The sequence below is a fragment of the Grammomys surdaster genome, unplaced genomic scaffold, assembly GCF_004785775.1.
Source record: "Grammomys surdaster isolate TR1022 unplaced genomic scaffold, NIH_TR_1.0 216, whole genome shotgun sequence".
In the NCBI taxonomy this organism is placed as follows: Eukaryota; Metazoa; Chordata; class Mammalia; order Rodentia; family Muridae; genus Grammomys; species Grammomys surdaster.
In genome coordinates this window covers 1,117,419-1,261,597 of record NW_021604661.1, presented here as the reverse complement: position 1 = coordinate 1,261,597, position 144,179 = coordinate 1,117,419, and the positions used below count along the sequence as shown (strand labels likewise).

General features: G+C 37.9%; 1 protein-coding gene across 3 annotated transcripts; it reads left to right on the top strand.

The window, feature by feature from the left end:
- Positions 1 to 23,748: 23,748 nt before the first annotated feature.
- On the top strand, positions 23,749 to 120,139 carry Wnk3 (WNK lysine deficient protein kinase 3). Of its 3 annotated transcripts, none has more exons than XM_028772655.1 (22): positions 23,749 to 24,338; positions 32,706 to 32,878; positions 34,096 to 34,316; positions 35,696 to 35,853; positions 45,018 to 45,106; positions 51,086 to 51,305; positions 53,368 to 53,659; positions 56,329 to 56,429; positions 56,667 to 56,810; positions 74,381 to 74,445; positions 78,411 to 78,558; positions 80,146 to 80,262; positions 83,146 to 83,301; positions 83,383 to 83,434; positions 86,517 to 86,654; positions 86,984 to 87,930; positions 94,190 to 94,280; positions 94,808 to 94,938; positions 95,803 to 96,419; positions 101,748 to 101,956; positions 109,654 to 109,859; positions 114,795 to 120,139. In XM_028772655.1, the coding sequence occupies exons 1-22, from the start codon at positions 23,805 to 23,807 to the stop codon at positions 115,122 to 115,124; spliced, it is 5,139 nt and encodes a 1,712-aa protein (XP_028628488.1). In that variant the 5' UTR covers positions 23,749 to 23,804; the 3' UTR covers positions 115,125 to 120,139. The 3 variants fall into 3 exon arrangements, with proteins under 3 accessions (XP_028628488.1, XP_028628487.1, XP_028628489.1); XM_028772654.1 differs by having other exon boundaries at positions 94,190 to 94,421; XM_028772656.1 differs by lacking the exon at positions 83,146 to 83,301 and having other exon boundaries at positions 23,805 to 24,338; positions 94,190 to 94,421; positions 114,795 to 115,124.
- The last annotated feature ends 24,040 nt before the right edge of the window (positions 120,140 to 144,179 follow it).

Sequence of the window (144,179 nt, the reverse complement as noted above, 5' to 3'; positions counted from 1 at the left end):
TACCTGTTTCTGACTCCTATTGCTGGGAATACAGAAAAGCACCATGCCCAGCTTTTGCATGGATGCTGGGTAATCTGAATTCAGGTCCTGATACTTGTAAAATAAGTATTTTACTATTGAGCCATTTCTCTAGTGTTATTTTGAACTAATATTATGTGTCATACACAGTGGTACATGCTTGTAATCCTAGCACTCAGGAAAGTGAGGCAGGAGTACTTTCATGACAAGACCAGCCTGGTCTACATTGTGTAAGGTGAAATATTCCTTTAAAACTAGAGAAAAGCAGTTGGGCATGGTGGAACATACCTATAATTCTAGCACTGTGGAAGCAGAGATAGGGAGATCTACTTTGTGTCCCAGGGCAGCCTGAGTCACATGGGTCATTCTAGGCTAGTCTGGGCTTAAATAGCAAGATGTTGTCTAAAACCAATCAACCAACCAACCAACCAGCCAACCACACAAACACCTAAAACCAACGCCACCGCCACCACCACCACCATCAACAATAACAAAAAGAATCAAAGAAGTTGGCTCAAATTATTTGGATAGATAGATTCCTAATCTTAACAATTATAAACTATATAACAGATATAATTGCTTTTTTAGACATATGCAATTCCAATTTTTGGTTAAATGATAGATGATTATGGATTAAGTCTATTTTCACTGAGTTTGTTTTTTCCTTTTTTAAAAATTTTAACATAGCCCCTGTAGCCTAAAAGTTGTAATCCTCAGCTTCCTGTTATGCTGGGATTGTAGGAGTGATGTCAATATGCCTGGCTTTCAGTTGACTTCTTCACTATTATATATGCAAACAATCCCTGGCATGACTTTATTTCCAAAGAATGTGATATAGGTTTGTAGTGTATATTTATGCAACATAGAGTTATATGAGTGTGTATTACAAGGGGCCCCTTATTAGGAGTGACTGTGGCATTTTTTGTGGGGCTAGAGATAGAGAATTCAGGATCTGGCACATTCTAAGTAAGTTCTCTGGCACTGAGCTGTTCTTTTCTCCTGCCTCCTGGCTTTTCCCCCAGCTGTGCAATTTTAGTTTAATTTACTTGATACCTGTTTACTTTTAAATCTTTTGGCCTTTTGAAATTGTCTCATGTAGCCCAGGCAGATGTCATATTTGCTATGTAGCCAACTATAATTTTGAATGTCTGATCCTCTGGTCTTCTACCTCCTGAGTTCTGAGATTATGGGTGTGCATCACCACATTGGGCTTTATGAGGTGCTGATGATCCAACCCAGGGCTCAACAAGCATTCTGAATGACATTCCTCATGATTTTTTTTTTTTGAGACAGGGTTTCTCTGTGTAGCCCTGGCTGTCCTTGAAGTCACTCTGTAGACCAGGCTGGCCTCGAACTCAGAAATCCGCCTGCCTCTGCCTCCCAAGGGCTGGGATTAAAGGCATGCACTACCACTGCCCAACCCTCATGATTTTTTTAAAGATTTTTTTAAGCTCTGTGTGTGTGTGTTTGTTAGTATGTGAGCACAGGTACAACAAGAGGTCAGTGGCATCAGATTCTCCATACCTGGACATATAGGTAGTTGTGAACTGCTGAGTGTGGGTCTTGGGAACCAAAGTTAGATCCTTTATAAGAGCAGTATTCGTACACTCTCATTTTAGCCACTGGGCCATCTCACCAGCCCAACCTTCCCCTTCAGCCATCTTTTTAATAAAAGAGACTAGGAGCCCAGGCGAGCCCCGAGTCTGGTACTCAAAGGATCCTCTTGTATCAGCTGTCAGAGTAGCTGGAGCACCCACATTTTTTTCTGACAGGATCTCATTATAGTCAGCCCAGGCAGGCAAGTGCTGAGATTGCAAGCATGGGCCATGTTCACCACATGTCACTTAATTTTTTTGAGCCTCTTTTTTTTTTTTAATTTGTAAGAGAATAGTAACAGTTTTACTTATCTCAGGATTCTTGTGATGATTGAATGGAAACATGTGTAAGAGGATTTAGAAACACATGGTGAGTTTCTAAAACACTCTCAATAAGTTGTAACTGATACAATTTATTTGAATATGTACCTTATTGTCATGTATTTCTTCAGCCGTTTTTCTTTTCTTTCCCTTTCTCTCTCTCTCTCTCTTTCTCTCTCCCCCTTCCTTCCTTCCTTCCTTCCTTCCTTCCTTCCTTCCTTCCTTCCTTCCTTCCTTCCTTTCTTTCTTTTGAGACAGGGTTTCAATGTGTAACCCTGGCTGGCCTAGAACTTTGTAGACCGACCTGACCTTAAATTTAGAGCTTCATCTTCCTCTGCCTCATACCTTTAATCCCAGCACTCTGGATGAGGAGAAGCCAGAACTATGTTATAGAGAGACCCTGTCACAAACAAACAAACAAACAAACAAACAAAAACAACAAAAAGGAAGCCTTTCTTTAGATTTCTTTTTGTTGTTTTTGTTTTGAGACAGGGTTTTTCTGTTTAGCTGGAACACACTCTGTAGACCAGGCTGGCCTCAAACTCAGAAATCCGCCTGCCTCTGCCTCCCAAGGGCTGGGATTAAAGGTGTGCACCACCACTGCCCAGCACCTTTCTTTAGTTTTCTAAGAAATCCTTTCTTCCTGTTGTGCCAGAGTAATTGGTGTAGCTCTGCTTTTGTATTTAGCTCTATAATCTACATTAAATTTACTTTTGCGCCTGATCTTGGATAAATCTTTTAACTCTCCTCCCCCAGTAGATAGCCATTTATCCTGACACACTTTATTATACTATCTGTTCTCCACAAATTTGAAATTCTTACAGTGGAGTATATTCCCAAGAGTCCTGGTTTCTTAGTTTTTAAAAAAATATATGTCTATTTCTGTGCTGAAACCATATTGTTTAGGTAATTATATCTATATCGTATGCTGATATTTGATAAAGAAAAATTTTCATTGTCTTATTTCAAGATTTTAGGGGTGAGGGGATTTTGGTGCTGCCTTACAGTAGCCCAGGGTGTCCAGGAACACATGGCAGTTTGCTTGCCTTAGCCTCCCAGAAATGAGCTAACATGCCCTCTGCTTCAAGATATTTTTAGTTTTCCTTGTGTGCCCTGTGAGAATCAACCAGTTTGTTTGGGATTTTGATTGGTTTCACACTGACTTTTTGATAAACTGGTGGTAGGGAAGGTGGTTGTGCAAATGTGGTGGTGCATTCCTATAATCCTGGCACTTGGGGAGACTGAGACAAGAAGGTTGCTGTGAGTTCAAGGACAGACTGGATTGAATAACAAGACCCTGTGTTACAAAATAGAAAAAACAATAATGAAGACATTGAGTTGGGTGTGGTGGTACATACCTATAATCTTAGCACTTGGAGAAGGAACTGGGAGGTTCAGGAATTCAAGGTTATCCCTGGTTCTATAATGAACCTGGGTTGCATGAGATTCTGTCTCAAAAACCCAAAACAAAACAAGATATCAGTAGTGGGTCTTTCCTCTGAGCAATGTTGATATGCTATTTATGTGTTTCAGTAGAATTTCAGTTTTCTTTATATAGATGCTACATATTTCTTCTTAAACTTGTTCTTCATAAAGCATTGTTTTGAAGATTTATTTTTATTTGTGTCTATGTGTATTTCTATGTGGGTGTACCATACAACCAACCTCAGAGGTCAGAAAAAGCTGTTATATCCCCTGTAGCTGGTGTTACCAGCAGTTGAGAGCCACCTGACATGGCTGCTGGGAAGTGAAGTTTGGTTCTCTAGAAGAGCAGCAAGGGCTTTTCGAGTATATTCTTTTTTGTTGTTGTTTTTTTCAAGACAGGGCTTCTCTGTGTAGCCCTGGCTGTCCTGGAACTCACTCTGTAGACCAGGCTAGCCTCGAATTCTCGAACTCAGAGATCCGCCTGCCTCTGCCTCCGAAGTGCTGGGATTAAAGGCGTACGCCACCACTGCCCGGCGAGTATATTCTTAAATGAGTATTTTATAGCTTTGTTGCTCTTATGAGCATGACGGGTGTTTTTTGTTTTTCTGTGGGGAGGCAGAATTGAGATTCTGTCTCACGATGTAGCTTAAGTTGGGCTTGAACTCATTGTCATCTTGTCTCACTCAGCCTTCTGAATGTTGAGATTACAGGTATGTACCACCATACCCAGCTCCAGCTAGTTGTTTTTAAATTATGTTTTCTTTTTAAAGTTATTTCTATGTGTGTAAGTATTTCATCTGCATGTACATCTGTGCACCATGTGTATGCTTGGTAGCAGCAGAGGACAGAAGAGGTCATTAGATTTCCTGGAACTGGGTTTACAGATAGTTGTAAACTACTACTTGGCTGAGCCATCTCTCCAGCCTCCCCCCCTTAAATTATAATTTTTAATGATTATTACTGATGTATATGTCAGAGTATTAATTTTGACCTTGGCATTTCTATTGAGTTCCTTGTTTCCTCTTATTTTTTAGTAGATCTGCTGGCTCTTCTAAATAATCATGTCGTCTAGTCTGTAATTTTTGTTTTATCTCCTTGAGGTTTTTTTCTGCCTGTACCTTCTGAGATTGAGATTACTGCTGTAGGTCCTGTGCCTGGTTTATGAGATGCTATGGATCAAACCTAGGGCTTTCTGTCTGCTAGGCAAGCACTCCATCAGTTGAGCTACAGCCCTAGACCTGGCTTATTCTTTGCTTGTTAATCATTATTTATATGGAAGATGGCTTAACCTCACTTGTAAGTTAAATGTTAACTGAAAACATACTGAGGGCTGAAGTTGTAGCTTTGTGAGTATTTGCTAATGTGCAAGGCTCTGAGTTTGATCCTCTGTACTTTATAAAAAGAAAACAAACTAAGACCCTTTAAAATCCCATTGGTGTGTTAAAAATCAAAATATTTGATAAGACTTTTTGTTGTCAGGAGTGTAAGTCAAAAGATACATATTGTATGGGGAAGTTTAAATTGGTATAATGGTCATGAGAAGCAATTTTGCAACATTGTATAAAGATTATATACATTCATTTTTATATATTAGAATATTTTAATGAAAGTTAAAAATGTATATACATATATGTAACCCTGCTATAAAGTATGTGTATACACACACACACACACACACACACACACACACACACACATGTAATGAAATATTTATACAGCAAAAAAATTTGAATGCTACAGAGTAAGAGCTATATCTATGTGCTGACAAGAAAAAGAAATACCCCAAGTCATGACTATATAAAAAAAAAGAATAATCCCAGCATTAAGAGTTCAAAGATACGCCGGGGGGTGGTGGCGCACGCCTTTAATCCCAGCACTTGGGAGGCAGAGGCAGGCGGATTTCTGAGTTCGAGGACAGCCTGGTCTACAGAGTGACTTCCAGGACAGCCAGAACTACACAGAGAAACCCTGTCTCAAAAAGCCAAACCAAAAAAAAAAAAAAAAGAGTTCAAAGATAGCCTGGTGTACATAGGCATATTTGTCTCAAAACTCCAAAACAAGAAAAGAAGAAAAAAGCTTAGTGGTTTGGGCATGGTATTCACCTGTAGTCCCAGCTCTTGGGAGACTAGGGCAAAAGGATGGCTTGAATCCAGAATTTTGTGCCAGCTTGGGTAATGTAGTGAGGCTTTGCCTCAAAACAAAAACAAAACACCCCAAATTTAGTGTAAGCTGGGCCAGATAGTACAGGCCCATAATCCCAGCTAGTCAGGAGGCTGAGACAGGAAGATTGCAAATTCAAGGTAGACAATGGACTATGGACTGAATTCAAGCTATCCTAGGCAACTTAATGAGAGCCAGAACTCAATGGTCGAACACTTGTCTAACATGTGGAAGGTTCAGTTTCTAATAATGTAAACAAAACAAATGAACCTTATTGTATACTATGTTTTTGGATGGTGCAAAGATAAGCATATTTTCTTTTTAAAAGATTTATTTATTTTATATATGTGAGTACACTGACACTGTCTTCAGACACCCCAGAAGAGGGCATCAGATCACATTACAGATGGTTGTGAGCCACCATGTGGTTGCTGGAAATTGAACTCAGGACCTCTGGAAGAACAGTGTGTGTTCCTAACCACTGAGCCATCTCTTCAGCCCCAATAAGCATATTTTCTAAAGACACTTTGAAGGTGCTCAGTGGTAGGGCACATGCCTAACTTGTGTCCTCGATCTGAGGCCCTAGAATACATCCCCAGCATTGAAAAACAAATGAAGAAATATGGTATCAAGCATTGTGGCATGCCTGTAAAGGCAACATTTCTTAAGAGGCTGAGATAGGAGGATTGCTGAGTTTAAAGTCAGACTGTATTACATAGTAATTGCCAGACTAGCCAGGGCTACATAGCAATACATTTTCAGAAATTAAAACAAATAAACAAAACCCCCAAACCTAACAGATAGTTCACACATGATAAAAGCAAAAGCTAATAAAATAAAAAATGTGGTAAATAATAATACTAATTATAATGTAAGTTTGAGAACAAGGACTGAGTTTTGTTCTTTTATTCTTAGATGTTGACTTAGTAACTGTCCATTGGTACTTGATGGTTATTGTTATGAAAATATATTAGAAAGACATAAAATTGTAGGTCAATTAGCAGTTTCATTAATCAGGATTTTTTAAAAAGAAAAAAATGTGTTAGCTGAGTGAAGCAAATAGATATTATCTTTGTCATTCAAGGGCTCTAGCTCCCATGTAAAGGTTTAGACCAGTGAGTCTCAACCAGTGCTTTGCAACCTTTCTGGGTCTTCTAAGATCACCAGAAAACACAGACATAATATTGTTAATGGACAATTTTTACTGTTTAAATATGCCTTCTTTCAGTTACTATAAATGTTAGAGAAGTCCTTTGATCCATTGGTTGATAAAGTACTACCTTTTATCTTGTTTTGAGGTGAGAGTCATATTAAATTTATTTCTTAACTCCAGGGCTTAAGTTATCTTTCTATCTTAAGTCTCTCAAGTATTTGGGATTACTGATGTGTAACAATGTACCAGATTCAGGTTGGATTTTTTTCCCATGGATAGAACTAAGTAAGGTAAACTACCCAGGGAAGTTATTTTGAACTTTTAAATCAAGCACTTCAAGCTTATATAATAAATGTGTTGAGGGAATAGAGGTGGGATACAAATTCATGAGTCCCTGTCTATAATTAGGGTCTTCATAGAAGTGTTTTGTAATTGCCTTTATATATATTCCTAGGCTTAGATTACTATGTTAACATTTTACAAAAGAAAAATGGTTACATTTAGGCTATACTATATAGCTGTGAATTTAATAGGTGATTCTAGGGCTGAGGAAACTCCAGATTTGAAGTCTGATTTGTGTGTGTGAGTGTGTGTGTGTGTGTAAACCTTTTTGCTTTTTGCTGCGCCACATTTCTTTTTTTTTTTTTTTTTTTTTGGTTTTTTGAGACAGGGTTTCTCTGTATAGTCTTGGCTGTCCTGGAACTCACTCTGTAGACCAGGCTAGCCTCGAACTCAGAAATCCGCCTGCCTCTGCCTCCCAAGTGCTGGGATTAAAGGCGTGCGCCACCACCGCCTGGCTGCCACATTTCTATATTGCTGAATATAGAAGAGATAGCTTGTTCACTGCATCATATCTTTTCAGCAATGCCAATATGGCATTTATTTATTGTTGGAAAGTCTTTTAAAAATACATTATATTTCTGCCTTCCTGAATTGAGTCTCCTTGAGAAACCATTTAATGTTTCGTCAGTATTGTTGAATAGTGCTTTTAAAAATTGTTATTTTTATTAATGATTTTTACATTTATTTGCTTATCTATTTGTATATGGAAATAGGTATGTATTTATCATGAGGTCAGAGGACAGTTTACATCAGTCAGTTCTTTCCTTACCTAGGTTCTGGGGATTGAACTCAGATTGTCAGACTTGGCAGCAGGCACTTTTACTGAAAAGCCACCTCAATGGCTTTGAATAATACTTTAATCAAATGCTGCCCTAGGGGATATTAAGAAGTGGAAAATAAAAGCTTTTTATCTATTGATTGTTGTATTGTGCCAAGCACTTCGGGAAGTACTTTATATGTATTTTCATATTAGTCCTGTGAGATTCACAAATGAAATTATAAAAATGAGTGTGGTTAAGTTATTGGCTGGAAGGCACTCGATTCCACATTTCTCTGACTCCAAACTCTGCCTCTGTTTTGTTTTATGGTCAAGAAGGTATTAGAAAGCTAGGCCTAGCTGGGCAGTGATGGCACATGCCTTTAATCCCAGCACTTGGGAGGCAGAGGCAGGTGGATTTCTGAGTTCGAGGCCGTCCTGGTCTACAGAGTGAGTTCCAGGACAGCCAAGGCTAAACAGAGAAACCCTGTTTTGAAAAACAAAACAAAACCAAAACAAAACAAAAAAAAGAAAGAAGGAGGGAGGGAGGGAGGGGGAGAGGGAGAGGGAGAGAGGGAGAGAGGGAGAGAGAGGGAGAGAGAGAGAGAGAGAAAGCAAGCAAGCTAGGCCTAGTTGTACAGGTGTTATGGTTTGTATATGCTCGGCCCAGGGAGTGGCACTATTATAAGGTGTGGCCCTGTAGGGATAGGTGTGGCCTTGTTGGAAGTAAGTATGTCACTGGGTGTGGGCTTTAAGACCCTCATCCTAGCTGCCTGGAAGTGAGTATTCTGCTGGAAGCCTTCAGATGAAGATGTAGAAACTTCAGCTCTTCCTGTACTATGCCTGCTTGGATGTTGCCATGTTCCAGACTTGATGATAATGGACTAAGCTCTGAACCTGTAAGCTAGCCCAAATTAAGTATTGTCCTTATAAGAGTTGCCTTGGTCATGGTGCCTGTGCACAGCAGTAAAACCCTAACTAAGACAACAGGCCTATAACTTCAGCTCCTTGGGAAGCCTCTCTGTGTACTATACAGTGGATTGGAGGCAAGCCTGGGCAACTGACTTGAGATCCTGTCTTGAAAATAAAAAGAAAGCACAGCCATTTAGGTCCTCACTAAAGTTCTTATGTAGCACACATAGGGTCAGTCCCCAGTAATGAACGTGAGGAGGAAGTGAGGAACAGAAGCAGCAGCAGCTATTGGATCCATGAGGAAAACTAGTGAAAAGCAGGAAAAGGAGCTGCTATTGGATTCATGAGGAAGAGATCAGAAAATGAATGCTTGGTGATATTCTTTGCCTGCTTTAAAAAGATTTATTATTATCAGGAGGAGGAGGAGTATTTTGTGCCATTGGGGACCAAATCTAGAGTCTTCTGTATGTTAGACAAATGTACTATCACAGAGCTATACCCTTGTCCTAGAACTCATTTTTCTTATTCATTATTTGTCCTTAAGTTATAGTTACTACTCTTGTTATTTTTGGGCCTTTTTCCTCTCAGTGGTTCTCAACCTTCCTAATGCTGGGACCCTTTTTTACAGTTCCTCATGTTGTGGTGATCCTCAACCATAGAACTATTTTGTTGCTACTTTGTAACTGTAATTTTGCTACTCTTTTCTTAATGTATATGATATGTTATCTGATACGTGACCCCTGTGAAAGGGTTGTTCAACCCCCCTCAAATGGGTCTTGACCTATAGGCTGGGAACCACTGTTATAAAACAAGAACTTTTTAAAGTAAAGGAATATTTTATTATAGACAGACATAGAAGGGAAACCTCACAAAGATTGAGTGAGAGGGCAGTATAGTTTTTAAAAAATTATTTGATATTATAATGGCTTTAAGTTTAGTAAAAAAAATGTAAAGATTTCTTGTTTGTTTGCTTTGAGACATGAAGCCTAGGCTGTCCTTGAAAGTCTGATCTCTCTGCTTCTACCTACCAAGTGTTGGGATTACAGGTGTGTATCACTACACTAAGCTCTAAGTGTGTGAGCCAACCTTCCCTTCTCTCCCTCTCTCCCTCTCCCCTTCCCTCCTTCTTTTTCCCTCTTTTCTCTTCCTTTCCTCTCTTTCTTTTGAGAAAGGGTCTTACTATGAGGCCCTGGCTATCCTGGAACTTACTATGTATATTAGACTGCTGTCAAACTCAAGAATCTCCTGCCTCTGTGTCCCAAGTGCTGGGATCACAGGTATGCCCCCAGTACACTCAGTTTAAGATAAAATTTGCACAAAAGATTTACCATTGGAAACTCAGGCTTGGAGGAACCAGAGCATACTCTTTCAGGTATTTGAGCCCAGGCCCAGCAAGATAGTGAGATTCCATCTCAAAGAGGGGAAAGGTTCCCATTGTAAATGTTCATAGTTCATTATTTTAGTGAACTTATAAGATTCTATAGGCTTAATTACAATCATTTTTACTATAATTGCTTTTTTTTGTCATACTGGAGGCTGAATAAATCACATCCTATTACTGAGCCATTTCTCTATCTCTCTTATTTTGTTTTGAGATAGGATTTTGTTACGTTTCCTGGGTGGACTTGAACCCACTCTGGTAGACTTTGGATTTGTGCTCTTCATTCTTGAGCCTACCAAGTGACTGCTATTATAGGCCTGTATCTTGGGGCAGACCTGCATTTGTTTTTTGAGAGTAGGTGTTTTATGTATCCCAGGTTGGCCTTCAATTTGAGATCTTCCTGCCTTAGTCTCTCAGTGCTAGGAGTACAAGCATTTCTACAACACTGGACTAATTTTTATTTAAACATTAAAAACTGATTTTTCATGATACTGAACACCAGGCTTTGGCTAGTGATAAACATATATTCTACCTCTGAGCTATTCCTTTAGCTCTGCAATCTAGTTTTAAATAGTTACCAGGTGAGAGTTAATCTGATCGTCAACCTGGTTGGATTGAAAAGCACCTCCAAGATCAGTGAAGCACATTGAGGGCATTCATTTCCAGAGAGGATTAACTAAGTGGACAATCTCATCACGTATGCTGGGAGCCTACATGGAATAAAAGGGGGAATCTTAGAGCACAACCATTCTCTCTAGAGTTTTTTCTTTTTGATACAGATTATCACTATATATCCTTCCATGTTCTGAAACTAACTTTGTAGACCAGGCTGGTGTCAGACTCACAGAGATCCTCTTGCCTCAGCCACCTGAGTGCTGGAATTAAAACATGTGTCACCATACCCAGCTCTTAGAAGTTTTTAGCTGCTGTGCTGTGAACTGTACCATGGCAGTTCAGTCTGCCATGACAGACTGAGCCACAATAAATGTTTTCCCTTTAAGTTGTAGAGTATTTTATCACAGCAAGTTGAAGCCTGACTAAAGTATACCATTGCCTCCAAAGATCATTATCTTATTGCTCTAGCCCTAGTTAACCGCTAATTATTTTCTGTTCTTGAAGATTTTCAGTTCTGGACAATTCACATAAACAAAATTTTGTAGTATGTGGCATTTTTCTCTGGCTGATTTCACTTTGTAATATTGTCAAGTCTTTTGTAAGCATGCATGACATTCCTTTGTATTGTGAGGAGGTCAGAGAACAACTTTGTAGAATCTGGAGTCTGTTCTATCTTTATGTGCTTTCCAGGAACTGAACTCAGGTTTCTAAGCATGAGTATTAAGTGCCTTTACCCATTGAATCATTCCCTTCTTTCTTTTGAGACAGAGTCTTATGTAACCTATATTGTTTTCAACTTGATATATGGTGGAGTATGACCTTAGACTCTGATCTTGCTTCCCAAATACTGAGATTACAAATTTATGCTGCTGTATCTTTTAACATATGTGCATATACACATACATATATTTTAATTAAAAACTTAAAACTATTTTATGTATATGAGTGTTTTTACCAGCATGTATATCTGTGCAACACTTGTGTGTCTGGTGCCAATGGAGGCCAGAAGGGAGCATTGGTCCTCTGGAAAAGCAGCCAGTTCTCTTAACCACTGAGCCATCTCTTCAGCTCTGTCTTTTTAAATTACTAAACATTTATCTGTTTGTTTATTTGCTTATTTATTTATTTATTGTGTACATGTGTGTACTTGGGTCCTAGCACTCATGCAGAGGTCAGAAGATAACTTGCAGGAGTTGATTCTCCACTTCTTCTATGTAAGTCCCAGAGATTTAATTGAGGTTTGTCAAACGAGCCATTTTGTTGGTCTACCATACCTGGTTTTATATGTACTTGTATCAAACCCAGAGCTTCTCCAGTTTTACAGACAAGTTTTGGTGTTGTGGGATAACTGTTAAACTTTTTGGAGAACAACCACACAATGTTCCATATTTAATTGAACCATTTTACATTTCTACCAGCAATGAATGAGGGAATCTGTTTTCTCTACATCTTTGTTAATGCTAGTTTTTTTTATTGTAGGTATCCTCTTGGATGTGGAGTAGTATTTCATTTTAGCTTCATTTGCATTTCCCAGATGAGTAATTTTGTGTTTTATCAGACAGTAATCTCTTATCTGTACAGGACCTAAGTTCCTAGTACATGGCTAAAACCATAGTACTGAATCCTATAAACGTGTAAGTTTTCCTATGTACATGTACATAGGATAAAGTTGTAAGGTAGACCAATAATAAGATTATAATTACAAGTATAACAAAATGGTTTAATTCAACTGTACCACTACATTTAAAGCTGCCTGCCGCTGGCAAGATAGATCAATGGAGAAAGGTGCTTGCTATCCAAGTCTGGTGGCCTGAGTTTGATCCCCAGAATCTATATAAAATTAGAAGTAAAGAACACTACAAAACCCACTAAACTCTTTTTAAAAATAATTTATTTATTTTTTCTCAAATCGTAGTTCATTCACACAGGGGTTATAAACACAGAAAGCCAGGATGTGAGGAAGGGGATGACACTGGAGCAAAACCCACTAAACTTTTAATTGTGAGGGAAAATACCTTAATTATTGAAGATCTAAGTTGTGATTTGAATTCTGTGACAGTTTTATGAGGGTGAAATATTATCACTACTTTTTTTCCTTTGTTCTTATGTTTGTTTTGAGATGGGGTCTATGTAGCCCAGAGTACCCAAAACTTCACAGTCCTTCTATCTCAGCTTCTCAGACACTGAGATTATAGTTGAATACCTTCATATCTGAGTTATTACTATTACTATAAAAATATGCTTATAGTGTTTCAAATGAGACATCCCTTATAAGTCTTAGACATTTGAATACTTGGACCAGTTGGTGACTATTTGGGGACAATTAGGAGGCCTTGCTGGAGGAAGTATGCCATTGGGGGTGGGCTTGGAGGGTTCAGGAGCTTTGCACTATTTCGAGTTTGTTCTCTATGCTTCCTGTTTGAGATGTAAGCCCTCAGCTGCTGCTCCAGCCAACATGCCTGCTACTTGCTGCCATGCTGCCTCGCCTTGATGGAATCTTATGCCTCTGGAACAGTAAGCCCAAAATAAATGATTTCTTTTTTAAAGTTGTCTTGGTCATGATCTTTTATCATAGTAATAGAAAATAAACTAAGACAGAAGTTGGTGCACTATTGCTGTGATAGACTTGACCATGTAATTTTTTTTGTTTGTTTGTTTTTGAGGAATGTGGAAGACTTTGGACCTTTGGGCTAGAAAATTGGTTGAATGCTATAAGCAGAGCTTAATGCTCAATCCTAGTAGGACCTTGGAAGCCAGTAGTGTTGAGAGCTGACCTGAGAGGCCCAGCTCAAAAAGTTTCAAAGGGGAACAATAATAGGAACTGGGATAGAGATCATTCTTGTGGTGTCTCTTGCAGAGAGAGAGCTGGGTTCAGTTCCCAGCATCCACATGACAGCTTATAGCTTTCTATAACTCCCGTTGAAGGTGATCCAGAACCCTCTTCTGGTCCCTGTAGTCTCTAGGCACACATGTAGTATGCATACATATATGCAGACAAAACATTCATACACATAAAAAATCAACAAATATTCAAAAACATAATGGACTGATTTCTTTGATGGAAGAGATTTCAAAATAACCTGTTGTGGTTCTTAGTAATCACTCTTATGGAGGGCTATAGTGAAAGAGAGCAAGTGGGGTAGAAATAAACACAAAATGTACACTTTGAAGAGAACACCACAGCTAAGGCTTGTGCTAGAAGAGCTAAGGTGATTAAGGCGACGCCTGATGTACATTGGGGAAAAGGCAGTGTAGTGTCCTCAGAGTAAGACCCCATGCAGTTAAGCTTCCACCTTGTAAGAAGAAAAGACCTAAGGAATTTTCTACTCCTGAAAAAGAACAATTCAAAGCAGCTAGGAATGTGATTGAAGGGCACCAGAGTTCACCCCTAGTGACTATGTGGTTCTGGCTTCAGGTTCATGAAGGATGTGAGAGTAGAGGGGTTATGGAATCTTCTGTAGTCTTTCTGTGTCCTAAGGGTGTGCATGAGGCTAAAATAAAAAAAAGATGGAGAGATGGCTCAGCAATTAAGAGTACTTGCTGCTCTTGCAGAGAACAGGGTTTGGAAAGCCACTGAGACCAGGCATGTGGCAGGGGTGTCCCTGAACAGAGAGGGTATTATGTGACGGTGAAGTCTGGATTATCTTGGAGACCCTAAGATGTTGGAGATGCCAGAGTCCCAAGATATCCTCTAAGAAGAGCTACATGCTGCATGCAGGGAATCTAAAGTCGGAGAGAGATGGGGAGAGGTGTGCTGCAGTTAGTAAAGCTAGAAGGTAGGGTCATCTAAGCCCTTTGACAACATACATAGAGCTATAGGATTTGGAATTTGCCCTGCTGGGTTTGAGTTTGCTTTGGTCCGATATTTTCTCAATATACTTTCTTTGCTCCGTTTTGGAATGGTAATATATATTCTGTACCATTGTATGTTGGAAGTATGTAATTTGCTTTTTGATTTTACAGGGATTACAATTAAGAGATTGCCTTGAGTGGCAGAAGAAACTTGGACTTTTAAACTGTGTTGAGACTGTGAAAGACTATGGAGGCTTTTAAAATAGGAATAAATACATTTTGCTCCACAAAATTGTAGAGTCCAGGGAGTAGGATATGGTAGTTTGAATGAGCTGTCTCCCTAAGTCTTGAGCATTTGAATACTTGATCTCCAGTTGGTGGCTATTTGGTGGAGGATTAAGAGCCATGGCTTTGGTGGAGGAAGTATGCCACTGGAGTGGACTTTGAAGGTTCAAAAGATTCCTCCATATCTAGATTGTTTTCTCTGCTTCCTGTTTGAGGTGTGATCTCAAAGTCTGCTGCCTCCTACTGCACTGCCTCACCATAATAGATTCTTGTCTTTGGAAAGATAAGCCCAAAGAAACCCTTTTTCACATAAGTTGTCTTGTTTGTGGCACTTTATCACAGCGGTAGAAAAGTAAGACAATGCTATAATAAATTATACAAATGTAGTATTTTTGCTTTTTCCTCGAATTTTTTTTCTTTTTTCTGTTTTTTTTTTTTTTTTTTTTTTTAGGTTTTTTGAGACAGGGTTTCTCTGTATAGCCCTGGCTGTCCTGGAAGTCACTCTGTAGACCAGGCTGTCCTCGAACTCAGAAATCTGCTTGCCTCTGCCTCCCAAGTGCTGGGATTAAAGGCGTGCACCAACACTGCCCGGCTCAAATTTTTTCTTTTAACTTTTATTACATTATTTACATGTGTGTGCACTAGCACATACTATGGAGGCCAGAGAACAACTTTGGAAGTCAGTTCTCTCCTTCTACCATGTGGGTCCTGGAGATTGAATTCAGATTGTAAGGCTTGGTGGCAAGTATCTTTGCCACTCACCCATCTCACCCATGCCCCACCCCCCTTTGTATGCAGATTTTTTTCCTGAGTTATCCTGTAGCCCACATTAGACTCATAGTCCTCCTGCCTTAGCCGTCCAATTACTGGTATTTAAATGTGTGCTACCATGTCTGGCTTTACTCCCAGCTGTTTCTATTACTTTTGGACTATAGGTTCCTGAATGTGACTGAACCTGTGAAAGTAAAACTACAGATAAGAGAGAATTTGCTGCATGTTCTTTAGAACCTTTTAACCATTTTGAGGGTGTAGAGTGCTGACCATGTTCAGGGTCTTGAACGTGCTAAGCTGTGTATTTTAAGAATCAGTTTGCCTTTTCATGTATTATTTATCTGCTTGTTTTATGTTAAAACAGGGTCTCACTAAGTAGCTCTGGCTGGCCTAGAGCTCACTATGTAAACCAGGCTGGTCTTAAACTCACAGAGATCTGTTGCATCTTATTTGCATATATTTTCTTCTACTTTATGGGATGTCCTTCTTACTCCTTTAATGATATTCTTTGAAGTACAAAGGTTTAACTCTGTAGACCAGGCTGGCCTTGAACTCAGAAATCCGCCCGCCTCTGCCTCCCAAGTGCTGGGACTAAAGGCATGTGCCACCACTGCTTGGCAGGTTTAACATTTATATGAGATAGTTCCTGCCCCACTTACTGACTTGTAGGCATGCTCTGTTGCTTTTAAAAATCATGTGTATGGGTATTTTATCTGCATATCTGTCTGTACCATATACATGCCTAGTGTCTGAGGAGGCTAAAGAGGGAACTGGATTCCCAGGACCTGGGCTTTCAGACTCCATTGAGCCTGCCATGTGGATGCTGGAAGTTTAGCTTGTGTCCTCTGGAATAGTAGCCAGTGCTTTTAACCAGTGAGCCATCTCTCCAGATCCTTGGTTTCTTTTTCAAGATACATTCCCACTGTGTAACTCAGACTGGTCTTTATTTAATTTTGGCTAATTGTCAACTCGTGGTTGGGCTGCTGGAGCCTCTTGTCAGTTTTTCCTTCAGTTGACACTATGTTTGGTTGTTACAGCTGGGAAAGTTTGCCTGGCCCAGAATAACCAAGATTTATTCTGGTGATTTTTCTAAGAGCTTTATAGTTTTAGTTCTTACCTTAGGTTTGTGGTCTAACTTTGAAGTAATTTCTGTGCATGATATGGGATAGGAATCCAATTTTACTCTTACACATATTGTTTGAGTTGCCAAGTACCTTTAGCTGAAAATACTGCTGTTTATTCATTGAATAATCTGTTTTTTTGTTGAAAATCACCTGACAAGAAATACCAAGGCTTACTTTTATCCTTTCATTAATTTTTCATTGATCTGTTTCCATTGTTATTCTGTTGCCAATTTCTAATTTAATTATTTTCCTTAGCAGGCCTGCCTTCCTTCTTTTCTTCTTCCCTCTGCTCATGTAGCCCAGGCTAGAAGTCTTCAACTCTCTATGTAGAGGGCTAACCTTGAACACCTGATCTTGTCTCCATGTCTCAAGACCTGAGATTACAGGCATGTATCACCCTGCCTGGTTAATGTGGTGTTGGGGCTCAAACTCAGGGCTACCTTTGTGCTAGCTAAGCACTCTACCAACTGAGCTACATCCCCTAATTGAATTGTTTTGTTGTAGAAGAGAACATTTTATTGATACTTGTTTTATTGCACAGCATATGATGTGTTCTAGATATGCCTCATCTGTGCTTGAAACAAATTCATATTTGTTCTTCTTAAAGAGAATGTTTTACAGATGTCAGCTAGGTTAGGTTATTTGATACTGTTGTCCAAATATTATGTTATCGAAGTGTCTGGTACTCTCTTTAGTTTGTTAAGTTTTATTTCATGTATTTTTGGGGGGGGGGATATGATTGTTAAATATATGCGTGTGTTGGCTTATAATTGTTTTTTCATAAAATACCTCTTTGATACCAGCAAATTGGGGTTTTAAAAATCTAGTAGAGCCTGAATAAGATTTTAGGGTTTGAGGGGTTGGCGAGATGCCTAAATGGTTGAGAACTGGTTGCTTTTGCAGAGGACCTGGTTCAGCCACATAGCACTTGTAATCATCTGTAACCACAGTTTCAGAGAGAGGATCTGATACTTTTTCTGGCCTCTGGGCACAAAGCATGCCCATTGTATACATATATATATATATATAGAGAGAGAGACAAAACAATTATACACATAAAATAAATATTTTTTTTAAATCATGATTTCAGAGTTTTGGGCTAGAGAGCTGGCTCAGTGTTAAGAGCACTTGTTGCTCTTGCAGAGGACCTGGATTCGGTGCCTAGTACCCACATGGTACTCACAACCATTCACAACTTCGCTTACAGGGTATTTGATGCTATCTTTTGACCTCTACTGGCACCAGGCAAAAATACTCACATAAGTTGAATTTCTTAGAATATTGAAAAGATTTCTACCGGAAGGTGGTGGCACACACCTTTAATCCCAGCAATTGGGAGGCAGAGGCAGGCGGATTTCTGAGTTCGAGGCTAGCCTGGTCTACAGAGTGAGTTCCAGGACAGCTAGGGCTACACAGAGAAACCCTGTCTCGAAAAACCAAAGCAAAAAAACAAAAAACAAAAAACATAAACGAAACAAAACAAAGAAAAGAAAAGATTTCCGAGGGCTGTGCTGAGAACTGAGGGTTGAATTCAGGGCCTTTCACATGCTAGGCCATTGCCCTATTTCAGAATTACAACCCTGGTCCTTTTCAACTTTATTTTAGGACAGAGTCTTGCTATATTGTCCTTGCTGGTCAGCCTCTGGGTAGCTAGGATTACAAGAAATATACAAAGGATTTCATTTAGAATGGTTGAAAAAACAGGGTCCTGTCTGTATCCCAGGCTGACCTTGCACTCAGGGTTGTTTAGCAACATCTTTCTGTACGTGAGCATGATGGCATGTACCACCATGTCCAGCAGAATTTGAGGGTTCTCTCTTTTTATTTGTTTGGTTTTATAGAGTCTCATGTAGCTGAAAGTGGCTTGAACTTTTTGATTCCTGCTGTCTTCACCTCAGAGTGCTGTCTCTACCACATTTTCTTTCCTTCTGAGACAGAGTTTCTATAGCCCTGGCTGTCCTGGAATTAGCTCTGTAGACCAGACTGGTCTCTGTCTCCGACTGCTGAGATTAACAGTGTGTACCACCACTGTCTGGATAGAATTTCAGTTTTTAAAAGAAATGCTACACTCCAAAAAAATGTGAAGGCTTTTGTTAAGAATCATATAACTTTACCTATCTCTGGCTGCTTAGGAATTTGTCTTCTAGATTTCTGGCCTTGAGGTTTCTGCATAAATGACCTTTTATTAAGTGAAGTGAATAAGTATCATTATTCTTACTAAAAATACTGCACTCAAAATGTTAGCATTTGGGGAATGTGGGTGAAGGATGTACTATATTCTTGGTATATTCTTGCAAGTTATTTCCCCAGGTTAAAATTATTTCAAAATAAGTAATTAAGGGAAAAAGGTTTCAGGCCACTGAAATAGTTCCCTGGGTAAAGGTGCTTGCTACCAAATCTGATAACCCACAGATCTAGAACCCACATGGTAAAAAGGAGAGAACTCTTGAAAATTGTCTCTGAGCACCACAGAAGCCCCATAGTGGGCCACTGCAAGTGTGCACATGCACAGAATAAGTAAATAAATATAAAAAAATCTACCTTTTTTCACTTGTAGGAAATAGCAGTCTTATTAAGTGACATTGGAACTGTATTGTTCTGGCAATGTAACCTGATAGACCACTTTATAAACTCTTAGTTTCATTCTTAGTTATAATATTAAACATAGATATGTCTTTAATAGCTCACTCTTGTTGGTCAATTCTGAATGTTTTCATTGAACTCTTAATTATCCATCAAATGGAAGTAGTAAATGTTGGATTTATACTTCCATAATGTATGGAGATGGCAATAATCTCCTGCCCCATAGAAAAATCATGAATGTAGTCCTCTTGTAACTTTGTTTTTGAGATGTCCCAACTTCATATTTTGCCTATGAATATTCAATTGTCTTAGCATCATTTGTTGTAAAGACTATTCTCTCCTTGTTAAGTTTCTTTAAAATCTGACCATCAATATATGGGTTTATTTTTAGACTATTTTCATTTCATTTTTTTGTATATCTTCCCTTATGGCAGTACCATACTGTTTTGTTTAAGCTTGTTTTATTATACTGGAAATACTGCCTTAATAATATAGTTTTTATTTTTTAATTTTTAGTTTTTTTTTTTAACAGATCTTGAGTTTATTTGTAAAATCAGCATAGGACACTGGTCATCTGCAAATAGTGTGTGGGTAGGTGTGTCACAGCAGTCCATCTGTCTTCACATTGGGAAGAACATTTTCTATGGGGCCTTCACAGGGGCCTGGGCACCTTTGGGAGCCTGGGCTGGAGCTGCAGCCTGGGCCTTAGCTGGAGCTTTGGCCTCTGCCTTGGTTTGAACCTTGGGCTTTGGTTGGCAGAGCCTATGACCCTTGGCCATGTAGCTTTGAATCCGCTTCCCAAGCTTGGGGTGAGCCCTTTGGCATCTTGGGCTTGATGGCCTGAGGCTTCACAAGGGCCTTGATGGCCTCTGCACGTGCACTCACTGCCTTTGCATTGTTGGCCTGCATCTTCTTCAAGCCTTTCTTGTTGTGCTTCTTGGCAAAGCGCATGTTCCTCAGGAACTTGGGGTCAACCCCCTTGAGAAATTCGTATCTTTGTGACCAGTTTCTTGATGCCATTTCTGTGCCATTTGCGGGACTGGTTGTGTGTGGTGTGGTTCTTGGACTTGGCCTTGTCTGCACGGTAACCCGCAGCTTCCGCAGCGCCTGGGACTGGAAGAGAAAGAGAAAGGCCCGCAGTGCAGCACGGGAAATAGGGTCGACGCCCCTGGAAGGTCCAACAGAAAAGCCTAGTTTTTATTTTTTGAGACAAGGTCTCATGTAGCTTAGGCTGGCCTCAAACTCACTCTGTAGCCTAAGATGACCTTTAACCTCATTCCTCCTGTCTCCACCTTCAGAGTGCAGAGATTACAGATGTGTGCTTCCAAGCCTGGTTTATGTAATGCCATGGATTTTACACAGGGCTTTGTCATGCTACAACAGCATTGAACCTTCTGAACTACATTCTTAACTCAATAAATTAACAGTGGCCTTGACCTCTGGTCTTTACATGTTAACTCAAGGTTCACATGAACACATGCATGCACACACACATGCACATACACACACATACCCTATATTATCAAAATAAAAAAAATTAAATATTTACCAAAGCTAGTGAAGGATTCTGACAACATAATATGTAGAATGTGCCAAGTTTATATTCCTACCCACATTGTATAAGGGTTCCCCTTTACCTACATTCTTGGCAGCATTTTCTTTTCTTTTTTGTTTTACTATATTACTTTTTGTTTGTTTTGTTTCTCAAGACAGTTTTTTTTTGTATAGCCTTGGCTGTCCTCAGACTCTTTCTGTAGACCAGGCTGGCCTCAAACTCACAAAGATCTGCTTGCCTCTGCCTCCTGAGTGCTGGGATTAAATGTCTGTGTCCCCACTGACCAGCAATTTTTATTTTATTTTATTTTTTTGACTAGTCTCAGTATGTAATCCTGCCTGGTGTGAAACATGCTGTAGACAAGGATAGTCTTGAACTCCTAGATATCCATCTGTCTCTGCCTCCCAAGTCGTGAGATTAAAGACATGGGACACCATGCCCAACCCAGCATGTAGTTCTTGATAACATTTTTTTTTTTTTTTTTTTGGTTTTTCGAGGCAGAGTTTCTCTGTGTAGCCCTGGCTGTCCTGGAACTCACTCTGTAGACCAGACTAGCCTCGAACTCTGGAACTCAGAAATCCGCCTGCCTCTGCCTCCCAAGTGCTGGGATTAAAGGCGTGTGCCACCACCACCCGGCATGATGTATTATTCTCAGATTTAATTTTCTATTTTTGTAGGTTGTCTCTTCCACCTGGTGATTGTTTTCTTTTCTGGGCAGAGCTTTTTAAATTTTATGCAATGACATTTATAAATTCTTGGATTATTTCTTGTGTTATTTGAGCTCCTTTTCAGAAAGTACATGCCTATGCCTGTGCCTATATCTTACCCTGTCTTCTTCAATTGTTCACTACCTTTTTTGAGACAGGGTCTTACTATGTAGTCCTGGTTGCCTAGAACTATGTAGACAAGGCAGAGATCTGCCTGCCTCTACCTTCAAAGCTCTGGAATTAAAGCCATGGGCCACCACATCCAGCCTTCCACCTTATATTTTGAGACATTGAACCTGAAGTTTACAGATTTGGCTAGGCTTGCTAGCCAGCTCATCCAAAGGATTCTCCCTTCTCTGGCTCCTCAGCACTGGAATTACAAGAATACATTATTGCACCTGGCTTCTGCAAGGGTGCTGAGGATCTAAATGTAGGTGTCCGTGCTTTCCAAGTAAGCATTTTACTAGCAGGCCCATTCCCCCAGCCTTCTGAAATATTTTTATTTTGAAAAAATCTCAAACATGTAAAGAAAAAGTAGCAAAGTAGTACACTGAAGCTTTGTGTGCTGTTCACCTGTATTCCTAATTAGTAGTGTTGCATCTGCTTTCTTTCTATCTCAGAAGATGGCAATATAGCATGTTGGAAGCCAGCCTGATCTACATGGTTCTAGGCAGCCAGGACTAAATAGTAAGACCTTGTCTCAAAAAAATATGACGCACAATTAAAGAAGACAATGCACACCAACTTCTATTTTCCATATGTACATTAATAAAAACAGGTGTATTTCGTTTGTGATTCTTAGGTGATTCTCTACCCTCAGCTTCCTGAGTAACTAGGACTATAGGTGCATTTCATAGCACTCAGATGGATAGGACATTTTTCTATAATCAATATAGACTTTCAGCTTAAGATGATGGAATTCTTTTGGGAATGGATTGAAGTGATGATAGGGCCAGCAAGATGGCTCAGTGTATAAAGTGACTGCCAGGCAGACAGCTTGAGATTAGTCCCCAGGAACTCATATGAAGGTAGAGGGAGAGCGCTAACTCACACAAATAAAACATTGTAAGAAGCCTGGCAGTGGTGGAGCACGCCTTTAATCCCAGCACTTGGGAGGCAGAGGCAGGCAGATTTCTGAGTTCGAGGCCAGCCTGGTCTACAGAGTGAGTTCCAGGACAGCCAGGGTTATACAGAGAAACCCTGCCTTGAAAAAACAAAACAAAACAAAAACATTGTAAGAGGTAAAGATAGCACAACATTGTGAATAATGCATTAATGATATGGGGTGCTACGTGTAAAATAGTTAAAACAGTACACTTGATTCTACATATATTTTAATACAAATTAAAGAAACTAGTATTAGGTGAATTCAGACTCTTAGGCAAAATTCTTCTGGAAAACATATGGTACTTTTATTCAACTTATGTATGGCTAAGTGAATTCAGGATTGGGGCACCTGTATTGAATTTGGGGGATTGAGATGAGCTGAAAACTAGGTTTCTGCATATGAAGACATATGCATGGCTCCAGCTGCATATGTAGCAGAGGATAGCCTTATCTGGCATCAATGGGAGGAGAGTCTCTTGGTCCTGTGAAGGCTCGATGCCTTAGTGTAGGGGAATGCCAGGGCAGTGAGGTGGGAGAGGGTGGGTTGGTGGGAGAGGGTGGGTGGGTGGGTGGGGGAACACCCTCATAGAAGCAGGGGGAGGAGGAGGGGGAGGGGATGGCGGGTTCCAGAGGGGAAACCAGGAAAGGGGATAACATTAGAAATGTAAATAAATGAGCCGCCCTCATTTGTAAATAAAAGGCGCATGCCTTTAATCCCAGCCCTTGGGAGGCAGAGGCAGGCGGATTTCTGAGTTCGAGGCCAGCCTGGTCTACAGAGTGAGTTCCAGGACAGCCAGGGCTGTACAGAGAAACCCTGTCTTGAAAAAACAAAAACAAAAACAAATAAAGGAAATGTAAGTAAATAAAACAACCAATTAAAAAAGAACTATATGCAAAGTGCTTTACTAGTCACTGTAGCTATATTAAAAATGATAATGCATAGTCCCTGAAGTCTTAGTTGCTAAGTTGTACAGCAACAAGAATAAACTTCTTATTAAGAATGTTTAAGTCAGTTGACTTGTTTTTTCCTGAATGATTTCTTTTGTAAGATGATTTTAAAACTATCTCTTTTCCATTCTTCAGATTTCTATGGGAATTTATGATCATATAAAAGGAAGTGCATTCTGATAATTCTGATACCTGAGATGTAAGTAGACTGAAGAGTGAAACAGGAAAAAGTTTAGTGCCAACTTTAGTTACAATGGCCACTGATTCTGGGGAGCCGGCTAGCACAGAAGAATCTGAGAAGCCTGATGGAGTTTCCTTTGAAAACAGGGTTTCCCAGGCTGTTGCACCTCTGACTGTCGAAGCTAGAATAAAGGAAAAATACAGTACCTTTTCTGCTTCCGGGGAAAACATTGAAAGAAAGAGATTTTTCCGAAAGAGTGTTGAGATGACGGAAGATGACAAAGTTGCCGAATCTTCTCGCAGAGATGAAAGAAAAGCTGCAACAAATATTTCAAGAGTAGATAAAGTTCCTACAAATGTGCTAAGAGGTGGGCAAGAAGTTAAACATGAGCAATGTTCAAAGGCAACCTCAGAATCCTCAAAAGATTGCTTCAAGGAGAAAACAGAAAAGGAAATGGAAGAAGAAGCAGAGATGAAGGCTGTTGCAACTTCCCCTAGTGGCAGGTTCCTGAAATTTGATATAGAGCTGGGAAGAGGAGCATTTAAAACGGTGTATAAAGGATTGGACACTGAAACATGGGTTGAAGTTGCTTGGTGTGAGCTACAGGTGCGTATATAACTTTCTTGGCTTTATGAGTCCCAAATGAGGGGTAGAACGGCATATGAAGTATTATAGTGACAATAGTTTCAGGTAGATATAGGTCAAATATAAGGAGACCAAGCCTTAATAACTGCAGTCAACTCGTGAAAAAAGTATCAGCATTCATATGGGATGCTTAAAATTAAGATTGGGAATATGGTTTAGTTTGGTACAATACTTGCCCTAGCATGCATGAGCAAAGTTTTGGTTTCAATCGTAGCACTACATATACTGGGCATGGTGGTACATGTCTGTAATTCTAGTACTTGGGAGGTGACAACAGGAAGATCTGAAGTTGAAAGTCCTCCTTGACTATATGTAGCCTGGGCTACATGAGACACTTTCTCAAAACAACAAAACAAATCACAAAATTAAGATTGACTAAAGATAGCCATTACAGATAGGTTGTTGTTGTTTAAATTCTAATAGCGTCTATAAAATACCCAGGTTCCACCTATTATAAAGTTATATTGTTTGCCATTTGGGGAAATTAAAAGTTAATCTTAAGAGTTTGGTGTAGGAAGCTTTTTTAAATTTTAAATTTTAATATTTTTAAATATTTTATTTGAGACAGGGTCTGATATATTTCAGGTTAGCTCCAAATTCACTATGTAGCTGAGAATGATCTTCAATTTCTGAGCTTCCTGCCTTCACTTTCCAAGTGTTGAGATTGCAGGCATGCAATCACAACCATGCCCAGTTTATTTGATTTTCAGGGGCTGAACTTCTCTGCCAGCAGAGCTACACCTCTAGACCTGGACCTCCTAGAAGGAGGTACCTAGACATCTAACAACTGCAACTAGAGTCTGTGAACTACTGAAAATCAAAACAAAGCAAAACCATCAGCAAGAAAAAATAGGTACAATAGACTATATAGCAGGTTAACATGTTGAGTGAACATTCTATGTACATTTTCATTATAGTAGTGATAATTATATTTACGATAATGTAGAAGTGGAAGAAGTAGCTGAAAATTCATGGTTAAGCATGATGCTAACACCTGTAATCTCAGCATTTAGGAGATTGAGGCAGAAAAATATTGAGTTAGATGCCAGATCTTATTTCTTAAAAAATGCAGTTTTTTTCAAGTATTCACTGTAGGACAATTAATTTTGATTCTAAAATAGTTTTATTACCCTTTCAAAAATGTTTCTAGATTCTATTTGAGCCACCAATAAAACGAATATGGTTAATTCCATTAAAGCTCCTCAAAATGCTATTTAGTTCTATTTCCTTTTGTCTTCATCAGATCCAGCCATAGTTATTAAGTGTAGACCCATGACTAAAGAGATTCTCTTGAATCAAGGAATGATGAACCTTGCTCTAATATGTGTGTTCTAGTTTCTTTGCTTAACAAATTATATAACTTGATTAAATCTAAACTAAAGACAAATGCTTTTGCAAAATGGCAAAGGATGATGGTGGAAGGGGATAAGTCTGGTCTGGGAAATATCATTAATTCCTAAATAGTTTTCTGAGTTATTTTTAGTTATTTGTGGAACTGACTTCAAAAAGAAAGAGAAAGAAATTGATGTGTGTAGTAGACTGAATAATGACATCTGAAAGATGCCATGGCTTTGGCCTTACATGGTTAAAACTAGCTTTGCTGATGAGGTTAAGTTAGAGATGGAAAGAGTGAATTTAACTTGGTTTATCTAATTACCAGTCTTTTTAAGGAGGAAAATCAGGTTGGCAATCATTTGAGAAAGATCTATGAATAAAAGCAGAGTTTGGAATGATGCTGTTGCAGGATTTGGTCACCAAGCCAAAGGATCCAGATATTCTCCAGAAAGTATGGGAATAATAGTTGCCTAGGGTCCCCAGAAGACACTGCTGTCTGAATTTCAGTCTAATGTGACTCACTGTAGAGTTCTGATTCCCATTTCTGGAACATAATACATCTGTGTTTTAATCCACTAAGTTTATGCTAATTCGTTACTGTAGCAATAGGAAATGAATGTGATCTATTACAGTTGTCATTTTTTTTGTTTAGTCAACAAACACTCCTTGCAATGTGCCAGACCTATACTAAATGCTAGGGACACAAAAAGGGAGAAAAAGCAGACACAGCTAGATTTCATAAAGCCTAGAGTAGAATGAGTATAGTTAGTTTTTGAGCAAACCTTGGAGATTGGAGTTAGCGAAAAGATGAAAGGGCAGTTAACTATGGGTTTGTTTAAAGGAAATGAGAGGGTTAGAAGCAGAAGGAAACAGAGGTGCTACTCCTTTACTACCTCGTTTTCTTCTTGAGCTTATTTTCAGGTGATTTTCTACTTACAAAAGGGTTACAAAGATACACTATAAACTAAAATCAGAATATATTAGTTTGCCTGCAAATACTCCTCTTTTCAGTTCTTTGATCACATCCAGGTTTCTATACTGTCTGTACTCCCCCTTCTTTTTTTTTTTTTTTTTTGCCAAGAAAACCAAATTTTATTGGATGTACTCCCCCTTCTTTAAGTTTTTTTCCAGTGTTTTCCTGAGCTTTTAAAGGGTATTAGCAGTTTTTCCCTCTCCTCTCTCCCTTTCTGAGATGAGGTCTTACTATATAGCCTACAAACACCAAGAACTCATTTTAAAATCCTTCTGCTATGATTCTTAAATACTATTATTACAGCATGCACTGCCATGTTTGGCTAGCTAAGCTCTGCAGATTTTGTCAAGAATACCACAATAGTGATGCCCCTCTACTTAGTCTGTGATAGCAAGGATACATGATGTTGATATATGTTAATGGTAAGGTAATCTTGACCACTTGACTGTTGTCAGATTGTTCCTATTATCTACTTGTTAGATTAGTAAATATCTTAGGAGTGTATACTTTGACACTATGAATACATCTCAAGTAGGTTTTGGTAACATTTGGTGTCTTTACACAGGTAATTTACACTGTGATTATGATGTTCTGTTTGTTTGTAAGACTTATCTAGAACTTGGTGGTCCAAGCTGGTCTTGAACTTGTGATCCTCAGCCTGAAATGGCAACTTTCTATTTTCTACTTTCTGCATTTATCAGTTGGCGCCACCTCTTAGCTTTGTGTAGTCTTTCACCAATATATCCATTAAATTTCTAAAAATGTATGTATGTATGTATTTATGTATGTATGTGTATATGTATAAATGCTCTGTCTGCATGTATACCTCCATGCCAGAATAAGGCAAGAGATGGTTGTGAGTCACCATGTGGTTGCTGGAAATTGAACTCAGTACTTTTAGCAGAGCAGCCAGTCTTCTTAACTGTTGAGTAAGCACACCAGCCTGGCAATTTATTTATTTATTTTTATTTTATGTGCTTCTGTGTTTTGCCTGACTGTCTGTGTGAGGGCATTGGGTCCCCTGGAACTGGTGTTACATACAGTTGTGAGCTGCAGTGTGCATGCCTGGTGTACACAGAGTCCAGAAGAAGGCACCAATTGAATTTTCTGCATCTGGAGTTACTTATGGTTGTAAACTGTCATGTGGGTGCTGGAAATTGAACTCCAGTCCTCTGGAAGCAATGTGTGTAATGTCTGAACCATCTTTCTAGCCTTCATATATGTGTATGTTTGTTGCTTGTTTTTTTTTTTTTTCCAGACAGGGTTTCTTTGTGTAGCCCTGGCTGTCCTGGAACTAGCTCTGTAGACTAGGCTGGCCTTGGACTCACAGAAGTCGGCCCACCTCATCAGCCTCCCAAACACTAAGATTAAAGGTGTTCGCCACTACCACCCAGCTTATATATGTATATTTTTTTTAGAGATGACCACATGGTATTGGATAACTGTAGTAATAAATCTGGAATTTTGGTTTCTTTAAAAACACAGAAATATTATAAGAATGTGTTTTTGTTTTAGTCTCAGAAGCTGTTGTCCAGGGACTCAGTAGTTTGCACAAGGCCCTGGGTTCTATCCCCAGCACTACAAAAAGTACTAAGTGAAGACTATGTAGCTAAAATGGAACACATTCCAAGGGAAACATAGCAATTTATTACTTTTAGTTCTAGAGCAGTTTAATAAAACTGAAGTGTTGGAGAAACGGTAGTAGTGTGATAGTGGATAGTGTGGGTTGATGTGTCTCATTGATATTTTTAATTAGAGACTGGTGGGTTTAGATACAGTAGGGGAAACAAATGGTTACCTTATTTTTCTTTTTGTTTGTTTTAAAAAGATGTATTTATTTTCATTTTGTGTGTATGGGTGTATTGCCTGTATGAATGTCTGTGTACCATGTATGCTTGGTGCCCATGGAGGCCAGAGGTGGGTATTGGATCCTTTGGAAATGAAGTTATAGATGATTGTGTGCTTCCTTGTGGTGCTGGGAATTGAACTCGGGTCCTCTGGAAAAGCATTCAGTGCTCTTTATATTAGACATGAAATCATAGTGAAATTTAAATGACATGAAATTTCAGTGTTAAATTGTTAAACCTACTTCATGAAGCCTGAGCTGGATGTGGTGATAGGTGGAACATACCTATAATCCCAACACTTAAGAAGCAGAGGCAGGGGGATTTTGAGTTTCAGGCCAACTTTGACTGTATAAAGAGACTCTGTCTAAAAAAAAAAAACCAACAATAATCACAATAATCTATATAATATAACCTATATAATCTTAAGTCCTTATATTGCATAAGAAACAGAAAGAGGGTATCATATATGAATACAGCAGTTTTAGTAGTTCAATTCTTTAGTAAAATTTTAGCAAATACAATTCACCAGTACATCAAACATAGTTTTTTGCTGTTTTAGGAATTAAAAAAAATGAGGAGTATAGCTTAGTGATAGTATACTAGTTAAGCATGTATGAGGCCATAGGTTTAATATCTCCAGCAACATAAGAGTAGGAGAAAAAAGGAAGCTAAGAATAATTATGTACCAGGAAACTGCTAAGAATAATTCCATACCAGGAAACTTAACAATAAGCCATGATTGTATAAGTTGATGCTGAGAAGATATTAGATAGAATTCTGTAGATACTCTTAATTAAAAAGCAAAATTAATGTATGTGTGTGGAAATCACTTAATTTAAAGCAGTTTCTTTAAAACAGAGTAATCTTTTAAGCTCTAGGATGATAAATCTTTTTTAATGAAAATCTCATATGAGATAGTTATGAGTGTTAGCACCTTTTACAATATTGTTTCTATTTTAGCAAAATCAATAAAGGTAGAAAATAGAACAGTCCAAATATAAGAAAGAGATCTACTTATCATTTCCTGTTTGTAATAAGTATCTTCCTGGAGAATTTGAGTCTCTGATTCTTCTGTGATATAGGATGACTAGAGGCGTAAACCTATACTGAGTTTTCCAGAGAACTGATTGTCTCAAGCCAGCAAAGCAAAAAGCAAATCAGAGTCCAACTTGTGATGCCAAAAGCAGATAAAGACTTTTTAAGAAAACTATTAATATTTGAGATATGCCTCATAGGGGAAAGGTGTTTGTTGCTAAGCCTGATGATCTGATTTTGATGCCCAGGACCCAGGTGATAGAAGGAAAGACCAGACTGTAAAGGGTTGTCCTCTAATCTCTACATAAATGTTGTGGCATCCCTCCGCCACACATTCAAACACAAATAGATACATGAAAAAAATTGAAAAAAAAATATAGACCAACACTTCAAACAAATATACATGAAAAATGTCGTTTAACATTATAATATTAAACCCTGTGACTTCTGCATGCACTGTGACACATATAAGTATTAAGACACAAATAAATGTAACTAAAATGAAGATTCTGTTATTGTGATTAAAACAAAACAAAACAAAAACACTTCTAAGCAAATTCAAAGTACAATACTTTAACTTACTGAAGTATGTATCTGCTAGCTGCAATGGTGCATGCATTTAATCCTAGTACTCCTGAAGAAGAGGGCAAGGTGGATCTCTGAATTTGAGGTCAGTCTAGTCTACAGAGTGAGTTCCAGGGCAACAAGAGCTACACAGAGAAACCCTCTCAAGAAAAACAAAGGAGCCGGGCAGTGGTGGCACACACCTGTAATCCCAGCATTTGGGAGGCAGAGGCATGCGGATTTCTGAGTTCGAGGCCAGCCTGGTCTACAGAGTGAGTTCCAGGACAGCCAGGACTACACAGAGATACCCTGTCTCGAAAAACCAAAAAAAAAAAAAAAAAAAAAAGGAAAGGAAAAAAGGCAAAAGCACACACACACACACACACGTATCTATTTAAAAATAAACCTGTGAAGTATCTATGCACAACCTGTAATCTTAGCTACTTGGAAGGCTGAGGTAAATAGGACTATGAATTTGAGGCCAACCTGGGCAAGAGAGAGAATCTCATCTAAAAGGGCAAAAAACAAAGTATGGTAGTGTTTGCTTATAATCTTAGCATGTTAGGACATGGAGACAGGAGCTCAGTTTGTTCAATGCCATCCTGCTTACATGAGACCTCATTTCAGGGGAAAACAAAATGAACAACACACCTTTTTCTAACAGTGGTAAAATTTAAGGGTGATGTCATATGATGTTGCCAGACATAGTAATAAAATACCTTTAGTTTCAGTACTCAGATGCTGAGACAGGCAGATCTCTGTGGATTCCAGGCCAGCTTGCCTTATGTAATGGGACCATGTCTCAAAAGACAAACAAACAAAACTAATCAACAGTGTTGATCCATACACACAAATTATTTAGGGAAACGTGTTCATTTGTTTTTGTTAATTCTAGTGATCAAACCCGTGACCTCATTTCATCATTTCTTGCTTGGGAAATGCTTAATACCTGAGCTATATCATCTAAATTTTTCTTCAAATCTTTATTTTAATTGGGTGATTGATTGTTAATTAAAATTAAAACCATAATCTGATATCTTCAATATATCTACTGAGATAGGATTTTTTTTTTTTTGTGGTTTTTTGAGACAGGGTTTCTCTGTGTAGCCCTGGCTGTTCTGGAACTCACTCTGTAGACCAGGCTGGCCTCGAACTCAGAAATCCGACTGCCTCCGCTTCCCAAATGCTGGGATTAAAGGCGTGCACCACCATCGCCCGGCCTCTACTGAGATAGCTTAAGATACCCACTGTACTAACTGCTGCTGACAATGGCTCATATGGAGAAATTGATTCATATTGACATTTTTATTATTTTCTATTTTTGTTGAGCTACTAGTAGTTCAATTTTATATTTATTTTTGTTCTTTCATAGACTATTCATGGGAATACAAATAATAGAATCATTTTATTTGTCAATGTACAGCAGCTGTTAGTTCTCAGAAGTTCCTTGGCTATGGGTGGAATTTTGTCTGGCTTAAGCTCTACAGGTGTTGTGAATACATATATGCAGCTTCCCGGTTGTATTCTAGAAACACTGTTGTACTCACCCACCACCTCTTATAATATTTCTGGCCGTCTTCTGCAATGATCCCTGAGCCTTACGAGGAACAGGGTGTGATGTAGATGTTCCATTTAGGGCTTAACATTATGTAGTCTCTTATTGTTTGCATGTTGATCATTGTGGGTCTCTGTGTTAATCACCATCTACTGCTAAAAGATGTTCCTCTGATGAGGGTTGAGAGATGCACTAATCTATGGGTATAACAGCAAGTCTTTAGGAGTTGGTTCCTACTATGTTCATTTAGGAGGTTATCTTCTAGGGCCAGTGACCTGTCTAGTCATAGGTTCTTGGCTATGATAACAGTTTGGACCATTTTTTTAGAAAGTCTTTGAGTAATATTTTCAGAAAAATTGTGTGGGATGGATGTTTTTTCTGTTTTCATTTCTAGAAATATAGGCAGTTTTCTTAATTGACAGTTTGTCTGACTTCAGAATTTTAGGATCACAGTCCTTTAGAATATTATAAACGTTGTGCCTATGACTTTTAGCATTATAATGTAGCAGATTAGAGGTTCCGTGCCTATTTGAAGGTTTTTCATTAGTAGCCCAATATTTCTACCTGGAAGCTTAGACCAGTTTTGACAATTCAGAAATTAAACTAGAAAAATGTTCTAAGTCTTACTACCTTTTGATTATTCTTGTTCTGAATTTTAGAGATTTCCAAACATGAAAACTTCATGATTTCTTAGGGAAATAATTATCTATTTTATTCCTTTTTGTAAATTCATTTTGAGATAATGTAGGCACTCTACCACCAAACTATACCCCAAAGCCCTTTAGACATTGATGTTATATAGGTATGTTCATAGCATAGTTGTGAAGTGTAACAATAATTGCATTACCTCATGGAAGAGCCAAATTAATTAAGAAAGAATATCAGTAATTCTATAGATATTGAGAAAAATTGATAGGTATAAGACATATATGCATACAGTAAAAACACTCAGTTGAACTATTAGAAATATGCATGGAAATTACTGTGGTCTTAACTTGGAACTTGTTCTTCTACTTTAGGACCGCAAATTAACTAAAGCTGAGCAGCAACGGTTCAAAGAAGAAGCAGAGATGTTGAAAGGCCTCCAGCATCCCAATATAGTTCGATTTTATGATTCATGGGAGTCCATATTGAAAGGAAAGAAATGTATTGTGTTAGTGACTGAACTAATGACATCAGGAACCTTAAAGACGTAAGTTGACTCTGATAGTACCATTTGATATGAAAATCATTTTAATGAGTCTTAAAAGTTATTTATAAACTTTGTCTTAAGTGTATGTAGAAGGGTTGAGACTATATAGCTCAGTGAAATAGCACTTACTTAGTATGTACAAGGATTTGGCTTCCATCCCTAGTATTACAACAACAAAAGAACTGGTAGAATCTATTTCAGATTGATTGAAATATATTTGTTAGAGTATGTAGTGCTGAAAAGTTAGTGTTTGGGGACTTGGGGATCAAGCTCAGTTGGTTAAATGTTTGCCTAGCGTGCATGAAGCTATGGGTTCAATCTCCAGCACCACATAATGTGAGTCGGTGGGCTGTGAGAGGCATCTGGGTACCTGGTCGAGTAGGCTTTGAACTCAGGGATGGTAGGAATTTGGCCTTGCTTCTGGACTCCTGGCTCCTTTCACTTAGCTACAGTCCTTCACAGCCCCTCCCACAGAGAGGTCTGTGGCCACCAGTCACATAGGAACAGTGCCTCCTGATGTCATTAGTTCAGTCACTAACACTAACTTGACTGTATAATCAGTTGTAAATAATTAAATGTGAAGTGTACATTTTTCCTGGCATATTACACTAAAATTTTATATAGCCAAGTTCTTTAGTTGCTGAGTAATTATTTAGAAGCAGAGAAGGACTTTCTTTTGAAAATGGTAGTTTTATTCCAAAAAAGTCATTCTAGTATGATTCTTATTTTGAATTAAAAGTGCTAGACTTTGTAGAACATCTTTTAGAGTAGGTCAAACCATTTCTTTGAGGGACTATGGAGTGGAATGGTAAACTTAAGTCACCTGTAAGTCACTGAAAGATAGATTTTTGATAGATTTTTATTTTGCTACAGCAGACAATAGAAAATAAATCCAGGGCTAAAGAGATGGATCAGTACTTAAGAGCATCTGCTGCTCTTGCAGAGGATCAGAGTTCAAGTCGCTGTGTCCACAATGGGCAGCTTACAACTGTCTGTAACTCTAGCTCCAGGGATCTAGTGCTCCCTTCTAGCCCTCACAGGCATTTGTACATGTGTGCACATTAACATACATAAATGAAAATAAAAAATAAACCTTAAAAATTATTCAAGGGTAGCAATCATAGTAAATAAGTAATCAGAACATCTCACTCATATTGATATTTGTAAAATAATCTGGCAATGTTTGTTTACATATGAACTTTTGTTTCTTTGTATAGGTACTTAAAACGATTTAAAGTCATGAAACCAAAGGTCTTAAGAAGCTGGTGCAGGCAAATTTTAAAAGGATTACAGTTCTTACACACAAGAACACCTCCTATTATTCACCGGGATCTGAAATGTGACAACATATTCATCACAGGACCTACTGGATCTGTGAAGATTGGTGATCTGGGACTTGCAACTTTAATGCGCACATCATTTGCTAAGAGTGTCATTGGTGACTAGTATTTTACAATTTACTTGCTGTGTATTTGGTTTGTCAGTTGTATAGGACTGGAACAGAAATAATATGTCATCTGCTGTCTTGAGCAAAATTTTGGCCACTGCCTGTTTTTTAAGGTTTTATTTATGTCATACATATGCATGTACTCACTAGCATGCTAATTTTATTGAGACGGAGTCTTGTGTAACTTGGACCGTCCTCAAACTCACTATATGGTAAAAGATGACCTTGAGTTCCTAATCCTCCCTTCTCTGGCTCCTCAGTCTTTGGATTTTAAGACCCAGCCAGCACACTCAACTGTTAATTTGCTTTGAAAGAGCAATTTTATGAAAACTGACCTATTCCTAATACATCCTAGTATGTATATTTTATTGAATAGGCTATGAACTATTATTTTTTACATTTAAATTTATTTTATATGTATGGGTTTTGTTTTGCCTGAGTGCATGTTTTTGTGGTACCTGCATGCCGCTCACAGTGGTCAGAAGATGGTGTTGGAGACCTTAGAGCTGGAGTTACAGTTAGTTGTAAGCTATTGTGTAGGTACTAGGAACTGAACTCAGGTCTTCTACAAGAGCAGCAAGTGCTCTGAACCACTGAACTATCTCTTCAGCCCCATCCATCTATTAAGGATTATTGAAAGATTCTGAGGACTTAAGAAGCAACTAAATTAATTTATCCAAATTTGAACTAAATGTTATAAATAAAATCAGATTTTTATCTATGTCTAGCTATCTTTGTTTTTTGAGACAGCACCTATCTATTATGTAATTCTGGCTGACCTGGAACTGGCTATGCACAGTAGGCTGGCCTCAAACTCAGAAATCCTCCTGCCTCTGCCTCATAAGTGCTGGCATCAAAGGCTTACATCATAGTGCCTGGCTTTTTCTTTTCTTGAGACAGGATTTCAATATAGACCAGGCTGACCTTGAGCATTCTATTTAGGTGAGAATGACCTTAAAATTCTGACCTTCCTCCTGGTTACCCTTAAGTACTAGGATTGCAATTGTGAGCTACCATGCTTGTCTCAAGTTGGATTTTAGACATCTTAACCTAACAATTAATGTCTTAAATTGTACTTCACTAGTACAGATTGTTAAATTTGCTGATTTTTTTTTTGAGACAGGGTCTCTCTACATGGCTCAGGCTGTCCTGTAACTCAGTCTGTAAACCAGGCTGGCCTCCAACTCAAAAGAGATTTACCTACCTCTGCTTCCCAAGTGCTGGAAGTAAAGGTGTACAGCACTACACCTGGCCTAATTTCCAGATTTGCTTTGAGGGGGCAGAAATTGACAGATAGTTTTTATGGGAAAGAAAGATTTGATGAATGTATTTCCTCTTAATAAAAATATTATTGTGGTATTATTTTACAGGCACTCCTGAATTTATGGCTCCAGAGATGTATGAAGAACACTATGATGAATCTGTAGATGTTTATGCTTTTGGGATGTGTATGCTGGAAATGGCTACTTCGGAGTATCCGTATTCTGAGTGCCAGAATGCAGCACAAATATACCGTAAAGTAACCAGTGTAGGTATAATTTTATTGTAGGTATTATTATTATGTAATAATAATAATATTAATATATTATTATATTATTATATTACTTGACAGATTGCCACATTTTATATTGAGATTGATAAAATTAACTTAGGGGACAAAGGGTGTGGCTTAGTGGTAGAATGCTTGACCAATATAAACAAGACTCTAGTGGAAAAAAAAACTACACCCATTATGGCTTAGTTTTATATAACAATGTTAGTCTAACAGTTACATTAGAAAAGCTTTAGATTTATAAAGGTTTCTATTTATGAACTTGAATTCTATTGGAGTCATATAAAATGTTCTACATTATTTTGTAGAAAATATACAAGTATATCATCTTTATAGTAAAATTTTAGATAGTAGATTGGTCTTAATTTTTTTTTTTCTGAGACAGGGTCTAACTATGTCACTATGAACCTCTCTCTGGATGTCTGGGAACTTACTATGTAGACTCAGCTGGACTCTAACTCAGAGATCTGCCTGCCTGTGCCTCTCAAGTTACAGGTGTGCACCAGTATGTCTGGCTTGATTGGTCTTTGTTTTTAAAGGTGGATAATAAAGACTTGATTAGAAGAATTTGAAGGCCTATGATACTTCTAAGTGTCCAATTATGAAAAAGCTTTCAATATGTAGTTTTAGAAGTAAAACATTTGAATCCACTGCTGTGAATAATTTTTTATGTTAGAAATTTCAAGGACTACAATGACAAGAAGTGTTTGCTACTCTTTGAGAGCTTACATTTCTAGGAGGAGAATAATATAAATTAAGATATAACTAGCAAGATATGGTGGTGCACACACTTGTAATCCTAGCACTTGGGAGGCTCAGGAAAACAGGTTTGAGGCCAGCCTGGGCTGCATTATGAAACCTAATTCTGAAACTAAGAAAAGAGAAGTATAAGTATAGAAGTCCTGATTCTTTTTCCCAGCTCCATGCTCCCAGAAATAAGACTCAAACTCAAAATAATATTTACAAATACCTTATAGCTAGGCTCTTCTCTGACTAGAACTATAACTGAAATAACTAAATTATTTTAACCTACATTCTATAACATGCATCCATTTCTTTACATCTTCTCAGACAGATCTCCCTCACCTGGCTCTATCCCAGAATCTTTTCTCCTCCTGATGTCCAACCTCCTATTTCCTGTCTAAGCCATAGGCCATAGGCTTTTTAATTTACAAGAGATGCATCTATACAATATATAAGATAGTCTCTTTACAATTCCCCCTTTTAGTCCAGTAAAAGGTTCTTTTCCTTTCAAATATAAGATGAATACAATTATAAAAATTATGAAACAATTATGAAAACTGTTAGGTAAGATTTACATTCATAATTTCCAGTCCATTTATATTTGGCAACTTAGATAAAGAATTCTACCAAAAAAAAAAAAAAGAATTCTACCATCTATCCCATCTTAGTGAGTTAAGAGTTCTGTTTCTAAATCATTTTCTATCCTAACTTGTATACCATCAGAAAAACATCTCCGTAGATCTAGAATATCATCTTAAATCCTAAACAACTTAAGCTTATACTAAGACTATCACTATTGGGCTGGAGAGATGGCTCAGTGGTTAAGAGCACTGACTGCACTTCCAGAGGTCCTGAGTTCAAATCCCAGCAACCACATGGTGGCTCACAACCGTCTGTAATGAGATCTGATGCCCTCTTCTGGTGTGTCTGAAGACAGCTACAGTGTATTCATATATAATAAATAAATAAATCTTAAAAAAAAAAGACTATCACTATCTAGTCTTCAATACTATCAGAGACCTGAGAAAGAATAAATATTACCTGAGTATACAGGAAGTGAAGGGATACAGCTAATAATAATAAGCATTTTAAATAGTTTAAAATTATTTAAATTAGACAATGACAATTGTATACATTTATAGGATATAATATGATACAATGTAAAATTGAGGTAGTTTACCTGTCACTTCACTTGCTTATCATTTTTTTGTGCTGAGACACTTAAAACTTACTTTTTAAGTTACTTTATATTGTAATGTGTATCATTGACTATAGTCACCATGCTGTAGAATATATTTCAAAGCTTATTCCTACTGTTTAATTACAACTTATACCCATTAAGTAACAATTCTTAATTCCTTCCCAGCCTCTGATAAGAGCTCAGAAAAAGAACTACAATGTTCTTTTAGTTTGTGTCCTTAACATAAAGAGCCCTAAATAGAAAAGCATTTTGTGCTTGATTTGTTTGTTTGTTTTTTAAGAATTATTTATTCTATGTACATGAGTACACTGTAGCTGTCCTCAGACACACTAGAAGAGGGCATCAGATCCTATTACAGATGATTGTGAGCCACCATGTGTGGTTGCTGGGAATTGAACTCAGGACCTCTGAAGAACAGCCAGTGCTTTTAACCATTGAGCCATCTCTCCATCCCTGTGTGCTTGATTTGTAAGTTTTAGTTCTATAACTGTTTTCACTTACATAGGTATAACTTAACCCAGGAAATCAGGGAGATGTCAGTGGGAATATCAGAAAGGACTTTTTCTATTAGTAGAGTAACATTAACAGGGTCTCACTAAGTTGCTGAGGGTTGCCTTGAGCTCATGGGCATTCTACATTAGCTTCCCAATATGCACAATATATCTTTATTGCTAAACAAGTGTTCTACCACTGATCCATTCCCTTAGTATAATTGTAATTTTGAATGACTGTTATTTTATATTGATGTGTAAAATGCCATATTACAATTTATATTTCCACCTCTCTCAAAGCTTCTTGAATTTTAGATCCAAATTAATTCCGATCCTGCTAGATTTATGTGGTATATGATAAAAAGACTTTGTGCGTCTGTATTCTATAAGCTAGTATGATGGGTGTAGAAGTAGATCTTAGATTGTCTTACTCCATGGCAATTATTCTACTTCCACCTTGATTTGCAAATTTCTGTTTAATGACTGCACTAATACTTGAATTATTTTTCAAAAGCCTAAAACTTATAAACAAAAGGTAATCAAATATAAAATGAGCAGATTCAGGTAAATAACATGCTTATATAGGAAAATCATAAATTGTCTAGACCATATGTATATCTTTTTAATTTTAAAGTGTGCATATAAAGTAATGGTTACCTTCTTGGCATTTTTCACAAAATATATCATTTTAATTTGTTCTTATTCATATTCTTTCTCACTACCTCTCCTATCTCCCCTGCCTACACCTTACTGGTCTTCTAATACCACTAATATTCCTATCTGTTTTTATATTACATGTATTCCAGTATTCCCCATTCTCTCCCTCCCTTTTCAGCCCCCTCCCCCCTGTATTCTCACCCTCACACACGACACACACACATACACACATATACACAGACATTGATATCCCAAGTGTAGTAGAAATCTAGCATTCTGGCTTATTTTGCATAACATAATGATTTCCCATTTCATCCATTTTTCTGCAAATGTGATGATTTCATTATTCTTTACAGCTGAATATAATTCTGTTGTATATTTGTACCACACTTTCATTATATGGTTATTTGTGGAAAGACATTGAGACTGGTTCATTTCTTAGCTGTTGTGGATTATGTATCAATAAACACAGTAGTAAATAAACTCTGAGGTATGTTGACTGAAGAATCCTTTGGATATATACCCTGGAGTGTTATGGCTCAGTCATATGGTAGTTCTATTTTTAGTTTTTTGAGGCACCTCCACATTGATTTCCATAGTGGTTGCAAAATTGATGGCTAGCCATCAAAAAGGTTTCCACTTTTTCCACACACTTGCCAGCATTTGTTTTTATTTCTTTTGTTTTACTTAGTTTTAGTTACTTCTTTGAGAATATCATGCAGTGTAGTTTTGATCATATTCATCTTCCCTCCCCCAACTCTTCTCAGATCCATCCTCCTTTCTTTTCTCATCCAATTTTCTGTTCAATCATCTATGTAGTGTCTGCCCTGACCCTAAGGCTTATTTATACTGCCTGAATATTCTTAGATGCTTCCACTGAAGCATGGTGGACTTATTAGAGGCTATATAGAGTGTTAGAGAAAACTAACCCATCTCTCAGCTGCTAAGAATTTCTATTAGTTCCTTGTCTGGTATGAAACTTGATGTCCAAATCCCTTCTCCATTGCTGAGATTTGATCTGGGTTGCACAGATCTCATCCATGCTGTCGAAACCACTGTGAACTTGTATGAGTAGCTTCCTTGTTGTGTCCAGAAGACACTGTTTCCTTGTAGTCATCCAATGCCTTTGGCCTTTCTGTCTCCTCTTTCTCAAGGATCCTTGAGTCTCATGAGGAGGTTCCATTTAGGGCTGAATATTTCACAGTCTCTTAGTCTCTTGTACTCTACACCTAGGCAAGTTGTGGGTCTCTGCATTGATCGTCATCTACTGGAAACAGGCTTCTCTGATGAGGGTTGAGAGATGCCTTAAATCTATGGCTAACTTAGTAAATTATTGTTTATTGTTTGTTTTACTTTAATCTTGTTTTATTTTTAAATTAACTTACAAAGGAATAAGTTCCTTTGTGGCATTCTTATGCATACTTCATTTTGGTTGATTTCCCTCCCCTCCTCTCTCACTCTCCCCGCCGCTTTCTAGCTTTAGCCACTGTACCTTTCTTTTCCCAATATTCTGACTTCTACTTTCATAGCTCATGTATCTATTAGGCATTTGTATTTCTTCTCTTCTAAAATTTTATTCATTTATAATTTCATACCTATATTTTTTCATAGTGTTGTACTTATATTAATGTATTTTGATCTTATTTACCCGATTATTCTCTCATATCTTCCTGAATCCCCTCCTACTTTCATGTCTTTTTCTTTTGTACCTCACTGAATTTAACTTGGGTTCCTTGTATGACCATGGGTGGAGTGTTATTTACTTGAGCAAGGGCAACTTTGCAGTTGCTACACCACTGAGGAATATGACTCCCTCATTCCCCAGCAACCATTAACTGCTTATAGTTTCTCAGGGAAAGGTATAGTGTTTTGAACTCTGTCTCTATCCATGTTAAAATGTTGGTGTCCCTCAAAATTTATTTTTTTAGGTTACAATGTAATATAGTGGGTTTCATCATGGCTTCATTTACATATATACCAGTAAACTTCTCATGTGTTTTTTCTTTATCCCTGGCCATCCCCCATGTCTCCCTGCCCCCTTTGTTCTACCAATTAGTCCTTTTCTGTTTTCCTATTACATGTGTTTGCTTATTTTGAAACAAGGTCTCATCTCACTGTGTAATCCTGTCTATTGTGGAACTCTCTATGTAGACCACACTTTCCTTGAACTCACAGAGATACTGTTTGTTACTCTCTTCATTTTTAAAAAAAGATATCTTCATATTCCATGATCCTCTTTCTAATTTTGTCATCTATAAACACAACTATATAAATACCTTTACATACATATGTAATCTTAAATCTAGGTTCCACATATGAGCAAACCCATGTAGCATTTATCTTACCAAGCCTGTATTATTTTGTTTAAATGGTGGTTTCCATTTATAGCCATTCTTTGAAAATGTCATGATCTCATTTTATTTTAGGGCTACCCAAAATTCCATTGTATATGTGTGTGCCACATTTTCTTTATTCATTCATCTGTTGATGAACAGCTAGACTGATTTTTTGCTACTGTGACTATTGTGAATAGTGTGGCAGTAAACAAAGTTGTGCATTTACTTCTGTGGTACATTGATGTAGAGTCCTTTTAGTGCTTAGAGCCAAACTTGAATTTTCTGAAAGAATTGCAAGTTCTCTTAACTTCTGGACTCTTTCTCCAGCTTTTATTTTTATTACTTTTTATTATTTGCATATATCTGTGTAGTTTTATGCAAATGAGTGCAGGTTCCTGTGGAAACCAGAAGAAGGAATTTCATCCCCTGAAGCTGGAGTTATAGGTAGTTGTGAGCTGCACCCAGCATCAGTGCTGGGAACTGAACTTGAGTTCTCTGCAAGAGTAGTATACACTCTTAACTGCTGACTTATCTGGAGTTACAGATGGTTGTGAGTGATGAAAATTGAACCCATGCCCTCTGGAGAACAGTAAATGCTCTTAATAGTAGAGCCATATCTTCAGTTTCTCTGTCTTTCTACTTTTGAGAACTGTTTATTCAGATCATTTGCTAATCTTTTGATTTAATGGTCTTTTGATAGTGTTTAAGTTTTTGGAGTTCTTCATATATTTTAGATATACTATTTGTGATGTTTTGCTGTCAAAATGTGTACATGTGAAAGACCTGTCTTTATACTTTCCAAACTTTTTAAATATTAACCATCCTTCTGGGGAGATGAGGTCATGGATTTCAAGTATTCCAATGGTGGCTCTGAGATTTTTAAAACTATAGAAGTGAATAGCAGATAGACGGCTGTGGAGGTTGATCTGCCTTCTGACCTAAGGCTCAAGGCTATCAGATTCTAGGGTTATTCTCAGTTGATGAAGTCTGCTACTTTAACTGAGAGCAGGGTTACTTTTTCTATGCATTTCTCTTCGTTAGCCAAGCCTCCTGCTACCTGCCCCTTTTGGCTTGTTGGTCATGGCCTTCAGCTCTCTACAAGTGCTTCCTAGGACTTTCTCTTGCCTTGTGGCTCTGGTAAGTTAAATTTAGACTCCCTCTCTTAAATTTTGTTTCCCTATTTTGGGGCCCTTAGTATAGCTCAGTTCCTAATAACTGTCCCCGCCCCCAAGATGAAGCCCAACTCCTGCCCTCCAAGTCAGTGTGACAGGAATGGAATTCCTCACCATTGTCCCATCCACTGAAGGAATCACTGTCTCCTCTGAACTGGTTCTGAGACTTGGGAAGGCCGTGGACTTATTTTAAGAGTAGGGTCTTTTCTCCAGGATCCATGACTCACCTTCTGGAGCCTTCAGATGCTTTTCCTTTTGTCAGAGATCAGCATTCCTGGAATTGTGAGGAGTTTGACGTCTTTTCTGTATGTTTTCCAACTTTTTCTCTGTACTTTTCAAGTAGTATACCTTGTGACTTTCTGAAGTTCCTCGTTTCCTTTTCTCTTTAGGATAGAGTCTATTTTATTCTGGCTTTTCCCCTTTAGTAAGTCACACAGGAGCCATCTTAACTACAGCTTTTTTGTTGTTGTTGTTTTAACTTTCCAGATTTTGTTTGTTTCTTATTAGAATCCTAAACCTAATAATTAGCCTGAGAAGAAATTACTTCAGTATATTAGTATTGCTTAAGTAGAAAAAAGGCTTTACATATGTATTTAAATTTTTTCATACTTTATCATATACAGTTGTATCTGTGTACACACACTTACTTTATGGCTTCTAGCCATTTTAAAAGACTTTGAAATATATTAAATTCAGACTACTAGAAATAGAGAATCTATTGTTTTAGTTTTCTTTGACTCTGTCTAAGTATCCCAGAATGACTTTGAACTTCTGATCCTCCTGTCTTCACTTCTCCAGTAGTGTAATTGCAGGCGTAGGCCATTAATTATACTGGGCTTCAAGAGTTTCTTAAACCACAGTTATTTTGCTTGGCCTGGTAAAGCATGCCTGTGGTCCCAGCTTTTTGAGAATTTGAAACAGAAGATTATGAAATTGAGGCTATCCTTGGCACATTAGTGAGATGCTGCCTCAAATCATGCTAGCTGATAAACCTACTTTTTCTCTGATTCAAAAATAGTTACTATATTTGCTTTTAAAAAACTTATAAAAGCTTTTTAAAGCTTTTTTTACTTTACTTTTAAAAATATATTTCATTCATCTTGTGTGCACCAGTACAAGTGTGCACAAACATACGTGTGTATGCGTGTGTGTATGTTTCTCACAGTCACATTTTTGAGTATGGGGGTTAAAAGACAGCTCTTATGAGTCAGTTTTCTCTTGACATGTTGACTGGAACTCACATCAAGCCTTCTCACTGCCTCTTCCCCCATTTTATTTATTACGTGTTGGGTGTTGCATATTGTCATAATGTGAATGTGGAAGTCATATGACAGCATGTTGGAGTCAATTATCTTCCTTCTACCTTTTTGTGGGTTCCAGAGATTGAAATCAGATCATCATGTATGGTGGCAAGCACCTTTAATCTCCTCAGTAATCTTGCAGGTCCATTATTAAATTTCCTTCTTTAAAAAATATATGTATATGATTATAAATGGGTGATTTCATACATGTTGATGAATGTCTTTGTAGGTTAGAAGACGATATCAGTTCCCCTGGAGCTGGAGTAACATGTTGTTGTGATTTACTCAGTATGGATTCTAATCATTGAACTTGGGTCTTCTAGAAGAGCAGCAAATGCTCTTAACCACTGAGCCATCTCTGTAGGTCCTATTATTTTTTCTTAATTAGGAATATGATACACACACACAAACACACACACACACTCGGCATCTTGTTTTGTCCCCTATTATTTCATATTAAATTGTGAGAATTCCTCATATCATTAATTACAATAGTATTTTTAGTCTATGTGTGCCTCAGTTATTAATATAGATTACTTACAATTTTCAGCTATTTATGGGGTTGTGATTAAAATTCTTTTTAAAAAGTTAAACCTGGACTAGTGAGATGGCTCAGCCTGACAACCTGAGTTCAATCCCTGGAAAATACATGATGGAAGGTGATTATCTTTCTACTGCAAGTTATTCTCTGACTTCCACATGTGTGCTAGGATCCTCCCTCCCCCACCAGTAATGAAATGTAATTTAAAAAACTTGAAATTGGGTGGGTGTGGTGGCCCCAGTCTGTATTCTCAGCACTTGGGAGGCAGAGGCAAGCAGATTTCTGAGTTTTCAGCCAGCTTGGTCTACATAGAGCAGTGGTTCTCAACCTTCCTAATGTGGTGACCCTTTAATACAGTTCTTCATGTTGTGACCCCCCCAACCATAAGATTATTTAGCTACTACTTCATAACTGTAATTTTGCCACTGTTATGAGTCGTAATGTAAATATCTGATATGCAGGATATCTGATATGCAACCCCCAAAGGAGTTGAGACCCATATGTTGAGAACTGAGGACATAAAGACTTCAAAGCCAGCCAGGGCTATGTAGTGAGACCCTGCTTAAAAATTTATAAGTTAAATTTATATGTATAATGATCTCATAGAATAATTTGATATTTTATGGTAAAAATGTTTAATAAATGTCATGTTGATTTGTGCTTTTAGTTGTTTAATTTGTAACCATTTTTTTTCCAGGGCATAAAACCAGCCAGCTTCAATAAAGTCACAGACCCTGAAGTGAAAGAAATAATTGAAGGATGTATCCGACAAAACAAATCTGAAAGGTTGGTGGAATTATAACATTAGATAAATGATGGATACTGTAATGTATATTTCTGCATGCTGTTTGAAATTTTAAACTTTGCTATTATGTGCTGAATTTGAACTGATATTTGTGTTTGTTGGGACAAACTTTCATCACCATCAACTTAATAGTAAGGTGAAATAAATTTTTAAAAGTAAAAAGTAAAGCAGGTAACAAATTACTTGTTTAAGTACTTTAGAGTAAGCAGGTAGATTACATTTGGTTTTATCTTTGTGCCAACAATAATTGTATAAGTAATATGGATATTTTTATTCAAGGAGTATTTTTATATAGATAACTGTTAGTATTGGCTTTTTATTTTTATCTATGTATAATTAATTACTGATTTAACTTGGCAATTTCATCTTTTGAATGTTTTTTAAATATTTTTATGTGTATGTGTTTGTATGTCTGGGTATATGTACTATGTGTATGTAGGTGTGTACAAAAGTCAGAAGAGGTATCACATTCCCTGGATCTGGAGTCATACGCAGTTGGGAGCTGCCTACTGTGGGTGTTGGGAACTAAACCTGGGTCCTCTAGAAGAGCAGCAAATATTCTTAACTGCTGAACCATCTCCCAAGCCCCATTTTAACTATTTTTGTATCTATCTTTCAGAAACATATTTTAAGTATGTTCATATTGCTATACATCCATCACTACTGTCAGCCCCTCAAAATATTTCTTCATTTGAAACTATAGCTCTGTAACTACTAATAATTCAGAATTCTTCCTTCCAGACCCTGATAATCTCTATTCTATTCTCTTTTTTTAAAAAATAATTTTTGAGATCATAATATATCATTTTCCGTTTGCCTTTTCCCAAAGCCTCTCATTCATGGCCTCTTTTTTTAAAATATTGTTACATGTTAACACACACACACACACACACACACACACACACACACACACATCTAAATGCATCACTACAACCTGCTCAGTTTGTATAATGTTACATATATGTATATATTTTTAAAGCCAACCATTTGATATTGAATGACCATTGGAGGGCTTTTCCCCTGGGATGAGTACTTTTCCTACTCTCAGTGTTCCTTAGTGGCATGTAGTTCTTTGTCTAGAGTTGAGTCTGTGGGAATTTCCCTTTCTGTATTTGTGTGTTTGTTAATGTCATCCTTGTTCAGGTTATGTTTAGCTAACTTGCGTCCTTGTCAGTATTTCTCTTTATTGAATTTTGTTTTCAAATTCTTGATTGTTTTTTTGTCATTTCTGTCAGCCTTATGTTTTTGTTTTCTTGAGCATCATTCCAATCTCTTTAATTTCATTGAGTGTGTGCATGCCTACACATGTATGTGTGTATGTGTGTGTATGTCTGTGTGTCTGTGTGTCTTCTTTAACTCCTAAAATCCTTTGAAATTTATGATTGTTATTTTTAATTCTATATCCTGGTGTTTATTTAGATAATTTCATTGGCACACATTTTTATAGAATTGGTGAGGTTGGGGGTGTGTGGATGTTACTTTGATCTTTCATATTGTCTGTATTTCCTTTTGTTCTGTGTCTTGCTAGACCCAGGAGAAGGATGTGGAGGATCTGGCTAGGTGGCCAGGTTGGATGTGGCATGGGTAGGGCCTGTGGATCAGTGTTGGCAGGGTGGTGCCTAACTAGACACCCTGGAGAAGGATGTCTTTTTATTCTACTTTCTATGTCTGTGAATATGCTTGTTCTAGGTGCCTCATATAAGTGGAATGCTTATTGTTTTATGTTTGGCTTATTACATTTAGTTTGGATTTTATTTTTCTTTTTTCTGAGACAGGGTTTCCCTGGCTGTCCTGGAACTTACTCTGTAGACCAGGCTGGCCTCAAATTCACAGAGCTCTACCTGCCTTTGCCTCCCCAGTGTTTGGATTAAATGCATGAGCCATCTACCCCCCTTCCCACCCCACTCCAACCCTTCTGACCCCACCCTGTCTGCCTTTAGTATGGCTTTTCAAAGTTGATTTTTATTGTAGCAAGTATCAGAATTTCATTTCTTTTAAAATGAGTAATCCATTGTATATTTACACCACATTTTCATTATACATTCATGTGTTAATAAATATTTAATTTCACCTATTGGGTGTTCTTTTTCTTCTCTGTACTAGAAATAAAACCCAAGGCCTTATACATTTTAGGCAGACACTCTGCCATTGAGGTACAACCTTAGTACCTTTTGGTTACTATGAGTTATATGAATATTGGAGTATGACATATGCTTAACTCTGTTCTCCTAAACTTTTTGACTATATACCTAGACTTAGGATAGTTGGATCTTATGATAAATATTGTTTTTAAGGCCTCATACTTGCTCAACCAGTGCTATACCACTGAGGTACATTGCCAAACATGTCCTAGACATGTTTTCATTTGTTTGTTCTGAGGTTGGTTCTTACTATTAGCTCTAGCTAGCCTAGAACTTGCTCTGTAGACCAGGCTGGTCTCAAACTCAGAGATCCGCCTGCCTCTATCTCCAAGTGCTGGGATTAAAGGTGTGCGCCACTATACCCAGTCCTAAACATGTTCTTTAAAATAAAGTTAAAAATATTGTATAGCACTAGTGAGGTGGCTCAGTGGATAAAGCTGCTTGCTGCCAAGCCTGGGAACCTGGGTTTGATATCAGGGCCCTGTAGTACAATTACTTTAAGATTATCCCTGACTAGCTTACAAATAAATGAGACTCAGACTATGATTATTTTATTTGCCTTTGATAATTACTGGGGGTAACTCCTAATCTACCTTTCTAACTGCTGGCCTGGCTACCTCCCTAGGGGTGTTCCCCAGATACTTGCTGTTTCTCCTGTCCATGTGCTCATCGTCCATCTCCTTTCATGGTGGCTTCCCCTCTCTAGTTGTTTAGTATTTAATAGGTCTAAGTAGATAATTTTAGGAGCGTAATACAAATTAGGATAGAAATTGGCTTAGATAAAGAATTCTGAACTCACCAGGATAGGATAGATAATGGAATACTTTGTCCTGAGGTGCCAAATATGAACATTCTATATTAATTTAATGTAATCTTTACTTAATAATTTTATAGTAATTTAATAATTGTTTCTAGGGTATATTGTTTACTATTATAAGAGAAAGAACCTTTTTATTTAGGCTAAAAAGGGGAATTGTTAAGGTTTGGTGTGTTACTATGTATTGTAATGCTCAATTTTATACCAGAAAGTCTATGCCTTCAAGTCTCTTATGTTTACAAGCTTTTGTTGTGGAAATCTTGTTCCTTGATTTTAAAATATTGGTTAAATAAAATTGGCTACAGCTAATTACTGGAGGGATTAGAGGTAGGTGGGTTTGGAGTGACCTAGTTGGAAAAGAAGGTGAGGAGGAAAAGAAGGAGGAGGAGGAAGAGGAGGAGGAGAAGAAGAAAGAAAGACTCCATGGGTCAGGAGTCAAGAAAACATGGCCCTGGGGGCTGGTCAATTGGAGTTAAGAGCAGCCCAGATGAAACATAGTAAGTAATAACTTGATATTATCGATAGGAAAGTAGATTCTAACAACATAGAGAGTATTATCTGCCCAGCTCTAATGCTGATTAAGGCTTATTGTAAATAATAAAGGTTGTGTGTCTTTTATCTGGGAACTAAATGGTTAAAGCGAGGTAGAAACCAGAGATTGGGATTAAAAATTTCTACAACAGGGCCCACATGGTAGAAGGAGAGAACCAACTCTTATAAGTTGTCCTCTGACCTCTACATAAAGTGTAATAAGTACACTAAATATTTTGTGTTGATATCATAGTTTTATTTTAGATTCTGATTCTTACTTGTAAGTACAATCTGATTAAAAAATAGTAAAATACTCAAAAGTAATCTTTACTGCACTAGAAAAAGCACAGACTACAAAATCATACTAAGATTAAAACCTAGACCCACATTTAATGTCATCTTAAAGTTACTTACTCATTCCTCAAAATAGGTAATATTTTAATGATTCAAGTGATCGAGTGTGTACATAAAATACTTAATCGGAATTTTCTTCTGCTGCTATTGTTTAGTAAAAATACTAAAAATTTTTTATTACATTTGTTTATACTTTATTAAACATATCTCACTTTAGTTTTAAAACTAATAAGTGAGTTGTTTTTATCATACTGCCTTAGTTAAGTATTTGTATCTTTTTTTAAGCTAAAAATAAAGAGCTTTAAAAATCCTTCACTTTACCGACACTGTGGTATCCATATGTATTTTACAGCAGGGGCTCTCTACGTAGACATGATAGATAAACACAGATTAATTATAATGTTCATTTCTTAAATGTTCATGAAAGAAAAATTACTTGCCCCAGCTTGCAAAAGAGTCCTTTGAAGCCGTATCCTCTTGCCTCTCTTCAGTGATGGTTAGTCTTTGATATTAAGCTAGGGGTCTATCCATTATGCATATAGTATAACCTAAAATTAGAGTTCAGTACTTCTAGTAAACCTCTGGAACTGAGTATGCTTGGGCATGCTTGTAATCCTAGCACGTAGGAGGCCGTGGCAGAAGAATTGAGATTTGGAGGCTAGTGTGAGCTATATAATGAGACTTTGTTTTGATTTTTCTTTTTTTTTAAAAAAAAAGAAAAAAAAAGAGAAGGTGAAAGTAAGAACATGGTAGGATACCCCTTGAATTCCCACACTTGAGATGCAGAGGCAAGCTAATCTATTTGTGTTCAAGACCAGCCTGATCTATATAGCAAGTTCAAAGTCAGCCAAGGCTACACAGGGAGACAGAAACTACTGTCCTTCATTAAAAACCACATAAAAACCCATGACATTCTTCTAAAGAGTGATTAAATAGTGATTAAATAGCCTTTTTTTAAGATTTATTTATTTCATGTATGTGAGTACACTGTTGTTATCTTCAGACATACCAGAAGAGGGCATCAGATCCCCATTATAGATGGTTGTGAGCCACCATGTGGTTGCTGGGAATTGAACTCAGGACCTCTGGAAGAGCAGTCCATGCTCTTAACCGCTGAGCCATCCCTCCAGCCCTAAATAGCCTTTTTAAAAGAAAGTCTTTGGGAGCAGAGTTTCATTCTATAGCCCAGAATGTCCTGGAACTCACTATGTAACACAAGCTGGCAACTGCTATAATATAGGAGTGAGCTATTACATACACATTCTGACTGGATAATTGTTGAATAATGTCTATTTAAAACAACTGATCATGGGGTTCCCAATGGAGGACTTAGAGAGAAGACTGAAGGAGCTGAAAGGGTTTGCAGCCCATGGGGAGAGCAACAATACCAACCAACCAGAGCTCCCAGGGTCTAAACCACCAGCCTGGGAGCACATAGGGAGGGACCCATGGCCCCAGCTGTATATGTAGGGGAGGATGGCCTTGTGGGGCATAGGTGGGAGAGGAGGTCCTTGGTCCCCTGAAAGCTGGATGCCCCAGTGGGAGGGAATTCATGGGTGGGGAGGTGGGAGTGTGTGGGTGGGTGGGGGCACATCCTCATAGAAGCAGGAGGAGGAGGAATGGGAAAGGGGGGTTCCTGGGTGAGGGGGAAATGGAGAAAGGGGATAATATCTGAAATGTAAATAAAATATCCAATAAAAAAAAGAGCTTGCATTTTCAATTCACCTTAGAGTTTAAATATCTGGGAAATGGTTTTAGTTTCTTTTGTTGACAATCTCTTACTTTAGTCTTAATAATATAAGCCAGTGGCTTAAGGGAAGCTAATAAATCTAACCTAACAATTCTCTCTAGGTATACTTTTATGTGTGTTAGACTTTGTTATCAAGCTATGTTACTGGTTAATAACCTAATTAAGATTATTCTGTATTCATATAAGTTGACATTTTTGTGTCCCTAGTAATAAATTGATTATAAGGTATAGTTTTTAATAACAAAACCATTAATAGATTAATAGAACATGTAAGATTCTCACTTCAATACAATTAACTTTTACTGTTTAAAGGATTGCATCTTATGACTGGGAGAATTGGTAATGAGAAATATATTTTGTTTACTAGGTTGTCTATCAAGGACCTACTAAACCATGCATTCTTTGCTGAGGATACTGGATTGAGGGTGGAGTTAGCAGAGGAGGATGGTTGCTCAAACTCATCCCTGGCTCTAAGACTTTGGGTTGAAGATCCTAAGAAATTAAAAGGCAAACATAAAGACAACGAAGCTATTGAATTCAGTTTCAACTTAGAAGCAGATACACCTGAGGAAGTAGCATATGAAATGGTAAATAAATCTTAGTAATGCTTTCCCTACACACTATAGTATCCTGACTGATTAATTCTTTTCTACTGCTCATTGCTTTCTTCCTTTCATGTTCTTCTGTGTGCTCGCTCTCTCTCACTGTATGTTTGTACAGGTATGCTTGCACATGCATATATTTTTACCTACCCAGTGCAGGGATTATAGGTGTGTGCTTTTTGCTCTGCTTTTTTGTATAGGTGCTGGGGTTCTAAACCCAAGTGCCGGTGCTTGCATGTCAAGTCCTTTACTGACCCAGCTGTCTCCCAGATTCCTCTTCTGTTTTTCTTATTTATATTGTTATGCCATTGTAAAATATTTTTATTAGCAAGATATGTTAAATTTGCACACACACTAAAAACAACAGTACAACATAATTGGGGGCTGAGGAAATGGTTCCGTTGATAAATTACCTGTTATGCAAACAAGAGGACCTAAGTTTAGATCCCTGGCCTCTGTGTAAGGTGGTGTGGTGTGGTATAGCTCTGTAACCCTAGCTCTTCGTGGGTGAAGACAGTAGGAGGTGCCCACTGAGAGGACCTGTCACAAAAAATATGGTGAAGAGCAATAGAGGAAGAATTCTGACGTTGGCCTCTGGCCTTCATGTGCACATGCACATATACACAAGAAATCTTAGCCCTCAAAATGTACTGGAAGGAGGATCAGATGATTTGCTGTTTCTCATTTCTGGAACTTCTATTATTTAGATGTTGGGCCTCTTGGACTAGTTCTCAAGTATTATTATTATTGTTATTATTATTATTATTAAAACATTCCTTTGCATTTTTGTTTGATTTTGGGGTTTTTTTTGAGACTGAGTTTTATATAACCCAAACTGGCCTAGAACTTATTCTGTAGCTGAAGATGGCCTTAGAGTCCTGATGCTCCTTCCTTTCAGGTGTGTGCCACCATGGCTATCCTTGTTTTTATTGATCTGTAACTTTAAATTTTATTTACTATGAGGTGAGTTTATTGAGAACTTTAAGGTGGGTAAAGTTGGATATGTGTGCTTCATCTGTCTTCTGTCATTTTGGTTTAGTTTTATACAGGATTGTGCTGTATAGCTTTGATTGAACCAGTAATCAAAATGTAGCCCAGGCTGACCCTCAAACCCATGGCAAGCCTCCTGGTTCTACCTTCCAAGTGATGGGATTACCATTCTCATTAATATTTTAATTATCTTCCAACTACCGTGAAATTTCTGATCTATAGATCCTTAAGTTTTAATAAGCAGACTATAGGCTGGACTTCGTGGTACATGCTAGTAATCCTAGCACTTAGAAGGTAGGGGTAAAAGACTAAGGAGTTCAGAAGTCACTCTGGACTACATATATAGTGAATTTAAGCTCAATTTGTGTTATATGAGATACTATCTCAAAAATAAAAATTAAAAAGCAAGCCAGAAGACTATAGGACTAAATAATGGTATGCTATGGTACTTCTTCAAATTATGTTCTCTGCTGCTCATCCCTGTTCCTTTCCTGTTTTCTCACTATTCTAATGCAAGTGCCCTGCTGTGAGCACACATTCCTTTGCTTAGAATGTTGATCTCTGCTCCAAATTTCATCCATATTGTTTTTAATAGACAGTATTTTTATTTGGGGGTATCAGTCCACTTCCAAATTTCCTTTCCTCTGTACCACTTTTCTGTTTCCTCCATATGTATTTTTAAAGTTTTTTCCAGCATCTCATTTTTCACTAAGCTTGTTTCATCTTACAGCATCAGATAATGTGCTCATATAAGACAAAATACCACTTCAGTTAGCTGTATTTCTCAGGTGTCAATAATAGGCATGCTGTTACTGGTTTTTAAGACAGGCTTTGTAACTGGCATTACAAGATCCTCTTGCCTCATACTCTGAAGAATTATTCTTGCATCAGTAAAGGCTCTCATATGTGTACATGTCCAATTTAAAAATCATGTAGAAACTAACTATTAATTATCAGTTATTTACTAGAATTTTGGATTTGGGGTACAAAAATATGATTTAAATAAAGGAGGCTAAAAATTTAAAGAAGGAGTTTATTTATTATGTTTTCTTTGTAGGTCAAGTCTGGATTCTTCCATGAAAGTGATTCCAAAGCTGTTGCTAAGTCCATTAGGGACCGAGTGACACTGATTAAAAAAATAAGGGAAAAGAAGCCTGCTGGATGCTTGGAGGAACGCAGGGATTCCCAATGCAAGTATGTGAGGAATGTATTTCCTCAGCAGCAGACTGCAAGTTTACAACCTGCTCCTGGTCCACATACTGTGTCTGAGTGTGAAGAAACAGAAGTTGATCAACATGTTCGACAGCAGTTTCTACAGGGCAAACCACAGCAGCAGTCCTCTGTTAGGGGTAAGACAGCTGTAAAAACAACGAAATGTAGTTTCTAAAATAGCATTTTTGTGCTTTTCAGAGTATTCTACTGTCTATTATTTTATCAAGTCTTTAAAAAAATTTGAAATAGACCAGATAGTTTCCTTATATTAAAACCAAGAAAGTTGAGCTAGGAATTTGTTCTAGTTGAGAGTACTGCCTAGTATGCAGGAAACCCTGGGCTTCATCCTCCATAACATATAAACTGCGCATGGTAGTACTTAACCTATAATTCCAGCATTTGGAAAATGGAGGCAGGAGGATTAGAAGTTCATGGTCATACTCAGATAGTTTAAGGCCAGTCTGGAATGCATGATAGTCATCCCAAAATCAACTTAAGGAGTTCTTTAAGTGACTTGCTCAATGTTCTAGTGGCAGAAATATTATATTATAACAACTACTTCAGTTCAGAGAAATGATATTAATAATATTTGTAATTCTAGCATAAGCTCATGAAGAAAATTTAGAACCAAAGATAGTTTGTTTCTTTAGAAGGAGCTTTCTAGATATTAAAGCCTTAGTATTTTAGACTGGAATGAAAACATAAGTCCTCTAGGGTTTTCTTTCATTTTTTTTTAATAATTCATTGTCTTTTTAAAGAACAAAGAGTAGCACAGTGTAGTGCCACAGGCCTTTAATCTCTACTCTCTGAATTCAGAGGCAGGCAGGTCTCTGTGAGTTAGAGGCCAGTTTGGTTTACATAGTGAATCCCAGGTCAGCCAGGACTACATAGGGAGACTGTGTCAAAACAATAACAGGAACAGCAAATAATTAATTAAATAAAATATAAATAAGTAAAAAGTAAAACCACAGTATTTGCATTGTTATAGGCAGTTGTTCTACAAAGAGAGTACATTTTCATACTCACTTTGTAGGAGTTATGGACCATGAGACTTTTATTTACATCTTAACAGCAAGTGTATATTAGTTAGGATATACATGAAATGACTGACAAATGGATTTAGTTGATTTTTCTTCCTCATTTTCTTTGTTGTTCTTCGTTTGTTTGTTCTGGAGATGATCTTGCTATATAGTCCAGTCTGTGCCCTCAAACTCATGATCCTTTTGCCTATGGCTTCTAAGTGCTGGTATTATGGGTATATGCCACTGTGCCTACCTGTAGCTTCTTCCCCTCTTCCCTCTTCCCCTTTCCTTGCCTTCTCTTTCTCCTCCTATTCTCCTTTCCTACCACCTTACCTCTTGTTCCCTATCTCACCCTCCCCCCACCAGTTGCTGTGATTGGAGTAGAGCCCAAGGCCTTTTACATTATAGGCAAGTAATCTACCACAAAACTATATTTCCAGTTCCTGGAATTATTTTTATGTGATTTTGTTTTTCAAGACGGTCTCGACTATGTGATTTTGGGTGTCCTCGAACTTGCTCTGTAGACCAGGCTGGCCTTGAACTTACAGAGATCCTCCTGCCTCTCCCTCTCAAGTGCTAGGATTAAAGTCATGTGCCATTATGCCTGGGTTTTGTGATTATTTTAAGTTTTCTTTATAAAGAAAAATTTAAGACTTTGGAAGGTGGACAGGATAACATCTGCCTATAACCTCAGCACTCTGAAGACTGAAGTAAGGAGGATCAAGAGTTTGATGTCAGGCTGGGGAGATGATTCAGTCCTTGCTCAGGACAGGAATTCCATATCCAGAATACACCTAAAAAACAAAAACAGGTTTGATACTTTATTCCAGTGATGGAGAAGTGGAGACAGGCAGGTCCCCAAGGTTTGATGGCCAGCCTATTTGGTAAGCTTCAGGGCAGTGAGAGATCCTGCCTCAAAAAAAAAGAAGAAAGACAGAAAGAAAGAAAGAAAGAAAGAAAGAAAGAAAGAAAGAAAGAAGGAAGGAAGGAAGGAAGGAAGGAAGGAAGGAAGGAAGGAAGGAAGGAAAGAAAGAAAGGGAGAGAGAGACAGAGACAGAGACAGAGAGAGACAGAGAGAGAGAGAGGAGGAAGAAGGAGGAGGAAGAGGAGGGGGAGGGGAGGGAAGGGGAGGGAAGGGAAGGGAAGGAAAAGAGAAGAAAAGAAAAGAAAAAAGAAAAGAAAAGAAAAGAAAACAAGGCGGTACCTAAGCACCAATATCCTGAGTCGTACACCTGTACACACACATATGAACATATTATCCCTCTCCTTCCCTCCTACCCGCTCCTCTACCTTCTCTTTCCCCTATAGTTTGAGTCTACTTATACAAAACAGAAGAAACAAAACAGAAAATTTTAGAGATGGAAACATACTCAATAGCAGAATGTGAATTCATCATACCCAAGGCTGTGTTTGAATCTTAGCATTCTAAGAAAAAGAAACAGTTGCTTACATCCTAATGTTAACATTTCGTTGACCCATGAAGAGTTTTATTTGTTGAGTACTTACTTGTTTGATTTTTGAGACAGGCCTTGCTTTGAAGCCTACATTGTCTTTGAATTCACTTATAGACCAGGCCGGCCTCTGACTTGTGATCTTTTAGCTTTTATCTCCCCAATGCTGTTATTAGTTCTTTTGAAAAATATTACGTATATATATTTTATTTGAAACTCTATGATTACCATAGTAGAAAATATTAAAGAAACATTTTGTTGTTATTTATACCATTTAAATATTGTGATTCATGGTTTCCCTTCTGCCTTTTTTGCTCATTTCCAAAGTTAAAGGTGACTCTTCATCTGAGGCAGCAGCTGGACCAGTTCTACATTCAGATACTTCAAGTCATCCCACTGCAGCCTATTCTTCAAACCATACAACTAGCTCTCAGGTACTTTCTAGTATCCTACAAGCTGACATAGTGTTCTAGGGGAAATACATTCTTCTCACCAACTAGTAGGACATTGCTACCAAATTTCAGGGGTAAAAGAATTGCTACTATAGTTTAATATATAATTATATTTGTTGTATATACTATATATGTACTGATATTTTATATATAAATATGTGTATGTATTATATTATAAATTGGAGGATTTATCTGTTTTCTTCTGTTTACCAGTTGCAGGAGCAGCCAAAGCTGACTCAATCCCCAGTTTTGCCTGTGGTTCAAGGTCAGTCCTCTGCTATGCCCATATATGCTGCTGGACTTGGAGTTGTTTCACAGTCCCAGATTTCTCCATTAACTATCCAGAAGGTCTCACAGATAAAGGCAAGACACATTTCTTTGTCTGTCTGTCTGTCTGTCTGTCTGTCTGTTTGTTTTTGAAGATAATATTTCTCTGTGTCTCTGCTAGACCTGAAATTTGCTCTGTAATCCAGACTGACCTCGAATTTAGAGATTGACCTGCCTCTGCTTCCAGAGTGCTAGGATTAAAGGTATGTGCCACCACTGCCCTGCAAGTTAGACACATTTTTAAAAGTATTTTTAATTTTAGGTTTAAATTTTAATTTAATTTGATTTGTATGAGTATTTTGCCTACATGTATGTAGGCAATTGCATTCCTGGTAACTGTAGACCAGAAGAAGGTATCAGATCTCCTGGATCTGGACTTAAAGTTGGTTGTGAGCTTCCATATGGGTGCTAGGAATTGACCTAGGCCTTCTGGAAGAGTAGCCAGTGCTCTGAACCATGTCCAGTCTCCATAAGGCCCATATTTTAGAGGGAAGCTGTTTATTAACTTAAAACATATTTCCCCTTATCTGTGTTTTTCTGACAAATAACAATTCCCTTTCATCAGTTAATCATAGATTAGAAAAGGACACTGAAAGTTCAAAGTTATTCATGCCTCCTCATACCCAGTTCATTTTTCTTGAGGATCTATCTAGTATTGTGAAAGTAAACTTTAGAAGCCAGGCAGTGGTGGCTCACGCCTGTAATCCCAACACTTGGGAGACAGAGGGAGGCGGATTTCTGAATTCGAGGCCAGCCTGGTCTACAGAGTGAGTTCCAGAACAGCCAGGACTACACAGAGAAAAGAAACCCTGTCTCAAAAAACCAAAAATAAATAAATAAATAAATAAATAAATAAATAAATAAAAAGAAACTTTAGAAATACTACATCTATAATTGCAGAATAGAGAACTTAGTGCAACTAAAGGGTTATTTGGGACTCTTGTCTCTTTTTCTTGGTAAACCAGTCTTTTCTTTGAGTTGAATTTTTCAGGTTGGGTAGATGATGGAGAAATATCTGTTGTAGTTAATTAAAAAAACTATTTCATAGATTTTCCTAATTTTTAACACATTCACCTAAATTCTTGGATTGTTTTTAGATTTTTTTCTATTGGAGAAATTTTGACTTTGAAATGCACAAACCATCTTTGTGTTTATTCATGTATCCACACTGTATTCAGGTTGCTTGTGTCATGGACTCTGAAAAATAATTGTATTTTCGTCCGGCATAATCCATTTTTTTGGCTCCACTCTCCACTCCATGTATATGCTTTCCCTCTCTGGGAGTAAGATGCTCTGAACTTTCGCATAGTCTTTAGTTAGCATGTGGTACATTTGTTTCTCTTAAAAAAATTGGCCTATATTTAGCTTTAGCTTATCAATAGACTTTTAATGATTACTACCTTCTGAGAAAATAAAGTAAGATAAGATCTTATTATTATCCTTGAAGAGCTCATAATCTCATAAAAGAAAGCAGATATACACTTGAAAAATGACATAAGCATTTAAAATATGCTGGGGTAAGCTTTGTCTATAGATACAGTTGAGTGTTTGGGCAGTGTTTATAAATGATATGCAAAAATACACATTTGCAATTAGGCTCACATTCATTTCTTTCTAAGCCTGTCCTATAGGCTGAATATATGCTTAACTTTAACCTAGGTTCAAATGCTTAAGTATAGTATGTGTATTTTTTAAAAGTTTTTGAAAGTTTTATTTGCATATTTAAAATGAATACTCAAGCTGAATATGGTAGCACATGCAGGTCTAAAGTCATGGGCTGGGCTGAAGTTTGTCTATCTGTTCTAAGGACCAGCTGTAGTTCCTGGTGCTAGTGTAAGGAAAATTCAAATTGTAAATGCGTATACCATGCCCAGACTCAAGAAATGCTATATGGTAAAATTTTCACAAAGTAATCTAAAAAGTATTAGGTACGAGCATTACCAAACTCCTCGAACAATGAGTAAATGCTAATTGAATGATTGAAAGAGCTAGAACAGTCCTAGCAATATATTGTTCACAGCTTCTCATCTATTGCAATTACACATAAATAATTTAATCCTGCTAAAGGCTTCTGAGCAGTTGTCCCATGTGATACAACCCCAGGAACAAACTGCTTTCTTAACACAACTAACCTACACAATCCAGGCTTCAACACAGCCTTTTTATTCACTGCCAACCTTGAACATCTACTTTATATTGCATATTCCGTGCAAACTTCTTATCCAGTCATATATGAGCCTATGGGGGTCATTCTCATTCAAACCACCACAGTATATATGTGTATATTCCTAAACATATAAATAGAACCTGCTCAGTCCATATGATTTTACATGTATCTATATGTTTTCAAGGCTGACCATTAGTATTGGGAATGCTTGTCTTGAGTGAGGACCAATTTGCCCATTCTCTGCTTTCTGTGGTTGCCTGTGGTTCTTTGTCTAGGATTGAAGCCTCATGAACTTTTTCCCTGTCCACTTTGGCATGTATGTCTGTTGTTGTTGTCCTTGTTCAAGTTGAAATCTGAACATCTTACATCTAAAATGTAAATAAAATATCCAATAAAAAATTAATTAAAAAAAAAGAAAATCATGTTGGTGAGACTTTATGATATTACTAGGAGATACACTCTCATAGTAAACTCTCAGATCCTCTTGCTGATACAGTCTTTCTGTACCTCTTCCACTACGACCCCTGAACCTAGGTATTCATTGTGTTTGGGCTCCATAGCTCTGTGTTTTGATTGGTAGTTGGCTAGGCTTCAGTACCAATCATGATTTTCCTCTGGTTGAATAAGCCTTAAGTCCAATTAGAGAGTTGTTGCTTATCACCAAATATGTATGTCACTATTTTACCCTTAATATATCATGCCTTGCTGCTTCTTTTAGTTCAAAGGTGTTATCATAGCCAGGCAGAACTTTTGGTTGCTTCCCTCCTTTGGAAACTTGCATGGTGCTTTCTAGTACCATAACACTAGTCTTCAGGAAGGAGGATTTTATATCAGTTCCAACTCAGGGGCCTCTGGGCTCTGTGTCTGAGGTGCACGATGTCTTCAGCAATAGAGACTTACTTTCCACCTCTGGAGGCATCCAAGAGTAACAGCAGTAGCCTATAATACTTTAGGAGTCTCTTGGACAACCCTTACCAACAACTCAAAAGAGGGTTTTTCATGTGGTCCTGGGTTTGGTTTTTTTTATTAGTTTGTGTGTCTTGCAGAGGAGCTTTGTCAGTTTGAATGAGAACATCTCATTTAAACTATGTATGTGCATGTATATACAGATATAAGGATATTATAGGTATTTTTAGGTAGGTAATTGATAGTATAATTTCTAATGACATTGTCTAGACATCCTTACTCTTATTTACCTCCCTCCCTCCTTCCCATATTTATCTTCATCCCATTCACTAATGAAAGGCCCCCACATTTTTCCCATTTACCCCTTCAGATCACTTGTATCCTTTTAGTCCCTTCTCTTATTGCTCCTAATCCTGCCCCTCACACAATGCTGTCTTTTTACTTTACTGGTTTCTGCAGTTACCCCAGGTTATATTCTTCCATCTAAGGACTTGGAGCTGGGAACCTCAGATGAGAAGAGTACATGTAATGTTAGTCTTTCTGGGTCTGAGTTACCTTAGTCTTTTCTAGTTCTATCCATTTACATACATGCAAACTCATGACTTCATGTTTCTTTACAACTGGATAGTGTGCTATAGTGTACATGCAACATTTTCATTATCTCTGCACTAGGTGAAGAACATCTAGTCTGTTTCCATTTTCTAGTTATCCTGATTAGAGCATCCGTGAACATGGTTGAGAAAGTGCCTATGGAGTAGCAACATTGAGTTCTTTGAGCATATGCCAAGGAGTGGTAGAACTGGATCATATAGTAAATTTATTTTTAGCTTTTTGAGGATTCTCCACATTGACTTCCAGAGTGGTTGAACAAGTGTGCAATCCCACCAACAGTGAATAAGTGTACCTTTGTCCTCACATTCGCTCCAACATTTGTTGTTGTTTGTTTTATTGATCTTTGTCATTCTAACTGGAATTAAGATGAAACCTCAAAGTTGTTTTATTTTTTTCAGTTTTCTAATTGCTAGGGTCCATAAGCATTTTTAAAAGATATTTCTTAGCCATTTTTATTTCTTTTGAGGATTCTCTGTTCAGAACCCAAACCCACTCTTTGAATGGGTCAGTTTTGCTTCTTTCTTAGTGTGTTGGGGACTGAACGCAGGGCCTCACACGTAGTAGATGAGTGTTCTTCCACTGAGCTACCTCCCCAACTCCCCAGCACTATTCTAAAAGACTTATGTGTATTTCCCTCATATCAGTCGTACAAGTCCTATTATCTTATTTTACAAGTTATGAACATAAAAATCAGAGAGGCCAAGTAATGCCCATTGTACCAGAAAAGAAGGCCTGTACTTAATCCCGGATTACCTGGCTTCAGAGACTGCGAACATAATCATAATATTGCACAGCTCCTGGCCAGAATTAGAATAATGTTAATAAGTTCACTTATGAAATTGATTTAATTAGTTAAAGAAAAGAATAAAGAATTTATTTTTTCTTTTTTGTTTGTTTATTTGTTTTTTTTTTGTTTTGCTTGTCTGCTTTAGACTCTCTGAAAATCTGAATTAATTATTAAGATAATAGAATGCTGTGAGGTCCATTGGTAAAGGATGTGTTGTGCTTTGAGTTATTTTCTAGTGATGACATATTACTATATCAAAGAGCCATTACCTCAGGTATTGTATGTTTTATAATCTTCCCCTTTTATTAAGGATATAAGTGATAATGAATTCCAGTATGTACACACTGATTCCAAACAAGAATAGGCAAAGCTCTATCTTTGCAGTAGTAGTTTCTTTACATAGGACACAGTGTTCTAGGATTGAGTTACTTGAAATAAATGGGTCCATAAGGCATTTTGAATCAGAATATCTCTCTGTGGGCAGATTTCATGTGTTTTCTATTTCCCTTCCATAATTAAGATAATTCCTGGCAACTTAATTGAAAATCTTCAGAGATCAGAACAGGTGAAAAATTTTGTATTACTAACCTTCTATCTACCATTTAAATTGTATTATTAATTTTGTTATGTATTCTCTATTATAAGCCTACTTTGATAATCAGGTTGAGCTTGAAGGCTGTAGCTTTCCTACTTGATACAGAATATTACTTCACTGTTTTATTGCCATTTTAATTCCTGATGCATTTTAAAGTTGAAGTAATTTAACTGTAGCATAGGTATCCTTAAGTAGGAATCAGTATTTTTTGTTTAAATTTATATGCAGTAAAAGGCACACATCATAGTTCAGTAAATTTTGACAAATGCGAAGCAACCAAAGCTATTGTCAGGATGGATATAGTCACATATTGATAAACTTCCTATAAAAATCTAGTCAATGGTTTAGGGTTTATATGCTATATAATCCTTGCTGCAACTATTTAGTTGTGCTATTTTATTCATGAAAGGAATCATAGATAAATTGTAAGCATTCTAGCATCAATGTGTTCCAATAAAGCTTAGTTTGCAAAAATAGATGGTTCACTAGATTTGTCCTATAGGTCACAGCTTGCCTACAAATATAGAATCCATATTCTGCATCGACTGCTTCAGAAAGTTCTCTCATGCCTCTTTTTAGTATGTCTTCTACGCTCTACATCAATGTCAACCACCAGTGATTTATTTTTAACCATAGGTGAGTGTAGTCTGTTTTAGTCTGTATTGAATAGTACAATATATACTTGGTAAGGCTTCCTTCATTGAACATATTTTTGAGATTGAGCCATTTTGTGTATAGAAGTAGCTCACTGTTTTACTGCAAAATAGTTCTTGTTATAAATATACTAGATGTGTTGATCTATTGAGCTTTTTAGCACTTGAATGTTTTCTGAAGTTTTTGGTTAGTGTGAATAAAACTGCTCTGGACATTCTTATATAAGCCTTTTTGTGAGCATATTTTTGTCATGGATAATAGCTAGGAATATGTTATATCGGAGCACAGAGTGATTATGTTATTTTGTTACTGTACTTTTAAAGAAATCTACCAGGCATGGTAGTACATGCCTTCAAACATAGCACTGGAGACAGGAGCAGGTAGATAGATCACTAAGTTTGAGGCCAGCATGGTCTACATAGTGTGTTTCAGGCTAGCCAGGACTGCATAGTGAGACCCTGTTGGGGTAGAAGAGAAATAAAGGAGGGAGGGAGGAGAGGAAGGGGAGGGGGAGGAAGGGAAAGAGGGAAAGGAAGAGGGTGGAAGGGAAAGAGGGAGGGAAAGAAATTAACAGTATTCCAAGTTGTCTGTACTATTTTAAACTCTCAGCGCATTGTATTGAGAGTTCCTCACTTTGACCAACATGTGGTATCTTAAAAACCAAATTTTGAGACAGGGTCTTGAATTTGTTGAATAGCTTTGACTAGTGTTGGATTTGTGATTCTCTTGCCTCCACTTCCCAAGTTTTGGGTTTACAAGCATGTGCCAAGATGTCATGCTTGGTGTTTTTAGTTTTAGTGACTCTGGTGGACATTAGACATTAGTAGGGTCTCATTGTGGTTTTTAATGGTATTTATTTTAAATTATGTGTACATATGTGTGCATGTGCAAATGTATGCAGATAACTTTGGAGGCCAAAGGTATCAAATTGCCTGGAGCTGGAGTTACAAGTGGTTATAAGATGCCTTATGTGCATGCTGATAACTGAAGCTCAATGAGAGCAGAGTATGCTCTTAACAGCTAAGCAGTCTCTCCAACAAATCAGTGTGGGTTTGTGTTCCTGATATCTGAATATCTTTTCATGTATTTGTCATTTTATACATTTTTGTTAAGTGTTTGCTTCATTTACTCATTTTATTTTGCTCTTGTCTTTTGTTATTGACTTGTAGGAGTTCTTTACACGTTCATCATGATACTATCCCTGTGTTAGATTTATATTTTACACATATATTCTCCAATCTTTGGTTTGCCCATTCATTTTTATAATGTTCTCAGTTATGAGACAAAGTGTTTAATTTGAGGAATCTAATTGTGGAAAACTACTTCTTGTGGTTATTGCTTTGTATGACCCAAGAAACCTTTGTACCTAAGTTCCAAACATGCTTTGTAATGTTTTATAGTTTTTCCCCCAGGGGAGGGGGATGTCTTATGTTAATGTCTGTACATTTTCAATTAGTTTTTATGAATGATGTGTAGAGGGTGAATACTCTTTTTCATATCCCATAATTTCAACACAATTTGTTGAAAACACATTGCCGGGGGCTGGAGAGATGGCTCAGTGGTTAAGAGCACTGACTGCTCTTCCAGAGGTCCTGAGTTCAAATCCCAGCAACCACATGGTGGCTCACAACCATCTGTAATGAGATTTGATGCCCTCTTCTGGTGTGTCTGAAGACAGCTACAGTGTACTCATATAAATGAAATAAATAAATCTTTAAAAAAAAAAAAAAGAAAACACATTGCCATCTCCACATGGTTTAACAAACCTTTCTGATTATGGCTCTCTTTATAGGTCTGAAAAGCTGTCTCCATGTGGTTTTGATTTGTATATCTTTGAACACTGCTGGTAGTGAACATCTTTTCATATAATTTTAGGGCCTTTTTATATCTTATCTTCTTCAGGAAAATAATGACTTAAATATTTTGTACATCTTCTAATTTTTTCATTTTTATGGTTTAATTTTAAGAATTTTTATATTTTCTTTTCATTGGATATATTTTTTCAAGACAGGAATTCTCTGTGTATCCCTGGCTGCCCTGGAACTCACTCTGTAGACCAGGCTGATCTTGAACCCACAGAGATATGCCTGTCTCTGTCCCCTCCTCCCTCCCTCCCCACAATCCTCCTCCTAGTGCCAGGATTAAAGGCATGTGCCACTGTCACCCAGCTTATATATTCTTAATACTAGACTTTCAGTATATATTTTTATACGGAGTTTTCCTAGTCTCTATCTTTTGTCTTTCTTGATGATGTCTTTTATAGCATAATTCAATTTATTTTCTTTTGATGACTTTGTGCATTTTATGTCATACCTAAAAGCTATTGTCTAATTCAAATTTATGAATATTTACCTCTAAATTTTCTTTTAGGAGTTTTGAATTTTGATTCTTAATTATAAGTCTTTGATTTACTCTAGATTAAGTTTGTGTATATTTGGAGGTGGGGATTCCATTTCATTCTCTTCATGTGAATATCCAGTTTTCCAAGGACCATTTATTCAGACTACTTTTGGCAGTAGCTTACTGGGCCCAGCCTTGGAGCTTCATAATCCTGTTTTTGCTTTCTGAATTATTCAGAGAAGTGTAATTTCTCTGTTTCTTCTCTCTCATTTCTAACCGTGGTTTTCCTAACACTTAGGGCTTCCTTGTTCTTTCTTTGACGCTTCCCTCCCTGCCTTCCAGCTGCTTGTCTGCCATGTGTCTGCCCTCCGTGCCAACTTAAATTGCATAGTTTTTCTTCCCTCCCCCATTCTCCTAAGGGCAGCTGTTGAGATTTACAGCTTACACAACCTGGGTGTTTTTTTAAAACTTTTAATAAAATTGTTCTTGACTTTAAAACAAAATAGAATATTCTTTATCCATTAAGTAAGCTTGGCACCCACTTAAAAATCAATTACATAAACATATTTTTTCATTTTTTTTCAAAATTATTTTGATTTATCTGGGACTGTTACTTTTGTGTGTGAATTTTAGGACCAACTTGTGATATTTTACAAAATATACATTTGGCAGTTTTATAGGAATTATAACTATAAATGTTTCATATTGCTTTACTCTCTTAATATTAAGCCTTCTAGTTTACACATATGAATTTCATGTTCATAAAATTGAAGCAGAAGCCAGCTATGTTGTCACATGCCTTTATTTCCAATATTTAGGAGGCTGAAACAGAAGCATTATTGAATTTGAGACCATCCTACACCACATAGTGAGATCCCATATCAAATAAAAAGTGAATAATACTTTAATAAATATTTCTCCAAAGATGACATAAAAACGATAAAATGGTACATGAAAACTGTACTGAATACCAGAAATCATCAGGAAAATGTAAATAAAAATGATTTATAGCTTCATACCTATTGGATAGTTAATAAGTTATAAGCAATAACAAGTATTGGTAATGGTGTGGAATAAATAAAACTCTTGTACACTTGATAGGAGTATAATATAACCATTGTGGAAAATAGCATGGTGATTCCTCAAAAAAATTTTTGAACTACCATGTAATCTAATTATCTCAATTCTGGGCATATATCTAAAGATATATGAATAATACAGTCACATTCATTGTAATATCATTTATAATAGTTAAAACAAAATCTATTTGAATAACTGTCAATAAATGAATGGATAATGAGAATGTATATGTGATGTGTATGTTTGCACAGTAAAATTCAGCCATTATAAAGGAAGTCCTGCCATTTGTGGCAATATGACTGACTGTAGAAGATATATTAGTAAAATAAACTGAGCTAGAGAGATGGCTCAGAGATTAAGAGTACTTGCTGCTCCTACAGAGAACCTGTGTTTGGTTCCCACCATCCATATGGAAGCTTATAATCATTTATAACTTCAGTTCCAGGGGTTCTGATGCCCTCTTTTGGCTGCCATAGGCACCAGGCACATATGAAGCACACAGACATACATGCAGGAATAGCACTTATATACCTAAAATAAAAATAAATAAGTCTTTTTCTTTATTTTTATTTTTTATACATGTAGGTGTTTTTCTTTAATGTATATCTGAGCAGTACATGCATGCCTTGTGTTCATCAAGGCCAGAAGAGAGCATTATATGGCCCCAGGCCTGGATCTATGGACATTTGTGAGCTGCTATGTGGGTACAGGGAATTGAACTGAGGTTTTCTGTAAGAGTTACCAGTGGTTTTAACCACTGAACAATTGTTCCAGCCCCATAAATAAATAATAATAAAACAGATGCAGACAAACACTGTATAATCTCATTTACATGTAGAATCTAAAACTGTCAGAGGAATCTCAAATGGCTGAAAAACACTTAAAGAAATGTTCAACATCTTTAGCCATCAAGGAAATGCAAATTAAAACTACTCTGAGATTCCATCTTACACCTGTGAGAATGGCTAAGATCAACAACACAAGTGACACCTCATGCTGGAGAGAATGTAGTACAAGAAGAGCAGTCCTTCATTGCATCAAAATATGCAGCATGTTTTATGTGTTGAATATATATAATTTTATGAGTCAACTATATTTCAGTAAACCTAGGAAATTTGGTGTTTATGAATTTCAACAGTATTTTATAATGTTTATAGTTCCTGGGATACAGATTGTAAATTTCCTTAACATTTTAAATAAATTATTGTTACAATTTTCATTTGTGTGTATTTGAGAAAGAGAAAGAATGAATATGAATATATACACGTGTGACAGTGGGGCGTAGGATGTGTGTGAGTATGTAGGTGTTGTCAGAGTGTCCCACAGTGTATGTATGTGTAGGTAAGAGCATAGCTTTATAGACTTGGTTCTGTTTCAACCTTTATGTGCTCTAGGGATAAAAAAAAGTCAGATTGTTTTGCTTCTGCAAAAGCACTCTTACTTGCTGACTCATCTTCCCGTACCCTTTTACACTCCTTTCTTTTATCACCTCATCCCTATCCTGTCTTTCTTTATTCCCTCCCCCATTCCTCTCTGGGTATTTAACTCAGGGCTTCCACATGCTAGACAAGCACTATACTACTGAGCCACATGACTCAGTCCTTCCTTTTAAAATTATTTATTTATTATTATTCATTAATTTATTGTAATAGGGATTAAATCTAGGTAGGACTACATGCATAATAGGCTAGCACTTTATCACTGAACTACTTCTGCAGCCAAAAAACCCCCATTTTGTCTGTTTAGTGTGGGCAGGCATGTGCCATGATGTACATATGAAATTCAAAGGACAAACTTAGGTTTTGATCCTCACCTTTGACTTTGAGATGGGATCTCTTTTCTGTCATTAGCTGCTATATAAGCCACACTCGCTGGCCCAGGAGTTTCTGGAGAGTCTCCTGTTTGTATCTACCATCTTACCATAGGAACACTGGGATTACAGTCACAATCATGTTGCTATACCCACTTTTATGTAGGTTCTATGGATTTGAACTCAGTTTTTCACACTCATGTGGCATGTTATCCCATGTTTTTATTTTTTGAGACAGGAGTTCACTAAGTTGTCCAGGCTGGCTTTGAACTTACTCTTTAACTGAATCCAGCCTTGAACTCATGATCCTCTTAACTTAGCCTGCTGAATAGCTAATATTACAAGCCTTTTCTTTCTTTTTCTTTTCCTTTTCTTTTTTTTTTTTTTTTTTTTTTGGTTTTTCGAGACAGGGTTTCTCTGTGTAGCCCTGGCTGTCCTGGAACTCACTCTGTAGACCAGGCTGGCCTCGAACTCAGAAATCCGCCTGCCTCTGCCTCCCAAGTGCTGGGATTAAAGGTGTGCGCCACCACCGCCCGGCAACAAGCCTTTTCTATCATGCTTGGGTTTTATTTTATTTTGAGACAGACTTGGTTTTTCAGGCTAGCCTTTTTTTTCTTGTTTTTTTTGTTTTGTTTTGTTTTTCAGACAGGTTTTCTGTATTTAGTAGCCCTGGCTTCACTTTGTTGAGCATGCAGGCCCCAAATTTACAGATTCGCTGCTTGCCTCTGCCTCTGCCTCCAAAGTGTTGGGATTAAAGACGTGCCACTACCTTACCCAGCATGGCTTTAAGTTTTTGATCTTCTACTTCCATCTTCCAAGAAGCTAGTATTACACAGAACATGCCAATTGGAATAATTTTCTTAATTTCTGTTTGAGATTGTATATTGCTTACATATACACAGACAACTGATTTTTCTTACATGGGTATTACAGGCAGTTGTGGGCTGCCTGGTCTGGGTTCTGGGAATTGAACTCAGGTCTTCTGGAAGAGGAGTACATGCTCTTGTACACTGAACCATCTCTGGAGCCCACTGACAATTATTTTAAATGGGGTTTCATACTCTAGTTCACTGAGGTGCTCAAACTATACTCAAAGTTGTACCAATCAAACTTATTACTCAGCCTCCTGAGTACTAGGATTATAGACATAAGCCATCATACTTTGCCATTTACTTCAAGTATTGAAAATAGCCTTATATCCTTTGCATAAACTTATTTTGACATAATATGGCATTTGAAATACTTTATTGGATTTGATTTACTAACATTTTGTTGAGAATTTTTGAACCTTAAGTTCATGAGGGATAGAAGTCTGTAATTCTGTTCTTCTGCCTTCTTAGTAATTTTCTATCTAGAGGATCTATCAATTGCTGAGAATAAAGTATTGAAATTCCCATGTAAAGTAGATTCCTATATTTCTTCTTCTAGTCCAGGCATTATTTGTTTTTAAAGGAAGAAAACAGATTTATTGAAAACATTGCAAGGGCATCATAATGGACAGTAACAAGAATACAACTGCAGCCTTTCCATCTATCTTGAAGCTTTCTTGCTTGGTACATCCACAGAATGGTAGATTGGTCTTTTTATCATTATATCCCCTTTCATGCATAGTAATTTTTTTTTCTTGTAGAGTGTAGATACTCACTTTCTTTTGATAACATCAGCGTGATGCATTTTTCTCATCCTTTCAACTTGCTTGTCTTGTGTTTGAAGTAAAATTTTTGTAGAAAACATAGAGTTGGTTTTAAAATCAATATTCTTCTAATCTGTTCTGCCATAGTTTCTTAATTTGACTATTTGCATTTAGTTATTGATATGTTAGTACTTCCATTTCAAGCATTTGATTTTGTTTTATTCTGTTTCTTTCCTGTTTCCTTTTCTTATCTGTCTGTGGATTACTTGTACAACGATTTTTTTAAAACTCGTTTATACTGTTTTGAGTAAAATTATGCCATATAATGGTTATTTTTGAGATTGTATTTTAATTACGTTTCTCCTTTCCTTTTCCTCCCTTCAAAATCTCACATCTTCTCTCCTCTCTCTTTCAAATTCATGGACTTTGTAATTGTTATCACATGCATATATGCATTATTATATATAATCTAATTACATCCTACTGATACTGATATTTTAGTATTTCAAGTAGAACATTCAAAATTTGTATCTAAGTCAATTATTTTATTTCTAAAAACTGGATCTGGCATGTGTGTAGAGGTTAGAGAACAACCTCAGGTGTCCATCCTCACTTCCTATCTTGTTTGAGACACTCTGTTTTTTGTTGCTGCCTGTATAAGTTTGGGGTTTACTGATGTGAACAGACCCCATGACCAAGGCAACTCCTATAAGGACAACATTTAATTGGGCCTGGCTTACAGGTTCAGAGGTTCACTCCATTATTATCATGGCAGGAAGCATTGCAGCATCCAGACTGGCAGAGAACTGTAGGCCCCGAGAGTTCTACATTTTGATCCTACTACAGTCAGGAGAGACTGACTCTTTCACCCTGAGTGGAGCTTCAAAGCCCATCCCCAAATTGATACATTTCCTCCAACAAGCCAATACCTGCTCCAACAAGGTCACACCTAAATAGCAGCATCCTATGGGCCAAGCATATTCAGACCACAAATTTACAAAAATTTCTTTCTATATATTTTGTTCTTTTGTCTTCTGGTTGATGCATCAGAAGTTTGGGCCAGGTGTGAGGCAAGGCATATGCCTTTATTACCAGCACTTGGAAAGCAGAGATGTTCCTCCTAACTAAGGAATTTAGTACAAATGTTTTGTACAGCTTTATTCTTTTCTCACATGAACTTTTTAAGACTATTGTTTTTCCTCTAAATATTTCTTTAAAATAAAGTATAAGGAGAGTTAAAGTTATCTGTTTCTCAAAAAATAAAATCTATGTAGTTCTTCAGGCCAATTTTTCTCATTAAACCATGGATAGAATAATAATTTTTAGTTTTTTTAAATCAGAAATAGATCATATCAGCTTTTTAAAAATCCTTATATATTAAGTATTATGTATTTATATTTATTTGTGCTAATAAAAATGTGTGCCTTAATGAATTTTGTATATATGTATATACCAAGATGAAATGAGAAAATAACTATTTCTAATCCTCTATAAGCTTAACAAAGATTCATGTACATTTTTGTATATATCAATAGTTTATTTTTGTGAATTGTTCTATTGTAAACAATATCAAACTTCAATTCTCTATTTTCTTGTGTTTTTCTAATTTTTGGGTCTTTTGGATACTTAGGATTAGTGCTGTTAAACGTTCTGTGTGTTTTCTGGTAGACAAATGTACATTTGTAACTAGATGTGGGATTGCTGGTCATAGGATAAGTATATATTTAGCTACATTATGTTGGAAAGTATTCTAAAGTGTTTATATGAAAAAGAAACCATTTGTATCAGCAGTATATGAGACTTCTGTTGCTCTGTATTCCTATAAACACTATTTACTTCCATTCTCTTAAATTCCAGCTGTTTTCATAGGTGTGTTGTGGTAATATTTATTATGTTGAGGGAATGCATATCACAGTGGAAACCTGTGGAAATCAGAGGTCAACTTATTGGGGTGTTGCTTCTTTTCCTCTACCATGCGAGTTCTGGGGATCAAACTTAGTTCATCTGGCATATTTATAGTTGCTATGTTTATGCTTGTAATTAAAAAGTAGTCTGTAAGGACACATTTTGAATACATATACACATCACATATGTAATTAGGGCATTTTCATTTTCATACATGTGTATAATACATTTTCATTATTCCTCCACCCATAACCGTTTCTTATCCCACTTTTATTCCTGAAAGTACAAGACTGCAATAACTGTAGCTGCCTGGAAGAAAACATTCTGTAACTCTTCAGTTCTTATTTCTTGAATTCACATTCTTTCTGCCCTTCTTCTACAATATTCCCTGAGCCTTGAGGGAAGTAATATAGATGTCCTATGTAGTTCTTAGCTCTCAGCAGTTCTTTATTATGAGCACTTTTCACCAGTTATGAGTCTTTGTAGCAACTACCACCCACTGCAAAAACAAATCTGTCTCACCACAACTGACTGCAGCTGATGTCTGTGGATATAAACAAATATCTAGAAGACAATTTGACAGGCACTTCATGTCCAGTGAGCAAAACAACAGCACTAGCTTTCCTACTATGACTTCCCCAGCCATGGGCCTTCGACCAGGTTTCAATACCAAATGTAATTTTCTTCATGTGGCACAGTCCTCAAGTCCACAATCAGACAGCTGTTGATTACACCCCACAATAGACCTGCCACTCTTGCACCAGTTGCCATGTCTTACACAGCTGTTCAACAGTGTGACACACAGGTTCAAACGGAAGGATATTCTACAAAATACAACTATTAATGACAATTCTACCCCAGCAGCTGTTTAGTTCCTTGAAGCTCTCTAAAAGATAGCCAGCACAGAGGGAACTTTTAATTCAGTTACAGCTTGATTTCCCTACCAGAGAATGTGGAGTCTTCAGCAGCTTCCCTCTGATTTCAGGGCTTGGTATTGAAGACAGGATCCCTGGGGCAAGCTGCCTAGCCAGACTAGCCAAATCTGCAAGTTCTGGGTTCAGTTGAGAACCTGACTCAATATATAAGGTGGAGAGCAATGAAGGAAGATGGATGACATTGACCTTTGACTTCCATACCTATACCCACATGTGTGCTCACACAGATGAACTTGCATGCACATGCACACCACATCCATATAAGTAAAATTTCAACTATTATTGAGATGATGTATTTAATGGCAAGTTCTCCCACCTTGATTAATGATCTAGTTTAAAAGCATACTTTGCCTTTAATTGCCTCATCTGTTTTGTCTTCTTTAGTCTATACTGGTTCTTTAACCCTCATCTTTTATTACTTTGATCTCTCTGAAGAAAGAAGGCTTACTATTTTGTAAAATATCCTTCAGTTTGATTCTGTCTGAATCATCCTCCTCTTTAGTACAAGTAATAATTTTTTTAAGTTAGGAATACAGTGTAAGTGTTCTTTCTTTCTTTTTTTGGTTTTTTGAGACAGGGTTTCTCTGTGTAGCCCTGACTGTCCTGGAACTCACTCTGTAGACCAGGCTGGCCTCGAACTCAGAAATCCGCCTGCCTCTGCCTCCCAAGTGCTGGGACTAAAGGCGTGCGCTACCACCGCCCGGCTTGGGTTGTTCTTTCTATATCATATTGGTTTGTTTCAACATTAGGGGATTAAATTTGATTATGTGCTTAAGATGGGGCTTTCTATGATCTTGCCACTGCAAAGTTACCTTTATAATTTAAAAGTAATACATGAGGACACTTTTTGAAACGATGTAATTATACTGTTCTTCATCTAACTTTTACTAGTTTTAGCATCCATTTATGATTTTTCCACACTCCTTCTTGTATTTATTAGTTGCCTTTTTATAGTTACACTTGTCTTTTCCTGGTCTGTTTGTTCATATCAGTGTGAACTCACTTATTATTTTATTGAATAGACTAATTTTCTTAATACTTATTTTGTGTCTAATGTTTGGGCATTAGTAGTCCTTTAATCTATTTTATTGCTATGTCCCTATCACTCTTTGAATTCTATTCTTTTTGCCACAGTAAAGTTCATCATGTATGACCACTGTTGGAAACAACAATTTCTCCAAAGTATTTCTGTCCTTCCTAAGATGAGCAATTTTACTGGTTTGTTTCTGGAATCCACTATGATATATGATATATATATATATGTGCGTGTGTGTGTCTGTGTCTGTGTGTATGTATACACGTATACATGTATACATATACATATATATGATATAGCATAATATAGTATAGTTTGATATTTTGAATATGTTTTTTCTATAGAAAATTTGTCCAATTATTTTATAAGTGGATAAGACTAAGGAGAGATTGAAAATAGGGTAGGAAAGTAGAAGAACATAAGTGGAATCATAGTGTATGGAAAAACCCAATTCATGGAAAGCAGCTCCAGTCTAGTGTGGCTTAAAGAAAAGATGCAAAAGTAGAGAGCCAAGAATGGACCAGTTTTAGTGAGAATTTTACCCTCTGAAGGAACTAAATCTTTTAGAACATGAGGAGTCATCATAGAAAGTTTAATTGGGTAAGGAATAATTATTTTGCTAGATTTTACATTTTAGTATTCTTCTGTTGTTCATGGCAGTTAATAGATTCATTGATTTATTTTCTTGTGGAATTGCAGTAACTCAGGATTCATCAGTACTGTTCTCTGTGAAAGATAGCACAAACAAGAATTTAAAACTTAAAAACAGTGTTAAGTTCTATTTATTAATTTATTATTTTTTAAGACAGGATCTCACTGTGTAGCTCTGGCTGTCCTAGAATTCATTTTGAACATCAGGCTGGTCTCCAACTCACAGAGATCCACCTCTAGGTGCTGAGATTAAAGGAGTGCATCACCATACCTGCCAAAACACTATTAACATTTAATGAAAAAGGCTTGAGTAAGATATACTTGTTATTATAATATCAGTAATACGGTTGATATAGGCATTGGATAATACAGATATTCTACCTGCTTTACAAAGTAGAAAAAAGTTTAACAGTGATGTTGTTTGAAATAGAAGATTGTATTTTAGCGTGAATTTTGCTGTTATAATAATAGGTATTATTACCGTACTCTTTACAGCCTGTATCCCAACCAATTGGAGCTGAACAACAAACAACTCTTCAAAATCCAGATCTTGTTCGAAGGTAAGTATCATAACCTTAGTACCAGGAAATCAGTGTTGGCATGCTGCTGCATGTCTGTATATACTTAGAGTACCTTGAATAAAGCAATTTTTAAAAATTCTTGTATTTGTGCAAGATTAATAAAATTGGGATGAATTCACTTTATTTTAATATTCATAGTGCTCATGTAAATTGTGAAGTTACTGACATTTTAGTCTTTTGTCTATAGTGTTTTGTTGTACAAAGTAAATGAAAAATTATGTAAAGTAGAATTTCAGCTAATCTCAAAAAATAAATTATAGCAAGTTATGTAATTGGTGGTGGTTTAAAAATAGTCTTCTACATTATTCAGGTTGGGTAATTTCTATTAGTTTTCCAAACTCATTCTTTATTTCTTGTGTGCTCTTCATTCCACCATTTTTTCCCCTTCAGTGAGGTTTTATTTCTGTGATTCCATGTTTAGTTCTATAATTTTCATTTGGTTCTTTTTTAATCTTCTATTTCTCATTGGCTTTTTCTCATTTGCTTCAAATGCGGTTGCAATTGCCTGTTGAAGTTTTTAATTTGTTTTGTTTTGTTCATTTCATTACTGGGAATGGAGCCCATTTTCTTGACATGCTAGGCATGCACTTTACCACTAAGTCCCTCTTAGGGTTTTACTGCTGTGAACAGACACTATGACCAAGGTAACTCTTATAAAGGACAACATTTAATTAGATCCTAGTCCATTATCATCATGGCAGGAAGTATGACAGTATACAGGTAGGCATGATGCTGGAGGAGGTGAGAGTTCTACATCTTGATCTAAAGGTAGCCAGGAGAAGACTGGCATTTAAGGCTACACATCCTAATATTGCCACTCTCCATAGGCCATGCATTTAAACACATGAGTCTGTGAGAGCCAACCCTATTTAAACCACTGCACAGTTCTTTGCTGGAGTTTGCTTCCCATTCCTTTTTTAAAATTTATTTTTCCTTTGTGCTGAGGACTAAGCCTAGGGCTATGTGCATACTAGATACGTGCTTTATCACTGAGCTATACCCAGCCTACTAAAACATTTTGATTATGTCTTGTCTTATTATTACAATATCTGATTTATCTTGGATGTTTATACCTGTTGATTGTCTTTCTGCATTCAAGTTGTGATTTTCCTGGTTTTTTTGTTTGTTTTCGGGTTTTTTTTTTCTGTCTGTTAGTTGCTTTTTGCTTTGGTATGAAAGTATTTTCATTTATATATTTTAGGTATTATACAATGATATTTTGGATTGTGATTAAATCTTCTGTTTTAGTAGACATTCCCTGTGTTCAGGTGCACATGTTCTTGCCCATTCTTACGGGCTAGAATTTTCTAATGAAAATTTAGTTTTAGAGTCCTTACATTATACTGGTCTGCTTTGTTCACCTTGCACCATTGGATACCAGCATGGTTCCAAAGGCTAGAGCTTTCCTCTAGGCCAGCTTTCTTTTTTTTTTCTTTTTGGTTTTTTGAGACAGGGTTTCTTTGTGTAGCTCTGGCTGTCCTGGAACTCACTCTGTAGACCAGGCTTAGGCCAGCTTTCTAATCCATACTCTATTGATGAGGCTCCTCCCCAGTTCCACAGTAGAAAAGTCTATCTTTGGCTAATGGGCTACAGTCAGGAGATACTAGGTTTGAGTTGCTTATATGTCTATACTGGGATATACAAGAGTGAGCCTGTTAGCCTTCAGTTACTGGGTAGCCAATTGGGAGATGTCAAGCTGCTATGATTTTTTTCAAATCTTTGGGGTTCTTGGCCAGTCTTACTTAACGTTCATCTTTTCAGTCTTGGTTGCCCTCCTTCTTATTGTCTAGTTTATTATTTCCAGAATTTTTTAAGTTGTACTTAGGGAAAATGAGCAAGAAAAGTTGAGTGCTGTAATCTTGTTCCAAAACCTAGTATAATTTCTTAGGTTTATTTATTTTATTTTATTATGTATTTAAATGTTCTGCATGTATGTATTTGTACCATATGTGTGCCTGATAGCCATAGGGGTCAGAAGAAAGAATTGGATCTACTGAAAATAGAATTAAAGATAGTTGTGAACTGTGTCTTCACATATGAATACTTGGAATTGAAAACAGGTCCTCTGCAAGAGTAAAAAGTGCTTTTAACCATCTCTCAAGCCTTACGCTAGTATTTTAAGGAAACTTTTGAATGTGTATAGTATTATGTCATGAACTAAAATTATATCTCCTTTTGTCCTCTAATGGTTATTATTTATTACTGATATTTCTCTATATTTTAAGAACTCCAGGAGAAGGAGTTATTGGGAGGGTGTGCTAGGAATGGAACCCAACCCTTGTACAGGCTGCATAAGACTGGACCACTGAGCTACATCCTTAGCCCTTGCAAGCATTAATGTGTAGTCATTTCATCACTTGGACTTAAGTATATTTTACATGCAAACAGAAATAATTTAGTTTTTGGTTTTTATCTCTTTTCGTACATATCTACAGAGACGATTCACTGGGAGTTTTTAGAAGAAAGGACTCACCAAAAAATAATTTAAAAGATATATTTTTAAAAAGGTCTATTGGTATTTATATTTGAAATTAGGTATTAAAAAATGATGTACTTTCCCCTGAAGACTATTTCTCCCACTCTCAGCATTTGTTAGTTACCTATAGCTCTTTGACTGCGGTTGAGGCGTCTTGAACAGTACCCCACCCCACCCTATTCCATCCCCTATCTATCCACCTTGTCATGTCTATTGTTTGGTTGTCCTTGTTCAGCTCATGTTTAGACAGTCATATTAGTGGACTTTATGAGTATACCTTCAGACATTACTAAGAAACACCATCTCACTGCAAACTCCTTGATCCTCTGGCTCTTAGAATCTTTTCTTCTCTATTCCACAATGTCCCCTGAGCCTTAGGTGCGGGCATGTTTTGAAGATGTAGCCATTGGGACTATGTTCCACAACTCTGTATTTTGATTGCTTGTGGTTTTCTATAATGGGCTCTGTCTGTTGCAGAGAGAAATTTTCCCTGATGAGGAGTGAAGATTACACTTCTCTGTGGGCATAAAGACAATGTTTATGATTGTTATTAGTGATTATGCTGGTTTAGGAAATTAGTGGTTGTAGTTTCTCTTCTTAAGATCCATGACTTCATTAGCACTGTCTTTTTTATAGTTTTGATTTCAGCTTATAAAATAGCTATAACTAATCACAGTTAATCATGTTAAACCATTTTTATATCATTCATTTTCATCACTTGCTTTACCTTCTGCATTATTCCTGTCTCCTATACTTAGTCTGCTTATTCTTTGCTGAGGTAAATCTCCTTTTTGAAGTAAGAATGTATATTCATTTTAGAAGCTTCATTTGAATATGTTAGTAAAGTAATCTCTGAATAAGAAAAAAATTGATCAAGATTGTCTTCTAAATTAAAATGAGTATTCCTTAATAAAAGATTTCATAGTAGCCTATGACTGACAGTGTTTTTTATTCATATTCCTGTGATAAAAATGTGTAGCAATTATATATGATACGTCATTTTTATAACTTCCAAAACAACTTTTATTGAAATATAATTTGTGGGACTAGAGAGATGCTTCAGCAGTTATGAGCACTAGCTTCTCTTTCAAAGGACAAGGGTTCAATTCCCAGCACCTATGGTAGTCACAACCATGTGTAACTCCAGTCTCAGAGGGTCAGACAACTCTTTCTGGCCTCTATGGACACTACATACACATGACACACAGACATATGTGTAGGCTCAACATCCACACATATAAAATACAAAATAAATGTTTAAGGAAAAAAAACACTTTTTATCTATAATACAATTCCCCCATTTAACTAGTACAATTCAGGTGGTATTAAATGTATGCACAATTATATAACTATAACATTTATAAAGATATTACATGGGTTGATTTTTAAGTGTACAAATTTATAATCTTAAGTTTTCTTTAGATTTTATGATTGAGATTGGAATGGGTTCCTTTTTTTAAATCAGTAGCTTGAATCAAGATGTGACATCTGTGAAAGAAAACACCAATAACCCTGATACCCCAAGTGGAAATGGCAAACAGGATCGGATCAAACAAAGAAGAGCCTCCTGTCCCCGACCAGAGAAGGGGACTAAATTCCAGCTTACTGTCCTTCAGGTCAGTGTGTATGTATGACTGGATTAGAGTTTATGTAGAAGTCTTGGGGACTTGGAGAGGAACAATGCTGTGGAAGTAAATGCAGACTATTGCAAAGCGTTCTATAAACTAATCTCTTCTGAATTTAGGATTTCTAACTAGAAATTTAGTTATTAAGCTTGGAAATTGTAAAAGAAATGAAAGGAAGAACATAAAATTCCTACAATCACTTATCAGAGCTTATTTCTTCTATCTTTTTTTCTATGTGTATATACAATATTCACATTTAACATTGTAATAGTACAAATAATGTTAGCAAAAATATATTGACTTATTTTGTGATAGGTGTCCCAAATTTTTTGTATTTTTTCATGTATTTATTTATTTATTTATTTATTTAATATCCCAATCATGGCCTCCACCCCCATTCCTCCTCTCCTCCCAGTCCCACCCTTACAAATCCCTTCCACCATTACCCTTTAACCTTCTCAGAGAAAGGGAAGTCCCCCTTTATGTACCACCCCATCCTGGGACATCCAGTTGTCAGAAGCCTAAGCACCTCCTCTCCCCCTGGGGCCCAACTGGGTAGTCCAGTTAGGGGGAAGGGGATCTAACGGCAGGCACCTGAGTCAGGGACAAACTCTCCTTCAATTGTTAGGGGACCCACATGAAGACTAAGCTGCACATCTGATACATGTGTGCAGAGAGGCCTAGGTCCAGCCTCTGCATGGTCTTTGGTTGGTGGTTCATTCTTTGTGAGCCCCCATGGGCCCGGGTTAGTTGACTCTGCAAGTCTTTCTTGTGGTGTCCCTGACACCTCCAGCTCACTCAGTTCCACCCACCCCACACCGCACACCCCAACACCACCAAAATCAAAATAACAGGAATTAAAAATCATTGGTTATTAATATCTTATTTTCATCAAGGCCTTCCAAAAATCCTATATAATAGTACACACCCATCTTTGCAAATAAAGATGCTCAAGACCAGAGAAATAATTTGCATTAAGTCATTCAACTACCAAATGCTAGACTCAGATCTGAAGCCAGATCAGACTTTAAAGCCTATATCTCTAACCAATAAGATATATGTTTTAGATGCATTTAAAAACCTATATACAATTTTATATTCTGTTTGAAATCTCAATATATTGTGTACATGTTTCTAATACCAGGAAATAATTTGAATAATATATTTTAAATGTCTGTAACACATAGTCCCTTGTACAGAGATATAATTTAAGCATCCCTTTTCCTGTTCTTTGGGTTTGTTCTGTAACTGTTGCTGAATATGTTGTTATGTGAGCTCATCTAGTTACTCCTTGTAAAATGTTGTGATTTTATTTTTGTTTTTATTATTTTTAGACAAGGTCTGATAATAGCCAAGGCTTGCCTCAAACTTATTATATAGCCAAGGATGACCTTAAATTTTTAATCCTCCTGTTTTTACATCCCAAGTACTGAGGTTACAGGTGTGAACCTCATAATTGTTTTATGTGGTGCTAAGAATAGTACTAGGGCTTTGTGCATGCTAGAAAAGACTCTACCAGCTGTGTTCCATCCTCAGCCAAAACGGCTTCTCTTAGACTGACTAAATGTGTGTACTTAGGTCTCAGTCTCTGGAGACAACATGGTGGAGTGTCAGCTGGAAACACATAACAACAAGATGGTTACATTCAAATTTGATGTTGATGGTGATGCACCTGAGGATATTGCCAACTATATGGTAAGTATAGTAAGACAGTACTAATTTTCCCTTAGTGTATTCATTCTCTCTCTCCTCTCTCCTTTCTTTTTTCCCTCTATTTTTTCTTCATTCATTCAATTTACACTCATCTCTAGATAGAATGTGTGGAGGATATTTTTTAATTTGCATAGGGCCAAATTGTTCATAATCAGGGGTGTTACTACATTTTCTCTGGTTTTACTGTATTTATCTGAGCAAATATGATTTTTTTAAGATTGGTGTGTTTTAATCTCTGTATGTTAAAATAATATGACTTTAAATGATAATCTCATTGTATAGGTACCTGATTAAATCAGATTCAAGCCACCTAGGTAATTTTAAATGTGTCTAACCTTCTGCATAAAAGTGTTCAAGTTATGCTTCTCAGTACATTAGGTTTTGTTTAAATGTGTGAATATGCTGTTATATGTGTATTTACATGTTTGTGTGAGTATGTGCATGGAGTACAGAGGACATTGGGTGCTGTCCTCAATTTCTCTCTATTTTATTTGTTTATATGTGTGCATGTGGTGTTTGTGTGTGTCGTGTATATGCAAGTGTTCAGGTACATGCCCCCATACTCACACATGCAAAGGCTAGAGGAGGACTTTTGGTGTCCTTCTCTGTCATTCTCTGACTTACTCTTTTTTAATAAAATCTCTTCCTAATCCTGATGCTTGAGTGTTTCAGGTGTTTCGGGCAGCCAGCAAGCCCCAGCAATCTTCCTGTGTTCCCACAGTGCTGGGTTACAGGCTTGTTTGAGTCCATGCCAAGCTCGTTATATGGAGGCTGGAGCCTGAACTCAGGCTCTCATGATTGCTTAGCAAGCATTCTTAACCACTGAACAATCTACTTTTTTTTGAGACATGGTCTGTCACTGAATCTGTAGCTCATTGAGTTGGCTAGACTGACTAACCAGTGTGTTTTAGAAATCTTCCTCTTTCTGCCACCTATAACCTCATCCTCAGCACTGGGATTACATATACAAAACACAATGCCTGGCTTTTTACATGGGTGCTGGAAAGTCTAACTCAGGTCCCTATTCTTATACATCAGGTGTTTTACCAACTGAGTTGTTTACTCAGGCCCACATTTAGTTTTTTTTTAAAATAGTTTTGAATACTTTGGCTTAGGTTAGTATTTCTCTCCTCCTCCTCTTCCTTCTCTTCCTTCTTTTCCTTCTCTTCTTCCTCCTATCCCTCCTCCTCTTCCTCCCTTTCTTCCTCCTCCTTCTTCCTTTTGTACAGATGGAGATAGAGGGCATACATAATTCATAATGCTTTATCTTTTGTATTACTGACTTAATAAATTAAGTTTTGTCCATTGTACATCTACATAGAATTTTATAGTATGTCTTTTGTTTCCTATTCCTCATTCATATTAGTATAATGGACAGTCAGGAGCTTTTATTCATCATGTTTGGTGTTACTTTCATGTTCTGATTTAGAAAGCCCGTAGGTTCAAACATCCTAATTTTAAACATTATTTCAGTTACATTCTTGTTGTGTTGTCAAATTACATAAGCTCTGACTGATATGTAGTCTTGACTGATCTTGAGCTGTCATCCTGCCTCAGCCTTCCTAAGTAGTGAAATATAGGTGTATACCATGATCCCTGCTGTCTTACATATTCTTTAAATAACAGCTAATTTTTATACTTTTTTCCTAAAAGTAATTTTTCCATACAATAAATACTTCTGATCATGGTTTGCTGCCCTCAGATCCTCCCCACCTTCTCATGCATCCAGTTCCATGCCTTCTTTCTCTCTCTTTAGAAAACTGGGTGTGGGGCCTACTCTTTTTTTTCATATTCTTTTTTTTTATTGGATATTTTATTTACATTTCATATGTTGTCCCCTTACCCCATCCCCCACCCACCCAGGAACCCCCTATCCCCTCACCCCACCTCCTTCTTCTCTGTGGATGTAACCCCTACCTACCCCCCCACTCCCACTTTCCCACCCTCAAAATTCCCACCCCCTGGGGCGTCCAGGCTTCATGAGGTCAAGGATCTCATCTTCCACCTATGCCCAGCAGGGTCCTCCACTCTTACGTATTCAGCTGAAACCCTGGATCCCTCCCTAAGTGCTCCCAGGCTGGTGGTTTAGACCCTGGGAGCTGTGGTTGGTTGGTATTGTTGCTCTCCTCATGGTGCCACAAACCCTTTCAGCTCCTTCAGTCCTCACTCTAACTCCTCCATTGAGAACCCCAGGATCAGTTCAATGGCTAGTTGTGAGCATCTGCCTCTGAATATGTCAGACTCTTGAAGGCCTCTGAGGATATATCCAGTGTGACTTTGTTGGAGAAAACAAATCTTTCTTTTGTAAGCTATGCCAATTGGAGATAGCTTCCTGGTTAGAATGTGGGGTTGTATCCATTTTTCTCTCTCAGTTCTGGGACTCTTTGGCTTGGTCCTGTGCAGGTCCTGTGCATGCTTTCACTCTCTCTGTTAGTTCATGTGTGTGTCAGTCCTATTGTGTATGTAAGATACTTTTTCTTTGGTGTCATCCATCCCTTCTGGGATTTACAGTCTTCTACTTCCTCTTCTGCATAGCTTCTTGAGCTCTGAGTGGAGGGATTTGATGGAGACATTCCATTTAAGACTGAGTGACCCAAGGTCTCCTATTCTCTCCACATCGTTCAATTGAAATTACAGCCAATTTATAAAATTCAAGATATTTTGAAGCATAATGACCTTTTCTGACAAATATCAGTGGTCTCAGAAAAATTGAATGCATTATGAAATATTTTATAACTGGTCTTAGTTATTTTGTGGCACATACTTATTTTTGTTGTTTTCTTATGGAAATCACCATTAAAATATTATAATTTTGAAGAAAACGAATTTATTCTTATGAAGACATCGGCTTTTACTTGATGACAGGTTGAAGATAACTTTGTGCTGGAAAATGAGAAAGAAAAATTTGTAGAGGAATTGAGGGCTATCGTAGGACAAGCCCAGGAGCTCCTTCATGTCCACACAGCTGTAGAAAAATCTATTGGTGTTGACTCTGTTGCCTTGGAATCTAACAGTAACCAAGTAAGAGCAATTTTGTAGTAAAAAGGTCATTTGGGGACTTTGTCAGGAACACCATCATTTACCCGTTCATTTTTATTTCAGACAGGATCATCTGAACAAGTACTGATAAATTCTGCATCCACTCAAACTAGCAGTAAGTATACTTAATTAAACGTACCATTTGGCTTTTGAAACAAGGCATATTGGAATCTTAATATATATTCATGGAGAAAGATATTAACCAATAAATTTATTTGATGATAAATCGATGTTTTTCTACACTTGAAAGAAGTTTATAAACTTCTTTATAAAGATTTAAAAACCTTTAAATCTTTTTAAAGATTTTTTTAAAAAAATCTTTAAAAAGACTTAAAAGATTTAAAACAAAACAGTTGTTGATTTTTTTTTTAATCTGAGTAACTTACTTTTGAGTCACTACATGGTATGTCACCAGAAAAGGCAGTCCGAGTGCTGATGACCGTTGATGGCCTATTGAATCTTAACTAGTAATTTGTTTACTTTGACATGGGATGAACAAAAGAATTTTAACTGAAATCACTATGTTCTGAGTTTGCCTCAATGTTTTAACAGTCATTCAGAACTTGACAGTTTCACTGATGATAATACTTTTATCAGTTCTGCTCACTAATAACTTTGTAAATCAGACACCAGATAAACTTCCAGAAACTAAAATTGGGGTCCTTCTGTTTTCTTTCCTGATAACTTTATCTCTTCATTCTTCTTAGCCCTGGTTATGGGTATATTAAGAATGTCTGGTGCCCCTCTTCTAATATCTCAATGCCTGTAACCAGCTTGAAGAAGTTAATGAAGAGTCTGCGCCCCTATTCCCTGGGCTTGGAGACTGAGGTGGTTAATATTGGGCTGTCTTTCTAGGGAAAAGTAGTGCTTTTGTTGGAACAGGGAGGAATAGCTAGGATTTATTGCATAGCCATAACCTATTGGTAGAAATCTGTATAATTGTTATTAAGCTGAAGTTATAATTTCTTAAATGGTACAAAATTTACTTTGATTTCAAATTTAAGGTTTTCATTGGTACAAGTTTCTTATTGATATAAAAGTGAGATTAATATTGTTACTCTCATAGGCACTGTGCCTATATAACACATTTAGGAATACAAGGCTTAGACCCAGTCCTTCTTTAACTCTTTTAACTGATTCAGGATGGTTAGCCTGTGAGTTAAGGGCCTATAGCAAATTCATGATTCTGAGTTTATTGTTAGGGTGTTTTCTATATCTTATTTAGAAATAGCTGAGAGAAGTTAACAGACAACAGTCCAGATTGCCTTACATGGATAGTTGGTTTTCAGAACATCAGAAGTCCACAGAATTGATGTTACACACATTTCTGTATTAATGTTCATTTTGATTAGAGACTTGTTCCTGACAGCATCCTGTCTTGGATTCAAGAAATTGAGCATCTTTGGAGTTACTCCAGTTGTGGTGAGACAGCCACTAGGCAAGAATTGCCTCTTTTCATCTACAGACAAATTACTGTCCTGAAAAGGACACACTTGTGGAATAGTCGACTGATTATATCTGCCAAGACAGAGTAATCAGCCCTTAATAATTCTGCATCACTAGGTCTGTCAGATGATCCTGGGCCAGAAGGCTGAAGATCGGATGTTCCAACATTTTGTGGTATAGGGACTGTCCAAGTGTTCAGCAGTCTCTATAAATTGACTAAGTTTTAGAAGCTATGCTTTGTGTTTCCCATAATTTCAGTCATTCTGGATTTCTGACGGGATTGAAGACTTATAGTCTCATAGCCAATCCTGGCTATTTACTTTGAGAGAAAAAGATTTGAGAGGATGGTTTTCAGCTGACATTCATTCTAAAACCAAGAAAAAAGCCAGGTTCAGAACTAAGTCTTTTAGTTAGGAGAGATGACAGAGATTCTGTTTAGTCAACAAAATGTTGGACTGGTTATTAGGTCTATCTTGTACCTTACTGGTACAAATTGGTATAGTTATGCTCTAATTGTATTTTACGAGAAAAGTTTTATTTTAACAGAAAGGGTGATATGTAGGAGGAGCTAAGGTGGGAGGGGTAAAGAGAGGAGGAGGAGGAAGAGTAAGGAGAGGAGAAGGAGAATGAGAGGAGGAGCTAGGAGATAGAGAGATAGAGAGATGGAGAGAGAGAGAGAGAGAGAGAGAGAGAGAGAGAGAGAGAGAGAGAGAGAGAGAGAGAGAAACATGGAGGCGGATGTTCGAGTGTCTCTGCCAGTCAAAGATAGTTGGTATATATAGTTTGGGTATTGGATTACACTTCTGATTGTATGGGCATCTTGTTATTGAGCATTACCAAACTTATAAAGCCTATGATTAACATTTTAAAAAAGTTACTAAAAAAAAAAAAGATGAGGAGGGAGGGTGATGGAATACATGTGACAGGAAATCAGATGAGGAAACTAGCTGGAGGAAGAAAGGGAAGGGACAGAGGGAAACAAATCAGAATTCTAATGCCACATGTATGAGGATGCTGTCATAAAGCCCAGTACTTTGTATGTTAACTTAAAATACTAATAAAGAAAATATAGAATGTCTGGGAGGGGGAGAAGAACCATAGTATCATGAAGACCTCTGAAGGAATTAACACAACATGAAGAAACAAAAGATGGTGTGGGAATAATGGAAGCAGATACCATTATCCTGAACTTTAGTTCAACTTTATCAGGATGTCAGAGTACATCTGTATCTTACTTTGTTGGTTAGCAGAAATCTGAGTTAGTTTCTGATGGACAATGTAAGATAACATTCCAAAGAAAATTCCTTGAGAAAGTTTACAGATATAGGAATTTGCTTACTTTACTTTTATATTGTCATAAGCTAGATTTACTTCTCTTTCTTCTGGTTCTGTAGTTCTGGTTCTTCTTAGTTCTGTACATTTTAATGCTTGTAGGATGTATACCACCATGATACCACTTCAGCACAACCATAATCAGGCTGCATAACAACAGCTATAGATTTGAATGGAGAAACTATTCCCCAGTTATTTAAATAGAGTGCCTCTCTTTTGCTTACTATTAATACATACCTTATATTTGGTTCTCAAGACTATATGTCAGTGTTAGGATATTACTCTTATGGTTTGTAATTATCCTTGTACTATTGGGAATAGAGATAACACAATCAAATTTTAACTTGATTTCTTTGTTTAATAACATGCACAAATTGACAGTTGCTTAGTGTGTAATTTGTTAATAATTCTTTCTACAGATGACTCTGCTCCTCAGTCATCCCCAGTTGGTCGCTGGCGGTTTTGTATCAACCAAACAATAAAAAATCGTGAGGCGCAGTCTCCTCCTTCCCTACAGCCTTCCATGGCCATGGTGCCTGGGTTACATCCATTTCCTAGTAAGCATTTTTATCTTCCAGCTTATATGGACTTGGATGCTATGGTTACAAATTACCGATTGTATCATTGATTTGTTTTCATGAATATTTTATGCTTATGACAGTTTTCATGAGCATTTGGAAGACATTAATATTGTTATATAACAGGTCATTTTATTCAATATTTTTTAAAAAGCAAGAAGTCATTTTTTTCTTGACTGTTGAATTCTTTGATGTTTTAGGTCTTACAAGTGCACTCTTAAATAGGTTCTCATTTGCTTTTTTTGTCTCTTTTGAGACAAAATAATGTGACTCATTATAACTTAGCTATTCTTTGGTTATTGTTCCAGGTTCAAGAAACACAAGTAATCAGGAAATATCACAGAACACACTGTTCACTATAGAGAATAATCCAGGCCATTGTGAATTTTTCACTTCCAAATTAGAACACAAGGATGTGGTTGATGGTAAGATTGGTGGTCGTACTAGTGTAGAAGCTGAACAACCAAGTATTCTCTATCAAGCAGAAGATGACAGACAGATCATGGCACCAGCTACTGATAATTCCAATTATTCTGCTTCTTTGGTATGTCCAGTTCCAGTTGAATGTGAGGCACTCACCAGCCAAGCAGGCATGTTCATACCTACATATCCAAGTCCACAAGCTGCTGTTCCAGCTGATGTGCTTATGGCCCATCCTGGTGAATCAGTTCAGATTGGTGGTAATGCGGCTTTAACATCAGTACTTGTATCTTCTGATCAAAAGCCTCAATCCTTATCAGTACAGCAGCCAAATATAGATGCAAAGTTTATTTCCCAAGAAGGAGAAACCACAGTAAACACTGAAACAAGTTCTCCTAAGGCAGTTGTTGCCACTCAGACTCCTGGCTTTGAACCAGCTATGCTTCTCCCTGCGACTATCCTGGAATCAGATGGGGAACGACCTCCAAAAATGGAGTTTGCAGACAACCGAATTAAAACACTGGATGAAAAATTAAGAAACCTGCTCTATCAGGAGCACAGCATTTCTAGTATCTGTCCTGAGAGTCAGAAGGATACTCAAAGCATAGACTCTCCATTTTCTTCCTCTGCTGAAGATATACTATCCTATTCAATGCCAGAAGTCATAGCCATCAATCACTGTGGGATTCAAGACAGCCCTGCACAATCCCCGAATTCCCAACAGACAGGCTCTAAGATTCTGTCCAATGTGGCTGCAAGTCAGCCTGCTCATATATCAGTGTTCAAAAGAGACCTGAATGTGATAACTTCTGTACCCAGCGAGTTATGTTTACATGTAAGTATCTTTCTAATTCTTATTCTTTGCTTATGAATTAAAAAAAATGCCTTCTCTCCTAAAAAGTTCAAAAGTAACTGTCATTTAAAACTATGACTTAGTCATAGTCACAAGACTATGACTTGGGCTGCAGCTACTCAGAACTTGGTAGAAATGGCAGATCTGTTTTGGGTTCATCTAAGAGAGCCTTCTGGTAAGTTAACTTGGAATTCACAAGCACTGTGTATATTTATAGATTATTTTGTGGATAGGAGGAACATACTTTTTTATTTCAACTTAAGTGGAAACTGCAAAAACAAAACTTAAATACTGTTAATCTATTTCCTTACAATTTTATAGTATTGATTTAATGTTTCAAAGAGTTTAATTTATTTTTAAAGCAAAATCATCCATAATCCCATGACTTTTTTCTTAACCTCTAAAAGGATCAGAAATGTAGCTCAGTGGTAGAGTGCTTGATCAGTATCTCAGAACAGTAGAACATTTAAGTAAGCATGATAACCCATACCTTAGTCCTAGCACTAAAGAGGTGGGGGTGGTAGGATCTAAAGTCCAAAATCATCTTCAACTTCATACTGAGTTTGAGGCAAGCCTGGACTACATGAGACCTTGTTGCAAAACAACAACATGTAAGAGGGGCTCATAAGTTCCAGCCACTCCCTGCTGGACTATTGGCTACTAATAAATTCTAGGAAAGACACAGTCATTGTCTTCAGTTGTGTAATCAATGGTTACACCAGGCTCCAGTAAAAAGTCCCAAACATAGATTCATACATATGGTCCTGATTGTACTTAGTAGTTCACAAAAATATATGTAAAGACATGGCTGTGGGAAAAGAACTTTTTGGGGGGAAAGGAGTTGATGAAGATGGGAGGGAGGTAAGAGTTGGGGGAAGAGTAATAAGAATTCATTACAAACATATATTAAAATTATCAAAGAATAAATTCAGTTAGCAAAGAAAATAGAAATAATTTTTTAAAAAGAGGAGAAGGAACAGGAGGAAAAAGTTTTCTTTAGAAGGATTGGGATTAAAAGATTATAAGTTTTCCAGATTTTAGAGTCTCTGAATTGTAGAATACTCATAGGCAAAATGTGATGTCTTGGGGATATTCTCAAATCTAAATACAGAACTCATTTATGTTTTTAATTATTTATGTATGGAGAGTGTGAACAATTTTATATAGTATTATTGATGTACCTTCATTTTAATTGCAACACATTAGATGAGGTTGGTCAGATGTAGAATTTTCTACTAGTAACATCATGTTGGTATTGAGAAAGTTTCAGACTTTGGATTTTAGAATTTTATTTAAATTGCTCACTTATATACACTTATATAATATAGCAGCTTTAATATTCCTCTTCTTTTTCTTTCGATGTGTTTTTCTAGTATTGGCTATTAAGTTCAGGGACCAAGCCGGGCGGTGGTGGCGCACACCTTTAATCCCAGCACTTGGGAGGCAGAGGCAGGCGGATTTCTGAGTTCGAGGCCAGCCTGGTCTACAGAGTGAGTTCCAGGACAGCCAGGGCTACACAGAGAAACCCTGTCTCGGAAAACAAACAAACAAAAAAAAAGCAAAAAAAAAAAAACAAAAAACGTTCAGGGACCAAACACATACTATACAAGTGCTGTATCACTGAACCATACCCCTAGCCCCGTTTCTCTTTTCTACCTGTTCAATTACAGAAGTCAGCACTAAGAATTTGCTGCTTGTCCTTGAATTTTCTTAAGACTACATAGATCTATTTACATGCATATCATATATTTTCTCTAAAATAATATTGTGTTATAAACACATTGGCCAACATACTGAAATTTTTAATTTTACCTATGACATGAATTTTTTTCCAAATGTTTACCATTGTAATTTCTGTCATGATTACTATACAAATAATATATGCTTGTGTATAAAATAAAATCTATCACCTTCCAAAACCTGCAAACATAGCTGTTATCCTTTCTGGATACAGTTTTGGTTAGTGTGTAAATATTTATACCAACATAATTATGCATATGTTATTATGTTTTTAGACATAAATGTTATATGTATCTACACATACTTATTTTATGTGTATGTACTAATTTGCATTTAAAATTTTTTGTAAACTATTTTGAGTTATAGAATCAATATGTAAGCACAAGAGCATTTCACAAAAATAATAAATCAAAATGACACTTCCTAAACAAGTTTCTTATTGTAGTTTTTTGGTCATTATCATTAATAACTTGTAAATAATACATTGGTCCCTCTCTTAATTTAGTAATTTTGTATGTTTCTTTTAAAGACTGGGTTTCACTATGTAGCTTGAAGTAGGCATGGAACTCATTGCCTTGCCATTCAATAGAATATGTTCCTTATAACTCAGTTACCTCTTAAAGTTTCAATTTCCCATACACTACAGTAGGTATTAAATTTTAATATGATTTTGATGGGGACATTCAAACCATAATGAATTAATTCCTTTTTGGATTCTTCATTGTTTAGTGTGTAGAAATACAATTAAGTTTTTTCTTTTTCTCCTTTCTCTCTCTCTCTCTCTCTCTCTCTCTCTCTCCCTCTCTCTCTCTCTCTCTCTCTCTCTCTCCCTCCCTCCCTCCCTCCCTCCCTCCAAGGTATCCACTCTGTAGTCCAGATTAGCTTCAAACTCATGGCAGTCTTCCTATCTCAACTTCCATAATGCTAGAATTATAGATGTGAGCCACTCCTAGCTAGAACTGACTTTCATGTGTTATGATTCTGTCATTGAACTTTGATGAGTTTATTTATTAGCTCTAATAGCTTTTGGTATTCTTCTGGATTTTCCTTTAATCTTTCTTGTGTCTGTATATGTGGGGATCTTGCACCAAAATTCCACTCTCTTTATCTGTTAAATCCTAGAACATAAGATTCAGCTTCATTCTACTTCCTGGTACCCCTTTAATATTTGAGCCTTATATTTTGTATTTTTCCTTTCTTGGTTTTCTTTTTTTCATTAAAACACTCTTCATAAAAGTGAATGTTAGTAACCATACAACCGAATTTATACCAGAGTGTTTTGAGACTTTCATTTTCAAAGCAATTGATCTAAATCTCTTATTAATCTGAATCTCAATTAATCTAAATATTTACTTTAGTCTCAGGCAGATTCTTCAGGCAAGAGCAAAAGGCAGCCACATACTTCACGAAAATATCACAACAGTTTCTAGGCTACATACTGAAATTCTTCTCCACTGAAACCTCTTGGGCCAGGTCTGCACAGTTCAAGTCACTCTCAGCAACAAAGTCTTCCATATTCCTACTACGATGGTCCATTAAGCCCCATTTAAAGCATTCCCATTAAAGTAAATCCCTTTAAGGGATTTACTGTTGTGAACAGACACCATGATCAAGGCAACTCTTATAAGGACAACGTTTAATTGGGGCTGGCTTACAGGTTCAGAGGTTCAGTCCATTATCATCAAGGCAGGAACATGGCAGCATCCAGGCAAGGATGATGCAGCAGGAGCTGAGTGTTTTACATCTTCTGAAGGCAAATAGGAGAAGACTAGTTTCCAGGCAGCTAGGATGAGGGTCTTAAAGCCCATGCCCACAGTGGCACATCTACTCCAAATAGTGCCACTTCCTGGTCCAAACATACTCAAAACTCTAGTGTCCTTGATCACTCTTCACTGTGTTCTATTGTAGCTGGATCACTGATTTGAGTCATATAGCTAGACATTTCTCTCAGAGAATCTTCCTTGCGCTTCCCTAGTGTTTTACCCACCAACCCATCTCCTAACCCTTATTTTCTTTTTTTCCCCCTTTGAGACAGGGTCTCACTATGTAGATCATGCTGACCTTGAATTCACAGATCCACCTGCCTAAATCTGGGTGCTGGGATTAAAAACATATACCACAATGTCCAGCTTTGAGGTTTCTTTGTATACAATTTTATCATCTATAAATGAAGATAATCTTATTTATTTCCTGGATTTCTCCTATATTAACTTTTCATATCATGCTTTCCTCTCTTTGTCCCTCTGCATTTTTAATGATATAATTTCTTTATTTCTAAGAACATTATATTGTCCTATTAGTCATTTTTACAATGAGGATTGCATTTTTGAATGTCTAGTAATTGTAATCCATCTTTGTTAATGATATATACATCTACATCTACATATGTATGCCTGATGTTTATGTATGTGCAGCATGTGCTTGCAGGAGCCCACGGAGGTCAGAAGCCATGTTCAATTCCTAGATTTACAAGTTGCTGTGAGCCACCATGTAGGTTCTGAGAACCATACCTGGTTGCCTTTAATTAATCACAGAACCCTTGCTCCAGCACTGATTTTACTGCTGCCTCCAGCGTATCTGTAGTGGCTACAAAGCCAGCTGGGCTTACTCTTCCTGTTGGATGTTGTCTTTGCCTCTCACTGACTTCTCTCTTGGCCCAAATCTATTTCTTCTTTATGCTCTATTTTGGGAGCAGATGCTCTGATGTTGTTTTGCTTGGTGTGGAGAGAGGGGATGTGGAATGGCTGTTCTTTCTTTGGTACCTCAACCAGTATACTCTTCTATTCAGTAAATGTCTTTTGAGCAGTAAGTCAAACCCTCTTTTTATGAAGTTCACATTCTAGTATTTAACAGTCTGTCGATAACACAACTAAAGGGCTATATTAAATTAGAATATTATCCATATTGAGTGATCAGGGAAAGACTTATACATAGTAGTGACATTTGCAGGTAGAAATTTGTTCAAGGAATCAAAGAAGGCCGGTTAAGTAGAAGTATCTTTAAAAATATAATACATTGAAAAGACAGATCGGACAAAGATTGGGTGGGATTTTGTAAGCATCCTTTTTGTTGGCCAGGTTTCTCTGTTGCTGCTTGTATGTACTACCTGAGTGAATAGTCTCTTGAGACATTTCCTACATATGTTATGGTCTACCTTTTCTTGCTGCAGTCATAAATTCTTGTGTCTATATTAGTTTTTTTTTATTGTTGTATTTAAGTATTTCACTTGCTCATGAAAACTAAATTTATATTAAATATCCTATCTTGTTTTATTCAATACATATAAATATATCTTACGTATAATTTCAGTGGGATCAGTGTAGTACTTTCTGAAATGTTGTATTTTTACAAGATTTTTTTCTCTCCTAAGTAAAATAGTAGTATTGCTAACACAAAATGGGACTTCAGAAACTTGCTTAGTGATTGATCAAAATTTCACTTTTTTCAGACAACCTCTTATGCATCCTAAACTGGCCTCAATCTTTCTGCATAACCAAAGATGACCTGCCTTCACCTAATAATCCTGCTTCCACCTTCTGAGTGCTATGACTTTGATTGTATCCACATGGACACTTCATGTGGTTCTGGGCATCAAACCTAGGACCTTGTGCTTGCTTGCTAGGCAATCCCTCTGTCAACTGAACAACATCTCTAATTCAAAATTTTCCCTTTGATAACTTCTGGTTTGTTCTAAGTGTTAATAATGCTTATTATCATGTAGGATTGCTGTCTCCCTTTAGATGAATGTTATATCCCATCTTATATGATTTTGTATTATTACTAACCATTCTTATATCCCCAAAGTGTCTGTAGTTCTTTGAGTTTTTTATTAATTGCCATGGATAATTTATTTTTAAAGTACTCAGGCACAGTTAGTAATTATGGATATTTGGGGGTAGTAGGAAGACAAGAAGATACTGGTTTTATAGCAATCATGGTTTAATATAAAAATTTTTAGAACATGAATTCACAATAATTTCCTCATATTTGTTTGTCACTCAGTGACATTAAATATCTTGTTTGAAATATCTAGCATCTTGAACTCTTAAATAAATAGGGGAGGAAACTAACATTTCATTTAATAGCACTTATATCCGGGTATGGTGCTGCATACACTTGGGAGGTAAAGACAGTGGGAGTTGGATCAAGGACAGCCTGGCTTACATGATACCTTATCTCTACTGAATCAAAAATAGTATTTTCAGTTATTTGGCTCATGTAAAAAACTTATTTCTAATTTTAATTTTCAAAGTTGATGTAATAATAAATATTTTGACCTGGAAAATTAATAGTCTGTTTGATTTTGCTTGAAGACATAATATTTCCAAAGAAATGTTAAGGCTTCAGTTTCAGTCTGATATGGTAATATTACTGCAACAGTTCATAGTGTACTATTTTTGGTTAGTTATTAATCCATATAAGAAACTCTAGTATACCAAAAACTTATTTGCCTTACCTAAGTTATTACCACCTTGTTTTTCTTTGGTTTTGTCTCCATTAGGAGATGTCCCCAGATGCTTCACTTCCAGGGGATCCAGAGGCCTATCCTGCTGCTGTGTCAAGCGATGGAACCATTCATCTGCAGACAGGAGGTGGATATTTTGGCCTAAGCTTTACTTGTCCTAGTCTCAAAAATCCTATTAGCAGGAAATCCTGGACTCGAAAATTAAAAAGCTGGGCATACAGGCTACGGCAGTCAACCAGCTTTTTCAAGAGATCAAAAGTCCGTCAAGGTAGTGTGCTTACAGTCAGGGACATAGACTAGGTAACATCATTTTTCATCTACTTTTTTTTGTCGTTCATACTCAAATTTTGCCATGTTTTCCATGTAGCTCATGTATGTTAAATATCCCATTAATGTTGTTGCCATTTTATTTTTTCCTTTTGTAACTAATTTGGATTTTCAGTTATTCATTTCATATAGATACTAAGTATTGGGATAAATCTTGCAATGTCTGATTTAGAGTTAGGGATTTAAACAATGTTGCTTATACATTAACACCTTTTAATTATTAGCAAGGGTTAAACTTTCTGCTTTTCTTCTTTTTTTGGTAATGTAAACAAATTTGTCTTAAAAATGATTTTCTCTTTTCTGCTTATAATTTCACAAACCTTACAGTGGAAACAGAAGATAAAAGATCAGCAATTACTTCTGATCCCCTTCCGCTGACACGGGAGTTCTCATCTGACACTAGGGCTTTGAGTAGATGTAAAGCAATGAGTGGATCGTTTCAACGGGGTCGGTTCCAGGTTTGTGTCTTTGGTTTATCATTGGGTGCCTAATAAGAGGAAACCGGACTGGTGACAGAGCTTCGTGGTAGTTTGCCCACCATCTGTCATCCTGGGTTCTATCCTTAACACTATAAAAAAGTGACAACACTTAAAATTGATCTGTGGGTGATCTTTAACTGTAAATCATTGTGTAGCTAATTTCTCTATATATTTATATAAGATGTAATATATTTATATTTATACAGAAAGCTATAAAATTTCTTTACCTTTTCACCTTATATCATTAAAGGTGAATCTAAAGAATATAAGAATTTTTTTAGTAGTTGTAAAACAGCACAGAAATAATCATTTTAGGGGTCATCATTTTTATCAATTTAATCAGCCCTTTTTAGATTTATTGTTTTTATTTGTGTGTGTGTGTGTGTGTGTGTGTGTGTGTGTGTGTGTGTGTGTATGCATGTATGCATTGATAGTTCCCACAGAGGCCAGGAGAGGGTATCAGATACCTGTGAACTAGAGTTATAGATAATTGTGAGCCACCATATGGGTAATGGAAACCAAACTCTGGTCCTCTGTAAAAGTAGAGAATACTCTTAACTAACTGCTGATCCATCTCTCCTGCCTCTTTAATTTAATTTCATGTCATTTAGAATCTCAGTAAATTTTATAGTGGGATTTTATTTGAGTAACATGAAACTATTCTGTCCAAGGGCCCCAATGGAAAGACTGACTGTAGACAGTATAAGTTTTGTTATTACAAAGTTTTATATATGTCAAATCAGCCCTTCCACTTGTCTAAGCTGCCCTTTGATGATGAATTTCCTCATGAGGTTTACCCTATAATTAGGTAGAACCAGACAAGTTTACCTTTTTATGTTTCAGGTGATTACAGTTCCTCAGGAGCAGCCAGTGAAAATGATGTCTTTTGGAAAAGAACACAGACCGCCATTCAAGAAAACAACAATCCAGTCTAGTGAGCAAGCACTAACCTTTGCTGAAGCTGCAGTGTCGCAGTTGATCGAAGTGGAACCTGCCATGCCCACTCATAAAGCTTCAGTTTCTTCACGCAAATTACGAACTCTTTATGAAACCTTTAAAGAAGATAAAGGAGATCCTGAACAAGGTGACAGCTTATCTTTCAGCACAGCTTGTGAGACCAGTGTGTCTTCAGTCACTGCAGAAAAGAATGTGGAAGAAACTTCAACCACAGGAATTAGTGTGCAGTCTGGGTCTGAACTGTTAGATAAAGAAAAAGATGAATCGCCTCCTGGGAAACAGACACGTACAAATGAATTTTCAGCCACTCTTGCTGGTAATGGAAAGTCAGTGGCAAAAACTGGTCCAGAGGGTGATCAGTATTTACCACTCCGTGAAGAGCAAGCCTATGCTCAAACACAAAGTTCACTCTTCTATTCTCCATCTTCCCCAATGAGCAGTGACAATGAATCAGAAATTGAGGATGAGGACTTGAAAGTGGAGCTTCAAAGATTACGAGAAAAGTAAGGATGTTCTCTCTTCTGCAACAAATATAATTTTTTAGTGGTTTATAGAACTCAGTTTTTGCTGGGAAGCTAATTGAGGATTGGTGGCATTTAATGATTAAAACTTTTCTATGGTAAAACTATAATGAATTCTATTGTAAAAGCATTGTGTATAAAATAATTTTATTTTAGTTTTTAAAATTGTTTTGTGTGTTTGGGTGTTTTGACTGCATGCATGTGTGTACAGTATCCATGAAGGTCAGAAGAGATTGTTGGATATCCCCCTAGAACTGGAGTTATAGTTGTTAGCTGCCATGTGGGTGCTAGGAATTAAACCTAGGTCTTGTGGAAAAGTATGTGGAACTCTTTTTTTTTTCCATTGGTTTTTCGAGACAGGGTTTCTCTGTGTAGCCCTGGCTGTCCTGGAACTCACTCTGTAGACCAGGCTGGCCTCGAACTCAGAAATCTGCCTGCCTCTGCCTCCCAAGTTCTGGGATTAAAGGCGTGCGCCACCACCAGTATCTGATACTCTTAACTGTGAGCCATCTCTCCAGTTCTTTTTCGGGGAGTGTTAATAATTTATTTTAATTTTATGTATATTGGTGTTTTGAAGGAGTCAGATCCCCTGGAACAGGAGATACAGACAGCTGTGAGCCACTATGTGGTTGCTAGGAATTGAACCTGAGTCCTTTGGAAGGTTAAGAGCACAGTTAGTGCTCTTAACCAGTGAGCGGCTTTACTATGTAGTTCTACCTGGCCTGGGATATACTATGGAGATAATCTTTGTTGACTTCAAATTTGTGGAGATTCACCCTACTTCTGCCGCTTTTGTGCCGGTATTACAGGCATGTGCCAAGATATACTAACCTCTTGCTTTTTTCAGTCTTTGTCCTTTAGGACTCTTGGAGTAAGAATTCACAACTATTCTTACCTTTTAGTAGTAGACAGTTAATTTATATAGTCAAAGAGACTAGATTATCGTTAGGAAAATATAGGATCCGTCTAAGATCAAGCTTGTTATTTAGCAAAGGAGATCAAAATATTTTAGTAATGATACTATGGCAATATGTTTTGTCATGTAGAGTGCTGTTTAATATGTTTTGTTTGGTTTCATATACCAGACTAACCTTAGACTTGCTAAATTAAGCTAGGAATGATCTTGAACTCCTGACCCTGTTGCCTCTACCTCCCAAGGGCTGAAATTACAGGCATATGCTATCATAGCAACAACAATATTACCACCACCACCACCAACAACAACAAAAAAGTTAGCACTATTACAAAATTCACCATCTGCTTTGAAAAGTGCCATGCAAGCCTGGCAGCCAGAGTTTAATTCCCAGAATCCACAGTGGAAGAAGAGTCTCAACTACTGAAAATTTTCTTCTGACCTTCACAAAACCACATATCATACATATAAATAATTATAATAATACAGCAAAAAGTTAGCTAAAATATACATATATACATGTTTGATATTATATTACATATATTTCAATTTTTCTATATATTCAGTACTATGAAGTTTAGGTATACTGATATTTTTTATGGTACAATACTAATTTTTAAAGTGCTTTTTATTTCTGATGTTAGTATTCTATTTATGCTTTATGGGGTATTGTTATGGTTTGAAGTATGGTCTTGCCATGTAGCCCAGACTGACCTCAAATTTGCCAAGTTCCTACTGTTCCAGCCTCCTGATTATAGGAAACAAAAATCTTTTTTAAAAGTCAATCCAAAATAGGACCAAGTGTGGTGGCAGATGCTTTTAATCCCTGCACTTGGGAGGCAGGTGGATCCCTTTGAGTTTGAGACCAACCTGTTCTATGTTGCAAATTCCAGGCCAGTCGGGGCTATATATTGAAACACCGTCTCAAAAAATCAAAACAATGAATAAAACGTAAAACATGTATTCTTTCATAGTTTTTAAAAAAGATATGATCTTACTATTCATCTTTTCTCCCTAGTACTAAGGGTTGTACACAGACTTGAGCAATGCTGGACAAGGGCCCTGCTGTCACCAATTAACTGTCTGTGGTCCTTTTGTTCTACTCTGATAGAAACTGTGGATAAGAAAAAATTGAGGTCTTCAAATACTGGTTCTTGACATCTTTTGTATCCCTTGGTGTTTGGTAATAGTGACCTGAAGGAGGAGGTAGGGGTGCTCTCTAGTCTTTCAGGCCTGGTGCAGGCCTAGTAGCAAGACACTTAGCTCTGAAAATGCTAGAGTTATTACAGAGGGCCAGGAAGTTGGGATTCCTTAGCCCTTGGCAGCAGGTGGCATTGCAACTGATAGGCAGCCTTAGGTATCACAATTCCTCAGTCCTTGGCAATGGCCAGTATTAGAACTCCCAGGGTAGGGTTTCTGAGACCCTCCATGCTTAAGTCTTGACAGCTCTCTGGAATTCTTCCAATCACTAGGACCAGCAGTTTCTTTTCTCTGACTTTTTAATAGCTTTCAATCCTTTTCAGCCTCAGCTCCCTTTCCTTTCAACTTCCACCATCCCCCTAGTTCCTGACTGGCCTCTCAGTTTAAGTATTGAGCTACCTCTTCTTCAACTGCCAACCACTTGAACCTTACTGATTTTGAAGCTCAGCTCGCTGACAACCAAACTCTGTCTCTTCTTCAGCTGTCAGGCAGCCAACTGCCTTGCCACTTTCAATAGCTCAGGCCTGCACACTGATCAGCTCTCATTGCCTCTGCTCGCTCTGCTGTTTCTTTCTTTGTGTTTTCAGCCCAGCCTATACTACTGAAAATAAGCAAGACAAGACCACCCAGGAGAAGAAGCTTTATACTGGGCCTAATGTTACATCAGAGAAGCTAGCACAGGATTCAACAACAGAGTCTTAACAGTCTGCTTATATAGCCAGAGGAATATTTGGGCAAAACACAGCATATCTTCCACAGCATTGTCTGATTAGCAACAGCCACAGCAGTCCCTCTGATCGGCCACCAGACGTTATTTCCCTCTGGCCTTGTAGCAGAGACAGAAATGTTTGCAGAGTCTTCTGAGTTCTGCAATGCTTTTGATAGCAAAAAGCTGAGAACACACTGTTAATAGTCCTAGTTAAAGGCTGTGCCTCTAACTCCAGGAACTAGAGCAATCAGGTGAATTTGTTGTGTAATTTTCTCAAGCCATCAGTGGGGTGTTTAAAACTGCTGGTGCAAGCATAGGAATGGTCCAGCTGGCTGGCTGACAGTCTTTGTACTCAAAGCAACCATGGAAGCAAGGAAGAGTCCAAGAGCTACTTACTATACTAGTTAGGGAGTCAAATTGCATAGTCCCCTAGTAACTGGGCTTTTAAAAAAAAAATAGGAAAGCAAACATCAGGAGTGCTTAGAATAGGAACAAAAAAGAATTTATCATTAACACTTTAACAGATTTTAATAGTGTTTAAAACCTGCCCAGTGACTAAGGGAATGAATGCCCATTCCCCTCTTTTGTCTCACTGCCCCTGAACTACATCCCTAGCCCTTTAGCATTCTTTTGTCAGTATGGTTTGTCCAGAGTAATTTATTACACAATAGACACTATACACCAACAATTGTAAGCTCAGACTTTTTTTTACCTGTTAATTTGAACAATGTATAGTTTTACAGTTTTGTATTTAAAAAGTTAAATTTCAAAAATTGATGCCAGGCCTGTGGCATACACCTTTAATCCCAGCACTCAGGAGGCAGAAACAGGCAGATAGATCTCTATGAGCTTAAGGCTAGTCTGGTCTACATAGTAAGTCCCAGGCCAGCAAGGTTAGTAGTAAGAACATAAGTGACATAATGTAAAAGCAAGCCAAAAAAAAACAAAACAAAACAAAACCTTGTACTTGTTATACTATACCCCACTACTCAGAGGCACTCACTGTGAACTGTTTGGAATGTATATTGCTGGTTCTTTTTCTGTACATATCCTTTTTTGTCCTTTACAGTAACAAAATAAATAACAAACATGCTATGCTATGTTTTTTGCTTTAAAATGTTGTCTATAAATGTTCATATCTGCATAAATCTACCTTTAAAATCACTGCATGCAATTCTAATTAATGAGTATATCCAAGTTTATTTAATCCTCTCTCAAGATACTTCAGTCTTCCCCATGTTCTGCTTATATAAATGATACTTATCTTTTTACACACAGATATTTCTGTGGGATACAGATAAAAGGTCTGTACTTGTAAAACTTATAGATAATTGTTGAAATTGTGTTTGATGTCAGCTTGGTTACTCATGCCTATAATCCCAGTCCTTGGGAGGTAGAGGCAAAAGTAATGCTACGAGGCTAAGTGGTGAGTTACAGGCTAGCCAGTGTAACATAGTAAGACCTTGTGTCAAAAAAATCTGAAAAAAGTTTATGTTCTAGGAAAATCAGACCATTTTATATTCCAAAATACACAATGTGATTATTTCTTTATATCCTAACAATACTGATTGGATACAAAACTTTTAATATTATCCTAATTCGATGAATTAAAACACCTTTTAAGCTGGTGACATATACCTGTTTCCTAGCCACTTTAAAGGCTGAGTCATGAGCCTGAGTACAAAGCAAAACCTATCCCTAATTTTTTACATTGCTATTTATAGCTCTTCTTGTTTCAAATAATTCTTTTCCTTTTTAAAGATTTCTTTTATTTTTTAATTAAATTTACATGTTTTCACGTGTGTGTGGTGTGGTCTCATGACTCCTGATACTCATAGAAGCCAGAGGAGTTAGATCTTCTGGAGCTGGACTTACAGGTGCTTGTGAGCTACCTGATGTGGGTGCTGGGAATTGAACTCTAGTCCTGGAAGAATACTATGTGCCCTTAATCACTGATCTATCTCTCCAGCCCCCATTTTGTATTCTTTACTCTTTAAAAATTGGGGTTTTTTTTCAGTACTAATTTTAGGAGTTATTTAAATATTCTGAATAATAGTCTGTAATAAGGAAAAAGTTAATATTATTTAACTGTTTGGCTTTAAATTTCATTTTATTATCTGTCTCCTCAATTGAGACTAGTGATATGTCCTCATCAGTTTGTCAATCCTTTTCTTTGTAATAGATTAGCATTATTATTTAGGAAGTTACTTTTCATCCTAAAATTGTAAACATATTCTGCATTACACCATTTTTAATACTAATGCTTTGTAGACATAGGCAAGTGGATCTCTGTTAGTTCAAGGCTAGCCTGGTCTACAAAGCTAGTTCCAGGATAGATAGCCAGAGTTGTTACACAAAGAAACCCTGTCTCAATAAACAAACAAAATTTATTAATGTTTTTTAAAGCTTTATTTGTACCATCATAAAGTTTTTGAATTTCTTTATAGCACCAAAGTTATTAAAATATTTTTGCATAATTTTTATTCAGACACATTCAAGAGGTGGTCAGTCTTCAAACACAGCAGAATAAAGAGCTCCAGGAGCTCTATGAACGCCTTCGAGCAACTAAAGACAGCAAAACGCAATCTTCAGAGGTTCCTTTGTCACCTGCATCGCCACGCAGGCCAAGATCTTTCAAAAGCAAACTTCGAAGCCGCCCCCAGTCCTTGACACATTCGGACAATCTCGTTGTAAAAGGTAAATCAATCTTACATGTAATTGTTTAAAAACCGAATCAGATTTGGGCATGGTATGGCATGCCTATTGTTGAAGCACTCAGGAAACTAAGGCAAGAAGATTGTAACTTGAAGTCTAGTCTGGGCTAAGTAATAAGAACTTGTCTCATGAAAAATAAAATCTGGTCAAGCAACAGCAAAATTAGTACAACAGTGATAATACAAGGTGCTTTTTATTAGGCTAAAATAATTATAAATAAATATAAAACAATGATGTACAAACTGATCTAAAAAATATTCCTATCTTTTGGTACTGAATATTCTTTAATGAAATAATGATGAATATCATTGGTGATAGATATTAAAAAATAACTAAGTTTATTTGTTTTGTGTTATAATTTGGAAAACAAACAGAATGCTGACATCTTCCCATGGCATAGTTTCTGAAATGTCCCAATTGGTGAGAATTACTAGTCTCACATTTAGAGTTGGTTTAGAAGCTTGTTGGTTCAAATACTCTCATTGTTCAAAAGGTCTCTATATATTACTTTAAGATTTATTTTATTTTCATTTATGTGTATGTCTGTGATCTATGTGGGTAGATGTGTACGGGTGCCTATGGATTCCAGAAGAGGACATTGGATATCCTGGAGTTGGAGTAACAGGCAGGTGTAAGCCACCTGAGAACTGAACTCTGGTCATCTGTAACAGCAGTTAGTGCTCTTAACCACTGAGCCATCTCTCCAGTACCTTTATATATGATTCTTAAGAATATTTTTTAAATAGGGCCCAGAGAGATGGCTCAGTGATTAAGAGCACTAGCTGAATTTCTATAGGATCCTGGTTCAATTCTTAGCATCCACATGGCACCTCACAACTTATCTGCAATCCAGCTCCAAGTGATTTTATACCTTCACATAGACATAAATGCAGGCAAAATACCAATGTACATAAAAAATTAAATAAGAAAGAAAAGAAAGGCATATTTTTAAAAATATTTATACTTTATGTGTATGTTTCCCTGCATGTGTGGGTATGTGTACTTGGTGCCCATGGAGATCAGAAGGCAATGCCAGATCTTCTGGAACTGAACTTAAGAAGGATTGTGAGAAGCAAACCCAGGCCCTCTGAAAGAGCAACAAATGCTCTTAATGGCTGGGCCATCTCTCCAGCTCCTACACTGTATTTCTTTAACTTTTAGAGAAGACTCCATAACTACCTACTTAACTAATAAAGAAGTTACTCATCAAGTCAGGTTTCTTTGGTTCCATGTACATAGTGAAGGTCAATATACCATATACTTCCACATCTATTTTTATTGTGGTACTACTCAGAAAAGTGAAGTAGAACTAGCCTAGGTGTCCATCAGCTGATGAATTGATACAAACAACTGGCACACAATTCAGTGAAAATTTATTCAGCTGTAAAGAAAAGTCAATGATGGAGAACCAGTCATGTATGGTGGGAGCACAGGGGAGGTTGAGGCAAGAAGATAGTTGAGTTTGCGGTTCAGTCTATGCTGAGCTATACTTTGAATGATTCTGCTAAAAACAGAATTGAAGGGTAGACTAGGATTACCTACTAGGGTAAGTAGGTAGGCAGCTTTGGAGATTGAGTATCAGAAGTCATGGGACCTTCAGTCTGATGTATTCATAGCTAGGCTACATTTTGTTCCCAAATGCCTTACATGTTTACATATTTGTTTTGTTCGTTTAGAGGTGAAGTCTTCCTATGTTCCCCAGCCTTGGCTGGGCTCAAATTATCCCTCTACCCCAGCCTCTGAAGTTGCTAGGACTATAGAAGAGGCAGTCTGTGATATTGGTTTTTTTTTTTCTTATTTATTTTGTGGTTTGCTAAAGATTGAACCACAAAAGCTTACCCCTAGCTTACCCAAATGGCTTCTTTTTATTTGTATTTTCTGTTACGCCCAAACTATGGCTTTCATATGGTTTGGGCTTATTAGTTCAATTATTTAATGTGGGTTATAGTAGTTTCTACCTGTTGTTGAACTTTTCTTTTCAAAGCTGTAAATTTTGGTTTGTGTATTTGGGAACTTGGCTGCATGTGTTTATGATTATTGTATCTTTTGACATTAGTATATATGTCTGATATAATTATAGACAATCAGTTTCTTTAGTTTACTACTTACATGTTGTACCCTTCCATCCCTTTAATGTATTTTTAATTAACTTGTTTTGCGTATCTCTCTGACTGTGAATGTGTGTGCCTATATATGTGCCACACATGCATTTGTATGTCAGAGAATAAGTTGTAGGAGTTGGTTCTAGAGGTAAGATTCAAGTTGTCAGGTTGGTGCCAATTGCCTTCATCCACTAAGCCATCTTTCCAGCCCTTTTATATTTTTAATATGAATAGTATTTATTATGGACATCATTATGCAATTTGATCATGTATTTTATCTAGTCTGCCAGCCTTTGTCTTTTTATTGGGTTATTTAAACCATTTCTATATAATTTAATTTATATTTCTATTTATCATTTTGCTATTTGTTTTTTGTGGCTAATGACCTTTTTGTCATTGTTCTATTCCTTCCTGTCTTCCTTTGTATTAAACATGTGTTTTTAAAAGATTCATTTGTGTGGTGCACATGTGTGTGTGTGTGTGTGTGTGTGTGTGTGTGTGTGTATGTGTTTGTATGTTTTTTCCTTACCACTTTCTACCTATTCCTCTGAGACATAGTCCTTCCTTGAGCCTTGGACTCTTGGTTTCTTTTTTAATTAATTAATTTATTTACATAAAATGTCCCCCACCTCACAGAGACCTTCCTCCCCTTCTACTCCCCTTGAGGGAGGAGGCTCTTGGTTTCTTAAATAGGCTGGAAGCCAGCAAGCCTCACTGATGCTGCTCTCTTGCCTCCCCTAACAGCTGGAATTACAGATATTTGGCTGCTTAGCATATTATGTGGGTGCTGGGATGTGAACTCCAATCTTCATGACTGTACAATAAGTGCTGAGCCATCTTCCCAAGCCCTAAGTAGATTTTTTTTTGTAATGTTTAAATCCTCTTGTTGTTTCCTCTATTATATTTTTTAGTTATTTTCCTGTGGTGGCCATGAGAATTACAATTACCTTTTTAATTCAAGGCAATATAGTTCAGAATAACACTATCTTAATTTCAATGGTGTATGCATTTTCTACTGTGTATGTGCCTTCCTTTCTTTGTACTATTATTATTGTACATATTACATTTAATGTGTTATATAAGCCAATCATTTGTGTAATTATTGAATTTTTAATCATCTTTGTAATCAGATGAGAGAATAAGAATTATAAGCACAAAGTACAATGTTATATTTACTAATATAATTCTTTTTGTCTCTTCAAATATGCTTTTACCACATTGTTAATTTCATAATAAACTTCATCTGTTATATTTTTTTACAAGGCAGCTGTGGTACCAATTTATTTTAAGATTTTTTTTAAAGAAATTCTATTTCATATTTTCAATTTGTAATATTTGTTTTGCAAAGCAGATTATAGAAAACAATGTCTTCAACTCAAAGGTTACTAAAAGGACCAATTATAATTCAACTTATAATTGCCTTTCTCTTTGCAACAAAATATATTAAAAAACCATGTTTGTGTTTTGGTTGGGCAATCAAAAGGAAACTTTTGGATTTTCAATTTAAGTGTATCACTGCATTGACAGCCTCCAGCTCCTTGAAACAGCTGTAACTCTTTATATTTTGCCTTTTGGTCCAGAGTTAAATGCCCTTAATTATTTACAACATGTAGAACACTATTATAACCAGATTCTAAATTAATTAGCTATTTAAAGTTCATCTGTACTGAAAATAGATAAATCCTTTTCTACCATAAAATTGATGGAAAAACTAATGAAACATACTGAAATTGAAATAGAAATATTTCATCCTATAAATGTCTACTAATAAATAAATTAGTAAATAATATTATGATATAAATATCCCTATAATAAAAAAAGAAAGATCATTTTTGTAAAAGAGATTCTATCATTTGGACTCAAATTTTCAAGGACTTTGGGAATAATGTCAAAAATAGACTCCATTCTTAGTAAGAACATAAATGAAAATCATAATGTATAGTTATACCACACCCTCTACATCTCAGAGAATGTTGTGGAAGAGTGTCTGGAAGTATGTAAGAACCAAAAGATGGGGTAAATGGCTACAAAACACTACTCCCTAGACTTGATACAGTCATTGTATCAACCATTTGCTCATACAAACTATATTAATTTTTCTTGATACCTTCAATATGTGGGTAATTCAGATTAATAGCTACCTACCTTCCTTTTTAGGGACATGAAGCACACTTTTGCTAAAAGGGCTAATACTTGGGTCTGCAAAGTTCATTAGTGTTAATAGTTTTATGTGTCATCTTTACTACTTTAACCTTTGGGTCAGATTTCTGTTAGTCATTTAAGGAAAGCCTGTGCCAGACTGGTAGTACAAGGTTAATTTTTCCCCAAACTTACTTGGTAGCTCTCCTACCCTTTCAAGGCTGAAGGCACTAAGAGTAACTAAAAGATAAAGGGGGCATCTGGACTGGACCGTGTGATTATATGCATAACAGACACCAAGTTTCACATCCCATTACAGAACACTAACATTCCGTCTTTTTCTAAACCAATCCGACTTCCCTTTTTCCTCTTGCTTAAGGACAAAAAGAGCTTAAAACTTTTAGTGACTGTACCTCAGGCTGGCTCTGAACTTGGAATGTTCCTGCCTCAGCTTCTCCAGTGCTGAGAGTAGGAGTATCTATTACAATGCCTGATTCTTCTTAAACATTTAATCATAAACATTAAATAAGCCGGGCGGTGGTGGCACATGCCTTTAATCCTTAATCCCAGCACTTGGGAGGCAGAGGCAGGCGGATTTCTGAGTTTGAGGCCAGCCTGGTCTACAGAGTGAGTTCCAGGACAGCCAGGGCTATACAGAGAAACCCTGTCTCGAAAAACCTAAAAAAAAAAAAATTAAATATTAGTAAAAATGTAAATAAAATGTGGTCCTGTGTTTTTGAACTTTGTTGAAAATCATTGGCATTCCAGACCTGCCTCTGGAAGAAGATAAACATGATCAAATTACTTTTTTCTGATTCTGGTTTCTCCATTTCAAAAAAGTACTTTTACTATACACATAAAATTGTTTCCATTTTTTTCATTCTATGATGCTCCTTCTCTTGCATGGCTTGAACCTATGACCATGTATGCTATATATAAGCAGTGTACTAGTAAGGCACATCCTTAGCCCTGTGGGTATTTTTAAATTTTTGCTGTTGTTTTATTTAATTTTTTTTATTTATTCACTTTATATCCTGCTTACTGCCCCTATAGTCACTCCTCCAATTCTCTGAGCCAGTGGGGTTCCCCTAGGTATCTCCCACCTGGGCACTTCAAGTCTCTGTGAGGTTAGGTGCTTCCTCTCCCACTGAGGCCAGACAAGGCAGCCCAGCTAGAACATATCCCATGTACAGGCAACAGCATTTGGAATAGCTCCCGCTCCAGTTGTTCAGGACCCACATGAAGACCAAGCTCCACATTGGCTACATATGAGTGGGGAGGCCTAGGTCCAGCCTATGTTCTTTGGTTGGTGGTTCAGACTTTGAGAGCCCCTTAGCTGGCTCAATTGGTCTTCCTGTAGAGTTCCCATCTCCTTCGGGGCCTGCAATCCTTCCTCCTATTCTTCCATAAGAGTCCCCAAGCTCCATCTACTGTTTGTCTGTGGATGTCTGCATCTGTCTGAATCAGCTGCTGGTAGAGCCTCTCAGAGGACAACATGATCTTGATGCATAAAAGACTATCATCAACAGTATTAGGGATTGGTGCTTGCCCATGGGATGGGTCTCAAGTTGGGCCAGTTATTGGTTGGCCATTCCCTCAGTCTCTGCTCCATTCCCCATGCCTGCATTTCTTGTAGGCAGGATAAATTTTGGGCTAAAAGTTTTGTGGGTATGTTGGTGTCTCTATCACTCCACTAGGGTTCCTGACTGACTATAGGAGGTGGCTTCTTCATGCCACTAGTCTACTTGCTAGGACAATCATTATTATACCTTACAGGGGTAATTATTATTATACCTTACAGGTTTTTTGTTTTTGTTTTTTTTTTTTTTTGGTTTTTCGAGACAGGGTTTCTCTGTGTAGTCATGGCTGTCCTGGAACTCACTCTGTAGACCAGGCTGGCCTCGAACTCAGAAATCCGCCTGCCTCTGCCTCCCAAGTGCTGGGATTAAAGGCGTGCGCCACCACCGCCCGGCTTACAGGGGTCACTCTTAATGACTTTTATCCCTTAGCAACTTGCTGTCTTAGTTAAGGTTTCCATTGTTGTGAACAGACCCCATGACCAAGGCAACTCTTATAAAGACCAACATTTAGTTGGGGCTGGCTTACAGTTCAGAGATGTAGTCCATTGTCATCATAGTGGGACACATGGTGGCATGCAGGCAGACACGGTGCTGGAGAAAGAACTGAGTGTTGTGCTTCTTGATCCAACTGTAGCCAGGGGAGCCTATCTTCTAGGCAGCTAGGAGGAGGGTCTCAAAGCCCACCCCTACAGTGACAGACTTCCTCCAACAAGGCTACACCTACTCTAATAAGACCACACCTCCTAGTACTGCCACTCCCTGGGCCAAGCATATTCAAATCACACCTGTTGTACTATGAAAACTAGCCAGCAGGAATAAGCTTCTCAGTCAGTACCAACTTGATTTCTCCAAGTCTTGTGACCAAAGTGTGTGGTGTCTTCTGAAATAAGGTGTTACTATGACATTCTATTGGGCAATCGAGAGCAATGGTAATAGGTTGTATTGATTTGAGTGTCTCTGAGACCTCTGGAACCAAAAACTTGAGGGGAAGTATTCCACACCTGGCACTGGGCTTTTTTATTTGATGGCCTATGACTTCTAAGGGGAGCTTTAGCCCCTAGGTAGGATAACTCCATTTAAACTCTTACATGTGTAGATGTGTATGGAAGCTTATAACAGTAGTATCCATATAGCTTTGTCAAACATCCTTAGGATAGTTACTCCCTCCACCAGCCCTCTCACTTTTCCTTTTCTCTCACTCCCTCCTTATTTTTCTACTATCCTCTTCTTTCTCTCTTCAGTTAAGTCTTTCTTCCCCCCGTTACCTGCTTTCAATTTCCTGGTTTCTATAGGTACATGTGACTCTTTTTTTTTTAACTCCTCCAAATATGTACTCAAGAAAGCTAATAAAAAGATTAAAGTTATACTCACATTTTGGAGAGCCTGTTTATCGCACATGGTTTATATTTATGGTAACCATTTAATTTGATGTCCAAGCTATGAGGAACTTGAATATTAAAGGGCTATTTGGTGATTACACCAGCATAACAGCTTTAAATTAGCGATCTCATGTCAACTATAATTTATGGTTAGCCCCATTTCATATATGTTGTTCAAAGAAGTATAACCTTAGGCTAGAGAAATGGCTTAGCAGACACAGGAGCGTGCCTCCAACCTGATAACCTGAGTTTGACTCCTGAGAGTCCACATGGTAGAAGGAGATAGCTCACTTTTGCAGGTTGTCCTTACACACACACACACACACACACACACACACACACATACACACACACATACACACAGACACACACACATACTACATGTTAAAAATTCTTAAGAAAACAAAAAACACAGGAGAGTTATCTGATTATCAGTTGCAATTCCTTCACATGGTTTTGTTTTGGGTTTTTTCTCGTAGATGCAGTGTGTGTGGAGAGTAATACCACCGTGTCATGCCAGCAGTCTCCAGCCAGTAAGAAGGGGATGTTCACAGATGATTTACACAAGCTGGTGGATGACTGGACAAGAGAAACAGTAGGACATTTTCCTAGTAAGCCAAGTTTAAACCAACTCAAACAGAATCAACAAAAATCAGAGGCAGAAAACTGGAACAAGTTATGTGAAGTAAGTTGCTTATCATCCATCCTTTTTATAAAAATTTAAAACTATAAACATTTATTTGATTCTATGATTATAGTTACTGTGCAAAAATGGTATGACAATGACATTGAGACTTTGATCTTTATCTAGATTTAGGATGTCCTTGAACAATTTATCTTTCACACCAAGAAAGAGATGCCAAATTTTTATAAAGGGGCCCATCAGTAAACATTTTAGGCTTTCTATGCTGCAGGCTTACAAGAATTGATTTGATTTTAATACAAAAATCAGTCTGAGAAAATGTGTAAGCAAATGGTCGTGGCTCTGTTCTCACATGTGCTGTGTTCCCCCAGGATTTCTGGACGGTTCCCTCCAGTGAAGCCCTTCCCATTTGTAGCAGTTCTAGTTTAGTTTCCCTTAGCAAATCAGCTTGCTGTGCTTAAAAGAACAAACATGCTTTATGAAACGAGATGATGGGCCAATTTGATGGCTCTAGTTTTATGTTATTCTCTATCTAAAAATATAAAATATTCAAAAAGAATTCATCTAGAGAGAGGATTAATCTGATGGTACAAAAAGAATTAAGTGTTGAGGAAAAGTTGGCCTGTACTGCACATCAATGTCCTTAAACCCCAAAAGGTATCTGAACGACCTCTATTTAGCATAAAAACAATCTTAAGGCTGTAGAAGTTGAAATATTATCAGGTCTATTAAATTTATAGAAAAAAATGTGAGTTATTCCACATGGCCATACAAGGTACATATAAGTGGTATATGGGAAGATGTTCACAGTGTATTTTGAAGTGGGAAGATGATTTATCCAACAGAATGTATAAAATAATATTATTTAGGCAAAATTATATGTTAGCCATATGCTTATGAATATATAAACACTATGCTAGGTTTGGACCCTATTTTATTTTGTACTTTTTTGTATTCAAGTTTTGTTTTTTGGTTTTTTTGTGGTTGTTTGTTTGTTTGTTTGTTTGTTTGTTTTGGTTTTGCGAGACAGGGTTTCTCTGTATAGCCCTGGCTGTCCTGGAACTCACTCTGTAGACCAGGCTGGCCTTGAACTCAGAAATCCGCCTGCCTCTGCCTCTGCCTCCCAAGTTCTGGGATTAAAGGCACGCCACCACCACTCGGCCTGTGTTCAAGTTTTTAAAGTAATCTATATTTTTTCAAAGTAAGCAAACCTGTTAAAATGTGAAATGCAAGAATTTCAGCCCTTATAATTGGAAGATATCTCTGATTATATTATTCTTCTGTGTATACTTGGTAATAGATATAGTCATTGAACATAATTAAATAAAGAACATATGAAAATACCTTCATTGGGCTGAGGTTGTAGCTTAGTGGTAGAGTACTTGGCTGACAATTAAGAAGCCTTGGATTTGATATCATGCACTGTGAGAAAAAAAGAAAAAGAGAACTGAGTCGTCTTCTTTAAACAGGACATGATGATGCACATCTGTTGTCCCAGCACTTGGGAAGCTGAGGCAAGAGTATTTTCAGTTAGTGCCTGAGCTACATAGGATGATGTTAAATAAAAAATAAAAATCTATTGTTAATGTTAAATAAAACTATTCAAAACTTAGATTCCTTAACTAGTAAGCAATGTATCTGCTTGGGAGATGTATGTGTTTGTCTTATTCCTGGCACCAGGTGATGCTCAGATAGTATCATTACTGTTAAAATCTGAACTCCTTCAGAGGCATTTCAAGGCATGAATGCATTTGTTCTGCCAATGAGAGACTTTGAGTATGGTATGAAGGAAGGCTCTGTTGACTAGTTGGATGGTGGTTTATTGAGTATAAAGTAGGATGTTCACAAGAAGGGTAAGGAGAAAATTACGTGTGGATAAAGGTGGTGAAGTTCTTTTAACAGATTTGGATCCCAGTTTCAGTCATTTATGAGTTGTATGACTTCATGTCTCTTTGCCTCAGAGTTCATGTATTTCAAATGGGAATAATACTTGCATGGTTACGGGGAAGATTAAGTTAGATAGCATTTACAGAATTAAACTGTCACATCACAGGGGTTACTTATATGAAGTAACTATTTTGTACTTCAGATGTGGTTGTTTATATATTTGTGTAGAGGATCAACTAGTGTTCTTGCACGGTACTATTCAGTAGTCCTTCTTAGCCACTTTTGTTTGCATACTCATGTATCAAGCCTTTATTGTATGCCAAGTTCTCTGCCAGACACAAGTAAAAGCAAATAGAGCCATTAAATTATACCTCTCCTTGCAGTTCTTATTATAATTGTTCTTATTATAATATCATATATTTAGGGAAATTTGATCTACTAATACGTGGTCAGTGAGAGCCAGCCAGATGGCCAGTGTATAAAGACACTTGTCGCCAATCCTAAATTCAATTCCAAGAATGGTAGAAAGAACTGAGTCCCCCAAATTGTCATCTGACCTCCACTTGCAATTGTAAGAGGTTAAGGAAAGCTTCTCTGATGAAGTGATAATTGACCTGAGATCTAAAGGAAGAGTAGGAGTTAACTAGTTCTTCGTTCCTGCCTAAGCAGGAAAAAAATAGTATGTGTAAAAACCTGATGTGAAAAAAGAAACATGAAGGATGCAAAGTAAGCCAGTCTGGCTGAAGTGAAGAGAGCAAGGGGTGAACAATCAATCTAAGGAGTAGAATGGGCTCTCAAATGTGGTTGTGGGAAGGAATCCTGTTTTAAGAAAGATGGATTGCTATAGCACCCCAGGTCATTAATAGGATGAGGCTTGAATCACTGTTCATTTGTTTTGAGAAGAGCACTGACTGAAGCAAGAAGACAGAATTTGGTGAGATCAGGGTCAGTGTTCTCTGGCCAATCGGGAGTTAGTCACAGTAGGCTAGCTAATATTTAAGAGAGAAGAGACAAGATTTGGTAATTGAATGACTATATGACTTGGTTACTGGTGGCTGCTGTCTGTGTATTATTCCTGGATGCTGATCACTGAAATTGTGCATATGAGCAGATATGGTAGTGTAGGGGATGATTGTCTGTTTGGGCATTTGAATCAGATATCTTAGGAATATTCAAGAGTAAACTTACAACATCTCTATTCAGCCTTTTAAAAAACATGCTATTGTTTTTAAAACAATAATACTCATTACATATCTTAACCAATGAAAAAAATACAGTTTTTAAGATACCACTTTCAAATCCCACCACCCAAAAAAATGGTAAATGTTAGATCTCAGATCATTTTCTGTAAGTGTACATTGATGCATAGAAATAACCTTATTCAAATGTGATCACACTATATTACCATTTTGAATCAGAACCATTAAATTTAATTTTACCTTTCCAGAAAGAAAATACTGATACAAGATTGCTCAACTTTAAATAAAGTATTTTGTAACTAAACATATATTGTCATTCATTTTAAGTAAAATGTTAAAAACAACTTTTATCCTAACTTATATTAAAAGTTTCTAACAAAAATGTAATTGAAAGTTTAGTTTCACCGGGCAGTGGTGGCGTACACCTTTAATCCCAGCACTTGGGAGGCAGAGGCAGGCAGATTTCTGAGTTTGAGGCCAGCCTGGTCTACAGAGTGAGTTCCAGGACAGCCAGGGCTATACAGAGAAACCCTGTCTCGAAAAACAAAAAACAAAACAAAACAAAAGTTTAGTTTTAGCTTGAACTAAGGATTTGAGGCTCCTACGAGAATTATTTATATCCATTGGAATCATTATTCCTCTGTGCATTATGAATATATTATAATCTATGCATATGTTTAATCACAATATTAAATAGGAATATATCTTTCTAGTACTACCCAAAACACAATTGTCTTGTAGTTTTAAGTTTAATTTAGAAGAACGGAGGGCTGGGAAGGCAGCTTAATCAGCAAAGTACTTACCATGCAAGTGCGAGGACTTGAGTTCAGGCCTTAGGACCCATAGGAAAAAGCAAGATGTGTGTGGTACATGCATAACTACCAGCACTCTTTCTAGAGACAGGTAAATTCTTGGAGATCACTAATTAGCCAGCCTTGCCTATTTAGTGAGCTTCAAGCTAATGAGAAACTCTGCCTCAAAAAACAAGTTGGATAGCACCTGAGGAATGGCATCTAAAGGGGACTTCTTGCCTCCATATGCACAAGAGCACACATGCATGAACACACCACACACACAAGAATTGAAGTAAATTTGTAAGAATATAACAGAAGGGCTAGAAACATGGATGATTCAGACATTAAAAGCATTGGCTGCTCTTTCAGAAGACTTGGATTTGATTCCCAACACCCACATGTTCTCTCTGTAACTCCAGTCCCAGATGATCTAACTCCCTCTTCTGGCCTCCATGGTGGGTAATACATACACATGTTACACATATACGTGCATATGTAAATACACACACATGCAGGAAAAATGCTCATACAAGCAAAATAAGATAAAAAAGATTATAGCAGAAGTGTCAGGCTTTTAAGATAGTGAAAAGAGAGGAGAAGAGATGTTTATTGAACATCTACTATATGTTAGGTCCCCTTGTTACACTAATTATGTTCCTCTGTCTGGAGGATTGTGCAAGTAAGATGGTCTGTTTTCATCTATGCATACAGTCTAAAAGAACATTCATGGCTGGCAGGATGAAGTAAAAGCAAAATAACAGTGTTAGTATGAGTAAAGTAGAGGCTAAAGTGTGAATAGGGAGTTAATATGGGCCTTAGAGTTATCCAGAAAGGGTTGAAATCCTGGTCTCACTTGCTTGGTAACATTGGGTTACTTAACAATTTTAGTTTCTGTTTCCTTAGCTGAATAATGCCTATACTGAAAGGCAGGGCAGTTAGGAAGTTGAGCTGAAGTAAAGAATGTTACTCATGCATAACTCACACAAAGGTGTTCAATGTAATAAAAGAAGGAGTGAGCCATAAAGAATAGGCATAGAGACTGAGAAAAGAATGTGCCATATGAACTGATGTTTTGTGTTTGTGTTTGTTTTTATTAGAGTACTCCATCTACTATGGGATACACACCAACCTGGATGTCTTCTCTCTCCCAAATGCGTGGAGCTGCCCCAACTTCCTTGCCACAAGGAATCCCACTCCCTTCATTTCCAGGGCCATTAGCATCATATGGAATGCCTCACGTGTGTCAGTACAATGCTGTAGGCGCCACAGGCTATCCGGTACAGTGGGTAGGAATTTCGGGAACAGCACAGCAGTCTGTAGTGCTTCCTACCCAATCTGGGGGACTCTTCCAGCCTGGGATGAATTTGCAGTCATTTCCAGCTCCACCTGTGCAGAATCCAGCTTCAATCCCTCCTGGTCCTAAATGAATCCAAGTCGATGCTGAAGGAAGGGGAGAGAACTTTCAGAACACCTGTGATGCTACACTTTCTTCTTGAGTTCTGCCATATTTCCTCTCGTTCGTGTCTACTTTAAACTGTGTTTTTTGTTGTTCCAATGTGATATTTGATACAGCTCATCATTCTGTAGTTAATGTGCAATTCGCACAAAGAATACTACACACAGAAATGTTTTTTCACTTCAACTCCTATCCTCTTTGATACTTGATTTTTAAAAATTACTGTTCTGAATGCTTTACTAGCTCAGCTTAAGTGTTACCATTTCCAAGACACTGTCCATGTGTTGCAGGGACGTGTTCAGCCCGCCCACCCTCTTTTTTATGCTGCTACCAGCAGTTGTATGAGACATCTCTTTAACATGTGTTAAAAAAAGTATGTGGATGACATAAGACCCTCCAATAGCCAGTCTTGTGAGATTCGTCATGTCTGTCTTAGGTTTACTTTTCACAGAAGGCAGTAACTGGCTGCAGGATATGTTTTGATGTGTAAATGTAGTAGACTTTTGTCAAGCAGTACAAAACCTGAGTGTTTTTAATGTGATTTTCTCCCCGTCATCACAGCAGGAAGAGTGAGAGCTTGTTCGGAGTGAGGCGGAGGGAAAGGCAAAAGCAGAACTGTAACAGTTCCTTGAACCTACAGCTACTAGAGCTGCTTCTGGGTTTTGTAATAACCCAAAGCGGCCACCTTTTCTCATGTGCACACCGCTTTGGTTTTGAGCATCCATCCGAGAGGCACTGGTTTGGCTTGCATTCTTTTGCTAGGCATTGCAGCTGATGTGAATCTCATGGGGGGGGGGCGTAATCCTTGTAATCCTAACCACAGAGATTCAGGTTAACACTTCTGTTAATCCATTCTTCTAAAGTGAAATGTACTTGACATACTAGGGTTTGTAGCTTTTGAGACTTTTGCATAAACACTGGCTTTACAGGGTTCTAAGAGATGTAGGATACACACTGTCCTGCAGTGAAATAGTACACCCTAGAATGATATTATTTAAATTGCCTTTAACCTTTTTTGATGACAATGTTTGGGTTGTTATCGTTTCTTACTAGTGTCTGTAGAGTTAGAACACTTTAGATCTTAGATGCGTTTGTCAGCCTCTTGAGAATTTGAGAGACTTCACTGTCAAGTTGCACTTTACTGGGTTTTATCCAGTTTTAGGAGGAAGGGAGGCAGTGTCAAAATATACACCTTTGGTTTTTAGGAAGGTTAACTTTAGTAATCTTAAGCGCTAGTCACAGGGTTACCTAATTTTCAGTCTGTGAAACACAAATAGAATTTTTACTTGGTTTATATCAACTCTTCTGTATACATGTTCAAATGACTTACCATTCATTGAAACTTTGAAAGTCCTTTCGAATACATGTTTTCTTATTTAGGAATTCTCTTGGTAACCATTCCAAATTGTGGTCTTTGTTTCTGTTAACTGATTTTCCTCCATATTCCTCTAAAACCTTACCCCCATGGGCTTGCCAGGAAGTGAGAAAACTTAATGGGTGTGCTTTTTTTCTTCATACAGTTTCATACTCTGTGACATTCAGTACCCCTTTTAAAAGTTGTCTTACATTGCTTATCTGAAGACCACACCCATCATCACATTTTTGTCACTGTTCCTGGGGGCATTCTGTAGATCGCTATTGGTAAGAGCCATAATTTCTTTTCCGAAGACATCATGTTTTGGATGAGTCCAGATCATATGCACGGATTCCTCAAAGTCCGTCTATGGTATTACTTTCATTTGAAGTTATCTTTAGGCTATTCATGTAGTGCAGTCACTTGCATTGTAGTGTTTTCCACAATGTTCCTAAACCCCATAGTTCTTTAAAACATTATTGGTTGGTTTTGTGTAATTATCTTAGGCTAAATAACCTATAAGGTGAAATACTACAGGTTTTGAGACTGGATCTCCTCTAGTTGCAATCCTTTTAAACAGTGTGCCCCACGGTGAAAACAAATTCCACGGATGACATGTACAATTCCATTTACTAATGGCTGCTCTACATAGTATGTCCTGTGTTTTGTTACACATCTCAGTTTTACATATAATTCATTGTTCTTGTTTGCCTGCAGATGTTTGCAGTGCCTTGTAATATTTAGAATCTTTTCAGGTTTTGCTGGAAAGAAAGAAGTCATCTTCTAAAATTTGAAGATGGGATTAGTGTACTGCTGTCTCCATGCTGACTGCAGTATCTGGGTTAACATATATGTTACATATACATTATGCATATGTAATGTGTAGAAGTTAAAGCTTATGAAAAAAGGGAGTGTGCAGAAATGAAAACAATACTATTCACTTTGCTGTGGGGTTTTCTTTACTTTCCCTCATTATCCTTTAATTTGATTCAGATTATAGTCACTTTGATTGTAAATATTGATTAGTTTTCTAGGTAGAAATTTTGTATTATTTCATAATTTTGATAGGTCTTATAATCATGCTGTTTCCATCCTTGCCTGAGGTACTTTTCCTCCCCCATAAATAATGAATTTCAGATAACACTCAGAAGTACCCTTTTTCTTTAACAAAGAGCCTAATACATATAATAAGCCTTCTGTTCATTTCTAGAAAGTGTGCAAATCTATCCTTTTTGCTTTCTTTCTTGTAATCAACACAAAGCTTGCACTTAGCCACCATCTTGTAAAGTTTCCTTGCGAGATAGTCTGTATGTACACCCATTCTGTTTCCCTCTCCAAGGGCACATGTGATGAGCAGCGTTATGCCCTCATGTGTGGTGACATGGGCACATCTCCATAAAGCACTGCTCTTGGGCCTGTGGAGTTGGGTATAAGACTGGAACTAGTACTGCTGTATTCAGTGCAGAACCCTTCATATACCTGGAGCAGTCTTGAATCTAAGCAATTTGCTGTAGTTTCACAAATATCCCTGCAGTTTTTCATCTCTTCCTTGCTTATACCAAGCAGTTCTAATAGTTTGACAGGAAACCCAACTGTGAACGTTTAAAAGGCATTTCCGCTGTGATTTTTGGGTTGAGTGTAGAGTGTTTTCTAAGGCCTGATGCAATGTTATCATCTGAAAACCCCAGATTCACTTGCAGTCCAGTTACTTTTGTTTATCTACCTCGTTTTTCAGTACTGTTTTAGGTGCACAAGTAAATGTTGCCTGTGAAACTTGCTTTTTTTTTTTTTTGCCTTGATTCTTTGTGTTAGTGTAGATTCTCAATCTGGCTTGCCTTTTTTGTTCTAGCACTCACCATGCATGTGGGATGAGAGGAACCATCATTCTGCCACCAATCTGTGTTTAAGTGATGACAGCCATGCACCTGTGTGTAATAAAGCTAGGGGATTGGGGGATAGAAAGCAAAGGGAGAAATTTAATTGGTGGCAATACAGGACTTAGTGGTGGGAGCTAGTTTTCAAATGTACTGAGGTGAGATAGCCCCAGTGCCCCCAACTTCATATGTACTGGTGATGCATTCTCACTCAGTGCCTAAAGGGCTATGGGTTGTAATTGCTTTAACTACCACAGTGAAATACTTGACCTCTTAGGGCAGTGACCCATCTTCAAAATGTTAGCAGACTGCCTGGTATTTACAGTGACAGTTTGTTATCTTAAAATGGCAGAATGCATTTCATTTGAATCATAGTTGGTAGTAAGCCTTTAGATAATTGCTTATCTAATCTCTGTAGTTTATGGAGTTGACTCTGGTTGCTGTATTTTCTAAGCATTGAAAATTCTCTTTCCCCCTTTAAAAAACTCAGCAAATGTTTGTAACTGGATATTCCTTGTTTCACATGTTTACTGTGTAACACTACATTTTTAATATTAGTAAATACTATATTTCAGTCATCGTTTATAAGTACATTCCTGAGGTATATTTGCCATCAATTTGTGATTCAGTTACCTCATGTTTTGTTTGATTAAGAAAAACCTGAGCCTTCTGAGGTGGTATGCAAGCCATTTTCTAGAATAGATTGTTTTTTTAATCTGTAGTTAATCAGGGACTTATTTTCCCTCCTTTTATTTAGAAGATATAATAGAAAGGTAAGTATATATAGAAAAGACTTTTGATTTGGTAAATAAAATTCTAGGGTTAAAATTTTTAAAATCTAACCCAAATTATGAAATGAAAACACTCAAACATAGTACCAGTTCCTTTTAAGTAAAGTTAGTGTGCAATTAGTATCGAGCCATACTTTCAGGCCACCCTGGAAAGAGTCTCTTTTTTTGTGTGTATGAAGGATGAATTCAAACATTGATCAGGGACCTTGACAACTATCATATGAATGGGCCCACAGTAGTAACCAGGTTAAAGTTATTTTCCACTGAGGTGGTTGAAAGAATGTACAGATCAACAGCTCTGATTCTGGGAGGTTCTCTGTGAAGTAAAACAACACAGACTGTTAAAAAGCTAAAGATCAGGTGAGAAGGCAAGGGGAAGACTATGCTCTGAAGGGACAATGCGTGGAAATGCACACTTGGCACCCTTCTAGCTTTTCTACATTGTGTTTTTTTCCACTATAATTTAAGATTTAAGGTTGAAATTTGTAGTCTAGACCCCTCAGCAGATAGAGTGGATATGTGACTGACTGGTCAGAAAGTGTAGTTGAAGGTCTGTCATGCTCAATCACTTAAAGCTCTAGTGTGTTTACTGCGAATATTAAGCATGTAGACCTAGTGCAGCATGGGAGCCACTCAGGAAGTTTATGCAATTAAACTTTCATGCAGAATTTACCATGAAATACGTAGATTTCAGCCAATTCTCAATACTTAACATTTAGTTATATATGTGAACTCTCCTTTCTTAATTCGAGAATGTAGCATTATATAGAATGCTGTTAAACTTAATTTTAACCTTTTTCAACATTAACTTTTTTTTTTGGTAAGCCAAGTGATCTACCTTTCAGCAGTTGTCTGGTTTTGATTTGTCGAAACTGTGATTTTTATTTTAATTACCACCCAACTGTTGTTAAATATTTTGTTTCCTGGAATTTTGTTTTGAAATAAAAATAAAGGCTGTATTAAATGAGTCTGTCACCTTATTAAAATTCTATCATACTTACTGCAGTCATCTGGCTTAAATGGTTTTTTTAATCAAATATTTATAATTGAACAGATTAAGAAACTTACTCTTACAGGTTGTGCTAGCTTTGGGGTGGGGGTACCCGCCTCAGCCATGTCTTCCCTGTTGATTTACATGCAATTCTAACACATTTCCAGTAGGCCTGCCTTCTCCACATTTGCAGATGAGATAGAGTTATAACCTACTGTGTTAACTAAGGTTTCAACTGTGAATTGATTCACACAACAGTCCTAACATAGGCCTCTACTTCTTATGGCAAATTTGGGGGTGGGGAGATAAGAGTTTTCTAAGGATCATATGGCTAGTAACTGGTACAAAGTCTAGAGTCAAATCCAGGTCTGTCTGACTCCATAGCACACATATAGAATAATCAAAGTATATTGCATACCATACATAATACTCCAAGTAGACTGAGAGCACATTATAATTCTTTCGATTCATATGCGCGTTCTTTACATGTTTGCCATGAAACTGTCCTGTGTTTGTTCCTTACGAAAGACTATTTTCTTCCCTTCCAATGTTGAGCCACCTTCAGAACAATAGATTTGGGGACCTGAGAGATGGCTCGATGGTTAAGAGTACTGACTGCTCTTCCAGAGGATCCAAGTCCAATTCCCAGCACCCACATGTCAGCTCACAGTTGTCTGTAACTCCAGTTCCAGAGGATCTGGCACCCTTGCACAAATATGCAGGCAGAACACCAATGCACATAAAAACAAATAAATCTTTAAAAAAAGAAAAGACAGAAACCTCCATCCTATCACTTCTCGCTCATCAGTATACTTTAGGAATTGTAAAACCATCAATCAATTTGCATGTGAGAAATCAAACTGGTTGGAATAGACCTGATTCTTATTACAGTTAATACAGATACCTCTTAGAGCCCCTCAGAGCTGGTTTGGTGTTCTGGTTTATAAAGTTGAGTGCTTAACTTTCACAGCTTCAGTGAGGGTGGTTAGGACTATGCTTACTACATAGGTTTCTCAACTAACAGTAACCACTATTTAAGTAATTAAATAACTGTTAATTACCTTAACTATTTTAACTCCACAAATCTCTATTTTAAAAGAAAAATATAACTAGCCATTACCCAATTGTCTTCTTCCATTCCATTTTGTATTGGTATTATGAAATTACTAGCACTGGATAGTTTGTAGACAAAACAGAGATATTTAGCTAACAGTTTTGGAAACTCAAAATCTGAGATTAGGCAGCTACATGCATTCGACTCTCTGAGAAACAAACAACACACACACACACACAGCCTCTGCATCACAGCATGGCAGGGAAGTGGAAATGGCTGGGTGAAGAAGGGGCCAATTGTGTGTAGCAGCCTAGTTCTGCAAGAGCAAGTATGTACAGCCATAAGAAAAGCATTAATCCTTTCATGAGGGCAGCATCCCATCTAATTTCAATGAGGCCTCACTACCTCCCAACACTGCTACATTGGGAACAAGCTTCCAATAAAGATGCATGCCAGTAATCCCAACATTCAGGGGGCAGAAACAGAAAAGTCACTGCCAATTCAAGGCCAACCTGGGCTACATAGTGAAACCTTGATTCAAAACAAAACACCTTTGAGGGCAGGGCATGGTGGCATACCCCTTTAATCCCAGCACTTGGGAGGCAAAGTCAAGCAGACCTCTGAATTCCAGACCAGCCATCACTGCATTGTAAAACCATGTAGTATAAACCATCAAATTCTACTTTTGAACTCCAAGATCCAAGTCCTTGACAATGCAAAATGTATTCTGTGCAAATGCTCATGTTTTAACTCATTTTGTACAAATCGAAAGGTCTAAGTCTCATCTAAGACTCAAGGCAATCCCTCACTGTGAACATATAAAATCAAAAGCAAGTTATCAGACTCGGGATATTGTTAATTGCCTGCTATGCTCATGGTACTGATTTGGGACCCTCACTGGGAAAAAACAAATTTCGTATGACATCAGCTTTCAAGATACAAGAGAAGAGAAGGAATAGAATAAACATTTCCTTTCTAAAAGAAATAGATATATAGGAATGAGAAATGGGTCCCAAACAAGACTGAAACTCAGAAGTGTCAGCTTACAGTTTGAAGTTCTGTATCTGATACCCTGTACCCACTAAAGCAAGCAGGGGTCCTGAGCCTTTGCTAGTTGAGACCCATGTAGCTACTGTACAGTTGATGCATATGGCTTTTCGTGCTACCACTGATACTGCCTCTCTAGGGCTTAAGTGGCAGCCTCACAGATCTACATATTCTTGTTGAGGACATCTACAGTGGTACCCTAGGCTTTCCTTGGCACACTTGGTACAATAGCTCTGCTTTTACCATATGTGTATCAGCACAGTCTTTGAAGCAATGGCACAAGCTGTGTTCTGGGGCCACTTGAACAACAGCTGGAGGAGCCATAGAGAACTTCACTATATAGGAGGAGCAGCAATGCCAGGGAAGCCCTGAGCAGAAAGGCTGGAGAAGCTCTTCACCTCCCTAAAAGCGCTTTGTCTTTCTAGGCTTCTGGGTCTGTGTTGGAAGGGGCAGTTTCAAGGATTTCTGAAATGTCCTCAAAGCCTTTCCCCATTTTCTTTGCCACTAGCACCTTTTTCTTTTCTACTAGATCTCCTTGAGATCTGCTTCTTGAGATCTGCACTTGTCTTCACTGTTTGGTTTGGGCTTCTTTGCCACAAGGTCTCACCAGATATCCCAGGCTGACCTCGACCTCCTGATGAGCTGCCTGTCTCAGTCTCAAAGGTATTGGGATTCAAAGGAGGAGTCTGGTTTTGGTTTTTCTTTGTTTTGTTTTGTTTTGCTTTGCTTTGCTTTGCTTCCACAGGGTCTCATATAGTCTAGGCCAGGACCTTCGATTCCTGATCTTTCTGCTTTCACCTCCTCAGTAGTTCTGGAATTATAGGCATGCGTCAAGTTTGGCTGGTTTTCAACTTTCGTGTGTGTGTGTGTGTGTGTGTGTGTGTGTGTGTGTCAGAGAGAGATCTGTGTGTCACAATTTTGTGTGAGTGCACATATATGTGGATGTGCGTGGAGACTCATGGTTGATGGAGGAGAATTAGCCTCTGTCACCTGATTTATTGAGGCACCTTCTCTCAGTCAAACACAGAGCTCAATGATACGGCTAGTTGAGCTAGCCAGCCAGCTCTGGGGATCCTCTGTCTCTGCCTTCCACAACTGGAATCCACCAGGCCTGCTTGGCATTTACTTGAGATCTGGGAATTTTAACTCTAGATCTTCCTTGTTTTGTTTTTTAAGGGTAGGTGACTTGGTTACTTTTCTACTACTGTTACAAAGCTCTATAATCAAGGCAATTTACATATAGTTCAAAGTTTATTGGGGATTGTCTTAATTTCAGAGAGTTAGTCCATGACTGTCATGGCTCCAAGCACGGCAGCAGGCAGGCCTGGTGACGGAGCAGCCCCTAAGATCTTATATCCTGATCCTCAAGTTGGAGGCAGAGAGAGGGAGCTGGCTGGGAATGGTGTTGAAAGCAGAAAGTCTACCCCCATCGACACACCTCTTCCAACAAGGTCACACCTAGTCATCCCAAACAGCTGCGCCCGCTGGGAACCAAGCATTCAAACATGAGCCTATGGGAGCCATTTTCATTCAAACTACCACAGTAGGGTGGTGTAGCCAAGAAATATCTCAAATCTCTAATACTTATGCCTTCACCTCTTAAATGCTAGAATTTCAAGTCTGAGCAGCCCACACTTGCCTCGTTTCTGATCTTCCTGCCTCACCCTTTTCAGCAGCTTGCCTGCTGGCTTGTACCCCAAGAACAGCTCTACTGATCTTTAGCAAGCATTTGCTCAGCTGCACTTTTGTTTTCTTGAGCATAGGGTTTCACAAGACGATGAATTTTCTAAGGAGTCTCACTATAAATCTCGCTCAAGAGTGCCCAAGAATAACCATGCAGCGGCACAAAGGCATGGACATAACACAGCTTAACAACAATTGCTCTCTTTAAGTTAGGGTTTCTATTACTGGGAAGAGACACCACAACCACAGCAACTCTTCTAAAGGAAAACACTTAATTAGGGGCTGGCTTACAGTTTCAGAGGTTTAGTCCATTATGATGGCAGGACATGGCAGTGTGCAGGCAGACATGGTGCTGGAGAAGGAGCTGAGAATTCTACATCTTGATCTGAAGGCCACCCCCACAGTGACACACTTCCTCCAACAAGGCCACACTTCCTCCAATAAGGCCACACCTCCTAATAGTGCCACTCCCTGGGCCAAGCATTCAAATACATTAATCTGGGGGGGGAGGCATTCCTATTCAAACCACCACAATTGCCAAGGATTCCGAGTTTCCAATAGAATAGATCTCATTTTTGTCAGCATCCTGATCACAACCGCTTATCCAATCTCTGAAATACGTTAGCATCTTTCCTGGTCTCATCACTTGAGCCCTCTCCAGAATCACCCACAATACTCTATTTACAACCTTCTCTAGTAAGTCACTTATATTCTTTGAGCCCACAGCTGTGGCCCAGTTCAATTCTGCTTCCGTATTTCCAGGTATTGTTACAGCTACCTCCTTACTCTTTGGATTCTGAATTTGTTTCTTTAGTGTTGCTATGACAAGGGATCTGATGTTTTGTATTGTGAAAAGGTGTTCAGTGAGGTATAGAAAAAAATATGAAGTTGGGAAGGGAATGTGGTGGGGGGGCCTTAGAGGAATTGGGCAGGAGGAGTGGGAGTGGATGTAATCAAAATACATTGCATGCATGTATGAAATTTTCAAAGAATAAGTACTATTTATTCTTTCAAAAGATGGTATGTTGCCAGTTAATGGTGGTGCATACCTTTAGTCCCAGCACTTGGAAGGCAGAAACAGCTGGATCTCTGAGTTCGAGGCCATCCTGGTCTACAGAGCAAGTTCCAGGACAGCTGGGACTACACAGAGAAACCCTGTATCGAAAAACATAAATAATAATAATAATAATAATAATAACAATAATAGTAATAATAATAATGTTTGTTTCAAATTGCATAAGAAAATGAGGTAATAGGCACACTAATCTCCTTCTAAAACAGTTTTTCTCCTTATACAGTCTCCCTCATTTGTACCAAAGATAGGAAAAGCCTGATATGTTTACAAACTAAGATTGGTCTCATTAAACTCACTCGATTAATTATATAAAGCCAGGAGAACTATGATGTTTTTTTAAATTTGCTTTGCTGAAATTTTTTGTAAGACGTCTCAGAGCTAGGGAGCTAGAGAGCAGTTAAGATCACTGGCTGTCTTCCAGAAGTCCTGAGTTCAATTCCCAGCACCTGCATGGCAGCTCGCAATCTGATGACCTCTTTGGTCTACAGGCATACATGCAGACAAAGCACCTGTATACATAAAAATTAATTAAAAATAAGCAATATGTCTTATAAAGGAGAGAGAGGAGAGAGAAGAGAGGAAAGAAGGAAGAGGGGAGAGGGGAGAGAGGGAGAGGGGAGAGAGGGAGAGGGGAGAGAAGGAGAGAGGGAGAGAGGGTGAGGGGAGAGAGGGAGAGGGGAGAGAGAGAGAGGGGGGAGGGGAGAGAGAGAGAGAGAGAGAGAGAGAGAGGGAGAGAGAGGGGGAGAGAGAGAGAATATATCTCAGAGCTGGACGTGGTGGCTCGTGCCTTTAATCTTAGCACTGGCAAGCCAGGGGCAGAGGGATCTGAGTTTGAGGTCAGCCTGGCCTACATAGTAAGTGGTAGGACTGCATAGTACCCTGCTCCCCAAGGGCTGGGACCAAAGTTTTGCATCACCATGCCCAACTAATTTTTATTTATTGTTTTTACTTATACAGTTTATTTGTTTTTTAGATAATCTCTCTTTGCAGCCCAGGCCAGCTTGACAATGAATCCCTCTGCCTCTCTGCCTCTATCTCCTAGGAATACAGGTGTGTGCCACTACACCCAAGAAGTTACAAAAACTTCCTGAGGTTAGAAAACCAAGCTAAGTACTCATCATAAAATTTCCTTCTTAGAGCTGGGCGGTGGTGGCACATGCCTTTAATCCCAGCTCTAGGGAGGCAGTGGCAGGCAGGTGCATCTCCAAGTTTGGGGCCAGCCTGGTCTACAGAACAAGCTTTCGGACAGCCAGGGCTACACAGAGAAACCCTGTCTTGAAAAACTTTAAACGTTTCCTCCTTAGGACCTGCAGATTTGAGTGATGTTCTCCCTCTAAGGGTACATCAAAATATTTTAAGGTTCCTGGACCTGCTCTTTCCCCTCTGTAAGACAACTATATAGAAAGCAAAACAGAGCCTGGCGGTGGTGGTGCACTCCTTTAATCCCAGCACTTGGGCGGCAGAGACAGGCAGATTTCTGAGTTTGAGGCCAGCCTGGTCTACAGAGTGAGTTCCAGGACAGCCAGGGTACACAGAGAAACCCTGTCTCGAAAAACAAAAACAAAAAAACAAACAAACAAAACAAAACAAAAAAGCAAAACAGCCATCCTTTTGTCCTTTTGGTTGTGGGTCTAGCCTTTAATGGCTGAGCCATCTCTCCAGCCACACATCAGGCTTCTAAGTAGAGCTTTATTGACTTGTATCTGACAGATTTTTATTGAACTACCCAAAATAACCACAAAATAGGAGCACTAACAAATAATTTCTCAATTCTGGAGGATAGGAAAAAAGATAAAGACTTCTATCTTTTCTTGGCAAAAAGTGTACTCTATCAAATTGCTATAAAGGTATAGAGCGATGAAGAAACATTTTCTAACTCTGAGAGATAAAACATTTAACAGAAACAAGAAGCCATTAAATGTATGCTCATTCATGAACGAGTTCTTGATGGGTTTGGTTGGTTAGGAAGCTCTCATGCCATCAGTTTTTTCAGTACAGTTATAGCAGTTCTTACAGAATGAATTTAAAGTTAGCAGAAAGGCAGAAACCAGTTAGAGTCTGCTCAGTGAATCAAGCTCCTTGCAGAAATAATTCTGGCCAGGAGCTGGTTGTCAGTGTTTTTGGAAAAGAAGGAAAATAATAATGGAGGGTGCTCTGCAGGTAGTGATTGAAAAGGAAGTTGGGCTACTTCTGAAGTACGCAAGAGTTTAGCAAAATAACCACAGCTACAACAGAGAGCCTGTTGGGATTCCAAGCATGTTCTGTCCCAGGAACTCATCAGTAGCTTCCACATAAATGAGGCTTAATCTCAATTATTATTTTACAATGTTTTGTGTATGATTTAACACAGAGGAAGCCAAATCTGTTTAATATCTTTCTTTTACAAGGTAATAGACACACATTTGTACTGGGAATGTAATTCAGTTGCTCGAATTCTTGCCCAGCAAGTATAAAGCACTGGGTTTATTCCCATCCTCTCATATGTCTGGCATGGTAGCACATACATAGAATCTTACTGTCCAGGTGGATATAGAAGAATCAAAGGCGTTTTAGGTCATCCTTTGCTACATAACAGGTTCAAGATCAGCATATCCCATTGAAAAGCAAAGAGGAAGAGATGAACAGACTTTGGACTTTGCAGGGGCCCAACTAGAAAATCCCAAATTTAATCTGTGGTTCAAGAGTCTGAAAGTGACTCTTGGTAGCTCATGGTAGTAATCCCAGCACTTGGAAGACTGGGCAGAAAAATCACCAACAAGTTTGAGGCCAGCCTAGGCTACATAATGTTCCAGGCCAACCTGAGCTACAGAGAAAGACAATATCTTAGTTAAGGTTTTTATTGCTGTGGAGAGATACCACGATCATGGTGGGGAGCATGGCAGCACACAGGCAGACATGGTGCTGGAGAAGTTGAGGTTCTACAACTAGATCCGCAGGTAGCAAAGAGAAAGCAAGACTCTGGGTCCAGTTTGGGCTTTTGAAACCTCAAAGCCTACCCCCAGTGGTATATAAAGCCATACCTACTCCAAAAAGGCCATACCTCCCTCAAGTAGTGCCATTCCCTGATGACCAAGTGTTCAAATACATTCTTATTCAAACCACCACAGCTCTCTATCTCAAAAACAAACCAGAAGAAAAGGCTGATTCACTAGTTTATATCTGCAGTCCTAGCCCCTGAGAAGGAGAGGCAGGAGGTTCAGGAGCTTAAGGTGATCCTCAGCTAGGCAGGAGATTCCAAGCGAGCCTGTCTCTACACAAGTAAATTAACTAAAAATAAGTAAGGCGTGGCGCATGCCTTTAATCCCAGCACTTGGGAGGCAGAGGCAGGCGGATTTCTGAGTTTGAGGCCAGCCTGGTCTACAGAGTGAGTTCCAGGACAGCCAGGGTTACACAGAGAAACCCTGTCTCGAAAATAAATAAATAAATAAATAAATAAATAAATAAGGCAAAACCCGAGTTTCAAGAATTTGTCAGAAATGTCGATTGGTAGAGCTAGATATGGTGTCTCAAACCCATAATCCCAGTAGGTTGGTAGGTTGAAGCAGAAGGATCATGAGTTTGAAGCTAGCCCGGACTACAGATGGAGACCTTGTCTCAAACAACAGCAAAAAAGGGGGGGGGGGGGCTGGAGAGATGGCTCAGCGTTTAAACTGTGCTCTTGCAGAGAACCCAGGTTCAATTCTTAGCATCCACATGATAACTCCCAAGCAACTAGTAACTTTTAGTTTAGGAGAATCTGATAGCTTCTTTTGTCCTCCAAGGGCACTGGGTATGCAAGCTTTGCATAGACATACATGCAAGCAAACCACTCATACACAAAAAATATTTTTAAAGGTTAAAAACATTTAATTAGACCTTACTTGCCTATTTAATCAAAATAGCAGTAAAATATTTTAGGGCTGTGCAGAAGATACCTCAGTTAGTAGAGTGCTCGTGTAGGGTTCAGGAAGCCATGAGTTCAATCCTTAGCAATGCATACACTGGTTGTGGTGGTGCACACTTGTAATCCTAGCACTTGGGAGGCAGAGGAAGGAGGAACAGTTCTAAGTCCTCCTTAGCTGTGTAGTGAGTTTGAAGTCAGCTTTGGGATACATGAGACTCTGTCTCAAAAAAAACCATTTGTTTAGCTTATTTTCTAATCTCTTTCAATTGTCAATAAGCAGAATGCAGCCCTCACCTCAAAAGGTATAGGTGATACTTTCTTCAGAGGTAAATATGAGTGATCTAGGAACATGGATTCATGCTGCCTCCAATAAAATGTTCTGCTCCAAAATCAATGAATTTTCCAAATACAGGAGTGAGGTGGGGTAGGGGTGGGGGTAGGGCTCTCAGCAAAGCCTGAAGACACTGCTATGGAATTTTAGATGCTCTCAGATGCCCTTAAATTTTTTATTTTGAGGAAGGCTCTCATTATGTAGCCCATGCTGTCCTGAAGTCCATCTCCAACCCATGACAACATCCCACTTCAACCTGCTTTGTGCTGGGACCATAGACGTGCAATGGATGCCACTCTGTTAACATTTCTAGTTTCAGGAACAGTGGAAGTTAGTAGTCTGTTAAAAAATGCATTTAGACAGGTTTGATTTTGGTTTTATGTTTTGTAGAAAGAGTTGTTGTTGTTTTGTTGTTGTTTTTTGTTTTTGTCACAGTGGTAAACAATGAGTGACTATTATAGGGACAAAAGATAGCCTAGGATAATTTGGCGCTGGATCTGCAACATTCCAATTCTCCACCATCATGAACCCTCAAGGGTTAGTCCTGGGTTCACCCTTTGGGTAGATCTTTCGTTTACAGTTACTAATAAACTTTATTATTATGAGAAGCAACTAAATTGGGCCTGGAGAAAGGCATTCTTGCTATGCATTCCTGAGGACCTGAGTTCAGATCTCCAGAGCCCACAGACAAGCATTACTAACTAGGCCATGGCTGTAAATCTCCCAATACTCCCTACTGGAAGATGGGAAGCTCCTGTCAGGTTACATGGAGTATGCAAAAGCAGAGACCTTGTCTGAAGGAGGAACATCGAGGACACACATGTGATGGTTGTCCTCTAAAGTGTGTGTGTGTCCACACTCCCACACAAGAACTTTCAAATACATACGCTCTCATAGTACATATGTTACAAACTATTAATACACTCAGTACATATGTTAAAGATCATTAATACTAAAATTTGTATAATGCTGATTTTAATAAAACATTATAAAACTACACTATTAATACTAAAATGAATCCTTTTTATAATGATGATTTTAATAAAACATATAAAACTACATCTAACAATAGTAAAATGGATCCTTTAAATAATGTTGTTATTTATTTATTTATTTATTTATTTATTTATTTGGTTTTTCGAGACAGGGTTTCTCTGTATAGCCCTGGCTGTCCTGGAACTCACTGCGTAGACCAGGCTGGCCTCGAACTCAGAAATTCGCCTGTCTCTGCCTCCCAAATGCTGGGACTAAAGGTGTGCGCTACCACTGCCCGGCAATAATGTTAATTTTAATAAAACATATAAAACTACATCTAATCTCAGCCACCTTGGGCCACACAACATAATTCCCATAGCCCTTTTTAAAGTACCCTCAGTTTTTCTTTGTTCTTGTTGATGAAATGCATCTTTATAACTTTTGTTTTGTTTTTTCAAGACAGGATTTCTCGACGTAGCCCTGGCTGACCTTGGACTCACTCTGAACTCCAGGCTAACCTCAAACTCACAGAGATCTGCCTGGCTCCAGAGTGCTGGGATTAAAGGTGTGTGCCAACACAGCCTGGCTATATACCTTTCTTTATAAAGTAGCTCATTTCTCCTGCACAGAGTTCTATCTTTTATAATTTCCAGTAGTTTAATTTCACGTTAATTATAATTTTTGACACTACATAACCTTAAATCCTAATGAAAACTAGAAAACAGTAGGAATTGTCTTTTATCTGTATTTTCCATTTCATAACTTCTAGAAATGATTTTTCAAACTTATGAACATGCCTACCTGTTTAGTTTCACTGTGCTTTATAAACATGCCAAGGCCCAGAAAGATGGCTCAATGGTTAAGAGCACTGGCTGCTCTTCCAGAAGACCCAGGTTCAATTCCCAGTATTGACATGGTGGCTTACAACCAGCCATATCTCCAGTTCCAGGGAATTAGATACCTTCACACAGACATGCATGCAGGAAAAACACCAATGAATATAAAAATCTTAAAATATACAGAGAAGAAAGGAAAGGGGATGCAGGGAAGAGCTTCAAGGGGTCCCTGGATATTGGGATGTGAAATAAATACATAAATAAATTTTTAAAATAAATAAATAGGACACACACACCCCAAAGCCTTTCATCCCCAGTACTTGGGAGGCAGAGGTAGGTGGATCTTTGGGTTCGAGGCCAGTCTGGTCTACAGAGTGAGTTCCAGGATAGCCAAGGCTATACAGAGAAACCCTGTCTTGACCCCATCAACCCCCAAAATTATAATCTCAACAATAAAATAAAAAAGAACAACATCCCAAAGTGTATAAACTAAAACTCAAGCTTACTAAGTATTTAGGCAATTTAGCTCATCCACACACTTAAAGCTTTTGTCACATAACTTCTCTTTAAAATTTTCCAACTCAAATTATCAAAAGATTTTTGAAACTGTGTGCAAGTAGATATGGACTGTAAGACACAAATATTATTGAAATATTCATTTATAAATATCCCATTTCTGTCTCATTCAGTTTTATTATACTTTTTAGACAAGGTCTCCAGACTGGCCTCAATCACACTATGTAGCTGAAGATGACCTTGGATGTCTGATCCTCCAGCCTCTACCACCCAAGCACAGAGATTACAGGCACACACAACCACCACTCACTGTTTATGAGATATAAGAGAGGGAACCCAGACCTTCACGCATGCTAGGCAAGCACTTTACCAAGTGGGCTACAACCCCAACCCCTCAGTTTTCTTGGTTATACTTGAATTGTTTGTGAATTTTATGAGACATGAAACAATGCTACCCATAATTTTTACTTGTTTGGTTGGTTTGGTTGTTGCTGGCAAGTCAGACAAGTATGAAAAACATCACAGAAACAAAGAAACTAACTTCTTTTCAATAATATTTTATTTACAAAAGAAAATAAACAATGGGCCCTAGTGTACAGGAACTACAATGTTAAACTTGGTTTTTTCTCTCCTGTCTTCCTTTTTATCTGAAAATTTTTTCCCTGAAGTTTGTATTTTCAAAAGATAAGTATCATATTCTGGAGGAGTCCTGGTAGAAAATGTGTCTCAAAGGTTCCAAAAATAAAAATAACTGGAAGAGTTTTCCAAGAAAGAATCTAAGGTGCATCTTATCCGAGAAGGAGTTAGATTGGCTAAGAGGACAACATGGCATCACCAGGATTCACTCCAGCGTGTTACATAGATGGCCATAAGGTTCAAACTTGACAATAGAATGTGGTATCCTTCCTTGATGTTTGGTCTCTGCTTTTCCATTCCTTGACTACAAAGCAGAGGGGCCAGGAACTTGAAGTGGAACAAAATGAGAGATTCAAGGGAAGTGGATAGAAAAGCAAAGATGGTGAAGAATGGAAGAGGAGCGGGGAGAGGAGCAGCAGTACCTTGAAAGAACAGGTTGGAGTTGCACAGATAGAGGGAAGAAGTTAAGCTTGCCAAAAGGCTAGTGAAGTTCCATGTTATCCAAGAGGGAAGGAATCAGACACAGAGAGTATGTCAGTCAGTTTATTCATTATGACTACAATTCAAACTTGTACACCATGGCTACTCTCAAAGTGGGCTAAGAAGATCCAGCCAGTCTTGAGCTCAGTAGTTTTCTCTCAAACATAGGCTACAGCTCATGCTGATAAATAACCTAGGCACTTGAGAAAACAAGGTTATTTGAACTTGCCCTAAGCTATGTAGTGAGTTCCTAACTGTTCTGAGCTGGAGTTAAAACCCTATCTTATAAAGCCCACCAAACAAACGTCAAAACCCTCTGACCTCTTCTTTGCTGGCTTTTGGTTGCTTGTCCTAGAATCTTATCATCAGGCTTTTGAGTACATAACAGGTAAAGGATGCAAGGGACTTTAGAGGTAGAAAAGAGTGATAAGTTGAATCACTTATCAGGATCACAATGAACACTCCTGGAACTAAAGATAGGTAGCGCCTATGGCCATGTCACTTGGAAGTGTCCTAAGTCATCTCATCTTGGAAGAGGCATGTAGGGCTGTGGATGTAGCTCCAGGCTCCGAGCTCTACCCTGAGCACTGCAAAACTAACTAACCAACTAATTAACAAATAAATAAATAAATAAATAAATAAATAAGTAAATAAATGGAAAAGAGAGAGGGGAGGAGAGGAACATTAACAAAGGTGTAACAGGTCAATTTCACCAATGTTGTATTTGTTTATGTATTTATGCGTGAGACAAGGGCTCACTCTGTAGCTCTGCCTGGCCTGAAGCTCACTCTGTCAACCAGGATGGCCACAAATTTATCCTGCCTCAGCTTCCCGAGTGCTAGGACTAAAGGCGTGTGCTGCCACACTCAGCTCAATGAAGTTTTATGTAATAAAAGAACCTTCAAAGCTGAAGATCGAAATTAAAGAAATAATGATTTAGTGTGTCTGTCAGATCCCCTGCAACAGGAGTTACAGACAGTTGTGAGCTACCATGTAGGTGCTGGGAATTAAACCTGGGTCTTCTGGAAGAGCGATCAGTGCTCTTAACCACTGAGCTGTCTCTCACTCCTTACTTCAGAACAAAGAGCTAGCCCCTGTTGCATGTAGTGTGTAGTTTTAACACAAACAGGACCCTTGAGAATGAAGGTCCTTAAAGAAGAGGGGAGAAAATAAGGAGAGACCTTTCTGGATTTAATGGCTTGCTTTGGGACAGGAGAGCTTCAGTTTCTTTAACTGGTTTCTACAGCTCCTTTCAAGGGCAGAAAGAGGACTGGGGTGAAGAAGGGAAGGTCAAAATCAAGGGCATATTTTACCCCTGAGGCTGCCTCTTATGCTTTTCATTTAGTTCAAAGTATTCAGAACACCAAAGTGTCATAATTTGGTGTACAATTTTCTGAGCCCCAAAGGGTGTCAAGTAATATAATAAAAATGTCGGTCAGATGGAAAAGCAATTAAGTTGGCATGTAAGACCAACACATAATCCATTTGAAACACATCAGCATTAATGAACACCACCAGGTAAAATAATGAGCTGACAGAATAGGATCTGTAGCTAAAGAGTTTGATGCTGAAGTAGTTGAAGGGAGGATAGGATCTTGGATTGGATCTCAAGACAGGAATACAGGAAAATAGCAGAAATGATGATAGGAGCCTGGCTTGGATGGAGGGAGAGAAGGCTTACAGCAAAGTTAACATTAGATGGGGGTGGTACCCATTATGTGTTTCAGATGAAGAACTGTGCTCAGGAGTTTAATATCAACAAACACCTCCATTCAGTGTAGCTTTCTGCCTCTCAACTCTGAGTGCATGAGAACCACTTGGGGAGTGCTTTGTATATTTTAAAAACAGTATTTTGGACACCACAAAACAGTGTGCTTAGCAGCATTGAACCATACACCTAACAATGGTTCAGTTGTATGTGGTACTTCATGCCAGTAATCCCAGCATATGAGAGGCTAAGGCCCCAGGAGGATTGCATGGAGTTTGAGGACAGCCTTGGCTATAACATGAGGTACAGTGTGCTACCTTGTCTCAAAAAGAAAGAAAAAAAAAAGAAAAGAAAGGAGAAAGAAGGTTAGTATTTTTGCTATGTATATCTTACACAGTTAAAAATAAGAATTTAGGAGCCTAGCTCAGTAGTTAAGAGCATGTGCTCTGCAGTCACAGGAACCAGAATTCAGATATCAGCTCCCATGTGACAAGCCAGGAATCTTCACAAATGCCTATAACCCCACCTCTGAGGGGGCTAAGACAAGAAAGAACACTGTTGGAACTTGCTAGCATCAAACCAAGTCAAGAGGCCTCTGCACATAGACACACGTACACCTATGCACACATACACTCACACAGATGGACACACATACACCTATGGAAACGAGCACACACTCACATACATGGACACACATAGACCCATGCACACATGTGCATATACTCACACACACACACATTGACACACATATACCCATGCACACTTGTGCATACATTCTCACACACCTACACCTATGCACCCATGCCCATAGACTCATATACACACATGGATAGGCAGAAATTAATCTTTTAAAAGAAAATTTAAAACAATGGTCTTTGCCTCATCTGTCTAATTAGTATTTAAGAAAATCTCATTAAATTTCCCAGACTGGTCTCCATTTCCCGGGTGCCTGCCCACTTCTGTGCCCTGAACCGCTGCTCACACACTTTACCCACTTCCTGCCTCTTATATCTGACTTTGTCTGTCCTGTGCAGTCTGCCCAGCTAGCTGTTATCATAGTAGCCATCTATACCTGAATTTCCTTCTACCTGCATAGGCAAGTGCAGCTTATGACCAAGCATGCCAACTGCCATCCCTGCTGAGAAGAGATCCTCTTAGCCCAGTCAAGATAGTTGTCATTATCCTAGGGACAAATGTGGCTAAGTTGGTGCTGCTCCTGATATTCTGGACTATAAGTCTGTGGAGAAATAAGTTCCTGCACCTAGCCAATGTCAGCTCACTGGTCAATGCTATGGTATAGTCCTTGAAGAGACGTTGAGGTGTGGTATCTTTCACAACACCTTTGGTAGGTGTGCCTCCACTAGTAAGTGTACTCACAATACTGCTCACTAGACATTCACTGTCAGAATGGGTGCTAACGTGTGGGTCACACTTTCTGAGAGCATCCACTTACTGATCCTATCTTGGACTATAGCAGGAGGCAGCAAGTACCATATTACCAGTCATCAGACACTTGTAGTGCTCCTGGCTCCACCCAACCAGTGGGGCGCACACTGGTTTGTTGTGGTCTTGCACTGATTTCAAGGCCCATAGTTCTGTATGCTTTGGGACACAGATTTGGGGGTTAATTCCAAGCACCTAGGAACACACTGGATGGATCACAAGAATTTGGCTTTTCAGTCATTACAGACTGGTTTTAGAGGTTTTTAAATAGAAATTTAAATTTTTACTGCACACCTCTGTTTATCCTATGGACTCTTACATGATGCTATAGGTACTCAGGGTGGAAGAGATAAGAGCTGTCCTGTGCTATGTCCCCCAATGAGACAGGACAACAAGGATGGAGCATGGCTGCTTCTTATCTTTCCCTGAGACAGTTTCATATAGCTCAGGCTAGTCTTGAACCACACTATATAGCTGAAGATGACCTTGAACTCAAGAAGCCTTTGTACTGGGGGGGGGCTGATATCTTAGGCATTCTGAGCAGCCTTTGAAGGCTGGCCTGTCTCCATTAGCAAGCAGTGGTATTCACAAGGACAGCGTATTACAGAGGAAAGCCTCTCCACTGTGAGGTCGCCAAGCACCTTTGTCATCGAATCAGACCATTTGTCCCTGTGTTTTGGAGTAATCCATCATGATTGAGGCTAGCAGGAACTCTTCCGAATTGCATCCCCCCATTCCCCACAATGTTCTCATTCCTCTTCAGTTTCTGTCTCTCTTTTTTGTTTTGTTTTTAAAAGAAAGGACCAGTGTAGCTCAGATTGGCCTTGAGCTTGTTATGTAGGCTGGCTTTGAACTCCCGATTCTTCTTCCTCCACCCTCTACCTACTAGGATTACAGGTGTGTGCCACCACAATGAGCTTCTACCTTTTTTATTTGAGTCTTGCATCTGCTTCCTTTTACCTTCGTCTTCTTCTCCGGCTGTCTCTTCATTTGTCTTCCTCCTCTAGAACCTGAGGGGTGTTTTCTGGTATATGTGAGCTTCTTCCTCCCATAGGCCCTCTTTTGGGATTTGTGTTTAAAGATTTACTATCTATCTATCTATCTATCTATCTATCTACCTACCTACCTACCTACCTATCTATCCATCCATCCATCTATCTGTAAGATTTATCATTTATTTCTATTTGTATGTAGTAGGTGTGTGTGTGTGCCCTCGAGCATGTGTGCATGCAGTACCCATGGGAGCTAGAAGAAGGTATCAGAAGTTGGAGTTACATGCAGTTGTGAGCTGCTGTTGTGAGTACTGAGACGTGAACACTGGTTCTCTACAAAACAATAATAGCTGAGCCATTTCTCCAGATCTATCTTGTTTTGGTTTTTGAGACTGAGTTTCACACTGTACAAAGCTCAGGGTGTTCTCGAACTCACTGTGTAGCCTGGCCTGGCCTCAAACTCTCAGCTATCTTCCTGTCTCAGTTTCCCTGAGTGTTAGTATGTCAGACCTGAGTCATCGCCTGGAGATGTGGCCCATGGAGAGGACACAAATATACATGAAGAATTAGAGAGACATTTTGGGAAGGGGTCTCAGCATCCCTCAAAGTCTGGAACTAAATCACAAGCTCAAGTGAACATTCTCCTTTGGGATGGTTTGAATGAAAATGGCCCCCATAGGCTCATAGGGAGTGTCACTATTAGGGGGTATCCCCTTGTTGAAGTAGGTATGGCCTTATTGGAAGAAGTATGTAACTGGGAGCAGGCTCTGAGGTTTCAAAAGCTCAATGTCACTGTTTCTTCCTGCTTGTCCGCTGATCCAAATATAGTTCATTGTAGATCCAAATGTAGTTCTCAGCTCTTTCTCCAGCACCGTGTCTGCCTGTACACTGCCATGCTTCCCGCCATGATGACAATGGACTAAGCCTCTGAAACTGTAAGCCAGCCCCCCATTAAATGTTTTCCTGATAAAAGTCACCATGGTCCTGGTGTTTCTACACAGAAATACAAACTCTAAGACATCCATCCTTTTCAGTTCCCCAAGTCCTTAGATGATCCAGGCTCATGTTAAGGACACTTTCTGCCCAGAGAGACCCCCTGGCAGGCATTGCTTGCCATGAATTGGATTCTCTGCTCCCACCTCACCAGAAAGGAGTAAGCGTTCTATCTTCACTTAAATTCACATGCTGAGTGTCAGCAGGAACTTGAATCTCTGTCTTATTAAAAGCCAATGTTTTAAACATTCATTTGTAATGTGTGCACCTGCACTTTCAAATGTGTGCCACAGTGCATGTGTGGAGGTCAAAGGACAACTCACAGGGGTCAGTTCCCTCCTTCTAACATGTGGGTTTCTGGGAGTTGAACACAGGCTTGGGAGCAAATGCCATTACCAGCTGAAACATCTCACCAGCCCCTGAGGCCAAATTCTTAAGCCATTAATACACCCATTTTTATGGAACTAAAAAATGCCTGGATCCTTTCTGTTTTTATATTGTTGGTGACTGGACCCTGGACCTTGTGTGTATTGTATAAGTGACTTACCACTGAACTATATCCGAAGCCCATCTTCTATGTTAAATGGACCCACCCTTGCAAAGAGACAACTCTTGCCCCCATTTTTTTGGGGAAGCAAGACTGAACTGAGGTGCTGTGTAGTTTTCAAGGGTCAAATAGGGCATCAGGGCTCCTAGATCTCAAGTTGTTGGAGGGCACCAAGCCAGGAACTTTTCCAAGCCCATGAAAAAGCCATTATCATGGAGCTCCAGACTTGGTGAACACAAGTCATTTTGGGTACCAAGGGAGCCAACCAAATGATCAATTGGTATTCCCTATCCTATCCATTTTAAGTGGCAGCTCTTATATCGGATCCTCTAGGTTCTGCTTTGGGATTTCTGATGTCTCATCAGCTTGTCTGTCTTAGTCTGGTTTTGTTTTAGTTTTTGGTCTGTCTTCTGCCAGGTGACATCAGCTTTTTGGGGGGGATGGAAAGGGGGGTCTCTGCTGGCCTGTGAAGTTTTAAGCAAGTCCCCATGCCAAGCTCTCTGAGGGTTGCTGGTTCTCAGGCCTTCTGTATAGCACTGCACAAGTGGCTGACCTTTTGTACAGGGCACCATTCTTGGTAGCCTCCGTGTGTCCTATTCCTGTCATTGGCGCCAAGCCCAGGGTTTCCTTCAGCAGAGGGCTTTCCCTGTTCTAGTGCACAAGGCTAATGTCACTCATTTCTATTTATTGCTGTTCTCTAGGAAGTCTTCTCATCTCTGCAACCCAGCCACACCATGGAGAGTTTAAGCTTCCTCTCCAGCAGTGGAGATGGAGTGTCTAAGCAGGCGGTGGACCCTCACTGAGCCTCTGGAAAGCAAGCTGTCAGGAAGCAAACATATGGTGGGAGATTTCCTAACTTGGGAGAAGGGGTTGGTGTGCACTCCATTCCTTTTCTTTCACTTGACCATCTTTTTGTAATGTTCTAAGTCCTAAACATTAGAGACTAAAGGCCTGTGAGGATTCTCTCTGATTTTGAGAATACCTCCCAGGTAGAAACACAAATAGTAGCCACATGCCAGCATTTTCTAGGTCTAGACTTATGTAAAGGAAGAGAATTAAACAAATGGATGAGGTCACTTTTAAGCTGGATCTTGAAAAAGGAATAGAAGCGATTTCTCCAGTGGAGAAAAGCATGCAGTTCTAACCTCTCTGCTATCATTACAAGCCTGGGCCTGTCAGCCAGATGAAATGCGTGCAGAATGCTCCAAGGGAAGGGAGCTCCTGGTGACCCATATGAAGGGGCTGTAGTCGAAGGTTGCAGTAGGAAACTCCACAGTTAACAGGAGCTCAGAGATTCTGGAAATGAATTAATTGGTAACATGGGGACTGTTTCCTCCAGGTTGGACATGATGGTCGCCATCATCAATTAGAGTCTCTCAAAGAGCGGGGAGGCATACAAGGCTGGATCCCTTCTCAAGGATACAGAAGCTTGTAACAATGGCTGCAAGGAGGAAGATACTTCAGTGACACAGCTGCATGGGAGTCACTCATGCTCCTGTAAGTAAACCTGGATAAATTAATTGGTCAACGACCACCACAAAAACACCTGCTTTCTTCCAGTGCCCAGCTCTATTCTCATAGTGATATTAAACTCATTGAATACATTATTGAATCTCTATTTCATAGATGCAGTGAGAGTTGAAGAGGTTATGCAACTTGTTAAAGTTGTCTCCCTAAAACAGAGCTAAACTGGTATTGAAAGCCAGGTCTTACTTTCAGAACACACTTCCTCCTGGTTCCAGGGCTTTGACATCTGCCATCTCTACATTCTCTATGGCCTATAACCACTGTAGTTTCTTCTGGATTGTATAGGCATGTTAAGACTCTTATGTCCAAGTAAAGAAAGCAAATTTGAACAAGTTTTAGCAAGAAGGTAATTCATAAAGATGGACGGCTTCACAAAATCCAGGGATAACACAAATGGGCCTTAGTAACACATGAAGCAGGTATTTCAATGTGCCTGGGATTTTCACGTCTCATCCTCTAAATCTATCCCAAGTAGAGAAGGCGGTAGAAAAGGACTACACAGAGACAATCCAATAGGCAATTGCTCTATAAACACATATGCTATTGCCTCAACATGCATACCTCAACAAAATCCACGGATAACTGCAAGTCATAAGCAACTACTAATCCAGATATAATGGTATCAGCATGGACACATCCTTTCTTCCTCTAGTTCAGTTACAATAAAATGTGGCTCCTTGTAATCTAGAAATCTCTGATAAATGTGCTTTCCATCAACAGATTAATAGTAACAGTTTACAAATAAACACTATCAAAACTCCCTTTTAGGTAAGAAGTCACACTAGATCCATCACTAGATCTGAGGATGTATCTACTTTTTTCACCTGGATGGGTATAATGGAAATAAACTCACAGGAGTCCTCTCTTCTTATTTCCTTGCTTAACCAGTCTGTACATAGGACAGGGCTATGCTCAAAGTGAGGTTCTTAGATTTGAAAATGTGTTCAGATTTTCCAGATGGCTAGAGGGGTCTGCAAAATGCACCATTACACTCCTTTCATACCCCTGCATTGGGAGATTTGACCTACTTAACAGGCTGCAAGCAACCTCAAGTCAAATCACCAGAGAATGCAGTGTGCCATTCAGGAAAAATGGGGCTATCAAAATAATTCAGTTCATTGTACCCCATAACTGATCCACTGTAGAGCATTTACTAAAAGGGGTTTATACTTGTCAATCTTTCGGTCCTCAGAAACATGTGTATCTTTCCTCCAACTGAGAATGTCTTTCCAAAGGACCTGTGAGACATTCCTTGGAAACCTAATTGCCAGGAACAATAGGGCCTCTGTCTCTCTGTCTCTGTGTTGATAGGATAGAAATCTAATTGTCAGCCAGCATGCACATTTGGCCTAATCACATTTATATTGATCAGTCCTCCATAAATTTTTTTACTATCTTGATGCTATTCTGCCCCCACTGTGTTTCCTCTCGTATTTCCCCATTCTCCCACTCATGTCTGTGCAAGTGAGAACAAAGCTCACTTCTTTCCCTTACCACCAGTAGTTAGTGAATGCACTGTTTATAGTACTTTAACATATGTCTGGCTTTATCTTCAACACTACTAAAATCATGGATTTCTGGTCGTACACTCAGTGTTTCCAATGTTGAAAATACAGGGTGGGGCTTGGAATGATCCTGTTCAGAACAGGTGCTGTGATGTGCTGCTCCAGAATTGCTACTCTGGGTGGGCCGTTACAATCACGATTCACTAGACATGATTTTCTACTGATGAAATTTTTCTAAATTGTCAATTAAACCCTTTTGGTTTCATGTTGGGAGATTTGCCAGTAGCAAGTATTAATAACAGGTAGTAAAAATCTTGTTGTTGGTTGGTCTCCTTTCTCTTCCTTTTTCCAGTGCCGGGGATGGAACTCCTTGTCCTGCACATGCAAAGCAAGTGTTCTACCGCTGTTGCAGCTTCTGTCTCTTAGCACTCTAAGTATCTGGCTCATTCTGCTCAAGATCCTCTGGATCAGAGATCCAGAAGGAGATAGTAAGCTGAGCTGAGATTAATACTGTGAAATCTTTCCCATCCCCCTCCTGATCTGCCTTGGGGATGTTCACTTGTTTCCTAAAATCCAGTTTGATTCATTTATGGGAAATTAGCACTTTTGGCAGAGTTGGTTCATGAGGAGTTACTACTCTTTATACATGCATAGATAATTTGCTGGTGCCAGTGAAATCCTTGAAGTGGGTCTGTCACTTCTGCTGCAGCTCAGCAGGGCCCAGGGATTTCTGCCGGCAGCAATCAAAAGCTGAGTTTGTTTGTATTTGTTTGTGGTGCTGAGGAATGGAAGCTGGATAAGGACTCTACCACTGAACTTCATGCCCAGCTCCAGGGCTTTTGCATCCCAGGAACCATAATTAACTGGTTCACTGCCATATCTTACAAAATGTGTCAACCCCCTTCCCATCAATGGATTCGAGAAGATTCCATCTGTGTCAGTTCCACATGCTTTGGTCTTATAATTTGCCACACCTCATTTCTGGATTGATTATTCTCTTTGTAACCAAATGTAATGAGCTCACATCTTAGTGAGAGTGCAAAAGGCTAAACAGCACAACCAAGCCATGAAAGAGTGAAGAAAAATTTATTACTCAAAGCAGATAAGAAATCCATGAGTGTCTCAACCAGCCCGACTTTGGGATTTCCTTGACTAGTGCAACGGAGACAGATGTACTGAGAAGCTGGGACTGGATAGGCCTTGTGCAGTCCCAAGTATGCTGTTTATAAGATCATCATTTAAGAGAGAAGGATACAAATTCTAGACATACTTAGCTCAAGTTCACAGGGTGTTAAAATGGGGGAAGAAGAGTACATTTGAGAATTCTCAGCTTGTATTGTAGCTGAAAATAACAGAAAGGACATTTTGTATGTGTGCACAGGTTCACTTGTGTGTCTTGGTGTGCATTCTTATGTATGTCTATGTAACGCCAGAGGGCAAAGGTTGTATTCTTCAGGGATCTTCCACCTCAGTTTTTGAGACAGGGTCTCTTATTGGCCTGGAACTCAGCAATTAGACTAGGCTGCTTGGCCACTGAATACCAGAAATCTATTTGGCTTTACTTCCCCAGCACTGGGACTACAAATGCACTGCACTGAGCTGGCTTTTTGATGTGGTCTCTGAGGATTGAATCTAGGTCCTCATGCTTGCAAAGCAAGCATTTTAACCCAAGAGCCATCTCACCAGCCCAGAAAGGATGATTTGAAAGTAGATTAATATGAGTTTCCATCTACAAGTATGTCACTTGTGGCTAACAGTTTCATAAGTGGCTTATGATCTAATTATTTTTGAAGTTGGAAAGCACTAATTTCAAAGTTGTGGCAATCCTCCTACCTTGACCTTCCGAATGATGGGTTTAGAGATGTAAGCCAACACACCCAGTTAAAATTATAAGCATATGTGGACATGACAGGATTTATTTACTTCCTTGGTTCTTTGAAATTATTGGGTAGCCTAGGCTGGCCTGGAACTTAAGGTGATTGTCCTATTTCAATCTCCTGATTACTGGGATTGCAGGCATATACCACCATGCCTAAGATAACAGTTTTTGCAGTAACCTTATGAAGTTAACAACAAGAGGGCTACTTTTTAGGAAAGGGATGCTGGGCAAACTGTCTAGTAAGCACATTTTACTAAAAACATCTATTCTTTCCATCTTTCATCCCTTCAAGCTACTGCCTTTCCTTTCATGCTGTCTCCCATCCCTGCCATTCGGGATCTAGTACTCTTATGACAAATCTCTTTTTAGAATTTGCAACCTGTTTGCATTTTCATCCTAATGGACTATTCTGATGTCATTTCTGGGGTTCTGCACTTTCATGTTCTGTAAATTCCAAGCACTGCAGATCTTGTTTTCTGCTGTACTCTGGCTGAAGGAATGAGTCCTAAAAGCTTGACAGAAGACAGACTCTACGTGGATGTCATTGGAGAAGCATACTGAAACATACTTTTCAAAAGACTGTGATCAAATTAGAACCTTTGCAACTATTTTGAATTGCTCCCACATGGGCAAATTTACTAGGTTGGAAAACAAATCCCCTAACCATATGGCATGGCTTAGTGAGTACCGATAAGGTCTAAGTTGTAGTTGAATTCGAGTGGGTGTTTAATCTTCCTGACCAGAGATCCTGAGGCAAACTATAGTCAATTTCATTTTGTCTATGTATTCATTGTCTTAAGTAAATGTTTTACCATTCATAAGGGAGACAACTCTTCAAAGTATGACAGAAGCTAAAAACAAGTGGATTGATATAGAAATGGTAGTGGTTGCTATGTTTCATATGTG

Excerpts from the sequence above, each read along its gene's own strand:
- Wnk3 (XM_028772654.1), top strand. The coding sequence starts at position 23,805 with ATGGCCACTGATTCTGGGGAGCCGGCTAGCACAGAAGAATCTGAGAAG. Across the intron at positions 78,559-80,145 it reads TCCAGCTTACTGTCCTTCAG|GTCTCAGTCTCTGGAGACAA; the intron begins GTCAGTGTGTAT and ends GTGTGTACTTAG. Across the intron at positions 80,263-83,145 it reads AGGATATTGCCAACTATATG|GTTGAAGATAACTTTGTGCT; the intron begins GTAAGTATAGTA and ends ACTTGATGACAG.